The sequence below is a fragment of the Nyctereutes procyonoides genome, unplaced genomic scaffold (assembly GCF_905146905.1).
Source record: "Nyctereutes procyonoides isolate TBG_1078 unplaced genomic scaffold, NYPRO_anot_genome, whole genome shotgun sequence".
Taxonomy (NCBI): Eukaryota; Metazoa; Chordata; class Mammalia; order Carnivora; family Canidae; genus Nyctereutes; species Nyctereutes procyonoides.
In genome coordinates, this window is record NW_026575125.1 from 90850174 (window position 1) to 90994352 (window position 144179).

Here is a 144179-nt window from a genome sequence, read left to right on the forward strand (position 1 = left end):
TTTCAGTGACTTCCTGCCACTGGTGTGCATAAGAATTAGAGTTAGAAGGCAGCCCGGGTGGTTCAGGGATTTAGCGCTTCCTTCAGCCCAGGGCCTGATCCTGGAGACCCAGGATCGAGTCCCACGTCGGGCTCCCTGCATGGAGCCTGCTTCTCCCTCTGCTTGGGTCTCTGCCTCTCTCTGTCTCTCTCTCTCTCTGTGTCTCTCTCTCTCTCAAGAATAAATAAATAAAATATTAAAAAAAAGAATTAGAGTTAGTATCTAAGTGGGGCTCAGCCTGTGGATGGGAGCAATGATCCCTTTGGGAGGAGATGGGTGCCGCAGGGATCCCAAACCAGGCTGGTCCTAAACCCTAGCAGCCAACGCTGTTTTCCAAAGGTGAGAACTCGACAAATTGGATTTGTTTACCCATCCTCATTGTAGAAGTCCAGTTGCCTCTTCTCCATGCCAAGTATTCATTCCCACTTTCCACTCCTTCTCTCAATTGCCAAACATGTAATAAATACCAACTGTGTACCAGATGACACCGATCTGTAGAGACATGTCCTTGGGGGTAAGGCCTTTCTGTTGTTAGCCAAACTGAAGATGTGATTCAGTGATACTAATTCCAGGATCAACTAATAACTAGTAAGGGCATATATTTTTACGTGAGGTCAGGGATGAGAAGGGTATGGGGATGAGGAGTTTTCAGTAGATAAAATGTAGGGTGGAGATAGACTGTTCAAATCCCAGTTCCACCACTTACTTACTAGCTGTGTGATCTTGGGAAAGTCCCTTAACCATTTTGTTCCTGTGTTTCTTCATCTGTAAAATGTAGCTAATGATAATACCTACCTTATAAGGTTTTTGTGAGAGTTAAATGTGTTAATATAGGTAAAGCCCATAGAACACAGCCTGACATAGTTATTACTTGTATTAGTTATTAGCATTAGCATTATTAGTGCCCATCTCTGACAGAATGGTTCAGATGAAAGGGATCCACAGTTATTCCTTGTTCCTCCTTTTCTTCCATCCTTTGGAAGAGTCCTGTGGCCCAAGAGCTGGTGGACTAGACTGGCAGGTTCCTCAGTTCTGAGCTGTATGGAGCAGCTGGGGACACTAAGGGTATGCAGGACTCAGGAAGCCTTGCCAAGGATGCAGACAAAAGATATGTCAGTGAAAGCATCCTTTGTAAATTACATCAGCTACAGATCCCTGGGTGAGTTCAAAGGGGAAAAAAAGACTCCATCCATCCAACTGCTTTCTCAGTCTACTGAAATGCAGTCATCTCACTTCTCAGAACAATCACAATGCATTTGGATCTCTATATCAGTCCTGAACTGGACTTGGCATCCTCATAGTCCCAAAGACCTTCACACTCTCATAGTCAGACCCAAGGCCTTCTTCCCTTTGGCTACCCTTCCTGGATGGAATAAAGATGGAAGAAGATGTACTTTATTTTTTGTTTAACTTGTTATTGTGGGAAATTGCAAACATATACTGCAGCAGATGGTGCTCCCATAGCATCCCCCCTGCTATCCATCTCTGATTTTAGCCACAACTATAATGGACAGTTCCATGCAAGCTCAGACCCATCCCACAGGGACAGTATCCTCCTTTAGTACGTTACTCTTTTCTTTCTACTTTCTGCCCCAGGCCCTTTTCCTATTCTCTGGGTAGCCCACAACTAATGGGGGTGGGTGAATGTGTTTTTCTCCCATACTTTAGGTAGTCAATTCTGGGAAGCATTCTGTATGCCTCTCAGGTTGTCCTAGCATATCTGAGTCCCCACTACCCACAGTAGTGACCTCAGTAACATTCTTATATTTTCCACCTTCTCTATTGCACTCTTCCAACTGCCTTAATCCTGCTCCCTGGAATTGAATCCCAAATAAACTACCAGCACCCACGTCTTTGTCTAGGCTCTGCTTTTAGGGAATCTAAACTAAGAAATATGTAAAAGTAGATAGAACTGTATAATGAAGCTCCCTGTACTCATCACCCAGCTCAACAATGATCAACTCATGGATAATCTTATTTTATCTATACCTCACTCTTAGCCCCCACCCCCAGATTATTTTGAAGCAGATCCAAGACACCAAATAAAGATGCACTTTAAGCTTCCTTGAACCCCCTTTCCACTTTGGAGGGTGACTTTTGGGGGGGTAAGATGATCAGATTAAGTCATCATCTTGCATTTGTTACTTAGTGTGCAGCTAACATGTACCCAGATTTTCTTCTTAGTATACAGTAATGATACCTATCTCTTAGCTAAAAATTCTGAAAACATTCACTTATTCTAGTTGCTCCCCTACACAATGATTCCTGTTCTCCCACTGCCCAAAGATTAAAGCCCAAGTGCTTTAAGGCCCAGAGATACTCTGGTGTCGATACAGCACTGAAATAGGAGCCAGAACGTCTCTGTTTCTAATTGGTAGTGTGTCTTTAAGCTAGTTATTTGATAGGTCAGAAAAGACAATTCTTTGTCTGCCCTGCCAACTTTATAGGGTTGGAAGATAAGATGAGATTAGCATTTGAAAGCCTATTAAACTGTAGGGCTCTCTAAAAAATGTAAAGATCCTTATTCAAAGCCCTTCATAGTTTGGTTCTGCCATCCCTTTCAAGTCTTATTTTCCAGTGTACTCCAATGGACATTCTCTGTTCCATACCTGCTGGGGCATTCATCCATTCATTCATTTAACAAACATTTACTGAGTGCCCAGGCACTGAGGTAATGGGCATGAATTAGAAACAGTTCCTGACACCCCCCCCCAAATAATAGAAAGAAAGAAACAGTTCCTGACTTAAAGGAGTCTATTGGCTGGAAAGGGAGACAGACAAGTAAACAATGACAATATAGTGTGTCAATACACAGTGAGAAAAGTAAGCTGAAGATGCTGTAGAGTACTGCCAACTCTGTGAAGCTGAGCTGGGAAATGAATCTAGGAAGGCTGCTTGGTGGAGGTGCTAGGTGAGCTAAGAATGAAAGAAAATTAGGAGTTCACCAAGCAGATTGGGGAGAGAAGGCATGGCAAGCAGAGGAAACAGTATGAGCAGAGGCCCAGAAGTGTGAAACAACTTGATATATTCAGGGAAACTACAGGTGGTTTGGCAGAACTGGAGCATGGAGTGCTTGGGAGTTGGAGTGGATGTCCAGTGATGTAACTAGAAGAGTAAGTAAGCAAGGATCAGATTGGGAAAGTCCTTCCTGTCACCATGAAGGTGATTGGGAACCTTTGTAAGGTTTAACCCTCAGGATACTATCAGGGCCTATTGGACCCAATTTTATTTTTTTAAGTGTCTATTTTCAACAGTTCTAACTAATGGAGAGGATTGGTATTTCATGACCTTTTTTTTCCCTTAGAGGTCTCCAAAACGACAAACAGAAACTTAGTAATTGCAAGACAGAATAAGTTATGTTCTGTTCTTTAAAATACTATGTGAGCTCATTGAACCATTTTATAAAGTTAAGATAAATTATGGTATCTTACTGATCTTATTTTATTTATATCTTGAAACACTTTCCTATTTCAACATCTTGGGAATTATTTCATCATTACTCATTAATTATTCTCAACTGTGGAAAAAGACTAAAATGATAAGAAAATAAAAGAATTGTGGACTAGTCTGGAAGGATAATGCAATTCTGGAATAAACCACAACTATTACACCACCTTCTAGCTTTTCTAAATTGTTGTCCAAAGTCATTCATTGCCCTTTAAAAATATATTAAAAAGTTTGAAAACACATCCTTTTAGGGGTTTTTAAGGCTTTTATTATACACAGTTGAAAAATTCAGAAATTTTAATTTTATACTAAGAGAAGAAAATTGAAAGGATGGTGTTTCCCAATTATTAGATAAATCAGAAAATGAATCCAAAGAGACAGCAGCACTCTAGACTAATGGGGAATGGTGAAATTGATCATGTAAATGAAATCTCAGGCTGTGGGTCTAGAGATGTTGATATTCTATATACAATTTTCAGTCAAGAATCTATGAGGGAACAGCATATTTCCAAGGACGAAAAGGAAATACAGTATTCTTATCCAGCTAGTCACTCAGTAGGCAGGACTTTATCAGACCATATTTTGTGACAGGAACCTGGACTATCCTGTGTTGCTAAAAGATCATGTAACATTATTCTTTCCTCTTTCATAATGCACAAAAATTTACTTGAAATAGTTCATAAGTGGATACATGCTGAAAACAGTCGTACTTTCAAAGGTGAATGGATGGAAAAAGATGATGTAGAAATGAAAAAGAAAACATCATTGAGGGGCACCTGGGTGGCTCAGTTGGTTGGGCATCTGACTCTTGCTTTTGACTCAGGTCATGATCTCAGGGTTGTGCGATCAAGCCCTGGGTTGGTCTCTGCACTCAGCAGGGAGTCTGCTTGAGATTCTCTCCCTCTCTGAAAAAGAACCACATCATTGAATTGATCATTCTAATTGGTATTTAGAATTCTAGGGGACACCTGGGTGGCTCAGCAGTTGAGCGCCTGCCTTTGGCTCAGGGCATGATCCTGGTCCAGGGATTGAGAGTCCCACATCAGGCTCCCTGTGAGGGGTCTACTTCTCCCTCTGTGTCTGCCTCTCTCTGTGTGTGTGTCTCTCATAAATAAATAAATAAATAAATAAATAAATAAATAAATAAAATCTTTTTAAAAATTCTAAAAATGAAAATGGCTTGCACTTATGGAGTGAAAAGATGGCTGTCCTCTCTTCAGCAAAATTATGAGCCATCAAAGTTTTCAAAAGTATTGCATTTTGACATTTTAAGTATATGAAGGAGAACCAAAGGCAATGATAAAGTGGAACCTGTTAGAGATGTATTTGAAATCTGAAATCAGTATTTACAAGATGGATATGTTCCAAGTTTGTGCATGACAGTTGATGGGCAGTTACATTCAAAGGGGTAGTTATAATCCAGGAAAACCTTCAAAACTGGGAAAATATAGAACAAAAAATAGATATACTATGCCTAAATTCTAATTAAAGTTCCTAATCAAATTGTTTTTCATTATCCCTTTATTCTTAGTTCTGTTAATCATTTGTAAAATTACTTAAAATATAAAACTAGAAAAAAAGTCCATTGGATCCAGGTGGTAGTAGTTATGACTATTTTTCCTGGTATATTAAGAGTAAAGCAGGAGAACAATCTGGTTTCGAAGTTAGAGAATGACAGGGATGCCTGGCTGACTCAAGTCAGTGAAGCATGTAACTCTTGATCTCGGGGTTGTAAGTTCAAGCCCCATGTTGGGTATAGAAATTACATAAAATCTTTAGGGGTGCTTGGGTGGCTCAGTTGGTTGACTGTCTGACTCTTGGTTTGGGCTCAGGTCAGGCTCTCATGGGTTGTGGGATGGAGCCCTGCATTGGGCTCCACACTCAGTGGGGCGTCTGCTTTAAATATTCTCTCCCTCTGCCCCTTCCCCCACCTCTCTGAAATAAATAAATCTTTTTAAAAATCCTTAAAAAACAAACAACAACAACAACAAACAAAGTTAGTAAATGACATGCAGGGGGTTTAACTCAGATTTCACCAGTCTCTACTTCCTATGTTATGATGTCTGAACAATCCTAAATTACTTAGAGTCCTCATGAGCTGGGTATTTCCGATGATGGAGATGGATGGATAGACTCTTCAGGGTGGTGGGGTGGCACAGCAGTGGCTATGAAATGAATGAGTTTGTCCTAAGACTTGCATTTGGGAGCTGCGGACTGCTGGTGCTTTTCAATATTTTTATGTGACTGTGTTTTGTACCTGTGGTTCATATTATCTCCCAATATGGATGTAAGGCCCTAGAAAGCGTGGACAACAGTGTCAATTTCTTGTGAATTTTCCTCTGTCTCTAGCATGTAGCAAGTATATCAGAATTTTTTTTCTGAATGGACAATGATAATCCTAAGCAGAAAACAAAATCAAGTGTCTCACTGTGACAGAGTGGGTAGAGGTCGACTTAACCAACAGTCCTTGAGTCCTAGTTCTGGGCTGGACCCTGCCCTAGAGACTAGGGGTGTGCTACTTGTGTCTATACTTAGAGAGCTCTTGGTCTAGCAAATGAGATAATCGAAGGAGAGTAATGGAAATCCCTGCTCCCTTGCTGTCTGTGGTGTTGATATATATACATATATGTACTGGAAATCTCCACAGCACTAGGTTCTGTTATGCCTTGTGCTTTATACAATAGCAGACCTTTGGTTCAGGGTCTGAGGCTAACTATGGATTCTAGTTTCCTAGTGCTACCAGTTTCAGAGTTCCTTCTTTGACTCCCATTTCTGGTCTTCTGGTTCTTCCTCCCAACTCCAGATAATCTCTCATAATATGTTGTTCACTCTCTAAGGTGTAAATATTGTCAAGGATCTCCTAATTAAGGAGGGCTTGGGGGATGCCTGAGTGGCTTGGCAGTTGAGCGTCTGCCTTCGGCTCAGGGCGTGATCCTGGGGTCCTGGGATCAAGTCCCACATCAGGCTTCCTGTGAGGGGACTCTTTCTTCCTCTGCCTATGGCTCTGCCTCTCTCTCTCTCTGTCTCTGTCTCTGTCTCTCTCTCAAGAATAAATAAATAAATATTTTTTTTTTAAAAAAAGGAGGGCTTGGAGTTCTGGCCTTAGACTCACCTCCACATCCTGGATCTCATATGTGACCGGAAATCAAAGCAGACTGTAATCTGTATAGCGACTGGAATGAACGCGTGAATAAATGAATGAAGGGACAGGCAGCATTTCTAGGTAGTGAGTCCATCTCTAGCTCAGCGATTTATTATTTATGATTATGATTTGGGTCTAAAGGCTTCAAGCCATATAATAATATCCATCAAACTATTGAGGATTCAGCTCTGCTTTGCTTCAGGGCTCACATGTGAAGAGAGAAGCATAAGCTGCAAATCATGAGCATTGGCACTTCAGTCGGCTAGATCCAGGTTCAGATCTGTCAGTTATTGTGTGACCTTGAGCAGGTGTCTCCTCTGGTCTGCCTCAGTTTCCACATTTGTAAGATCCTTAGGATGGTGAGGATAAAACGAGATCGGGTGTATAAAGCACTTGGAACGTACCTGGTACAGGGTAAGCACTCAAATGATAGCTGGTGCTATTAGTATTTGGATCAGCCTGACCGGTGAGCCCTCCTCTGATGACCAGACCATGGTGTCACAGGACCCTTGTGGGCCTTCTCGCCAATTCTGGCAGCATTTTTCTGAGTCTGATGAAGCTGCAGGCTCCGAATCGGGCCGGCGTGAGGTTGTGCTGTCCGGTGGTTGCGTGCGCCCTCCGGGCTAGGGACTACTGTGCCGAAGGAGCCTGGGAGGAAACCTTGGGCGTGGCGAGGCACTGCTAGGCCAGGGAGGCTGAGGCGTTCGGATTCCTCCGGCTCTGACTCTTTCAGACGCAGCTCCAGATGCCTGGCCAGGGAACGACGTCTCCTGCTCTGCCTCACGTGTGCCATCTGCCATCTGCCTGCCATTCGAAATACACTGGGGGTTTTACTTAAGAATCCAAGGAATGTCTATTTTCATTAGAAAGTGTTTCCCTTTCTGCATCGTTCCTCACTGATTATAAAAATAATAAAATTAGAAGCGTATAGCGTGCACAGGTACCATACACCCTCCCCGCTTCCAGTCTCCAGAGATAACCCCGGTGGAGTTTGGGAAGATGTTCCTCCAGATGTTCTGCTCTACCAGTATTCAGGGCATACGTGTTTTATGCGAGGACTGTGTTCCTGAGGACCCCATATAATTGGAAATTTGCATAATTCGAGGCCAGGCAGAACAAAAGGTGGCCAGAATTTGTTTATTAGCTAAAGTGGCGCCACCATGTGGCAATACTGCAAACACGGCTTCCGATTCCTCTGGCCTTCTGGCTTTGACATGTGATTCTTGGTGACCTTTTAAGTTGGGGAGATTTGAATTATTTCAAATGTTGTACATGAACTGGGACTAAAATGTTTTATGTCAAAGTATTTAAAATTCTTATGATTTGAATTTATTAGTGACTACACTATATTACTTTTAAAAGGGGGTCGTATTAAAAAGGCTGTTCCAAAATTTGCTTTTTAAAATTCAGATTAACATGTATTTTGGACATTCTCTCAAGCCAGCAAATATATTTTTACGACTTTTAAGGGCTGTAGATCATTCTAGTATAGTAGTGTATCCCGATGCATTAACTGGTCTTCTATATTGATGACTATTTCTCCCTGGGGATAAGGCCTCCCCCTTCTGCATTTCTGCCATCAGATTTATCCTTAGTACCAGGGACCTGGACAAATCTAAGTAGATCTTAGTGCCAGAGTCATAAAGCGACAACAAATCAAACTTCTGCCTCTTAGGGACCACCAAGGCAGTGGCAGCCCCAGAAGCTACTTGTGTTTTTCTATTCCAAGGGCACTTGGCCTTGTCACTGAACTGGTCTGGTCTGGTGTCACAGGGTGGATTCTCTGGAAGCAGATGCTGAAATAGAGTTTGAGGGATAAAATCCCTTATTAGGGATTTATTTTTTTTAAGATTTTATTTATTTATTTATTTATTTATTTATTTATTTATTTATTTATTTATTTGAGACAGATGGGAGAACATGCCTGCACATGAGCAGGATGAGGAGAGGTGGAGGGCAGAGGGAGAAGGAGAAGCAGATTCCCAGCCAAGCAGGGAGCCCGATGCCGGGCTGGATCCCAGGGACCCCGGGATCATGATCTGAGCCAAAGGGAGTCGCTTAACCAACTGAGCCACCCAGGAGCCCCCATTATTAGGGATTTAATAATTCCCGTGAAGTGAAATGGGAGGAAGTGGAATTGGGCAGAGAAGTTGAACTTGGAAACAAGCCAGGCACACCTTTGGCCAAGTGCTAGAGCAAGGACTGTTCATCAGAGTTATCCTGTGCAAGGTTGCCGTGGCTTGGCCTTTTTATACCACTGTGTGGCTTAGTCATTAGATGCAGGTTGTACCCAGAAGGACATGATCTCAGGTGGGGCAACTCTCTGCAGCTGATGCCCACCCAAAAGGAGCTGACAACTGGAGATTGATTATTGATTCTCACTCCTGGGAGCTGGGTGCTAAGGCCTTCCTGGAAGCGGGATCTGGACAGTCCATCTGGGCAGTGACAATCACATCTGGTCTTCCGTCCCTTCCCATGTGCAGAATAGACTCCTTTGGAGGTTTGGCACCCCCAGGTATTTTACATGTGAGGTTCAGCTAGGGTTTTGGAAGTTTGCAAGGAGAAAGGGCTTGCTGCCACGTCATGTAAGGGTGGCCAGGCAGAGTGGCAAGCAGCTCTCTCCGGACAATGGGCTAGGGGACTAGGTTTGGCAGCGGGTACCCATGTGCATTGTGAGGATAACTATCCAGGTGTCCCTGCGTGTGAGTGAGATATGGGGAGTATACTCCCTTCTACTGCCTTCATGAGGCATGCAGTGGCACTCAAGGAATTCTGCTTGTTGGTTGATTTGTTTGTGGGATTGCAGATAGACTACCAGGGCTAGTTTCTGTCACTGTCCCTCCCAGATATGCTTCTTCTGTAGTTGGATGAATGTGCCCTCTGTATTTGCTGATGACCTGCCATGTTTGCCTTTAAGTCCTGCTTTGGAAACAAGACATTAGGAAACTATACTCTTAGGTTCTATTCTCAGCATTAATAAGCCTCTCTCAGAGCGAATTTGAACAGTACTTAGCCAGACTACCTGGGTCAGAATCTCTGCATGTGCGGCTGGGGTACTAGTATTTGAACAAGTTCCCAAGATGATTCTGATGAGTGGCCAAAATATTTGACCATTGGGTAGCACTTGTTGCCTTAATTGTTCCCTTGGTTCTTCTTGTGTGAGTTTTATTTCTCCAGGCAGATTGTTTGCTTCAGGATTATTCTAATATTCTAGTATGTTCTAATTCTATGAGCTGACATGTAGTAGGGACTTCGTTTTCTATGGGTTACTCTGTGTGTGTGTGTGTGTGTGTGTGTGTGTGTGTGTGTGTATGCATTGGAGAGGAGAATCAACTATAGCAATGACATTTTTGCTGCCTTTTGATATGTATGAAATTTCACACCATTTTTCTTTTTTTTTTTTTTTTTTTTTTTTTTTTTTTTATAAATTAATTTTTATTGGTGTTCAATTTACCAACATACAGAATAACACCCAGTGCTCATCCCATCAAGTGTCCCCCTCAGTGCCCGTCACCCATTCACCCCCACCCCCCGCCCTCCTCCCCCTCCACCACCCCTAGTTCATTTCCCAGAGTTAGAAGTCTTTATGTTCTGTCTCCCTTTCTGATATTTCTCACACATTTCTTCTCCCTTCCCTTATATTCCCTTTCGCTATTATTCCTATTCCCCAAATGAATGAGAACATACACTGTTTGTCCTTCTCCGGTTACTGTGGCCAAGTTCAAAAAGGGTGTTGCCTGAGTTCTTCTCTGGGATTTTGATGGAATCTTGTCTCACATTTAGATCTTTCATCCATTTTGAGTTTATCTTTGTGTATGGTGCATGAGAGTGGTCCAGTTTCATTCTTCTGCATGTGGATGTCCAATTTTCCCAGCACCATTTATTGAAGAGACTGTCTTTCTTCTAGTGGATCGTCTTTCCTCCTTTATCGTATATTAGTTGAGCATAAAGTTCAGGGTCCACTTCGGGGTTCTCTGTTCTGTTCCATTGATCTATATGTCTGTTTTTGTGCCAGTACCACACTGTCTTGATGAACACAGCTTTGTAGTACAACCTGAAATCTGGCATTGTGATGCCCCCAGATATGGTTTTCTTTTTTTAAAATTCCCCTGGCTGTTTGGGGTCTTTTCTGATTCCACACGAATCTTAAAATAATTTGTTCTAAGTCTCTGAAGAAAGTCCATGGTACTCTGCGCCTTTTGATGGGGTCATTAAGCCCATTCACGTTCAGAGTTACTATTGACAGATATGAGTTTAGTGTCATCATGATATCTGTTTAGTCCTTGTTTTTGTGGATTGTTCCACTGAACTTCTTCTTAAAGGGGAGTTTTAAGAGTCCCCCTTAAAATTTCTTGCAGAGCTGGTTTGGAGGTCACATATTCTTTCAGTTCCTGCCTGTCTTGGAAGCTCTTTATCTCTCCTTCCATTTTGAATGAGAGCCTTGCTGGATAAAGTATTCTTGGTTGCATGTTCTTCTCATTTAGGACCCTGAATATATCCTGCCAGCCCTTTCTGGCCTGCCACGTCTCTGTGGAGAGGTCTGCTGTTACCCTAATATTCCTCCCCATGAAAGTCAGGGACTTCTTGTCTCTTGCTGCTTTAAGGATCTTCTCTTTATCTTTGGAATTTGCAAGCTTCACTATTAGATGTCGAGGTGTTGAACGGTTTTTATTGATTTTAGGGGGGGATCTCTCTATTTCCTGGATCTGAATGCCTGTTTCCCTTCCCAGATTGGGAAAGTTTTCAGCTAGGATTTGTTCAAATACATATTCTGGCCCTCTGTCCCTTTCGGCGCCCTCGGGAACCCCAATTAAACGTAGGTTTTTCTTCCTTAGAGTGTCATTTATTTGCCTTAATCTGTCTTCGTGGTTCTTTAATTGTTTATCTCTTTTTTCCTCAGTTTCCCTCTTTGCCATTAACTTGTCTTCTATGTCACTCACTCGTTCTTCCACCTCGTTAACCCTCGTCGTTAGGACTTCTAGTTTGGATTGCATCTCATTCAATTGATTTTTAATTTCTGCCTGATTGGATCTAAATTCTGCAGTCATGAAGTCTCGTGAGGCCTTAATGCTTTTTTCTAGAGCCACCAGTAGCTGTAGAATAGTGCTTCTGAATTGGCTTTCTGACATTGAAGTGTAATCCAGATTTTGTAACTCTGTGGGAAAGAGGGCTGTTTCTGATTCTTTCTTTTGAGGTGAGGTTTTCCTTCTAGTCATTTTGCTCAGTGCAGAGTGGCCAAAAACAAGTTGTATTGGAACACGGGGGAGTATCACTGGTCCGTCCAGCTGGTCTTCTGGGGGAGGGGCCTGCTGGGCTGATTTTCAGGTGTCAGCACTTGGGGGAGCTGCTCTGCCCCTGCCTGCTGCAGGGCTCAGCGGGGGTTGTTTACCCCGCCAGGCCCCAGGAGGAACAGCAGCAGTTGCTACGGCAACTCTGGAAGCCTGGATTCAGCCTCCGCAGGAACTACCGGGCTCGGGGCTCTCGGCTCTCCGTCCGCAGGGCCTGAGCTCCGGGGCGGGGCCACTGATCTGCTCAGCTCGGGGCAGGAGCGTCCTCGCTGTCTCGGGCCCTCCCGGCCTCTGCCTGTCCCGGGGGAGGCCGGATCCTGGGCTGTGTCCCGGCGCCCTGTGCTCCGGGGCCTGCGCCTGGGATTCGCGCTCCCGCCCCGCAGCCCCCTCCGCGGAGCCGCCCCCGAGCCCCTCCGAGCTGCTCCGGTCGGTCCCCGCCGTGCGCGCTGCAGCCCTTAGGGAGCTCGGAGCACTCCCCTGCGCTCGCAGGTGTCTGTTAGTGTCCCCGGGAGCCCGAGGGCATCCCCGCCCTCCTGGGTCCTGCTCCAACTCCCTGCGAGCCCCTTTCCGCCCGGGAAGGTTGGTGCAGCTCCTGCTCCTCCGGGACGGGGCTCTCCTGTCCTGGGGACCCTCGCCCCGGCCTCAGCCCGGCTCCTCGCGGGGCCCCTCCCCCTCGGAGGCCTTTTGTTCGTTTATTTCTTTTTCCCCGTCTTCCTACCTGGATAGAAGCGCGGACTCTTCTCACTGTAGCGTTCCAGCTGGTCTCTCTTTACATCTCAGGCCGAATTCGTAAATTTTCAGGATGGTTTGAAGGTTATCTAGGTAATTTGGTGGGGACAGGTGACTCGGGGACCCTGCTCTTCCGCCATCTTGCCCCTCCCCTCACACCATTTTTCCATGCAGCTTGAAATTTCAAAATGAATTAAATATGACTAAGAGCAAATAAAAGCAATTATAACAAGAATAGATGTTTTCATCTTTGACAATGAAGGCAAGAAAATGCAATAGGAAAAAGTCTCTTCAACCAATGGCACTGGGAAAACTAGACAGCTACATGCAAAAGAATGAAACTGGATCACTTTCTTACACTGTACACAAAAATAAACTCAAAATGGATTAAGAACCTAAATGCGAGACCTGAAACCATAAAAATTCTAGAAGAGAGGGGCACCTGGGTGGCTCAGTCAGTTAGGCATCTGGTTCTTGATCTCAGCTCAAGTCTTGATCTCAGAGTTGTGATTTAAGTCCTGATTTAAAATATAAGTCCTAGAAGAGAGCACAGGCAGTAATTTTTCTGACATTGGTCATAGCAACATTCTTCTGGATATGTCTTCTGAGGCAAGGAAAGCAAAAGCAAAAACAAACTTTTAAGATGACATCAAAATAAAAAGCTTTTGCATAGCAAAGGAAACAACCAATAAAACTAAAAGACAACCTACTTAATGGGAGAAGATATTTGCAAATGACATATCTGATGAAGGGTTAGTATACAAAATATATGAAGAATTTACACAACTCAGCACCAAAAAACCCCCCAAAAATACAATTTAAAAATGGGCAGAAGACATGGACAGACATTTCTCCAAAGAAGACATACAGATGGCTAACAGACACATGAAAAGATACTCAACACCACTCATGATCAGGGAAATGCATATCAATACCACAATGAGATATCACCTCACACCTTTCAGAATGGCTAAAATCAAAAACACAAGCGAGGTGCCTGGCTGCCTCGTTTGGCAGAACATATGACTCCTGATCTCAGGGTTATGAGTTCAAGCCCCATGTTGAATGTAGAGTTTACCTAAAAATTTTTTTTAAAAAACTCATAAGAGAAGGGAAGCCTGGGTGGCTTAGTGGTTGAGCGCCTGCTTTCGGCCCAGGGCATGACCCTGGAGTCCTGGGATCGAGTCCCACATCAGGCTCCCTGCATGGAGCCTGCTTCTCCCTCTGCCTGTGTCTCTGCCTCTCTCTCTGTCTCTCGTGAATAAATAAATAAAATCTTTAAAAAAACCCCATAAGAAACAAGTGTTTGTGAGGCTGTGGAGAAAATGGAATCTTCATGCATTGTTGGTGGGACTGCAAACTGGTGCAGCTGCTGTACAAGACAGTATGGAGGTTGCTCAAAAAATTAAAAATAGAACTACCCTAACTACCCTGGGGCACCTGGGTGGCTCAATCGGTTAAACATCTGCCTCTGGTTCAGGTCATGATCTCAGGGCCCTGGGATTGAGCCCCACATTGGACTCCCTGCTCAATGAGGAGTCTGCTTCTCCCTCTCTGCCCCTCTCCTCTGCTCATACTCTCTCATACATTCTCTCTCTCTCAAATAATAAATACAATTTTAAAAAAGATTTTTTTAAAAAGATTTTATTTATCTATCCATGGAAGACACACACAGAGAGAGGCAGAGACACAGGAAGAGGGAGAAGCAGGCTCCATGCAGGGAGCCTGACGTGGGATTCAATCTTGGGTCTCCAGGATCACATCCTGGGCTGAAGGCGGCGCTAAACCACTGAGCCACCCAGGCTGCCCTTAAAAAAAGATTTTATGTATTTATTCATGAGAGGCACAGAGAGAGCGGCAGAGACAAAGCCAGAGAGAGAAGCAAGCTCCTGTGGGGAGCCCAATGCAAGACTCGATCCCAGGACTCCGGGATTATGACCTGAGCCAAAGGCAGACACTCAACCACTGAGCCACCCAGGTCCCCCAAAGAAATAAAAATTTTAAAAAATCCGTATAGATTCTCAATAAATAAAGGGTTTAGAGGGAAGAGAATTTTCAGAATACCCAGTTGGGACATTATTGGGGGGCCCTTGCTCTGTAGGCTGTAAGGAAGGTCTGCTCTTCTGCTAATGAAAATAACTTATCTCAGTTGTTAAGCAAATACTCTGAAGGAAGGATAGATGCTATGACCTTAAAATTTGACAAGGTCACAATAATGGGAGAGTGGATGCTTTTCCTCATCAAGAAGAGACCAGTCTCTTGCTTAGAAGGACTTGGACTGCGTGGCCAGTGGCCTTTGACCAACAGAGTCATTCAACATGAAGATAACTTCCATGGTAACCTTCACACAGCCCCAAGAAGCCTGTAAATACAAATCCTTCCAGTTTTCTTTTAGCATTTTGGGGTTCAGAGAGATTCCTGTGGGAAATAAATGAAACTTTTGAGAAAGTAAGTACATGACAGGCAGCAATATTCATCAAAAGATAACATGTCAGGCAATTAGTGCTTCAGAAGACATTAAACCTATAGATGAATCAGAGGCATGTGCAATCAAGTTGGCTCAATTTCATTATTTATTCATTTATTAAGTATTTTTAGCAAAGTTTCTTCTCTTTTATTTTTTTTTAAAGATTTTGTTTATTTATTCATGAGAGACACACACACACAGAGAGAGGCAGAGACACAGGCAGAGGAAGAAGCAGGCTCCATGCAGGGGGCCTGAGGCGGGACTCGATCCCAGGACCCCAGGATCACGCCCTGGGCCGAAGGTGGCGCTAAACTGCTGCGCCACCTGGGCTGCCCTGCAAAGTTTCTTTTAAAGAAAATGCTCAAAGAATAGATTTTCTGGCTAACTGCAGGCTGACCGTGTATACTTGTAACTAAAGATGCAACTGTCAAAGTTGGTTTTCAAATTAGAATCTTAAAAGCCTAAAGGAAGATGATGTTTGTACAAAAAAAAATGTCTTTTTAAGCTACAAAATAGTATTGCTAATATTCTTCCCCCTTTTCAGAGAAGACTTACGATTTTGAAAATCCAGGGCAAATGGGAAAAAAGTAACAATGACATTAATTTCTCAGCTTGTAAATACAATACATATGTCTTAAATATTTTCATATTTTTCTGGAAATGTTTTAAAGATTTTATTTATTTATTTGAGAGAGAGAGAGAGAGAGAGAGTGCAGGGGGAGGAGCAGAGGGAGAGGGACAAGCAGACTCCGTGCTGTGTGCGTAATCCCACATGGTGCTCAATCTCACGACCCTGAGATCATGACCTGAGCCGATATCAAGAGTCAGATGTTCAACTGACTGAGCCATCCAGGCACCCCTGGAAATGTTTTATTTTCTATTTCTTGAAGTGGTATTTAATTTACAAGATAAAGCACCAGAATTTTTTTTAAAGATTTTATTTATTTATTCATGAGAGAGGCAGAGACACAGGCAGAGGGAGGAGAAGCAGGGAGCCCAATGTGAGACTCGATCCTGGGAATCGGGGATCAGGCTCTGAGCCAAGGGCAGACGCTTAACCGCTGAGCCACCCAGGTGCCCCAAAACACCAGAATTTGTATTGTAGATGTGCTTTGTAGATATTTTCCACTTTGGAAGGTTGGGGTTTTACACTTCTGTAGTTCTTTTTCAGTGTTTCTGTGTGTATTCCCTTAAGAACAAAATGTGTCAAAGAGACTCTGGGTTTCTCAGTTGGTTTATTGGTGGTTGGCTTCTCACTTTTTGGTTAGAATAAAAATTAGATTCAAGAACGCTCCATACCTGGAGGCTTTGACACTGTGTGAAATTCCAAGTTTTATGGCTCATTATGGCTATAATCAGCATACATAATAATTACAGCTTTCAAAGTGATTTGTTCAAGCTTTTTTGCTTTTGTCTGAAACCTTCAGTTAGGCAGCTTTTAGTATGAGGAACTTGACTTCTTCTTGTCTTCTCCATAGCATTAGTTATCTATTCTGGCAACTTTTGCTCTAAAAACAGATGCTAGTTTAGAGAACTTCTTTTTTTTATAAATTTATTTTTTATTGGTGTTCAATTGGCCAAGCATATAGAATAACACCCAGTGCTCATCACATCAAGTGCCCCCCCAGTGCCTGTCACCCAGTCACCCCCACCACCCGCTCACCTCCCCTTCCACCACCCCTAGTTCGTTTCCCAGAGTTAGGAGTCTCTCGTGTTCTGTCTCCCTTTCTGATATTTCCCACTCATTTTTCGCCTTTCCCCTTTATTCCCTTTCACTATTTTTTATATTCCCCAAATGAATGAGACCATATAATGTTTGTCCTTCTCCGATTGACTCATTTCACTCAGCATAATACCCTCCAGTTCCATCCACGTCGAAGCAGATGGTGGGTATTCATCCTTTCTAATGGCTGAGTAATATTCCATTGTATACATAAACCACATCTTCTTTATCCATTCATCTTTCGATGGACACCGAGGCTCCTTCCACAGTTTGGCTGTTGTGGACATGGCTGCTAGAAACATCGGGGTGCAGGTGTCCCGGCGTTTCATTGCATCTGTATCTTTGGGGTAAATGCATCTGTATCTTTGGGGTAAATTACTTTAGGGAACTTCTTATCACTACAGGTTTTGTAGCATTAGACATTAAGTGTCTACTTACTGCAAAGCATTGCACAAAGCCTTTTGGAGAGGGAGAAAGGACAATAATTACTACCACCGAGCTTGGCCCCTCATTAGTCCTCACTGCCTGGTTGAGATGATTAGAGCTCACTAGTATCTGTTCTCCTCTTCTGTCTGAGCACACCACCAGACTGCCTTTCCTTGCCTGCTTGCTCTCGGTGGGGCTGGGTGCTTGCCAATGTGACCTGACAGCATGAGTGCCACTTCTAGGCCTGGCAAACTAAAATATCCCTCCTAACTCTCCGTGTTCTCTCCTTTCATCTACCTCTGGATGAAGAGAACCCAGTGAAGGATGCAGTGGTCTTAAAAGATGGCTAACTGTGGATATCCAAATGACTGCCTGGAGCAAACCCTCCCTTCCCACCCCTCTCCATAATTCATATTAGACTGTGACATGAGTGAGAAATAAACCATTAAACCATTTTATGTTAAGCCATAGACATTTCTTTGAAAGAAGTCAACTCACCTTTACTAATGAACTTTAGACCTGCTTTTCCTTATTGGACTATGTATGAGCACCTGATCCTTCAAAGACAGTAATTTCCTCACTGGCTCATGACCCCCATGGCCTCGCCTGAGGCAATCAGATTTCTTCCTTCATGAAGGGCCTCAACTGGAAGCAAATGTAATAGATATGAATCTTAGTCTATGTTACTTACATTTGCTAGAAATGTAACATTTTTCCTATATCTGCTTTCAGCTTGCATTCAGCCTGTTAGCAGAAACTTAATTGTGGTCTTTTTTTCCCAAGCAATCTTTAAGCAATTCAGGGTTTCCTTAGTGAATTCAGAGTTACCAAGCCCTCTGCCCCAGCTGCAGATGACATCTATGTTTGACGTATTTCTTCTTTCTACTATGGTAACCATCCACTGTTGAGTTCTTCTTGTCCTGATCACTAAGTGTCTCCAAGTTCAGCTCTCTCAGCTACTTCCTTGTTCCCCTAGATTTATGGGGAACATCTGGGGGTTTCTCACACCACTGTGGGAAAGCTCTACGAGGCTGTTCCAGGTTTGTTTGCATAGATTCATCACATAGTCATCTCTATTGTTCCTTTTACATGTTGGTATAACTTAGGGATAACTCGGGTTTACCACTTTTTGGGCTCCACCCAGGAAATCAGGCACAGATCCTGTTTATTTTTGAACCCCCAAACCTATCTTTTGGGTTCTACAGTTGTGCCCAAGAAATTGGTTCAGGCTGGTAGGGCACAGGGATTTCCATTGGCATAAGATTCATTTACTTCCAACTGAATCATCCTCTGTGGCCAAAGACTCCTTTAGTATGGGTGGGAGGGATGAGAAAAGCAGAAAAATAACAGGAAAGAATGGGATGGGAAGCACTATGGTTAATACATTAACATCATTTGGCTTCCACCAAGAAAGAATCTGCCATCTGGTAGCATGACAGAAAGAATCAAACTTGAAGAGTAGAACTGAGTTGAGTGAATGGTGAAACACTAGCATGTAGGTCAAGAGCCATCTAGGGCCCCAAAGCATACTGTGGCCCAACCTTCATGCTCAGAATCTTGGATTCCTGTTATTATTAATTTGAGAATTTTCTAAGGAAGCTTACACTAAAATGTATCCACTTGGTTCTCTAACCTGGAAACCTTGGAGTTATCTTGGCATAGCCTCAAGTTTTGCCAGATCACTATCTTGGGATACAAATGAGGTCACATTAATCAATAACTCACATTTCTTAACGGAAGACCCCAAAGAATTGATGGGTGGCATTAGTTTATTAGATATACCTAGATAGATCTATGTCCTTATCTAAGCTCAACCTGGGCATTCCCACCCCTACCCAAACATACACATATGATTCCTTTCCTCCTTCTTTGACATTCAGTTAGTCACCAAATCCTTTTGGTTCTACTGCTTTAATATCTTTTGAATCTGTCCCTTTGACTCAGTCTCCACCCCCAGGGCACTGCCTTAGGTACGGCCCTCATTTCTCATCTGGTTTACTAAAAACCTCTCAATTAGTTTTCCTCACTCTAGTCTGATATCTTTTTCTCTTTAAGATTTTATTTATTCATGAGAGACACACAGAGAGAGGCAGAGACACAGGCAGAGGGAGAAGCAGGCTCCCTGCAGAGAGCCCAATGCGGGACTCAATCTTAGGACCCCAGGATCACACCCTGAGCTGAAGGCAGATGCCCAACCACTGAGCCACCCAGGCGTCCCTCTAGTCTGATATCTTTTCAAACATCTGTCCCCCAGACTGTAGCCAGAGTGATCTTTAGAAATGTAAATACATCTGATCACGATAAATACTATCTTTCAATGGTTATTTATTGCCCTCTGTATAAATTTCAAACCCTCAGCTTAGTGTACAGGGTTTTGCATGACCTAACTCATTGTAAGTATCATCTACCACTACTTCCTGACACACGTCTGCTTCATGCCTGTCCTATGGAAATATTTGTAGTTTCTTGATTGATGCAGTTTCATAGCCAGGGGCTTTTGCACATGCTGTTTCTTCAGAGGGCTCTCCCTGCCCAAGCCATACCCCAGTTTTAAATCACAATGTCTTGGTGGTGTGAGGAGGCATCAAAAGCCTCCCTAGGTGATTACGTTGTGCATCCAAGTTTAAGAACCAGCACTTTAGGGGATCCCTGGGTGGCGCAGCGGTTTGGCGCCTGCCTTTGGCCCAGAGCGCGATCCTGGAGACCCGGGATCGAGTCCCACGTCGGGCTCCCGGTGCATGGAGCCTGCTTCTCTCTGCCTGTGTCTCTGCTTCTCTCTCTCTCTCTGTGACTATCATAAATAAATAAATAAATAAATAAATAAATAAATAAGGAAACCAAGTTGGATTCCTTTAAAAAAAAAAAAAAAAAGAACCAGCACTTTAAATTGTAAGTCAAACATCGCCTCCTTTGAGAAAGGTTCCTTGAGGTCCCAGCCTGATTAAGTTCTTTCTTCTTTCTGTTTCCATAATACCATCTGTAGCCTTCTATCATAATGGCCATCATTTTTTCTGTATAGAAATTGCTGGTTTGGGCAACCCCGGTGGCGCAGCGGTTTAGCGCCACCTGCAGCCCGGGGTTTGATCCTGGGGACCCTGGATCGAGTCCCACCTCAGGCTCCCTGCATGGAGCCTGCTTCTCCCACTGCCAGTGCCTCTGCCTCTCTCTCTCTCTATGGCTCTATGAATAAATAAATAAAATCTTAAGAAAAAAGAAATTGCTGGTTTATTCATTTGTCTCTGTCATTATACTTTAAACTCCTTGAGGGCATAGACCATGTCTTAAGTGGTTCTATATCCCAAGTACATAACATGATGCTTAGCACAAGGAAGGTACAATAGATGAATATATGTTTATGAAATATTGTTGAAGAAATTTATACAGCGCCTACTATTTGTGCCATGCATGATGCTAGCAGGTTTTCATATTACCTCATTTAATCCACACAACAGTTCTGGGAAATCTGGGTTATTATCCCTGTATTACAAATGAAGAAAATAAGGATCTGAGAGGTCAGGTGATATATCCAGTTACACAGTCAATGGTAGGCATAGGATTTAATTACAGATCTTCTAACTCCAAGTTTGGTGTGATTCTATCTACGGCTGGTAGAAAATAGTGCTAGGTAGTTATATATCACTGATATTAGTTTTCCATTGCTACATAAGAAATAACCACAAATTTAGTGGCATAAAACAACAGCCATTTATTAGCTCACAGTTCTTTAGGTCAGAAGTGTGGGTTCAGTGCGACTCAACTGGTCCCTCTGCATAGAATCTCACAAGGCTGAAATCAAGGTGTCAGCCAGGCTGAGTTCTCATCTGGAAGCTCTGGGGAAACATCTGCTTCCCAGCTCATTCATGTTGCTGGAAGACCTTAGTTCCTTGCTGTTGTAGGGCTGACATACCTATTTCCTTGCTGGTTGCCAGCTGGGGGCTGCTCTTAGCAAAAAGAGGATTCCCACGTTCCTTGTCATATGGCTCCCACCATCTTTAAGTGAGCAAGAGCATGTCAAGCCCTTCTTGTATTTTGAACCTCAGATTTAAAGGGCTCATGTGATAGGTCAGGCCCATTCAGATCATTTCCCTATCTTAAGGTCAACTGATTTGGAACTTTAATTATATTTGCAAAATCTCTGTACAGGGGCACCTGGGTTTGTGTCTGACTGAATGACTGAGACAAGATGTATGTACACCAGGGGCCTGAATCTTGGGGGTCATATCAGAATTATACATACCACACTGCTTATGCTTTATCTGTGGAGTTTTGTCTTCACATATATTATTTCATCTTTCTTAACAACCATATTAAATAAGCAAGATGGAATGTTAAAAAATACATATGAAGAAGTTGGAGCAATCAAAAGCAGCCAGTTGACAGATGACAGAGAAGGAATTAAAACCTGTTCTCAGAGAGAGGGAAAGATGGCAGAGTAGGAAGATCCTGAGCTCTTCTTCTCCCCTGGACACACCAAGCCTGAAACTGTATATGGTACAACTAACCCTGAGAACAACTTAAGACTAGCAGAACAACCCTCCTACAGTTAAGTATATAAAGGAAAAGCTACATTAAGAAGAGTAGGAAGGGCAGAGACAAAGTTGGGAACCACAGCCCCAGCAAAGTAACTCACAAGTGGGAGGGATACCACAGGTGAAAAGGTCCTCGCTGAGGAGTGAGGGGTTCATGCCCCCACATTGGGCACCCCCACCCCCACCCTGGGGATCTGCACTGAGAAGACAAGCCCCCATAAGGTCTGGCTTTGAAAATCAATGGGTTTTAAATGTAGAAGAGCCAGAGGGCTATAAGAAACCCAGAGTCCACTCTTAAAGGGTCCACACATGATATCACTCATGCAGAGACTTAGCACAGCGACAGCAGTTTGAAAAGTTCCCCAGGCTATATGTGAAGCAGCTTTATTGACTAATTTTAGGATATGTGTCAGAGGGGCAGAGATCTATAGGAACTTTCTTTGGAAATGAAAGTACAGGCTAGTGCCATTTTTCCTGCCTTTCTTCAGCTTAGCTGGCCCGACGCTAGAGGGCCAGCTAAGTTCTGACATTATCCATCTATCTTGCTAGCACCATTCACCCTGCCCTGTTGTTACCTGGGGAATCTGCCCCACTCTTAGCCAACTGTGCCAGGGGAATCATCCCATCCATAAGTATACCTGCAGTAGCTGCAGCTGGGCATTACAGCCACCCCCACCTACCAGGGCATCCCCAGCAGAGGCAGCCCAGTCACAACAGGAAGGTGCATTCAGCTCACACATGAAACACCCCTGGAGCACCTGTTCTGGTGACCAGGAGGAATGCACTACTGTAACCATAGGATGCCTTTTACAACAGGACACTACCTTTAAGACCAGGAGATATGGCTGACCTACCTAAGACATAGAAACAGAGTCAGAAAAAATGAGGAAACAGAGGAATATGTTTCAAATGAAAGAACAAAACAAAACCTCAGAAAAAGAACTACACAAGATGGAGATAAGCAATCTACCTGATAAAGAGTTCAAAGTCATGGTCAAAACGATGTCTACCGGACTTGGGAGAAGAGTAGATGAACTCAGTGAGAACATCAGCCAAGAGATAGAAAATATTTTTTTTAAATCAGAGTTGAAGAATATAATAACTGAAATGAAAAATACTCTAGAAGAAATCAACAGAGGATGAGGATGCAGAAGAGGATGCAGAAGAATGGATCAGTGATCTGGAAGTGGAAATCATCTAAACTGAACAGCAAACATAACAAAACAAAACCCACATTAAAAAAAATGAGGATAGATAAAGGTACCTTTATGATATCAAGCATACTAACATTCACATTATAGGGGCCCTAGAAGGAGAAGAGAGAGAAAGGGGCAGAAAATTTATTCAGAGAAATAATAGCAGGAGTGTCTGGCTGGCTCAGTTGGTGGAGCATGCAACACTTGACCTCGAGGTTGTGAGTTTGAGACCCATGTTGGGTGTAGAGATTACTTAAAATTTTAAAAAGAAAGAAAGAATAGCAGGAAACTTCCCTAACTCAGGGAAGGAAGTAGACATCTAAATCCAGAAAACATAGAAATCCCAAAACAAATGAACCCAAAGAGATCTACAGCAAGACATATAATAATTAAAATGTCAAAAACTAAGGATAAAGAGAGAGTCTTAAAAGCAACAAAAGAAAAACAACTAGTTACATATAAGAGAACACCCATAAGACTATGAACTGATTTTCCAGCAGAAACTTTACAGGAAAGAAGAAAGGGGCATGATATATTTTAAGTGCTAAACAGAAAAAAAAAATCCTATAACCAAGAACACTCGACCTGGCAATGTTATTATTCAGAATTGAAGGAGAAATAGTTTCCCAGACAAATAAAAGTTAAAAGAATTCATTACCACTAAACAAACCTTACAAGAAATGTTAAAGGGACATCTTTAAACCGAAAAGAAAAGGCCACATCTAGAAGTAAGAAAATTATAAAAGGAGGGATCCCTGGGTGGCTCAGCGGTTTAGTCCCAGCCTTCGGCCCAGGGTGTAATCCTGGAGTCCCAGGATCGAGTCCCACGTTGGGCTCCCTGCATGGAGCCTGCTTCTCCCTCTGCCTGTGTCTCTGCCTCTCTCTCTCTCTCTCTCTCTGTCTCTCATGAATAAATAAAAATCTTAAAAAAAAGAAAATTATGAAAGGAAAAAAATTTCACAGGTAGAAACAAACATATAGTAAATGTAGTATATTAGTCACTTAAAATCACTTTAGTCTAACAAAAGTAGTAAAATCAATTATGCATACAATAATTAGTTAAATGATACACAAAGTGAAAATATGTAAAATCTGGCATCAAATACATAAAACATGGTGGGGTGGTAGTAAAAATGTAATGCTTTCAGAATGTGTTCAAACTTAAGTGACCGTCAACTTAAAAATAGACTGCTATGGGATCCCTGGGTGGCGCAGTGGTTTGGCGCCTGTCTTTGGCCCAGGGCGCGATCCTGGAGACCCAGGATCGAGTCCCACGTCAGGCTCCCGGTGCATGGAGCCTGCTTCTCCCTCTGCCTGTGTCTCTGCCTCTCTCTCTCTCTCTCTCTCTCTCTCTCTCTCTCTCTCTCTCTGTGACTGTCATAAATAAATTTAAAAAATTAAAAAATATATGCATTATATTAAAAAAATAGACTGCTATATACATAGGATGTTATATATGAACCTCATGGTAACCACAAACCAAAAAGCTATCGTAGATACACAGAATATAAAAAGAAAGGAATCCAAACAGAACATTAAATAAACATGGAAGACTCCTAACTCTGGGAAATGAACTAGGGGTGGTGGAAGGGGAGGTGGGTGGAGGGGGGGGAGTGACTGGGTGATGGGCACTGAGGTGGGCACTTGACGGATGAGCACTGGGTGTTATTCTATATGTTGACAAATTGAACACCAATAAAAAATAAATTTATTAAAAAAACACTAAATAAAATCATCAAATCACAAGGGAAGAGAGGAAGAGAAGGGGAAAGGAACAGAGATGAACTACAAAAACAAGGAAACAACAAAATGGTAGTAAGTACATGTCTATCTATCTATCTATCTATCAACTATCTATCTATCTATCCATCCTAAATGCTCCAGTCAAAAGACATAGGATGACTGAATGGATAAAAAAACAAAACAAAACAAAACAACAAGACACAAGACCCGGGGCACCTGAGTGGCTCAGTGATTGAGCATCTACCTTTGGCTCAGGTCATGATCCTGGGGTCCTGGGATCGAGTCCCACATCAGGCTCCCCACAGGGGAGCCTCTCTCTGTGTGTCTCTCATGAATAAATAAATTAAATCTTTAAAAATAAAAAAAAAACACAAAAAACCCCAAGACCCATCTATATGATACCTATAAGAGATTCACTTCAGACCTACAGACACAGATAGGCTGAAAGTGAAGGGATGGAAAAAGATATTCCATGCAAATGGTAAAAAAGAAAGCTTAAGATGGTTCAAAATGGATCAAAGACCAAAATGTAAGACCAGAAACCATGAAACTCCTAAAAGGAAATAGACAATAAACTCTTGGACATTGGTCTTAGCAATATTTTTTGGATCTGTCTTCTTAGGCATGGGCAACAAAAGCAAAAATACACAATTGGGAGCACATCAAACCAAAAAGCTTGGGACACCTGGGTGGCTCAGCGGCTGAGCGTCTGTCTGCCTTTGGCTCAGGGCATGATCCCAGGTCCAGGGATCAAGTCTCGAATCAGGCTCTCTGCAGGGAGTTTGCTTTTCCCTCTGCCCGTGTCTTTGCCTCTCTCTGTGTCTCTCATGAATAAATAAATAAAATCTTTAAAAAATAAAAACCAAAAACCAAAAAGCTTTTGTGCAGTGAAGGAAACCAGCAACAAAATTAAAAGGCAACCTACTGAATGGGACAAGATTTTGCAAATGATATATCCTAGAAGAGGTTGATATCCAAAATATAAAGAACTCAAGACCAAAAAACCTCAAACGATCTGATTTTAAAATGGGCAGAGGACTTGAATAGACATTTTTCCAAAGAAGACATACAGTTGGCCAATAGACATATGAACAGATGTTCAACATCACTAATCATCCAGGAGATGCAAATCAAAACCACAATGAGGTATCATCTTATACCTGTCAGAATGACTAAAATAAAAAAAACAGAAACAACAAGTGTTGTCAAGGATGTGAAGAAAAAGGAACTCTTGTATATTGTTGGTGGGAATGCAAATTGGTACAGCCACTGTAGAAAACAGTATGGAGGTTCCTCAAAAAATTAAAAATGCAAATACCATATGATCCAGTAATTCTACTATTGGGTATTTACCCAAAGAGAATGAAAACACTAATTTGAAATGATACATACACCTGTATGTTTATTGCAGGAATATTTACTATAGCCACAAAATGGAAGCAACCCAAGTATCCATTGATAGAGTAGATAAAGAAGATGTAAGTATTCCATGGCATGGAATACTATTCATCCATAAAAAGAAAAGACAATCTAGTGAATGGGAGAAGATATTTGCAATGATATATCCAATAAGGGGTTAATATCCAAAATATAAAGAACTTACAGAAGTCAACACCAAAGAAAAATAATCTGATTCAAAAATGGGAGACACATGAAATGATGCTCAGCATCAGTAATCATGCAGGAGATGCAAATCAAAAGCACAATGAGATATCGCCTTTTGTCAGAATGACTAAAACAAAAGGCAGAAGAAATAACAAATGTTGGCAAGGATGTAGAGAAAAAGGAACCCTCATGCACTGTTGGTGGGAATGTAAACTGTGCAGCTACAATGGAAAACCTTATGGAGGGGTGCCTGTGTGGCTGTCAGTTGAACATCCCACTCTTCATTTTGGCTCTGATCATGGTCTCGGGGTCATGAGATTGAGCCCTGTGTTGGGCTCTGTGCTGGGCATGTAGCCTACTTGAGATTCTTCCTCCCTCTCCCCATCCTCTACCCCCTCTCAAAAGAAAGAAGAAAGAGAAAGAAAGAAGAAAGAAGAAAGAAAGAAAGAAAGAAAGAAAGAAAGAAAGAAAGAAAGAAAGAGAAAGAAAACAGTATGGAGGTTTCTCAAAATTTTCATTTATTTTTTAAAGATTTTATTTGTTTATTTATTTATTTATTTATTTATTTATTTATTTATTTATTTATTTATTTGAGACACACACACACACAGAGAGGGAGATACATAGACAGAAGGAGAAATAGGCTCCTCGCAGGGAGCCTGATGTGGGACTCGATCCCAGGACTGGAATCATGCCCTGAGCCAAAGGCAGACGCTCAACCACTGAGCCACCCAGGTGTCCCTTCTCAAAAATTTTAAGATAGGAATACCACATAATCCAGTTATTCCACTTCTGGGTATTTAGCTGAAGAAAATGAAAACACAGTTTCTTTTTTTTTTTTTTTATTTATGATAGGCACACAGTGAGAGAGAGAGGCAGAGACAATGGCAGAGGGAGAAGCAGGCTCCATGCACTGGGAGCCCGACGTGGGATTCGATCCTGGGTCTCCAGGATCGCGCCCTGGGCCAAAGGCAGGCGCTAAACCACTGTGCCACCCAGGGATCCCGAAAACACAGTTTCAAAAAGGTATATGCACCCCTGCATTTATTGCAGCATTACTTACAATAGTCAAAATATGAAAGCAGCCCAAGTGTCCATTTATAGATGAACAGATAAATAAGATATGGTATATATACACAATGGAACATTACTCATTCTCATAAAAAGGAATGAGATCTTGCCATTTGCAACAACATGGTTGGACCTAGAGGGTATTGTGCTGAGTGAAATGTCAGTCAGAGAAAGGCAAATACTGTATGATTTTTACTTATATGTAGAATCTAAAAAACAAAACAATCATACAAATAAAACAGAAACTGATCCATAGATATAGAGGTCAAGCTGGTGGTTGCCAAAGGGGAAGTGGGTTGGCTGATGGGCAAAATCGGTGAAGGGGATTAAGAGCTACAAACTTCCATTTATAAAATAAATAAGTCACAGGGATGTAAAGTACAGCATAGGGGATATAGTCAATAATATTGTAATAACTTTGGTGACAGATGGTAACTAGACTTAGACTATGGTGAGCATTTTATAGTGTATATAAATATCAAATCACTATGTTGTATATGTGAAACTAATATAATATTTTATGTCAGCTATACTTCAATTAAAAAGAAAAAAACCTTTCTCATTCAGTGATCTTTTAATGTCATACCCACTATTGCTTTAAAAACATTTTAGAATCCAATTTGGATATAATAGAAATGAAGAGCAATCACAGTATAATGTATGTAGATTTGTTTAAATCTAAGAAGACCTACATTGTATCCAATGTATTCTAATCCATTTGTACAAATGTTTACATTAAGGAAGGATAAAAATGGTTTGCAGTAGAGCCTTTTAAATTGCATTCATTATCACCCCTACCTGCTTGGTGAATAACTATCATTAACATTTGTTGATGTATTACAGTTTGCAAAATATTTCCATCTTATTTTTTTTGCTTTTGTGCCCACTACCAATGCAAACTGTATTTATTGTAAAAACAAACAAACAAACAAACACATGTGAAAATGATTAAGAAAGTCATTAGAGTTGAGCACCTGGGCAGCTCTGTGGTTGAGCATCTGCCTTCACCTCAGGTCATGATCCTGGGGTCCTGGGATTGAGTCCCACATTGGGCTCCCTGCAGGGAGTCTGTTTCTCCTCTGCCGATGTCTCTGCCTCTCTCTGTGTGTCTCTTATGAATAAAATAAAATCCTGAAAAAAAAAGTCATTACAGTTTAAATTGACTTTCATCTATACAATTTTTTATTTACTGAATTTTCAGGAGCATCGTTTGGTGAAAAGTGAGGTATGCCTGTAGGAAGTATAGGTGTAGGGGCGTGTGTGTGTGTGTGTGTGTGTGTGTGTGTGTGTGTGCTTGTGTATGTGTGTTTGCAGTTACAAAGAAATGCAATTGATCCTGATTCTGTATGCAAATATAAACTCATATCTATGGTATTTCTTTGTAGTTGCACTGGCTTATTAGAAGTCATACTGACAGAGTGGAACCAGTGGCAAAGGCTGCAGAGCAGAATGTGTGTGTATGCTTGTGTGTGGTAGGGACACACAGAAAGTCACTAAGAACAGTAAGAAGGAAAGTTGCAGAGGGAGAGACCAAAATGGAGAGAGCACTTCAGTATCTGGTCACAATGGGTATGAATTTTTCTTTGTCTGACTCTAACGGGGAAGTTAGTTCTTTCACATCTAACCCCGTGGTCCCCTTCCCTTCCCAGCTCTGATAGCTCAGCCACCTGAAGGATACTTGGTAGCAGCTTGAGAGGTGTTTCTGTACTGCTGAGAATTCTCTTTCCCTCTTTCCTATCCCTTGGAGAGGCTATATCTGTGGTTACCCACTATGAACAGTGTCACCAGTAATAAGGGCTCCTGCATTCCCCTCCAAAAGCAGTGACATGTACTAACAAGGTTTTTTTTGTTTTGTTTTGTTTTTTTTTTTGTTTTTTGGTTTTTTTTGTCACTAACAGCAATTTGATCATGAGTGGTAGAGAAAAAGGCTTTGCATTTTGGGTGTCTAAAACATATTTGGGGAGCATTTTCAAGGTATCTACCAAAAAGGAGGGGAGAGGACTAGAGGATCTCTGAGCAGGGCACAGAGTTTCAGAATTTCTCATCTCTGTGTAGTCTTCTAGGCTAAAAGATCTGGGTATTTATGCTATCAAGATCGAAATATGGGTTTGGGAGATGATACAAAGAGTGAGATTCCGCCCCTGAGAAGTGAATTGGGTGCTGAGTAATTTCTTTAGATGTTAACTTGCGAGGGAACAATGGCTTCTTTATACTGCTTGATAAAAGGATAATAGTTCTGACATGCTGATTTTGACTCTCCATCATATTAGTCAGCCAGGCCAGAAAGCTACCATCGGAGATCTCTGAGAAAGTAGTCCTCTTTCAAAATTCCACTAATTAATAATATTTGCTTCCTGTGGCCAAGTAGACCGGAAAGTAAAACCCTCTGCTTTTACAAACAAAAAAACAAACAAACAAAAATAACAAAAAACCCACACACAATCCCTGGAACCCACATATACACAAACACACACAATTAAAGGCAAGTCCAGGGGGGGCGCCTGGCTGGCTCAGTCCGTGGAGTGTGGGACTCCTGATTTCAGGGTTGTGGGTTTGAGCCCCACATTGGGCATAGAGATTACTTAAAAATAAAGGCTTAAAAAAAAGATAAGCCCATTTTATTTCTTCTTTTGGTCTTGACATTAAGGATGGAGGGGTTAAGTATATTAACTTTGGAGTCAAACAAAACTGGATTTTGTTTCTGTTCTGTCAGTTAATAACTGAGTGATCTCATTTTGCCTTTGCTGGCCTTGTCTTTTCATCCATAAAATGGGGCATCATCATCATCATCATCACTACTTGCCTTACAGCGTCAAACTGAATATTAAATGGGACAATAAATATGTCACAGTGCTTGGAGCATAGGAAAGTATTCAGTAAATGTTAGCTGTTATTGTGGTTATAAATAACCGAGTTGTAGAAGTTGATATGTATTGCTATTCTAAGACCAAGGGAAAAAAAAAGACCAAGAAGACCCTTTTGCCTTCAAAAGCCTCATGTCCTCTGCCATCCCCCTATTGCATACTTCACATTTGAAAAGAGAGAATTTCTTTACAGAACTAATTTTCCAAGCAGTCTCGCTGGGAGTTCTATAGGGCACTGAGCAAGATCGGGAAGCAGTATAAGGCAGGCAGTGCCATGGGATGGGATCTTGGGTTTCAACTTTTATTTCCACCAAAGAAATGGTACCATAAAATGGGTAAGCTTGGGGGTAAAAGGCCCCAACACTTTGGGTCATACACGAGAGCATTTGTTTTCAAGTGGATGAAGGGAGGATGCTGAAGAAAGAAAGATGCTGAACAAGGAGCATGGTGAAAACAGTTCTGGGCCTCTGTAAATGGTGATAATAGTACTACTTAAAGCTTCTCAGTGTTGTGAGGTTTAAATGAGGTAATACATGTAAAATGCTTAGCATAAAGCCTGGTACACATAGCAGATGCTCAATAGATATTAAATATAAGACTTACTAGTATCATACAATCTCTGTGACCACTCCTTGGAGATTCTGATTTGGTAGATTTGAAGAGGGACCTACAAATCTTTTTTTTTAAAGATTTTATTTATTTACTTGAGAGAGAGAGAGAGAGAGAGAGAGAGAGAGAGAGAGATCAAATAGGGGTAGGGGCAGAGGGAGAAGCAGACTCCCTGCTGAACAGGGAGCCCGATGCAGGGCTCCATCCCAGGACCTGGGATCATGACCTGAGCTGAAGGCAGACACTTAACCTACTGAGCCACCCAAGTGTCCCTACAAATCTTGTTTTTGTAAAATCTTCTCTAGTTGATTCCTAGGCCTTAAATGGAAGCATACTGCCACATGTCCCTGCTGTGACATGTGATCATGTCTCCTCTAATTCCACGTTATACTAGTCTCCCTACTTCAGCATAACCCCCAATACTTCAGTAGTGACTCTTAATGGAGTATATCATACCAGAGGACTGCATACTGGAGTAACAGCCATGTCCTGGAAACTGTTTAGGATTCATCACACCTCCAGAAACTCGTGCCATTCTAAAGTAGAAAGAATGTCTTCTGTTTGCCTACCAACAATAGCCATCTTGGATCAAATCTGAAGAGAAATCACTTAATGAGAGTATTTCCTGTTGACAGCAGATTAGAATTTATTTTGTTCTAGAAATATCTAATCAGTGCTTCCTTTTCACTAGTCCCTCTTTTCTCCATACTTAGAGCAAAGTGTTTGGATGTACTGTAGATTAGTGAGGGGAGTGGAAGCTCATTTAGCATGACAAGGCAGGTGGATGAGGTTGAATCAAGTCCTAGAAAGGGCCCTTGCCAGAGTGTCCTCTTTTCATCCTGGTTCCCAGAAAAGTAGCCTTTACAACAGAGCCACCATTTACAGAGGAGGAAACTGAGGCTCAGAGAGGTCAGATAAGTTGCCCCATGTCTTGCCCAGCGCTCGAGATCTTCCAGCCCATAAAGTCTGACTCCAGGGCTCCAGCTATTAAGGTTAAACTGTCTTTATATGTATTTTGATAAAAGCCCTATGAGAAATTCTGATTGCATACCTACATAAGAACTCTTGATTTATTTCTTGACTCCTTAAAATTATTTTAAGTAAAGTTTAAAGCATTTTAAGTAAAAAAGTAAAGCAAAATCATGGTAACAAGTTCAAATCACACAAGAGATTGTACAATGGAAAGTGAGTCTCCCTCTCCTACCTGTTCCAGTTCCACAGTTCCCAAGCTTCCAGTTCATCTCCCTAGAGGCAGCTACTATTTTTCTACATGTCCCTCCAGAAATATTCTGAGCATATACTGAATATGTATGTATATATTCAGTACATGTGTATGTATATGGAATATATGCATGTATGTATATATTCAGTATCTCTCTCTCTACACACACACATACACTCCCTCAAAGATAAATGGAAACACATCATACACGCTGATATTTCCAGTCTAACTCAGAAATCCTGCCTTGGCAAGTAACACCATCTCCAAGATCTGAAAATGCCTACTAGCCAAACACAGGTGAGGGCAGGATGGATATGATGTTTTCTAAACCCAGGAAAAACCTAGTGCAGCAAACAATTCATTCTGTAGTGTCTAACAGTTAATCTGGAGAGGAAGTGGCTCTGTCTGGAAATGTCTGTTTTGAGGGGCTTTTGCTCACTTGGGTATATGCTAGATGGCATTGCAACCTGAGTGCACGGATCTCCTATGTCTTGTAGAGTGGTGTTGCATCCCACTCAATGTCTGATGAACTTAGTTCCTCATATGTATACACTTGGTGCTAAGTCAATGATGACTGTATGTATGCCTGTAAAATTCGGTTTGTTAGTTTTAAAAATATATCCTTGCAGTAGAGTGTGTGGGTTGCTCCCATGCCACCCCCATGATAATTCCTTTTGTTATCTGTGTTTGGCCTTCAATAGAAAGATACTCTGAATACTTTAGTGTACATATTTTGAATCCTGCTGAAAATCTAGCTTCCTGAACACTGGCAAAGATTGCGGGTATGGCCAAGTGTGGTATAAAAATGAAATCCTGACTAGTATTTTTACTTTCCGGAAAACATTAACAGAATACTACCTAACACCTGAGGACCACAGGAACACAAAATATCACCTATTAATGAATAAAAAATATGTTTTGCTATTGGTCATAAAGAATTGGTATTAAATTTCGAAACAACAACGACTATCAATTTTGGAGGGAATAAAGTTTATGAATTATGGGTCACAATGTGATGACTTAATATGGTAAGAACCATGCTTAGCTCAGTGATTGGCACATTTTAGGTGCTTAATATATGTAAGTTATGATTATTAGACCTTGAACTCACAACAAAGAGCCTCTGTATCAGTCCACATTAAAAAACCGGCCCCTCATACCCTGCTGGGGTACAGGGTCTTACTAATAATGGTCCACACATCCTGAACAAGGTTTCACTTCACCAAGTGATCTTAATAACCCATCCAAACATGTCTTCTCAGGAGGCCCATCCAGTGTGTTGCAATGTGCTAAACTCATCTTCATTCTGCTTGGGTGCTACCATTGAGCTGTGGGGGCTCTCGATCTATTTACATAGGTTCCCCATGCCCACATACAGATGCTGGGTTATTTAGAATAGTGATTGAATTTGAGGCACCAGTTGCCTTCCAATGATCTGTTGCAGCTGAAATTAAATACTCCTTTCTTTTATACGTCTACAAGGCTTGGTTAACTCCTATTTACAGATGGAACTTTACAGCCAGCATATTTTCTAGAGCACTTGCCCTAATGATAATAACAAAAACACCTTACAATTGTGTCAGCCTGACTGTTTATAAAACACTTTCATATGTATCTTATTTGTTCCATAGCACTTCATCTATGCCTTATGAGATGAATGACTTTCTACCTTGTATTATAGCTATTTATATACACGAGGCAGTATGGTTCGGTGGAAAAAAAAAAAAACAGATTCTGGCATCAGACAAACCTGGATTTGAATCCTAGATCCACCACTTACTAGATGTGTGACCTATGAATGAGTCTGTGATCCTCACTGAGCTTGTTTTCCTCATTTGTAAAATGGGCTTAATTATGTTCATCTTATAGGGTTATTGTGAGGAATGGGATAATATGTAAAATGCAAAACAAAGAACTAACATTTTCTCAAAGATAGTGTTTGTATGCTCTTAGCTAGGGAAATCTGTGACTGTTGTTCTTTGTATTTCCAACAGGCCCAGCATTTAGTGTTCTACCTTTTTTTTAAAAAAAGATTTTATTTATTTATTCATGAGAGACACAGAGAGAGAGTGAGAGGCAGAGACACAGGCAGAGGGAGAAGCGGGCTCCATGCAGGAAGCCCGATGCAGGACTCGATCCCAGGACCCCAGGATCACGCCCTGGGCCGAAGGTGGCGCTAAACTGCTGAGCCACCCGGGCTGCCCAGTGTTCTACCTTTTAGAAAAGAAGCCCAATGTGTACTTCTTGAATGGATAAGCCTGGGGTTAGTCAAGTTGAAGTTATTATTATCCTAGTAGATGGAGGTTCAATGGCCTGCCCAGGGCTCACATAGCTGATAAATGATAGAAATGGAATTTGAATTCTGGCCATTTTTTGCCTAGTCCACTGCATCTTCCTATGGTCTTTTGGATTGGTTTGCAAGATTGCTGTGCTGGGAATAAAATCTCTTGTAGAAGAGACTCTAGCAAAAGCCTAGGCTTGGCTTTCCACTAGGCTGCAGATATCTTTGGGCATGCTGTGAAGAGGCTCACCACCCAACTCCCCCATGGGCTACCAAGGAGACTTCTGAGGGAGAGCAATATACACAGGCGTGGTCCACTAATAGACCCTTAGTTGTTAGAGGGTTGGAGCAAATCTGAGGAGAGTTTATTGCCTGCCATTCACGTGTATCCTAGTTCCCCAGGGATTTGTGTCTAGACACAATGGTTGAGGAATGCTGAAAGTAAAAACTAAATATGAGCCGGAAGAACAGAGATCTAAAGATCTCTGTGAGACATTGGAAGGGCGATAAGGCAGCACAGCTTTTATGAGAGTTAGCTCAAAACATAGCCAACTTTGGCACATGGGGTTTCCGAGGAACAGAATTCAGCTTTGGCACTTGGAGGGCTGTAGAACGTCAGTGACGTCAGGGGCACCATGTAACTGCAGATGTTATCCAGCCTCCAGTAATTGACCCAGCAGTAGCACCTGGTGCCATTTCGTTTCAAGAGCAGCTCAAAGCATCATCAGGCTTGATATGGCTCTGGAGGCTTTGGGAACAGAGGGAGCAGTATCCTTGGTACAAACATTAATGCCCATATCTTTCGTGGTAAAGGCATAGCATCCACTGGTAGCAAGGATGACGCCTGTGATGTGGTTTCATAGGTAGTGGAAGCCTAGGGAGACTATAACACTGAGAAATAGACTTGAGACAACCACTGCAGAGTACGAGAAATAGAGGACCTAGGGTTGGATGAAAGCCAGGGAGATGCTATTTATGATCATTAATAGTTTTTTTAACCTATAATTTGATATGGTTTAGGTAATTTCAGGTTAGTAACCTGACTCCTAAGGTCAGATTGGTTAACAGTTTACCCAGTAGTCGGGAGCCCATCCTGCTCCTGTTCCCCAGTATGAGAAGTACTAGCAAAGATAGCATCCCACCTTCTTCCCCCTGCTCCAACACCCTACAAAGTAGGACACTCTAGACTATCAAGCAGAATTCCTAGAAGCACAGAAATTTGAGAGGTTCCTGAATGTGACTCCAAATCTCCATCTGACCATTTGGAGTAACTCAAGCCAATAGGCTAGAACTTTTCAGGATGATCTGGATGAAGATGGTAAACACTTTGGAGCCTCTGAGGTGTGGGGATGGGGGAGGCAGGTGCAGCATGGAGGAAGCCAGCCAATATCAACTATACGTGCAGAGATTGGTAATCATTTGGGTTGTAGTGAGTGGCATGGCTGTGCTTTCCTCTTATAAAGTGTTGCCCATGCAAGGGCTGAGATGATGGCATAATGCCTTTGGGTCATTGTGTCTGGCTGCTTTAAGAGAAATAAAAGAAGCTTCTTTCCTTCATGATGATCTCATTGTCTTTCATGTCTTTCAAGTTTAGCCAAAAATGTGGTAAAGGCATTAGGTACATGTCAATAACGACACCACCAGCAGCAACCATCACAAAAGTAAACACTTATGTAGTGTTTATTATGTTTCAGGTACTCTTCTAAGATACACAGACACATACACACACACACTTTTTTCCCCCATTAGTCCATCTGCTTTCTTACAATGGTTTAGGGATTGAGTGAGAGTTATCTTTGTCAGTCAGGCCAAACTGGTTTTTCTCCCAAATGTGTTTCTAAGACCAGTTGTTGCAGGGAAGTTTAATGGGTGGTGTACAAAATGGGTTCCCTGGTCAAGTAAGGGTGGAAGACATTGGGTTGTACATGTAAGCCTATTTCTCTATTGCAGGATTTCCAGTGGGCTAATGTGTATGGAGACTTTGGGAAAGGGAGAAAATAGATGGAATATGGAGAACTTCCTACAGAGGGGCAGTGAAGCATGGTGTTGTGAGTGAGGCCCTCTGCCAGCAGACTTTCTGGGTTTAGAACCTAGCTAGGATCTGTCATTTGCTACTTGTGGAACCTTGGAAAAGTTTATTTCCCCAGTTATCTTTATCTGTCAAATGGGGATGACAATAATAGTACTGATCTCGTAGGGTTATAATATATATAAAGTGCTTTAAAAAGTTCTTGGTTCTTAGGATATGCTCAGTAAATACAAGCTAATATGATCTGACTCTATAATCCTTTTCCTGCAAAGCATCTCCCAGCATTAGGGTCCTAAAGCGCGCGCGCGCACACACACACACACACACACGTTGGGAAATGCTAAACTGGATCCTTCTGGTATAAAGACTATGGGGGGACAGCCTAAGGGAAGAAAGCAATTAGAGGAGGTCAAATCAAGCCTGAGCTGAAGGATTACAACCCTGGAGTTGAAATCTCAAAGACTGTTTCCTACTCTTATCTCTGGATATTTCTTGCCTTTCTTATGGAGATATTCACTTGCTGGACTTAGATGGGTTATGTGTACTTTTTTTGGAGAAACAAGAATGGACTAATGGCTGAAGCGTTTTGCCAATGATCCAATGACTTAAATGGCTTTGATTTCTACATCTGAGAAATGGATCCACTGTTGCTGAATTGCATCTTGGAATTTTTCTAGGTGAAGTAACGGTACCAAAACATCCAAGATTAATCCAAGTTCACAAGCAAATCACAAGCAAAAATTGCCTGCTTACGCTTCATCAGTTTAATCAGAAAATGGCAAATCGCAAGATATCAAGCTGCACCCTGCCTGGGCAGAGCGTTCTTTAGGAGCTGAATGCTTTGTACCTTCAGGCACCTTTTAGAGACAGGCAGTATCATACAGAGCAGTTCTCAAACTTTCTTGTGGATCAGGATCACCTTTGTGGCTTGTTAAAGTTCAAGGGGTCGGGTCCCCAAGTCTTTGAGTTGGTCCGTTGAGGACAGGTATGGAGAGAGAAGGCTGAGAATTTGATTTTCAGGTAATGCTCATGCTGCTCATTTGGGGACCTCACTTGGAGAACCACTGATGTAGTGGTTAAGGGAATGGGCACTGAAATTGGACAGACATGGGTTTAATTCTAAAAGACATGGAATCTTAGTAAAATTACTCATTCCCCTGTGCCTCAGCAGATGGGTAACATCTATAAGGTGGGGATAATAGCAGCACCTACCTCATGGGGTTGTGAGGATTAGTGAGTTAATATACACGAAGCTCTTAGGATAGAGTAGTTGTTACTATTGTTGTTATTTAGAGGTCAGGCTCCTGAGTTGGCACAGAATTTCCAGGCATGCGGAAAGAGCATTGATATTGCAGCCCTATCATATCCTTTTAAGTTGCTTTTAACGGTAGAATTGACACCTTGGTTTTCTACAGATGGAGATGCTTTGCGACTGAGCCGTCTATACCCTGAGGGTGGGTTGAACTCCCCTATTGTCTACCCACATCTCCAACCCACATCATGCTTCAGTTCCTCCTCTCTTAGCAAAACAGTAGCAGTGCATGTTTGGCCACAGACCTCTAAGGCAGATGCTCTATGCCTCTTTGGGAATCTCACGGCAATATTTTCATTCCAGGGAACATTTATGAAGTGCTCAGTTATGTTCCAACCTCCATGGTTTGATGTTTTGTTTAGAGTCCTAGCTAATTTTCCTGTAAAATAAAAGTCTCAATAAAGTTATGATGCCTTTGGTAAGTTGCCCACAGGAGAGAAAAAGTTATGTTTACAGTCCGTTCACCCTGCCCTCAGATATGCCTCTCTTATCCTGAGATTCTTTATGTGTCTCTAGTTTCGATGGTAATTAGGAAAAGCTTGTTGTTGTCACCAGGATGCAGCTCTATGCCCTGGGTGGGGGAAGGTGAATAAATCTGGATGTAAGGTAACCAATTCTCAATCTCTTTGGGTGACAGTCCAGTATGTTTTTAAAGATCAGCTCCCACACTTCATTGTGGTGGTTGATTCTGGTAAATGCTGGAGGGGAAGGTTAATAATGCCCAGTGGGTTCATTAGCTTTAGCCAGTCTTTCTTGGTGTACTAAAATGGAGTGCAGCTATCATCCACAGCGGCTCTCTCCCTCTGCTCATTAGTTAATGTCAGGGCTTTAACAGTAGTGAGCAAAAGAAAGGGTGTGTGTGTTTGCATGTCCCCATTTGCCTTTTCCCTCACCAGCTGAGAGTAATTTATTTCTTTCCACAAAGGGAAATATGCCTCGATGATAAGAGCCCTGGCCTATAAATTGGAAAACCTTGATTGTGGAGCTAGCATCACCTCCGACTTGCTTTGTGACCTTGGATGTATTAGCTAGATTTTTCTGGGCCTTTGTGTCCTTTTCTGCAAAATAGGATCGTCCCGATCTTCCCATCTCACAGAGTTATTAATACCTAATGAGACAATATAACTGGTCATGCTTTGGAAACCAATTAGTGCTTTATGGATATAAAGGATAATTATTATACCTAAAAAATTCGGAGTAGAGATCCTGTGCTTTCCTCTCACACCTGCCAAGAAGCCCTATTTAATGAGAATAACAATCCTAGTAATTTTTAAAAGCCAAACTATAAATCGCGCTGCGTATTTTACAGAAACAATTAAATTACAGTTCAATGGTTTCCAAAGGGCAAAAGGAGAAAAATTCTCCACGATAAAAAGCACAGGGGAATCGATCTCTTTGATGCCGTAAAATGGATCGCTTTCAGAGATACAAATGCGTTTCAAAACTGACCAGTAGATGTCAGTGTTTGACAAGCGCAGAGCCGTTTGCAGCCGGTCCCGCATTAGCGTCTGGCTCCATTTCAGCCATCAAGTTTCTCTGCAAAGGAGAGGGAGTTTGTGCAACTGAAGCAAAGATTTTGCTTTCTCACTTCTCGCCCCGTCTTGCGGAAAACAGCCTGATGCTCTGGGTAAGTCGCCGTGATCTTCACTTTCAGCGATTCCCTTTATAGATCTGCAGTCTGCTGAGAAGTTTAAAACACAAAATTAAACATGTGCCTGGCTCCCTGAAGGCCACATACTCGTTTTTCTTCACAAAGGTGCTTTTCTTTTTCCAGACCAGCCTTCCCTGCCTACCCTTTGTATAATATTCATCACCTATAACAAGGAAATACTGCTTTTGGGGGCCCAGGTTCCAAAGCGCTAGTAAATGAGTGATTGATTGATTGATTGATTGATTTATATTTTTTTCCTACAGAGTGACACTTGCTCTGATTTCAGATTGTTTTCTAAAAATGGCAGCTACTTGGTGTGTCATTTTTAAAAAGAAAATGTGGTCACATTGTAGCTCTGCTGTACAGCCTCTTTCAGCCCTCTTTCGTTTGTACCTTTTTACCGGAAAGCTTGGAAAGAGGTGATGTAATTAGGTTCCAGTTGTCTCTGTTGAACTCATAGATGCTCACCTTTCCTTGGGGGAAGATGAATTCCTGTTATGTTGGTTCCTTATCACATTCCGGATTAAAGAGGAAATGTGCAGTGAATTCAGACTAAAGCTAGTGATAAAATCAACTTAGCTCTTTGAAAAGGCCGCCTGCCTTGGGGTTTTGGAATTCAGACTTGGCAGGGCTGCTACTCTTGAACAATTTTCAAGGGTGGGGTGACCAGGTTTTCTGTGCCCCTCTTGCGCTCTGTAAGCAACCATCTCAGAGGCATGTGGAAAGCATTTTGCAAAGTAGTTTGGCATTGCAACATCCCCTCTTATCCCTTTTTGCCCTCTAGTTGGCCCAAAAGAATAAAACGGTTTAGTGACACAAAGTCCAAGGTGGCTTTAGATTCCAGCCACACCTCCTGGAGACCAGCGTAGGAGGTCCAGATGTGACAGCACCGGCCAGTGCAGAGGAGCGCCCTGCGACAGCGTCCTCCAGGGCTGCTGGCCAGGACCTCGTTCCTACCGAATGAGTCATTCAACATAAGCTTGCTCTTCGAGGCAGCCTTGGCATTGGTTTCAAGGTCCTCTCGGATCTGGTACGTGGCTGCTCCCACTTGGCTCAGCCTCCCTGGGTTCTCTCTGCAAGTGACCGGAGTCTTGGAGGAAGAAAGGCCCCACGCATGTGCTCTTACAGGCTAATTTTGCATCCCCTTGCCACTTCCCACCTTGTTCCCGAGAGTGCATTCCTTCCCAACTCCCCAAGGACCTTGCTCCCACACACCTCAGCGTCAGCCTAGACCTGGCCATCTTCAACTTCTTCCTCTCCTGACTACTTCCCCTCTGCCTTCCTACAAATGAGGGAGTTGGAATAGTTTTGGAAGCAGACATACCGCAGCCACTTGCTGCCTGTCTGACACGAGGCAGGTTTTATTATTTGTCTGAGCCTCGATTTCTTAATAATGGTAACTGCCTTGCAGTGTTTTGTGAGGATCAAATGTATGTGTAAAGCAGCTCGCGCTCTGGAGCTGCTGCTGGTGGTCTTCTTGTTATGACTGTCCTACTGACTGCCTGCTGTTTTTCTCTCTCCTCCCTTTGGCTGTTCGGTATTTCTAGCTACTGGGTTATCCTTACATTTGCTTTTCTACATTTACTCATTATCCATCCCCTTTGTTTTGGCGATTGTATTTTAAATCCCAAAGCTTTGCCTTGTTCTTTCTTGCTTGTATCCTGTCCATATTCCAGAAGTGCAAAGTCCAACTCAAATCACTCTGAAGAAAATAATTAGAATTCTTGGGTAAACCTGCTTTGTTGAGAGTTTTTATCATGAATGGATGTTGTATTTTGTCAAATGCTTTTTCTGCATCTTTTGAGATGATCACATTTTTTTTATCCTTCCTCTCATTAATGCGATGTATCACATGGACTGATTTGCAAATAGTAAACCACTCCTGCATCCCTGAAATAAATCCCTGTTGTCGTGAATGATTTTTTTTTTTTACTGTATTGTTGAGCTTGGTTTGCTTATATTTTGTTGAGGATTTTTGTATCTATGTTCATCAGAGATATTGGCCTGTATTTTTCTTATTTCTTATTCTTTTTCTGGTTTTAGTATCAGTGTGATACTGACCTTGTAGAATAGATTTGAAAGCATTCATTCCTCTTCAACTTTTTGGAATAGTTTGAGAAATACAGGTATTAACTCTTCCTTAAATGTTTGGTAGGATTTGCCTGTGAAGCTGTCTAGTCCTGGACATTTATTTGTTGGGAGTTTTTTAAATTAACAATTCAATTTCATTCCTAGTAATCGGTCTGCTCAAATTTTCTGTTTCTTCCTGATTCAGTTTTGGAAGATTGTATGTTTCTAGGAATTTATCCATTTCTTCTAGGTTGTCCAATTTATTGGCATATAATTCTTCAAAATATTCTCTTATAATCATTTGTGTTTCTGTGGTTTTGATTGTTATTTCTCCTTCTTCATTTCTTTCTTTTTTTGATTTAAATTCAATTTAAGTCCACTCTCTTTTTTTTCTTGATGAATCTGGCTAAAGGTTTATAGATTTCACAAAGAATCAGCTCTTGGTAGGATCCCTGGGTGGCGCAGCGGTTTGGAGCCTGCCATTGGCCCAGGGCGCGATCCTGGAGACCCAGGATCGAATCCCACATCGGGCTCCCGGTGCATGGAGCCTGCTTCTCCCTCTGCCTATGTCTCTGCGCCTCTCTCTCTCTCTCTGTGACTATCATAAATAAATAAAAATTAAAAAAAATTATAAAAAATTGTTTTAAAAAAAAGAATCAGCTCTTGGTTTCATTGATCTTTTTTATTGTTTTTTTTTATTCTCAATTTCATTTATTTCTGCTCTAATCTTTATTATGTCCCTTCTCCTACTGACTTTCCACTTTGCTCTTTTTCTAGTTCCTTTAGGTGTAAAGTTAGGTTGTTGGTTTGAGATTTTTCTTATTTCTTGAGGTAGGCCTATATCTCTATGGACTTCCTTCTTTGAACAGCTTTTGCTGAATCCCAAAGACTTTGTACCATTATGTTTTCATTTTCATTTGTTTTCCTGTATTTTTAAAATTTCCTCTTTGATTTCTTTGTTGACTTAATGGTTGTTTAGTACCACGTTGTTTAGCCTCTGTATATTTGTGTTTTACCCAGTTTTTTTTCTTGTAATTGATCTCTAGTTCATACCATTGTGACCAGAAAAGATGCTTGATATGATTTCAGTCTTCTTAAATTTATTGAGACTTGTTTTTGTGGCCTAACCTGTGATCTATCCTGGAGACTGTTCCATGTGCCCTTGAAAGGACTGTGTATTCAGCTGTTTTCAGATGGAACGTTCTGTATGTATCTGTTAGATCCATCTGGTCTAATGTGTTTAAAGTTATTGTTTCCTTGTTGACAGCATCTTTAAAATTCTCTTTTGTTCTCAGAGTTTTCTATATTCCAGTGTCTTTGTATTTTTCCTGTTTGTTCATTCCTGTTTGCTCAGTTATCCTACTTTGTCTGATTATTAGAGTTTTATCTATTTTTTCTTGGCTCAGCTCAATGCTGCTTCCATAATGTCATTCCTAATCTCTTACATTAGAATCAAATTTTCTTGCCCTCCTTCACTTCTGTAACCCTTGGTTTGTACTTTTTTATTATAGTGCCATATATTGTAGAGCTAAATGCTTGTTTTTGTGGCTCAATCTGATTTCTTCTTGGAGTATAAATTCTTGAGAGTCAAAGTCTGTGCTATACAAGCTAACCTCCCTGTACGTGTTCAGTACTGGGCTCCCTGCCTTGATGGAGACAGGGAAGGACTTTGCTGGTCACCACCTCAGTGTGAGAATCATATAAGACTTAAGTAAAAATATCCTGGTAGGTTAAGGATAGCAGTAGTTGATGGAAGAGGTGATAGATCTTTTCTAGAAATTTTACAAATGGCTGTGTCTTCATTGCACTGAAGTGAACGAAGTGGAGATTTGCTTGAATGAGAGCATAATCACGATGAACTGTTGTGATTCTATAAGGACAATGGCTGTGGGTCCCATAAGACTACATTCCTGGGATGTCCCGTCCTCCTATAGCAAATGGTCAATAGCTTCAAAGTGCTTGTGTGTCAGCAGGGACCTGGCTGAGTAGGGTCTCAGCAGTGGGGTTGGTCTATACCAGGGTTTCTTCAGAGGAGATTAACACGTATCTGAATGTTTTAACCCAAACTACCCAGCAAAGAAATCCTTCGTGATGAATATTGTTGTACAAATGAGATTACTTGTCTTTCTGCCTGAGGTCTGTCAATCTCACATATAGCACAAGGTGAAGCCAAGGCCAAGGCCTAATTCCACTGATAAGGATACAGTGAGCTGCTTTTAGAGTTAGATGATGTAGTGCTTAGAAAGACAGTGGAAAGAAGAATAAGCCAAAAAATGCCAGCTCACTGTGGTCCTTATTCCTCCACTCTAAAAAAGGATGACATAGGAATGCAAGGAGCCAGATGTCTGCAGTGTGAGTTTTGGGACACTTGCTGAGAAGCCCAGTCTAGATTGCCACTAAGTAGTTGTATATTCTGCAGAATGTATATCTATATAACTTTATATTTATAAAGCATATTTATATTTTATATTTATGGAACATTTTTATTTTATAAGTTTATATATTACATAGTAAAGCAGTTTTATATTCTGAGGAGGCAGGACAGAAAACCCCATACTTCATCAGAACCAGGCAGGTGATGAGAAACTGTCTTTTCTTTTTAAGATTTTATTTTGGGGGATCCCTGGGTGGCTCAGCAGTTTAGCACCCGCCTTCAGCCCAGGATGTGATTCTGGAGTCCCGGGATTGAGTCCCACATCGGGCTCCCTGCATGGAGCCTGCTTCTCCCTCTGCCTGTGTCTCTGCCTCTCGCTCTCTCTGTGTGTCTCTCATGAATAAATAAATACAAATCTAAAAAAAAAAAAGATTTTATTTTATTTGAGAGAGAGTGTGTGTGCATATACAGTGGGGAGGGGCAGAGGGAGAGGGAGAAGCAGACTCCCTGCTGAGCGGGAAGCCCAATGCAGGGCTTGATCCCAGGACCCCAGGATCATGACCTGAGCTGAAGGCAGCTGCTTAACTGACTGAGCCACCCAAGTACCCTGAGAAACTGTCTTATAACAGCCTCCTAGGTGAGGTGGAGGAGGTGAGTAGGAGATGGCCTTGTAGCTCCTTAGAGGCCTCTCATGGTCTCATGCTCCAGGAGGATCACGAAGCATTCCTCAAGACTCAGGCTGCAGTTCAACCGTTTGCCTGTGTGATGTATGTGGATGTGTGCAAAGCCACCAGGGTGCCAGGGCAGAGCTGTTCCCCTACACGGGTCATTCCTTCTTTGGAGCCCTGTCACATAATAACTGCTAGTACCTTTGATTTCTGCATGCAAGAAACTTCTTTAAAAAAATTGTATTTATTTATTCATGACACACAGAGAGCGAGGCAGAGACACAGGCAGAGGGAGAAGCAGGCTCCCTGCAGGGACCACAGGGTCCCACCCTGAGCCAGAGGCAGATGCTTAACCACTGAGCCACCCAGGTGCCCCATGCATACAAGAAACTTCTGAAGGCTACCCCCCCCACACACACATACAGCCCTTCCTTCTTTAGATTCACATTCACATTTTATTTTTACCCATTGCCTTATTCTCCCAACTCGTTAGGTTGATTTACTTCCTTGCTTCCTTATCCTGGGTTCTTTTCCCATAAGAAACATCTAAGAAACTTTCTAATCAGAACAGACTGAATCTGGGTCTCCTAGTTTGCTCTCTTTGTCCTAACCCTTTGTTTTACTGCAGGTCTTCAGGATTCTGAACACATACATGACTTTTTCCTAAGAGGCCTTCACCTACTTTTTGTCATACATGTCCTTGTGGTTTTGACTGCCTTGTCTAGTCTTGGAGCACCAGCATGATTTGGTTGTCAAACATGAGAGCCTGTAGCTTTTCATTCTCCTACCTTATTTGTGTTCTGTTGTTCTTTTTGTGCTTCACATGTGCTTCTTTTCTTTATTTTTATTTCTATTATTATTTTTCAAGTTATCTCTATACCCTACATCAGGCTTGAACTCACAACCCTGAGACTTAGAGTTGCATGCTCTACTGACTGAGCCACCCAGGCTCCCTGATAGTTTGTTTCTTTTTAGCATTGAATAATATTTCATCGTCTGGCTATACCTGTTTATTTAACCATTCACCTCCTGAAGGATATCTTGGTTGCTTCCAAGTTTTGGCGATTAGAATAAAGTTCCTATAAACATCTGTGTGCAGGTGTTAGTGTGGACACAAGTTTTCACTTCTTTTGGGCAAGCACCAAGGAGCACAATTGCTAGATTGTATGTCACAAGAGTGTGTTTTGTTTTGTAAGAAACTGTTACACTGCCTTCCAAAGCAAGTGTACTATTTTGGATTCCCACCAGCAGTGAATGAGAGTTTTTGTTGCTCCACATCCTCGCCATCATTTGGTGTTACCAGTGTTCCAGATTTTGGCCATTTTAATAGGTGTGTAGTGTTGTTTTGATTTGCATTTCCCTAAGGCATATGGTGTAGGGCATCTTTTCATATGCTAAAATATTTTGGAAAGAGTTTATTTATTTACAAGTTTATTTATTTAAGTGATCTCTACACTCAATGTGGGGCTTGAACCCATAACCCCAAGATCAAGAGTCACATGGTCTTCCAACTGAGCCAGGCAGGAGCCCCGTGAGCAGTATCTTTTCAATGTCATGGGGGCATCCAGTATGGTTGGGGTTGAGAGCAGAGACTCATTTGTTCATCTCTTCACTCATTCCTTTATTCAATAAGTATTTAGTGAATGTTTTTTAATGGACCAGCCACTGTTCTAGGATCATATGTGAACAAAACAGATAATATTCTTGAAGTTTTCATGAAATTCTACTTGGTGGTATGGAGGGGAGAAAACATTAAACAAGTAGAGATAATCAGATGAAATCAGGTACCCACAGTATTATAAAGAAAATTAATCGGCAATGTGCTAGAGTAGCCATGCACTCGATAAGAAAGGCCCACATGAGGAGGCCATATGTAATTTATTTACATTTCAGAAGGAATAATATAGCATTCTGGCAAAGAGAACAGCTAGTACTGAGGAAATGAGCTGGGACTCCACATTCTAGGCTGAGGGAATTATAAATAAGGTCATGGTGGCTCAGATAGTTTTCACAAAAGGTTATGCTGGCAGGTTTTGGAGGGAGAGGAGGTAGCACCATGAGGGCTTCTCTATTGATCTTCCTTTTGTCAACATCTCTTGAAACATATAAGGACTCCGATAGCTGGTAGGTGCCTTGACCAGAGACAGAAGAAACTGAAAGTGAAGCTTAACATCTCTAACACCTATTCTGATATTCAGGAGTTGTCAGAGATGATTGTGAATTCATTTTTAGGAGCCTGGAAAACATGACTTTGGTTTCCCGCCCTCCCTTCTTCCTTTCCTTCTTTCCATCTTTCCCTTTCCTTCTTCCCCTCCTTCCTTCTTACTTGCCTTCCTTTTTTTATTTCTTACTTGCCTTCCTACCTTCCTTCCTACCTTCCTTTCTTTCTCTCTCTTCTCTCTGTGTATACTTAGTAAAAGAACTTGACAGATTAATTGACACTGAAATGTCAGTGGTTGTATGTAATCTCTCCTATGAATGTTTACCTTTCAAAAGAGGACTACAGGGCACTTGAGTGGCTCATCTGCATTCAGCTCTGGTCATGATCCCCAGGGTCCTGGGATCGAGCCCCATGTTGTGGGTTCCCTGGTTAGTGGGAAGCCTGCTTCCCCTTCTCCATCTGCCTCTCCCCCCAGCTTGTGCTCTCTCTCTCTCTCTCTCTCTTGCTCACTCACTCTCTCTCTCCCAAACAAATAAATAAAATCTTTAAAAACAAAATAAAAGAAGACTACAGCGGGGAAGTAGCAAATATAAGAATAAATGAATGAAATGACTGAGCCTCTAATGTTGGAATTTCAAACCCTGGGCTCATTAGGTAAAGAAAATCTCTCCTTTGAGTCGATTAACATTTCTCATCTCCATTATCCAGATTCATGATGTCACATGTCCACATCTCCATCCAGACTCCTTACTAACATGCCTTCCCTGTCCCAGATCTGGAGGCAGTTCTAGATGTGTGCACAGCAGCCTCTGGGAACCATCCTCATTTTCTGCCTGTTGTTGGAGCCCATTTTATTGAACCTTGGTTTCCTGCCTGAAGATAGGAACAATTTCTACCCTCTCTTCTCACCCCACACCCTGCCACCACCATGAGCTTGGAAGGCTGACAGGGAAGATTAAGATCATTGCCATCAAGTTTTTATCTGCTATAAGCAAAAACAGGAAACCAAGAAATAAAGGCACAGCTCAGTAATAGCTTCTGAGTGGGTAACATGGGAGAAGTTTTTCTTAAATCCTTTTTCCCATGTACCTTCCCACCCACATGTTCTTAGTCAGATTTATTTTTTGCAGATCAGTTTCTAAGGATGACAAGAAACTTGCCCTTTTCTTAACTATGGTTTTCAGAAGCAGATTATCCGGCACTTAGTTGAGACCTCATGCCGAACCCATGGAATAAATAATAGCCTGGGCTGCGGAAGTGGGTGTTGAATAGAGATTTTATGACTCATAATGGAGTGTCAAAATAGCCACTGCTGATGTATGGGTCCCTTATCAATTTTGGAAATGACACTGGATAGAGCCACACTTTCTCTTGTCTTGAAATGCTGTGATTGAGGGAAAGTTCTAACAAGGACATTTGGCATCTCTTGATATTTAAAAGTCTCACATTGAATGGTGGCCTTGTTCAGAGGTGACTTGAAGTTAGCCTGGAAAAGCAGCTGTCCTTAGAGGAGGAGACCTCTCCTCTAAGCATTTCTCTAGGGCAGGGTAGCTCAGGACCCAAGCTGCCAGAATGAAATGAGAAGAAAGATTGGCATTTCCCTGGCCTGTGTCTTGAGGTACTTGTTTTCAAGGGAGGATAGGGTCAGGGTTGTATGCTTTCCCCTAGAGTAGACTGAGAGAGCTCTCAGAATATCAAGCAGTTAGGCAGCATTTCCAGGGCTCAGGCCTTTGCTCTACTCTCTCTTCTGCTGGAGGAAGTAAGTATAGTAGTTCTGTCACTAGGCCTATGGGCCTGAGGGCGGCCTGACTTGAGCCCTTCTCTTTGGGGCATTGTCTCAACCAGCACACTCTCAGCATAGGTCTCATTAATGCAGTCTTTTCATTAGTGATTGTTTTTGTAGTAATGAGGTTCTATGATATGCCTCTTGGACTATTAGTGCTTCATGTAGATACCATTCAAACAACAAATACTTATGAATATTTACTGTGTTCATTACCATGAGCTACTTGAAAACAATATGAAATATATTCCTGTTTCTCGTGAGTTTAAGAGCCAACTGGGGAAATTTAAAAAACCTGGGCTAGATAGAGAAAAATGTAGGTCAGCATAAAATGGGGTGCTAGACGGTGTGATTCAGACTATAGGGCTTAGTAGGGAAGAGGAGGGAGAACTGATGTGGGCTGGTAAGGCTAGGAAAGTCTTCCTGGAGGATGCAGGGTAAAGAGAAGTGAGTGCATTTGAGGCAGAAGGGCCATTGGAGGTATGGAGATAGAGCTGACTGCCTGTGATGTGTGTATGTATAGGAGGCAGTCAGCGATGGGCCAGCAAGGTTGAAATTTCTGAAGTGGAATGTTCTTGTTGAGGAGTTGTGGGACTAGAGGGCTGGATATAGGCCTGTGGGGCCAGATAATGAGCATCCCAGAAGCCAGACAAGATGTGATTTGAACTGTTTTCATTAGGCTCTTTGGTTTGCAAGGGATAGAGACCCTTTCAAATTCAGAAAAGGGGTGGGGAGTATTGTAAAAGAGCTATAAGGAGAAGAGGATTTGGGGGACTTGAAGATCAGGAAGCAGAGTGTGGTGGGACCTCATGCAAACTGCACTGGGACCCATGGCAGCTTAAGGGACTTCAGCAGCAGGACTTGGAGGCTTTTCACTCTGGTGTCCTACCATACTCACTCCTCAGCTATATTCCCCCTCCCTACTCACTGCTGTAATGTTCCCCTGTGCTCATGTTATCTTTTCTATACTTTCCAGCTTCTATTTTACTCATTGTTTCTGCTTTCTTATAATTTTGGTTCCTATGGCCCATCAAGGTTCCAATTTTCTGCTTTTTCCCTTATAGTTTTGACTCTTCCTCACGGCTTCTCTCTAGGCATTCTTTCAGCTTCAGCTCTTCTCTCTCTTCCTCCCTCCTTCCTCCTCTTCCCCTTCTCCTTCCCCCTTTCTCCCCTACCCTCTCTCCCTCTAGTATTTTTAGGCCAAATTCCTCAGAGAGACTCTGACCGTCCTAGTTCATATTTTTGTACCAGGCTCTGTCTTAGATCACCGGCTAGAATGTGGATTGGCAGCCCTTGGGTCAGGGGCCTACCCTTGGTCCTTTCAGCCAAGGCTGATGGGAGAGGAAGTGACATAGAAACCATCTAAGAGATTGGTCGTGAAAGAAGTGATGGGTCCTGGATATGGGTTCTGGCAGTGAGAATGGAGAGGAAAGAATGGATATAAAAGACTCCTCAAAGAAAAAAAAATTGGTAGGAACCAGTATCTCATTGGCTGCAGGGTTTGATAAAGAGGGGGAAATTAATGATAATTGATGACAACGGTAATCTCACATTTCAGGTTTGGGTGACTAGGAGAATGATAAGGTAAGGAAGAAGGGAGCTGGGACAAAAGGAGTTAATTTAGGGAGACAGTGAGCTGTTTTTGCTGTGTTGAGTATAAGTCAACAGTGGGCTCTATTGGACATTTTTGTTGTGTCCTTGGCTCACTAACCTCCTTTCTCCTGTAACTTGGGCAGCCAGTTAGGGTAGAGTACTGAATGGCCCAGGTGATTTAAGCCAGAGGCTAGATGGCATGTGGAAAGCTTCTCGGAAAAGGTCTACATTGTTCCTTTTCTGCTTCACCCTTAAATAGCTAATTGGCTCCATGGAGCAATGGTTTCTGCCGGGAGGGCGGGGAGGAAGGCAGACTCCAGGAGACCTCCGTCCTGTGTGACACCTGATTCTGTTTTGGTTGCTGGTTTCTAAATCTTCAGATGAGAGAAAGTGAGTAAAGATGTAAGAAAGCGAGGCGAAGAAAAGGATAAAGAGCCTTGAACAAGTTAGAAATAAGCTTCACATTCCTGGTTGTTCATACCCATTTTGAGAAAAGCAGTTCAAAGGAACACGCTGAGCAGAGGGTACACAAGCATTTGACAGACACCCAAGTGGAACTGGCTTAAGTTAAAAGAGACTTTATAGGAAGAGTACCGGGCAGTTCACAGGTTTGGAGAAAATGCTGAGCAACCAGGCCTTGGGAAGGACAGGAACTAGGGCAGCCTTGGTGTTGGGCTCAGGGACCAAAACTAGAGGCTGAAAAGCTGTCAGGACTCTCCCTCAGCTTCCTGTCTCTGCTCCACTCTCTGTGTTGGCTTCAACCTCTTGTACTCAAGACAGGGTTCTCCACACAGTGGTAGATTTGGCTATCCCTAGTTCTGAGCTCACATCCTTATAGCTTTTTGACCAGAGAGGAAGGGGCTTTTCCTTGCCAGCTCTGGTCTAAGAAAACCTGGGGAAGGGTTCTGATTGGTTGTCTAGAGTTGTGTGCTTACCCTCGGACTAGTCACTGTGGCCAAGAGCACAGGACCCTGTCTATGGCCAGTTGTGGAGCAAGCATTCACTACTCATCCAATTACTATGACCAGGGATATTGAATCATGTAAAAAGAATGGCAGCCACAAATTGGGCCATGTGCCTGGGGCTGGAGGGGAGGACGAGTGGTTCTTCAAAAGAAGAGAAAGGAGAGGCAGCACAGGCAGCACAGACAGGGCTGCTGGGTAGCCCCCCAGTTTGGATTTTTCCTTTGCAGTTCATTGCCCAGTGATGGTGGAACAAAACCATAAGGTAAGAAGACTCACACAGAAAACAGAAGGTTGAATAAGCCATGTTCCGGGGTGCTTGGGTGGCTCAGTGGTTGAGCATCTGCCTTTGGCTCAGGTCATGATCCTGGGGTCCTGGGATCAAGTCCCACATTGGGCTCCCTTGTAGGGGGCCTGCTTCTCCCTTTGCCTATGTCTCTTCCTCTCTCTCTCTCTCTCTGTCTCTCATGAATAAATAAATAAAATCTTTAATAAAAAAGCCATGTTCCTCATTTCTGTTTCATCACTTGCCTTTCCTTCGGCATTGTCTGCCCCGTCCCCCCACACCACATGCTGTGTCACATTAAAATTATTTCAATTCCTTGAAGGCACTGTGCTCTTTCTGTCATCGTTCCTTCAGCTTTACTTTATCTTTCAGGATTCATTTTGGCTGTCGCTGGTTTTGGGAAAAGCTGACTATCTACTCCCCACCTTCAAACCTGGGTTAGGCACTGCTTTTACATGATCTCATTGCACCCTGTACCACTTCCTATATTTTGTCATTGCTTTGTTACTTGTACATCTCTCCCACTGGAGTGTAAGCTGCATGCGGGTGAGGATCTGTCTTTCTCAGTCACTCTTCTTCTTCTTCAATGCCTAGTGATGTGTCAGATGTGTTGTTGATGACCAGTAAATATTTGCTGAATGAATGACAATTTCCAGGCTCGAGAGGATCCCAAAACAGTCCAGAAGCAACTAAGAAAGAGCATGGCCTTCTTTCAGGGTTTTTTTTTTTTTTCCTGAAGTAAAGAAAAGGAAGGAAGGGAAAAAGAAAGTGTTTAGGTAAATGGAGCTTAGTATAGCATTTCAGTAAAGACAAGGTACTAGTTTGTATTTAAAAGTTTCTAGTTCGTTTAGTTTTTGGTTTCACTAAGTAATGAGTTGCTTGTAATTAAAAGTAAGGGTCAAACAGTATTTTTATTTTCTAGGTAAATTCAGAAATTCGTAATATATTTTCCCAATAAAACGATTATATTTTCCCGATAAAACAATATAATAGCTTGTTACAAACAAGCAGAAAGTGAGCCTGTGGGTGAATTGTGTTATAACCCTTCTTCTCTTAGTTTTCCACATCTGAAGAAAGCTTATGTTTGGGTCTGAGTTAGCCTAGACACCAGTTTTTACTTGGTGACAGTTGACCGATGTGTCCAAGATGATAATATATTGAAGTATGGTGCACAGACCACTTACAGCAGGGATGGAAAGGAGCTTATTACCATGCTGATAACCAATACCATGCAAACACTGGCTCTGAGACTCTGGGGATGTGACCCAGTAATCTGGGTGAGTCTGCAGTGAGTCCTTCAGGTGATTCTGATACAGGCCCAAGTTCAAGAACCACTGGACAAGAAGGAATGTAGCAGTTGCCACAGGGCAGCCATTATGCCCCTTATCAAATTAAGAGAATGATCAGATAAGGGTACTCTCATTATAATGTTCATAATTCTGTTGGGATGATAATGGCCCGATACAAATTTTGGTGGGCTGACAAATGTTTGGTGTTTGCTGACAGGGTGCTACCAATACCAGTGCACCTGCATGTCTGGCTTTCCCAGTGGTCCAGCCCCTTACCCCATGGGGTTCGCTTAGTTCTACATAAGTAAAGCATGCCACTGCAGTGCTGGGCAGAAATGACATTACCTATGTCAAGGATTGTGTCTGAACGTGTAAAAGAATTTGAAATGGTTAGTTCTGCACCTCCCCTAAAATGGCCAGGGGAGAACCCCTGATTGTTTGGGTGATATTAAGTTTCTTTAGAAAGCTATATGGCATGTATAGGCCAGGCATTGTTTCTAGAAGAGCTCTGACTAGACACATTCCAAACTGAGGAATGTTTATTTGAAGAGAAGCATAAGGTCATTATTTTAGAAGGTGCCTTTTGCCAAGAAGCCTCTTATTTCCTTCTTGATTCCTGAACTTCTATTTGAGTGTTCAGTTTTTAACTGAAACATTCCAACTTCATTTTCAAGTCTAGTACAATCATAGCTGGCATTTTAAATTTAGTTAGAGAAAGGTCAGGTAACACTTTGTGACGCTCGCTAATGATATAGTGAACGTTCTGGGGATCTCTTATAATCCTTCAGGATTAAGGACAAGTGGTAGGTAGAAATAAATGTCCTATTGGTTAATAGGACATCCTAATAAACAGTAATAATAAAATAGCCCTGTGCTGTGCATCTCTCTGATGTACCAATTCACAAACTATGTTGCGTGAGGTGTTCTATGAAATGGAAATGTGGTTCCACTAACAAAAAAGTGTCCTGTTGTTGGGGCACCTGGGTGACTCAATCTGTTAAGTGACCAACTCTTGATTTTGTCTCAGGTCATGATCTCAGGGTCGTGAGATTGAGCCCCGCATTGGGCTCATACTGGGTGTGGAGCCTGCTTGGGATTCTCTCTCTTCCTCTGGCCTTCCCTCTCTATCTCTACCCCTCTCTCTCAATAAATAAATAAGTGTTCTGTTGTTAAATAAGTTTGTGATGCTATGTACTATAAAGCCCTTTTTGAACTTTTAGGAATTCATTATTCATGTTAAGGCTCTGCTAAATCCTATCATAAAGTCATTTAAGTTTGTGTTATTTTTTTCGCAAACTTATGTAGCCTCCCTCAGTTGATCAGCTTCTTCAAATGGAGACAAAATGTGCCAGAGGCTCAGCTAACCCAGGCAAGTTTCTTGAGCTCAGTGTTGTTTCATTTCAGACATACAAATCAGTAGGTAGTGGCTGATGTGGGCAGCTCCCCACCAGAAGGTTTATGAGCCTAGATGCTCCTATAGAATCTTCCTTGGCCATTATGGGCAGCTTGAAGGATATCACACTACCTTTACACATGGCCTTGATTTCTAATCATCTTTGCAGTAAATAATACCTAACTTTTGTGGAACTTAAAAAAAACCACCTTCATTATTACATATAATCCTATCAACAAGAGTTTGAGGAAAATATTGTTATTCCATTTTTAGATGCTTGAGGAGGCTGAGAACCTGCTCAAGGATGTAGATATAAGGTCTTGGGAGTTGAAGTTTCTGGAGCTCTACTTTTACCTCCACACAGTATTGCTTCCCTGATGTGTATCTACATCTATCTGGTTAGATATGTAGAATTCTTTCCACTTCATTGTGCTTTATAAACTGTGCCCTGGCAGAGCCCTAGGGGTTCTGAGAAGCTCCTATAAGGGCCCCTAAAGGAGACAGGATGAATGGGGAGCCAAGAGAAGTGAGGGGAGGACCCTCTTATTTTATTTTTAATATTTTATTTAAATTAAATTTGCCAACATATAGTATAACACCCAGTGCTCATCCCATCAAGTGTCCTCCTCAGTGCCTATCACCCAGTCACCCCATCCCCCCACCCTCTTCTCCTTCTGCAACCCTTTGTTTGTTTCCCAGAGTTAGGAGTCTCTCATGGTTTGTCTTCTCTCTAATATTTCCCCACTCAGTTTCCCTCCTTTCCCTTATAATCCCTTTCACTATTTCTTATATTCCACATATGAGTGAAACCATATGATAATTGTCTTTCTCCGATTGACTTCACGCAGCATAATACCCTCCAGTTTCATCCGCATCAAAGCAAATGGTGGGTATTTGTCCTTTCTGATGGCTGAGTAATAGTCCATTGCGTATATAGACCACGTCTTTATCCATTCATCTGTTAGAGGACGTGGCTCCTTCCACAGTTTGTCTATTGTGGACATTGCTGTTATGAACATTGGGGTGCAGGTGTCCTGTCGTTTCACTACATCTGTATCTTTGAGGTAAATACCCAGTAGTGTAATTGCTGGGTCATTGGGTAGCTCTAATTTTAACTTCTTGATGAACCTCCACACTGTTTTCAGGGACCTCTATTTTAAATCACAGAAACTTTGCCTTTATCTATTTAACATAACAGATTTGGGGATAAGATTTCTTTGGAGAAAAGTACTCCTAAGAAAATTTGCAAACAAGCTGAAAGATTAATTTTTTAGTGTCCGGAGAGAATAAAACAGGTACTTTCTCCAGATGAATGGACCTTAACATAGGCCAGCCTCATAGAATATGGATATAAATTTAAGCAGGCTTTTAAGGCCATTTTTGTTCCTCAAAAAACCTAGTGGAGAAGAAAGGTTGGGAGGGGCTTCCTAGACAAAGGCTTGTAAGGGTTCTTCCTAGAAGAAGGCTTGTAAGGGTTATAGTTGCTCACCACTCCAAACAGGGTCTGGGGCACTCTGATAGAGCAGAAGGAACTAGATCTGTCTTCTCTTCTTGGAGGTGGGCAGCATATCCTATCAGTAGGTCCTAGCAGGTTCAGCAGTGACAGTGCTGGTTGGATTTATGGCTTATTGCCTTAGGTAGTCCTCGAGAAACCAGATCTTGCCCGATATCCCCCATAACTACCGTTATAGAACCAGATAGGCATAGCCTGGGAGTAGCCCAACGGAGATAGCCTAGGGACCTGATTGTATGGACGGGGTGACCAGATGTTTTTTTGGGGGTAGGGCTGCCCAAGCATTAATGGGCTAGGAATCCCATGCAAAATTAACTTACTAGTCCTTTTTAAAAGATAGATAGTTAAAAGCCAATTAAACACTTGCATTTCATACATGGCATTGGTATCTATGATAGTAAATTTTATGTGTCAATTTGGCTAGGTGTCAGTGTGTAGCTGTTAGGTCAAACCCCAGTCTACATGTTGCTGTGGAGGTATTTTGAAGATGTGATTAAGAGCTATAGTCACTTGACTTTAAGTAAAGCAGATTACCTTCCAATATGTGTGGGTGGGCCTCCTCCAATCAATTGAAAGCTTTAAGAACAAAAACTGAGGTTTTCCAGGGAGGAAAGAATTCTGCCTCAAGAGTGTGATATAGAAATTCTGCCTGAGTTTCCAGCCTGCTGGCCTACCCTATAAATTTTGGACTTGCCAGCCTCCACAGTCATATGAGCCAATTCCTTAAAATAAATCTCTTAATATACATATACATATATCCTGTTGGTTCTGTTTCTCTGAGGAACCCTTACTGATACAGTATCTAAATTCAAGCTGCTGTTATACAGTTTTTATCAGCCAGCTGTAAGTCTGAGGCCTGCAGGCTTTAACTGCTCTAAGGAACAGTCCAGTGATGAGAGAAAGTTTCCTTATGACATGAATTTTGTTTGGAAAGGCCTACATTCCCTTTATTTTTTATTTATTTACTTTTTAAAGATTTTATTTATTTATTCATGAGAGATAAGAGAGAGAGAGACAGAGACATAGGCAGAGGGAGAAGCAGGCTTCCCAAGGGGAGCCTGATATGGGACTTGATCCCAGGATCCTGGGATCATGACCTGATCATGCTCAACCACTGAGCCACCCAGGTGCCCCCTACATTTCATTGAAAGGGGAATTTTCTGGGTGTCCGGCTGGCTCAGTTGGTAGCACATGCGATCCTTGATCTCGGAGTTATGAGTTCAAGCCCCGCATTGGGGGTAGTGAAAAAAATAATAAAATCTTTAAAAAAATAAAGGATAAAAATAAAGGGAGTTTTCTGAGAGATTCCTACCAAACACATCCTTCACATTCTTACATTGCAGAGACAAAATATTGTTGGTTAGAGTTTTCCTTGCCCAACTTAGGAGGAAATATCCCAGAATTCCCAGAGGGTTATATCCTATTTCTCTGGAAACTGAAAGGGCAGCGTGCTTACCTGCATTGTACATGTACTGCTTCTTACTCTATTTCAAAGTGCTTTCACAGAACTTATTTTGACCTTTTGATATAGGTGTGGCCAAGCTGCTATTTGCTTTCTAATACCAGTTTCCCCTCTGTTGCCTGGTAGAAACCCTCAATCTTTTGCTGAGTTAATTGCTACACATAAAAAGACTACTAGTCTTTGGAGTTAGATGAGGCCTAGCTTATTTTGGCAGTGTAGCACTGTGGTTAGGCACACAGATTCTGGAATCAGGCTATGTAGGGTTCAAATCTCTGCTTCATCTCTTGGTAATTGCTAATTTGCTTCTCTGTGCCTCAGTTTCTGCATCTGTAAAATGATATGATAATAGTACCTATTAGATTGAGTTTCTACGATGTGTAAATGAGTTTATATTGGTAAAGCCTTCAGAACAGCGCTTAGCACAAGTAGACACTCTAGAACTACTAGCTATTGTTTCTATTGTTATTTTGGCCAATAAGATATAAGTGGAAGTGGTTATGTTAGATATCTAGGAAGTGTTAAAGAGGGGCAAACCCTTGTGCTCCTACTTCCTCATAGCTGAAACGTGGATGGAGTTTGAACCGCCATCTTGGAACAGGCAGCTGCAAACTTATGAGGGTGGAATGGCAAGATAAAGCCTAGGCCCCTGATGGCTGTGAAGGTACCACAACAGTCCTGGACTGCCTAGCTCCAGACTTCTCTTCATGAGAGAAAAATAAATTTCTTTTTTGTTTAAGACACTCTTGTTACATGCAGCCAAACTTAATACTAGTGTATTCAGTAAGTATGACTTACTTTTTTAATTGCAAAAACCCTCTTTTTACAATTAAGAGGTTCTCAACTGTAACCCAATAAGGTTACCCAGTAAAAGTCAGAACGTGGGACTGAGAGGAAAGCAGTGGTTAAATAGCCCTTATATATATAACCCAGCTTCTGACCTGGTATGAGGGAAATTTACCAGGCTTACATTTGGAGAGACGTATCCCTTCGTATCCTAGTCCTGTCCTCACCATCTTCCCTCATCCAAGCACACCTGCTTGATCATTAGCTGCCCTTTCCTTCTTTACAGAACTCATAAGAAGACTAGGACCACATTAATAATTGTATTTAAGAGGCAGTTAAGGCCCTTTGTTTTTTTAAGGCAGAGTTCTTTTCTAGACTCATTGAAGTATTATTTCTATTTTCAGCTTTCTTCCTGGAAACTTTCTTTCCTTTTCCCACTGCATGTTGAATCTGATTGACTCTATCAGGTCTGATCCCAAACCCACCTCTATCAGACAACCCTCTATGATTATAATAGCTTCTTTTTGACAGCTTGTGTGTGGTTCTAGTAGGGAGGTCCAGCTACTTGCTGCTCCCTGATGGAAGGAAACATAAGCCTTCATTACCTAGGAAGGTTGTTTTTTTTTTTTAAAAAAGACTTTATTTATTTATTCATGACAGACACAGAGAGAGAGAGAGAGAGGCAGAGACACAGGCAGAGGGAGAAGCAGGCTCCATGCAGGGAGCCCGATGTGGGACTCGATTCCGGGACTCCAGGATCATGCCCTGGGCTGAAGGCAGGCGCTAAACTTCTGAGCCACCCAAGGATCCCCGTTTTTTCGGTTTTGTTTTGTTTTTAAGGTGGAGCCCAACATGGGCTTGAACTCATGATGCAGAGATCAAGACCTGAGATCAAGAGTTCGTTGCTTAACATACTGAGCCACCCAGGCACGCCTCATTACATAAGAAGGTTTGAAAGCAATGCCCACGAAGCAGTGAAGAATGGGGTCTCTCCTATGTAACCAGATTAGCTGAATGAAACCTGGTGATCAGTGGAATGCATGTCACAGATGGCTTCCCATCTTTTTGCTCCTCTTTGAATTCCCACAGTTCTTATTTATGTTATTCAGATGTCACCTCAAGATTTAGGTTGGTGAAGTTTTACGTTGCCAAGTTAAACTAAGAACAATTTTGCTTTACATCTCTTATTGCCTAGGGCCTCCCTTTGTATATCCAAGATATCTTTTTAAAAACTTATTTTATTTATTTAGTTAAGAGAGAGGGAGCATGAGAGAGAGAGAGAGCACAAGCAGAGGGGAGGAGTCGAGGGAGAAGCAGGGAGCCCTGTTGAGCAGGGAGCCCACCATGGGATTTGATCCCAGGACACCAGGATCATGACATGAGCTGAGGACAGACACTTAACTGACTGAGCCCCCCAGGCACCCCTGAGATATCTTTTATGTATAGCAGTCCATCTTTTCCAGAGTCCCTTACCTTAGCAGCATGAAAGAACTGGCAAAAGCTATAAAATAGTGTTTTTCTTCTCTTTTCCCATCAGTCTCTAGTATGAAATATCCTTCCTCCTTTAGAATGCAGAAGTGTAAAAATTAGTTTGGGGTTTAAAAATATTGTTTTAATCAGTGTTTCACTAATAATACTTGCTATTTCTTGTTTATTATGGAAGACATTATGTGAGCCATTTTAAGAACATTAGTCTATTTTCTCATCACAACAGTATGGATAGATATAATTACTGTACCTATTCTGCAGATAAGGAAAGATGCTCAGGAAGGTTAAATACCTTGTCCAAGTTGCATAGCTGGTTGTTGAACTCGGATCAGTCTGATTCCAAATTCCATAAATTTGACCATATCCTATACTGACTCTCTTGTCAATACAACTTACTTAAACTGTAGGATTTAATTAATCATTTGTTAGTGTTATATAGTGGAAATAATGGGTCTGGCATTGGGCTGGAGTTTGAATTTGTTCTTTTTTTAATTTTTAAAAATGTTTTCAAAGATTTTATATATTTGAGAAAGAGTGTGCGTGAGCAGAGGGGAGAGACAGAGGGAGAGAGAGAAGACTCCCCGCTGAGCAGGGAGCCCAACGCTGGGCTCAATCCCAGGACCCCAAGATCATAACCCCAGCCTAAGACAGACACTCAACTGACTGAGCCACCCAGGTGCCCCATCTGAAGTTGTTCTCTTGTTAATGGTTTGACCTTGGCATACCTACATCACTTAAATGGATAAATGAATGAATGAGTGAGTGAATGAATAAACAACACATCTTAGAAGAATGTGGTGAAGATTAGCTATGACTATGCCCAACACATAGCAAATATTAGATGAAAATTTTCTCTATCTGTTCTTACATATTTAGCCTGTGTTTTTCTAATAGGACTATAAATACCTTAAGGACAGAGGCATGTCTTTGATTTCTTGTATGGCCTCAGAATCATACACAGTGTGAGGCACATTATAGGAAGATAATTAATACTTTTTTGTAATAATACTTTTTTAAAGGAAGTCTTTTGTATTGAAATTTGATGCCTATAAAATATTATAAGAGGTTTTTCTCCATTCTAGAAGCAAATAATTAACTGGGAAAATACTATCTTGGCCTTCTTCCTTTGTAGTGTGTCACAATAGTACAAGCTTGTTTCTTAATGCTTTAGCATTTTTTTCCCTAATGTGTAACATGGGAAATGAATAATTATTGTTGAAAGCACCTCCATTTAACTTATAATTTCTATGTCCTCTTTCAAAATGAGAATTAGTTTTTGATTTGAGAATAACTTCTGAAATCCTTGGCTAGTCAATTTTCTTTATGGCCATCTTTAGGTCATTAAAAAAGTTAGTTTATTCTGATGTCTTGTCAAATTAAAAAAAATAGCCAAACTATTTGTTTAACTGAATTGTCTCTTTGACTAGATTAATTGATAGAGTTTTAATTTTTTATTTATTTTTATTTTTTAAAAAGATTTTACTTATTTATTTATTTATTTATTTTTAAATTTTTATTTATTTATGATAGTCACACAGAGAGAGAGAGAGAGGCAGAGACACAGGCAGAGGAAGAAGCAGGTTCCATGCACCGGGAGCCCGACGTGGGATTCGATCCCGGGTCTCCAGGATCGCGCCCTGGGCCAAAGGCAGGCGCTAAACCGCTGCGCCACCCAGGGATCCCTACTTATTTATTTATTCATGAGACACACACACACGCAGAGGCAGAGACACAAGGAGAGAGAGAAGCAGGATCCATGCAGGGAGCCCGATGTAGGACTCGATCCTGGGACTCCAGGATCACGCCCTGGGCCGAAGGCAGATGCTCAACCGCTGAGCCACCCAGGCGTCCCAATTGATAGAATTTTTAAATCAAAATTACTGATGGCATATGTTTTGATATTTTATTGTCTGTGTTTAAACTATTTCAGACCTTTAAAGAAAGGTTGAGAATTAAAAAATTGAAATAAAAAAGGTTAAGAGACATAAAGGGTAGATTTAAAAGACCCATCACATATCTAACATGAACTCTAAAAAGATGAATTAAGATGGAGGAAGAGACAATTTTTTTTAAAGATTTTATTTATTCATTCATAGAGACACACACACACACAGAGGCAGAGACACAGGCAGAGGGAGAAGCAGGCATCATGCAGAGCCTGACGTGGGACTCGATCCAGGGTCCCCAGGATCACGCCCTGGGCTGCAGGTGGCACTAAACCGCTGCGCCACCAGGGCTGCTCAGAAGAGACAATTTTTAAAGTGATAATGATTGAGAATTTCCAGAATCAATGAATGACTTAAGTTTAGATTCTGGAGGTATGAATCCAAAGTAGAATGAATAAAAGTAAATCTTCTTTCTAGACACACCATGGTGAAATTGCAGAACAACAAAGACAGAGAAAGCTCTTAAGATTAAATTCCTCATGATCATAGAGCTAGTAAGTAATGGAACCAGTATTTAAACTTAGTGTTTTTAATCATGAGTACTGGATCATCTAGTTACAAGCTTTTGTGGACAGATGAGATAATGGAGACCAAGACATGGCTGAGATTTGCTTTAGTAGTTTCATGGTAGTAGGTCTTGAAGTTATACTGGCCCCTTTACCTCAGAAGTAGGAGAACCCTTACTGTGAGGGGTAATAGGAACAATGCTATATCTTGGAAGGAATTAGTCATGGATTTTGGACTGTTTCCAAGATGATCAGCAGACACTACAGAACATAGTTAAGAACATCCAACATTGGGACACCTGTATGGCTCAGTGGTTGAGTGTCTACCTTTGGCTCAGGTCATGATCCTGGGGTCCTGGGATTGAGTTCTGCATCAGGCTCCCAGTAGGGAGCCTGCTTCTCCCTCTGCCTGTCTCCGCCTCTCTCTGTGTGTCTCTCATGAATAAATAAACAAAATCTTTAAAAAAAAACAGTTTAAAAAAAAAAGAACATCCAACATTTGCTATGCTTACCATGTGCTTACCACGTGATATTGTTCTAAGTTTTTTTTTTTTTAAGATTTTATTTATTCATTCATGAGGGACACAGAGAAAGAGACGCAGAGACACAGGCAGAGGGAGAAGCCGGCTCCATGCAGGGAGCCTGATGTGGGACTTGATCCCGGGACTACAGGATCATGCCCTGGACCAAAGGCAGGCGCTAAACCACTGAGCCACCCAGGGATCCCTTGTTCTAAGTTTTTAATGTCAATCCATTTAATTCTCACACCAACTTAATGAGTTGGGTACATGCATACCTCAGATACTGTGGGTTCCTTTCCCAGCCACCACAGTAAAACAAATACCACAATAAAGTGAGTCAAATGAATTTTTAATTTCCAAGTGCATATAAAAGTTATGTTTACATTATATTATAGTCAATTAAGTATATAATAGCATTATATCTAAAAAGACAATGTACATTTCTTAATTTAAAATTATTGCAGGGCCCCTGGGTAGCTCAGTCAGTTAAGCCTCCAACTCTTGATTTTAGCTCAAGTCATGATCTCAGGGTCATAGAATTAAGCCCCTTGTCAGGCTCTGTGCTGACTGGGGAACCTGCTTAAGATTCTCTCTCCCTCTTCTCCTCCCCTATTTGTGCATGTGTACTTTCTCTATATATATAAAGGAAAAAAATACTTTATTGCTAAAAAATGTTAACCATCATCTGAGCATTCAGAACGTCATAATCTTTTTGCTGACGGAGGGTCTTGCCTTAATGTTAATGGCTGTTGACTGATCAGAGTGGTGGTTGCTGAAGGTTGGGGTGACTGTGGCAATTTCCTAAAATAATAACAACAAAGTTTACTGCATTGATGGACTCTTCCTTCCTTCCTTTTTTTTTTAAAAAAAGATTTTATTTATTTATTCAAGAGAGACACACACAGAGAGAGAGGCAGAGACATAGGCAGAGGGAAAGCAGGCTCCCTGTGAGGAGCCTGATGTGGGGCTCCATCCCAGGACCCTGGGATCATGACCTGAGCAGTAGCTCAACCAATGAGTCACCCAGGTTCCTCAAGGACTCTAACTTTCATGAAGGATTTCTCTGTAGCATATGGTGCTGTTCAATAGCATTTTACCCACAGTTGAACTTCTTTCAAAACAAGTCAGTCCTCACAAATCCTATAACTGCTTTATCAATTAAGTTAATGTAGTATTCTAAATCCTTTGTTGCTGGTTCAACAATCTCCACCAAGAGTAGTTACCATCTCAAGAAATAACTTTATTTGTTCATTCATAAGAAGCAATTCCTCATCCATTCAAGTTTTATCATGAGCTTGCAGCAGATCAGTCCCATCTTCAGGCTCCACTTCTAATTCTAGCTCACTTGCTATTTCCATGCCATCTACAGTTACTTTCTCCCCTGAAGTCTTGAAAAAGTCATCCATTCCATGAGGGTTGGAATCGACTTTGTCCAAACTCAAATTCATGTTGATACTTTGACTTCTTTCCATGATTCATGAATGCTCTTAATGGCATGTAGAATGGTAAAAACTTTCTAGAAGATTTTCAATTTATTTTGCCCAGATCCATGAGGTATAGGCAGCTAGAGCCCTATAAAATGTATTTCTTTTTCTTTTTTTTTTATAAAATGTATTTCTTAAATAATAAGACTTGAGAGTTGAAATTACTCCTTGGTCCGTGGGCTGCAGAATGAATGTTATGTTAGCAGACATGAAAACAACATTAATCTCATTGTATATTTCCATCAAAGCTCTTGGGTAAACAGATGCATTTTCAGTGAACAGTAATATTTTGAATGGAATCTTTTTTTTCCTGAGCAGTAGGTCTCAACAATGGGCTTAAAATGTTCAGTAAACTGTGTTATAAGCAGATGTGCTGTCACCCAGGCTTTATTGTTCCATTTCTAGAGCACAGGCAGAGTAGATATAGCATAATTCTTAAGAGCCCTAGGATATTTAGAATGGTCAATGAACATTGGCTTCAACATAATGTTACCAGGTGCATTAGCCCCTAACAAGAGAGTCAGCTTGTCCCTTGAAGCTTTGAAGCCAGGCATTTGACATCTCCTCTCTGGAGATGTCAAAGTCCATCAAAGTCCTAGGTGGCATCCTCTTATCTTCTTCCAATAGATTCTTTCTTTCTTTCTTTCTTTCTTTCTTTCTTTCTTTCTTTCTTTCTTTCTTTCTTTCTTTTTCTTCTTCTTCTTCTTCTTCTTCTTCTTCTTCTTCTTCTTCTTCTTCTTCTTCTTCTTGATTTACTTATTTATTTGAAAGAGAGAGAGAGTGAGTGAGTGAGCACATGAACCGCAGGAGGGGCAGAGGAAGAAGGAGAATCTCAAGCAGACTCTGTGCTGAGCATGGAGCCTGATGTGGGGCTCAGTCTTACCAACCTGGGATCATGACTTGAGCTGAAACCAAGAGCTGGACACTTAACTGAGCCACCCAGGTGCCCCTAGACTATTTCAAATACATTGAAAATCTGTTGTTAGTGTAGCCACTTTCATTAATTATCTTAACTAAATCTTCTGGATAACTCAGTGCAGCTTTACATCAGTACTTGCTGCTTCACCTTGCAGTTTTATGCTATGGAGATGGCTTCCTTCCTTAAACCTCATGAAATAACCTCTGCTAGCTTCCAATTTTTCTTCTACAACTTCCTCACTTCTCCCAGCCTTTATAGAATTGAAGAGAGTTAGGGCCTTGTCCTGGATTAGGCTTTGGCTTAAGGGAATGTTCTCACTAGTTTGATCTTCTCTCCAGACTGCTAAACTTTATATTAGTAGCAAGGCAGTTTCACTTTCTTATCACTCATGTGTTCACTGGAGTAGCACTTTTAGTTTCCTTCAAGAACTTTTCCTTTAAATTCACAACTTGGCTAACTGGTGTAAGAGGTTTAGCTTTCAGCCTATCTTGGCTTTCAACATGCCCTCCTCACTAAGCTTAATCATTTCTAGCTTTTGATTTAATGTGAGAGATGTGTGACTTTTCCTTTCACTCGAACACTTAGGGGCCATTACAGGGTTATCAACTGCCCTAATTTCAATATTATTGTGTCTTAGGGAATAGGGAGGCCTGAAAAGAGTGAGAGAGACAGGGGAATGGCAGGTCTGTACAGCAGTCAGAACACACATTTATCAATTAAGTTCACCGTCTTCTATGGGTACGGTTCATGGTACTCCATAATAATTCCAATACTAACATCAAGGAACACTGATCACAGATCACCATAAAAAAATAATAAAAAATAATGATAGTAAAGAAAAGTTTGAAATGTTGCAAGAATTACCAAAACGTGACACAGTGACACAAAGCAAACAAATGCTGTTGAAAAAATTGTTCCAATTGACTTGCTTAATGCAGGGTTGCCACAAACTTTCAATTTGTAAAACATGCATTATTTTTGTGAAGCACAATAAAATGAAGTTATGTTGGTACTTGTTTTATCACAATCTTTTAGTCACAATTTTTTAAATCACAAATTTTGAGGAAATTATGGTACATAAAGAAGAGAAGTGATATGCTAAGGTCACAAAGCCAGTAAGTGGAAAAGCCAGGATTTACACCTCGGGTAGTTTGATTGCAAGCCCTTAACCTCTGCACTATATTGACCCTACCTTAGAGTAAATCTTGTGAAATCAGGCACTGCGTCTGTCTTGTTCACTGCTGTATCCCTAGGAGCCAGTACAATGCGTGGCACATAATAGATATTCAATAAATATTCTTTATATTAATAAAGGAATGAATAAATGAGTAAACATGGCTTGCAATGCATATCCAGTGTGGCTGTATGGACTGAATCATCCCATTACCAGCTAGCTCCTTAGTAATAGTGAAATTTCTTGAAAATAGGACCACTTTGTTTCTTATAATGCCAAGCACCTTGGCAATTTGGGTTGTGACTGAATACCCCGTGCTCACAGTATCAGCTTTGCCCTGCAGCTTTCATGATCTGGCTAAAGTGGATCTCCTGGTTCTGACTCCTACCTCTGAATTGTAGCTGAACTCTATTTGCCACCTGCTTACTCCTGACTATTTGAGCCCTGAGGCAACAGGACCCTGAGTAGAGAGAGTCCCAATTATGATTTTAAAATATGGGTCTGTAACACAAAAGCAATAAGAGGCAGCTGGAAACTATCCATATCCTGCATATTCTCTGGGGGACTGCCTGGTCATGTGATCACAAAGCATACAGATTCCTAGCAGAATGAAAGAAGCAACATGCTTATAACATAAAAGCATCTGAGAGGCAATGGGAAGCCATCTGTTTCTTAGCTCTGAGACAAAACTCAGGGCTAGTATTAGGCCTCTTGTGTGTTTCAGCTCCATTTTATTCTTAATTCAAACCAGATTCCTATTAAAACAGACTCCTTAAAAAGTCTAACAGCCTAAGTGGGTAATCACTCTCTAAAAATGCAATCTCTCTGCCTTCACTGTGGGGCCCTTGTGTGACATTATGCAATTTTTAAGGTTTTAAGAGAATAAATTTTCACTTAAAAGATGGCAGAGACCTCTTTGTCTGTCTTATGCCTCAGAATACATAGCTACATCCACAATTTAATCATTGAAATTCTCAGGTTGATAATGCAACTTGATAGAACTAATGTATTGTTCACTGTCAAATATGATTATACCTACTCAGAGCCCCTGGTCTGAACACTTTGCTTGAAGTGATAGGTCTCTTCAGTAAAAAGTAATTAGCAAAAGACTAATTTAATAATGTGACTGGCTTTGTTAATTTCTTACTACACTGGACAAACCAGTTTTTTTTTAATTGTTTGCCCCAACCAATTGTTTTGGCATTCTGTATTGATTTATGTCTTCAATAAAACCTGTCTACAAGTTGGTCAAACCAGTGCAAACAGTTGAATGACTACAGAGCATGAACCTGTATGAACATTAGCATCCTGTTGTCTTCTCTTGATCAGAAACAGAGGACTTGGCCATTCAATCATGATAAAAAAGATAATGGAAGTGTAAATTGTTAACAGAAATGTTGTCAACACCTACTAGTTACATCACTGAGATATGACTATTTATCAAGGGTGTAGTTACCTAAGAAATCAATGATGTGGGAGGCAAATTGGTAATAATACTCTCATCTTTTTCTAAACTAGAAGACTTCAACTAGGTTTGGGCATGATTAGTAAATGCTCCTTCTGCTCTGAATAAACCCTCTAATTTGCATCCATCACAGCATATTCCTTAAGACAAGAGCTGGTAATCTTTTGATTTCATGAAATATTCTCATTCATAATTGTCACTAAATGAATAGAGCTGGATCTATTCTCTTCTCTGGATTTCTTTTACGAGAATGTGATTATTCTGCTTCCTTAGGTATATAACTAAAAAATGGATAAATCAAAGAGATAGAAGAATTATCTTTGATTGAAGGAGGTGGAGGTGCTATAAATACATGTCTAGACACTCTTTTTAACTTCCATCTCTGCATCATTAATGCATTCATTAATGAGGGCCCTGTTCACATATCTCTTATCAACTCTAATCATTTGTATGTTTGAATCAAGGTCTCCTGCCTTTATTAGTGTCATTAATGCCTGTCAGGAAATGATGATGTAGGAGAATCTTACAAATTTATATGCATTCCCAGAGAGGAGACCCAAACTCAGTCAGTTTTCTTGTATGACAGAAGCTGTAACAAATGGCTATCCTTCCCAGGAGAAGTGTAAATAGGTCACTAATTAATGCATTTACCATTAGCCTCTGTTTAGTCTTCAGTCATAGCATATTCATTCATTATGTTGGGACAGTGAGTACAATGTTGTTATGGAAATGAGGTATTTGCACAGTCTCCTTAGATCCACATGACAGATTGAGTTATCTACCTATTTTTCTCTAAGCACTTTCCCAGATATCAGAGAGTTTACAAATGACCTTGGAGAAGGTCCTACTTTATTACTAGCCTTCTGATGTAAATTGCATAATGGGTTGGCAGTTTACTCAGACACAGGCAATGACAGCCAGCCCTTGGTGTGTGTATCTCAGGGGGTGGATATGGTTGAGGTGCATTGAGGAGGAAAGGAGAAAGTAAATTCTAACTTTTAGGAGGTGCTATGCAATGGCAGGGAATTTAAATCAAAATTAGAAGTAGAATGGTGCAATGAGAGGTTCACTGCTGCTGAAAGATTGAAATATAGACATTGATGGTCAGTTTCCTTCTCTCATATCCACAACAGTTCTCAAAGAAAGATATAGCGGGTGTTATACTATATGTTGGCAAAGTGAATTTAAATTATGTATATAAAGATATAGTTAGGACAAACTTTTCTTTCTTCTAGCTGGAAATTTGAAATTCCCCAAATCCTTAGATGAAAGCTTCAAATAAGGAATGGAGCTTCAAGGAAACCCAATCATGCCTTATTTGTTGACTACATGTGTTATATATTGACCATAAATAGGAGTTCTTAACATAGTTCATCCATTCACCTACTTAACAACATTTACTGAGTTACATTTTGGGATACAGAGATGAAAGAAACATAGCCTTCCCTTCAAGAAACTCAGGAGGCAAATTGGCGACATAGTATGGTTACCATAAGGAACATAAGTGATATGATGATATTATGTCCAGAAGGCTATGGGAGCATAAAGAAGGGATTTGTCATGGAAAGCTTAGGGAAGATTCCTCAGAAGAGGTAACATTCAAGCTGAATCTTAAAGGATAAGTAGGAATTTTTAAAAGAGGAAAGGAGGAGATATATATGTGAGGTGGAGAGAATAGGATGTATGGATGTAAAAAGACATTAACCAGTGTGCTTTGTTTTTGGAATGGTTAAGAAATTCAAGGTGACTGGAGCATTGTCTACATATAGGATAGACTATCAGGAAGAGTGATGGGAGATCACTAATGTGATCTCTACTAAAAAGTAGATGAGGGCCAGAATCTTATATGTCATACTAAAAGGTATGTAGGAATAAAGAGTTAATGGAAGCATGCTGTAGCTAGGTTGGTCTTTAGAAATTTCCTTAGTAGCAGTAGGGATACCTTGGGAGAAAGGAGAATGGTCAGGAGCTTGGTGAAGTAGTCTGAGCAAGTGATAAGGAGGGTCTAAATTAAAATAGAAATATTAAAAGAAGGAAAGGAAGTTTTGAATTTAAGAACTATTTGAGAAATCCAGTTAACGGGACTAGTGATATGTAAATGTTGGGAAAGTGAGAATTAAGAGTCAAGAAGTCCTTGTGGTTACCTTAATTTTGAAGATCCTTGAAAGCTATGTTAATATGATAATACTTATCAATGTGCAGATGGAGAAACAGGCATGAGGATTACATAATTTGTCAAAGTCAAGTCAGGATTAATAACTCTCAGGGTTTTAGGGCCTTTAATAAACTTTTTTCCTCGAAGAGCTGCCTTTTCCAGAGTTATGAAGGAAACGTCTTTTTCTTGAGGTTTTGGACCTAAACCTCAACTTGTAAATGTAAATTGGGAAGTACTGATGTTATTTGGTCTTTCCTGTTATTCTTTTCATTCAAGAATAAGGCAGTTTTTTTCATGTGTTTTCTTTTTAGCCACATCTGCATGATGACCAAACATGCAATTAAATAATTAATAGATTATTTATCTATTAATCTAGTAATAGATTCAGCCAATGAAGTGGAAAGAAGACTGGAAGGGAGTCAGGGGACATAAAGTCTTATCCTAGTTCTTTCACCACATAGCTGTTTGACGTTAGGCAGATTGTTTAACCAATCTCTAGTATAATAATCAAGCTTTAATATTTGGTTTATTTCGTGTCTGTAATTAATTCTGTGAACTGTGTAATGCCAAATAACTTGCTAGACAAATATTCACCCACCAAATCACCATCCAAGAAAACAGCTCTGTTGTTTTGCTGAAATGATCCAAACTTTCAGTAATTTGGATGTTGGTAGTTCAGACTTGAGGTCTTCCATTACTGTGATACAGTAGCTCCCTCCTGCTTTTCCATTCTTAATACTAATTTCTATCTCCAGATTCAACCTGCTGCCTTTTTGGTACCATTCTTAATCCTAATTTCTATCTCCAGATTCAACCTGTTGCCTTTTTGGTATTGACTAACTATTGAACACTTGAAGGCTGTTAAGAGACCTGTGGATTGGCTTAGATCCTTGTGTTCCCTCCAATCAAGTGTTCCAGGCAGTAGAAGTGTAAATAAATAAAGCAAATAGTGTGAGCTGTCTATTGTCTATTTGGAGCAAAGACTTGGTGCCATTTTTCTAGTTCTAGACAACTTTATTCCTGTGTATCCAGGACAAAATAGTGCCAATCCTTAATTACCAAGGTGTTTTTGAGAAAAATACTTCATTCTTGGGGTCTTGGTTTATCTATAATAATAGATAATAATATATCTAATAATAGATGCAAGTCTATTATTATGCTGGGGATATTATGATATTGAAAGAGATTATAATGGATGAAAGAATTTGGGAAGGAAGAGTCTAAAACAGGGATAGTAGATGGGTTTCAATTCATATGATCTCTGGTTGCCTGGGATCACTTTGGAAAGAGTAATTACTATGGGTATAGGGCCAGATGTGGCTGAGCACAGCTCCTATGCCAATAGTAGGACACATAAGTTATTGGAAGTGAGTGAGTAACCTTCAGGAGGTCTTTGAGCCAAAAGGAAAGAGTACTTAGCTTGCACGGTGCTTACAAGGCCTGAGGGTCAGTCTATATAGGAAGTACACTTTTAGGACAATGAAAAGCTCTTCCCTATATTACCTAAAGGTCCAAATGTAGTTACAGTTGTGAAAGCATCTTTGGAAAATTTGAAGTGCCATTTTCCCAATGCCTAGGAAAGTACCTGCTACATGGTAAGTTTCCGAATTGGTAGCATATAATAAGTCTCAAAAATGTTTGCCTAATAGTATGAAGGGTAATTTGACCTGATGCACACCCAAGGCTACCTTTAAGACAATTTCACTCATGAACATTAAGGTCGGTTCAATCACCTTGAATACTTCAGCTTTAGATTCCTTTTTGCTTACAGAGAAGGAAATTTGCCCAATGGGAATATGAATAAAAATACAACGAGGCAGGATAATAGAATCCCATGGTGTCATGGTAGGACTATAATGCAAGATGGTTGGACATGTTTTTCTTTTTACCTATAGTATTCCCCTGTGGCTTCTGATGCTTATCTATAATACCTTGTAGTATAATGTTTAGATACTTGTTAGACCTAGCTGTCTCCATGGAGACAAGGGTGGATTTGTGAGTGTGCTAGTTATTCCAAGAGACCAAGAGACTAACTGTAGCAGTTTATCCAACCTTTTCTTTTTCTTTCTTTTTTTTTTTTTTTTGCAGTTCAGAAGTCTTGAAAAAGCCTACTGTATTGCATGACTTATATGGAATTCACTTCGTAAAATATCTTCCTTCCTGAATTTAGCTTATTTTGCCTTAGGGAGGGTATAGTTTGTTTATAGGAATCGTTGCTTCTTGCCTAGAAATACTCCCTTGGTAAAATGAATCATTAGCATATAGGAGAATTTCCAAGCCTCACCTCCCAGCTCCTCCAAGCTCCTCTAAGATGTTCACTGGAACAAAAGCAAATGTGAAATGTGCTTGACTAAGAATTGCCACTGTATGTAAGACACTCCAGAGCCTGAAAAGTCTTTCCCTCATTACAGTAAGGCAATGGACCAAAGCCATAGTCCCCCATGGGTTCTCCATCTAGTTGAGCTTATTCTGGCCAGGAGAAAGTGGCCTACTTATGATGGTGGTTGATAGAACCAAAGCACGAGAGAGAATGTAGGACAATTTCTCTCCATAACAAATCCCTCTGAAAGTGGGCAGCTAACAGCAGGTGAGGCCATCAAAAAACAGGCTTTGGCTTTCAAAGTTAGCCCTTCATCTCCTGGCCCTGTATCTTCTCTTTCCCTTCTCTCCAGCTTCCTTTGATATTTTCACTAGAAGCAGAACAAGTTATGGCTCTCTCTGTAGGATCCCAATTACCCTTGCCTTGAGCCGGAATATAGGTAGGCTGAGTTTGGGAGAGTGAAGTTCAAGGGTCTCGGAGCTTTGAAAAAAATTTTTAATAGAGTTAAAGGTCTAATATTAATCCCAGTAATTTTAAATTTGTAATAACTTAGAGAGCTGACTTGAAAGTTTCCTTTGTTCAGCAATATGTTCAGAAAGAACTTTATTATGGGAACTGTCAAACATAAACAAAAATAGTAAGAATAGTATAATGGACTCTGCCAACCCTTCACCCAACTTGAACATTTATTACCATTTTGCCAATATTAGTGAAGATTTTCCTTATGCAAAGTTTCATCTTGGTTTTCTTTCTGTCTTTTTTTTTAATTTTATTTTTATAAGTAATCCCTGCACCCAACATGGGGCTCAAATTCACAACCCTGGGATCAAGAATTGCAAGCTCCACTGACTAAGCGGGCACCTTTCATCTTGGTTTTCTATAGGACTGTTTACTGCCCTTAAGACTTTAAACTGTTTTAAGAAATTGTAAATACTTTAGAAGCTTCCCTTTATATAGCAGTAATCGATCTGTCAATGACAAGTAATTCCTAGTTGTTCATTAAATAGGTCTCTCAAGGTCATTCTGAGACAACACTTCCTTAAGGCATTTTGAGTCCAGCTTGAGTTGTTTTTCTTTGAGAGTAATAAAACTGTGCTTTTAGGAATTATCCTATGATTTGGATTTTTCCCTGGTTCACACTGACCTTATCCTTTACCATCTTCCCTCGGTAATATCAATTACCAAAGAGGGCTGATGAATTTAAGAAAGATGGTGTTTGCTTCCCTGAGTTTTGGTAACAGCTGAGCTCTTCCCGTGGAGACACAATCACTTAAGGCCAGTATTTCAGGCTGGATCACAGGAAGCCATTGGCTTGTTTGTCCAGGCAGAAACAGAAGAGTGTGAATGAGGCCTAAATGAGATAGTGATTGTCCATTAGCCCTCCAGGAAAGGATTGAGTCATACTGTCCAAAGGGCATTAAATCAATCTGGATTGCTGGAGTGGATGATTCATTTCCAAGCTGCTTGGATTAACAACATTATTATTTCTCTGCCATCGACCAGGCTTATTATGCCTTGTGTGAAGCAAGTCTAATATGCTTGAAAGCACTTAAAAGTGCTTGAAGTTTCCAAGCTTCTAAAAATTTATACACAACCTGGTATAAGTGCTTGGTATATCTGAGGCCTATCTTTCGGTGCTTCAGAGTTATTAGCTTCTTGACTATAGAGGAGAAAATGTGACCTCCCATTTTTTGCTTCATTAGTGTAGTGGTAGTGGCATAAATAAACTAGGAAAACAGGGAACTTTCCAGAACACTGGGTGAGATGCGGAGGAGCGGCGGCTGCCCGAGCCGCGCCCAGCAACGCGCTCCTTCCCGCTCCCCCACACCGGCTTCGGCCCTCTCACCGGCTGTAGAAAATGGTGAAAGAAACCACTTACTATGATGTTTTGGGGATCAAACCCAATGCCACCCAGGAGGAATTGAAAAAGGCTTACAGAAAACTGGCCTTGAAGTACCACCCTGATAAGAATCCAAATGAAGGAGAGAAGTTTAAACAGATTTCTCAAGCTTATGAAGTGCTCTCTGATGCAAAGAAAAGGGAATTATATGACAAAGGAGGAGAACAGGCAATTAAAGAAGGTGGAGCTGGTGGTGGTTTTGGCTCCCCCATGGACATCTTTGATGTGTTTTTTGGAGGAGGAGGCAGGATGCAGAGATAACGGAGAGGTAAAAATGTTGTACATCAGCTCTCAGTAACCTTAGAAGATCTATATAATGGCGCAACAAGAAAACTAGCTCTGCAAAAGAATGTGATTTGCGATAAATGTGAAGGCCGAGGTGGTAAGAAAGGAGCAGTCGAATGTTGTCCCAATTGCCGAGGTACTGGAATGCAAATAAGAATTCATCAGATAGGACCTGGAATGGGTCAGCAAATTCAGTCTGTGTGCATGGAGTGCCAGGGCCATGGGGAACGGATCAGTCCTAAAGATAGATGTAAAAGCTGCAACGGAAGGAAGATAGTTCGAGAGAAGAAGATTCTAGAAGTGCATATTGACAAAGGCATGAAAGATGGCCAGAAGATAACATTCCATGGTGAGGGAGACCAAGAACCAGGACTGGAACCAGGAGATATTATCATTGTTTTAGATCAGAAGGACTGATGCTGTTTTTACTCGACGAGGAGATCTTTTCATGTGTATGGATATGCAGCTGGTTGAAGCCCTGTGTGGCTTTCAAAAGCCAATATCTACTCTTGACAACCGAACCATCGTCATCACCTCTCATCCAGGTCAGATTGTCAAGCATGGGGATATCAAGTGTGTGCTAAATGAAGGCATGCCAATTTATCGTAGACCATATGAGAAGGGTCGCCTAATCATCGAATTTAAGGTAAACTTCCCCGAGAACGGCTTTCTCTCTCCTGATAAACTTTCTTTGCTGGAAAAACTCCTACCTGAGAGGAAGGAAGTAGAAGAGACTGATGAAATGGACCAGGTAGAACTTGTGGACTTTGATCCCAATCAGGAGAGACGGCGCCATTACAATGGGGAAGCATATGAGGATGATGAACATCATCCTAGGGGTGGTGTTCAGTGTCAGACTTCTTAATGGGGCCGGTGAATAACACTGCTGCTGGCATTTTATATGCAGTAGTGGATGAGTGAAGGACTATAATCATAGCTCACTACTTGCTATTGTTTTTGTTTTAATATTCAACTATAGTAGTGTTTTAAAAGTTAAATGAAGAATAAACTCAAATATAAAAGCTCAAAAAAAATAAAATAAACTAGGAAAACAAAGTATTTTATCAACTGATTGGACTTTTCCAGGAGTCCACTCATTCTGGCTATCCATAGCCTACTATATCACCTTTCTAATAGAGTCAGCTTTCTTAAGTCTGCATAAAGGATGAGCCATCTGTGGTGTTCCTTCATCTCTCTTGAAGGAAGAACTTTGAGTTAATCATAATACTTGACTGTGAAACCCATCTACAAATCTCAGGGGGAATAGTCTGCTTCCCATGGGCCCTGGTATGATGGGATATATAATTAGAGTCTCTGGGGCCTAAGTTAGTGTGGCTGCAAACCAATTAAGCTCAGCATTTTCAAAACCATTTTCTCTCATGGAGGTGAAAAAGAATCCCAAGTGTAATGTGAGTTGAAGGAAAAAAGCATCTATGTAAATTGGGTCTTGGAGGGACCTAGAAGACCTTTATTTTGTGGAAATAAATTATTCTCTCATTGCTCCCTATTCTCTCATCTTTTTCTTTGTTTGATACTGGCTGAATTTGGAAGTAGGACAAGGGTATCAATAAGAGACTTGTAATTGCCTTCTGTTTGAATGTGCAAGTCTTGAGATAAGAGCAATACTCAACTGGAATGCTTGTGAAGCTTTTTGTATTTGGGTTTTTTTTTTTAAGAGTTTGATTAGTAATGACTGTTGGTTTCAAAGCCATGCTTTACAGCAACTATCTGTTCAAATTTCTTGATGGGCTCCACCATTTCAATGTGGCAATTGCTTTCTGTCTTCAAATATTTTTAGGTATCCAGGCCTCGACACTTCTTATTTCAGGGACTGGAAAGGGAGAGGGAAGAAATACTGAGATGTGATGGTCCTGTGCTTTAATTTTTTAGGTCTGAAATTCTCTTCTAGTTTTTTCCCTCAATTTTCTGACAACCTCCAAAAGGCAGGCAGGGCCTATGGAGGAGAATCAGGCCATGCCTCATCCTTGTACTTTGTTCGTTGTCTGTTGCCCACAGGGCATCTCCTACTTCTCCCTCAGTGCTGTCCAGGAAGTCGACATTTCCCCATCCATTCTACTGTGTGACACAGCCCCTCTGAAGTGAGAAAGACTGGGAGTTGTACTTGTTCATTTATATTCTGGAAGGACTTCAGTGCATCAGTGTACATTGGCTAGTGTGATCTATTGTGGTCGTGGAGGAATACCCTAAAGGAAGGGATGCTTCTATTAACTTTAGGACCTCTCTCATTCCTTACATGTCATGCTGTGGTATAAGTAAATTGACTTGTTCCCAAAGGAAACAATCCAATGCTGTTGTTTTGTTTTTCCTCCAAGCTAGAAGTATGGATGGTTGTTTATGTTGGTGGTGGGGGATGAAAGAAGAATGTAACAAAATCTGGAAGTACCTTTAATGAAATCAAACTCATTTATTTTCCAGGGTTGTATTAGTGGGAGGATCTCCATGTGGGTGGACCAGCTGGATCTAAGAGCCCTCAATTTTCTTTCTTTTAGATCTCTTACTCTCTTAGGTGACCTGCTACTCCTATGTTTGCTTGAATTTATGTTTTCAAAACTGGTTGAGAAGCCTGGTCTGAAATTCTAATTCTCTTATTAACTACCTATTGGGCCTTGGGCAGTTCCCTTTTCCTCAGTCTGCTCATCTATAAATGAAAGGGTTGATATAGATTATAAGTCTTTAGAATTCCTTCAAGTTTTCATGAGTTCATGAGTCATCATCTTTTTTTTAAGTCATCTTTTTTTAAAGTTTATTTATTTTATTTTATTTTAGCAGTCTCTGCATCCAGTGTGGGCCTCAAACTCATGGCCCTGAGATCAAGGGTTGCATGCTCTTCTGACTGAGCCAGCCAGGTGGCTGTAAATTTGTGAGTCTTTTGATTATGTCTGGTGGAGTGCATCATTGAGGCCTACAGAGACTGGTCCAACAGGTATTCTGTATCATTTACATAGCCATGAGAACTTTTGAGTTTTCTTTTTCTGATTCTGGGCTGTGAGATATAATAAGCAGAACTAATTATTTCAGGCCCTTAAGTATAAACTTAGTTTCTTAAATGGAGAACAAATAACCAAGTTTTGGAGGAAAAGGGAAAAAGCATAATGGTCTGAATCAGATTTCTTGAGGAATGGCATTTCAAGGGGAATATCTAAACCTGGCACCACTGGGATGAGCAGGAGTTCACAAATCGCTGTGCTTTCCTTCTGGGACTGAGTAGCTTCAGCTCCAGGAAATCCTAGAATGAAAGAGTCCTCATTCTGGGCACACTGGGGCATTGCCATGTGAGACCACTTGTTCTTTTGTAGTTGTGGAGTTGGGTGAGGAAGATGGGTTTGGAAACATTGAATTAGTGAGGCTTTTCTTTGTCGTTCCCACAGCACATATTCTGTTCAGCACTTTTCCGACTGCCTTGGGGTTACTGGGTAGCTATGTCTCCCTTGTGTTCCCCATGAACTCCTGGAGTTTTTAGAACAGGAGCAAATATCTCAGGCACCTCTGCAGCTCTAGCATCTAACACAAGACCAGATATACAGTGGGTATTCAGTGAATCTCTTCTGAAAAAATCTACTGATTTCCTGAACTGGAGTCATACAGCTCCCATAGCACCTTCTTTTCATCTATCAGAATACTGATTATACTGTATTCTAGGTGCCAACTGATTTGTATCCATTACCTTGCAGGTAGGATTGTATATGTCTTCTCTACTACAGTGCTATTCATCAAGAAGGCACTAAATAAATATTTGTTTGATGGATGTATAGATCATTTTATTGTTGCAAAGACCTAAATATTATGTGGTAATGCTCCCTTCCTGATCCTTGGGGCTCCTAGAAAGGTACATCTCCCAACATTTTGCTAAATATTTTATCTTTGTCATTCACTTAATCCCTATTATTTGAGAACCTACTCTATGTCTACATTATAGGAGGAGCAGTCCCTATGCAGAGATGAATCGGACAGATCCAGCCTTGTCAAGAAAGCTTTTATAGGGGAGGAACCTGCATAATTAAAACAATGTTGGGGCAGCTGAGTGGCTCAGTCAGTTGAGCATCTCACTCTTGTTTTCAGCTCAGGTCTTCGTTGCAGGGCCATGGGTTTGGGCCTCATGTTGGAGCATACTTAAGAAAAAACCAAAACCAAAAAAGCAACAATGTCACTATAAAATGAGAAAAAAAATCTTAACACAAATATGGGAACTTTAATCTTCAGTCAGATGGTCTAGGCCCCCCACCGCCCCGCCAAGATTTCCCTTTTCTCCATTCTTTCCTCCCTGTATCCCATTCCTGACTAGGTTTTTTTTTCTCATGAGAGACACAAAGAGAGAGGCAGGGACACAGGCAGACTCCAGGCTGGGAGCCCGATGCAGGACTCAATCCCAGGATGCCAGGATCACACCCTGAACCAAAGGCAGACACTCAACTGCTGAGCCATCCAGGTGCCCCCTGGCTGTTTTTATATATCTACCTAGCTCCTGTGTGTTTTCAAGTTTCAGCTTGGAAGCTGCAGTGTTGCAGTCTCTTACTACTTTAGCTCTCATTGAGGACTGTTCATTTATGACACTACCAAGCTAAATTCATGCTTTAACAGTGGTAGTGGAGACTTGCTAATGTCTTACTCTTTCATTTTATGACTTGATTAGACACCAGAGCTGATTATATAAGGTTTTTTTCTTACAAAAGTGATGTTTATTTCAGTCCTAGAGTCTTTGGGGAATTTTTTTCAATGGTTATTGCATAGCATTTGCTTTGGTAGATATATCAGTTGTGCTTTGTTGTTGTTGTTTTCCATCTTGTGAGACTAATAATTATCCTATATCCTAATGTTTAATGGGCAAAAATCAATCACACGAATACAGCTCTCTATAGGGGATACTGTTAAATACAGTCCACATGTGGCCAGAAGGGAGGGAAACATGTTTTCTTGAACACATACTATGAAATGTACCTCTAGGGAGACCACTAGAAAGCTAAACCATTCCTTCCATACTTGTCTCCCTTCCTCTGGTGCAACAGAGCCACTGGGGAATAGATTTGTTGCTTCCTACTCCTATTGTCTTCTCAGATGTGCCCTTAGCTCTCAAGTGGGAGGAGCTAGACCCCAACCTGATTGATTATAAGGGATTATTGAGCCAGAGGTCGAGAATCATTCCCTGGATCCCATTTTATTTTTATTTTTTTAAAGATTTAACTTATTTATTCATGAGAGACACAGAGAGAGAGGCAGAGACACCAGCAGAAGGAGAAGCAGGCTCCATGCAAGGAGCCAAAGAATTCCAGGACCAAGCCCTGGCCCGAAGGCGGCGCTCAACCGCTGAGCCACCTGGGCTGCCCATCTGGATGCCATTTTAAAGAATGATAAATCTCTAAAGAACATACATCATCTGAAGTTTTCCCTTTACTTTTTCTTCACAGGTTTGCCTAGAGGTGAGGAAACTGGGATTGCATTTGTTTTTTGCTGAAGGTAGACACCTAGTTGGGTTCTGAAATATCAGCCAGCTCGGGCTAGTTCCTTTTGTGACATTATGAGAATTAGAACTGAGCAAATATTTCAACATGTACCAGGTACTTGCTAGGAGCTGGGGATTTAGAGATGAATAAGATGGTCAAAAACAGCAATGAGATACCTTTTTTTTCTCTGGTAATATTGAGAACATTTAGAAGGCTCACAACATCAAGTATTAGTAAGGATGCAGGGAAGTGACAACTCTTGAATAATGCTGATGGGCATTAAAATTGGGATAGCTGCATAGGAGAAAAATTTATCAGTATCTATGAAACTAAAATTCACATACCCTATAATCCAGTAGTTCTATGTCTAGGTCTCTTTATTAAAGTAACATTTACACATACACACCAAGAGATATTTAATAAAGCACATTTGTTATAACTTTTTTTTGTAATAGCAAAATCTTGGAAACAACCTAAATGCCCATCAACAGGGAACTGGTTAAATAAAATGAGATACATCCATATAATGGATTATTATACTACAGTTAAACAGAATTAGCCATATATATTTATCAACATGGATATATTTCAAAAGTATTTTTGAGTGAAAGAGGTAAGTGGCAAAATGATACACATAGCCATGTGACATTTGGAAAATGATGTGCAAGCTATATATTTTCTATGAATACAGATAAGTCTGTAAATATATTTAAAAGACTGGAAGGATACATATCAAACACATATTAGTGTTTGGTTATCTTTGGAAAGGCAGGGAAGAAATATAGCATGGGGGTGGAGGTCAGGGGACATTTGGCTTTACCTATAATATTCTATTCTGAAGTAATGAACAGTGTTTTCACAAGTTATTTTTAAAGGAAATAAATAGAAAAAGACTAGAAGCAAAAGTGCCAAAATGTCAACAATTGTTCCTTGTAGATGTTAGAAACATGGGTAATTGTTGTATTATTCTTTGTACTTTTCTGTATGTTTTTAAATTAACAACAACACTTGAAGAAACAACTACAAAATCTTATTGTCCATAACTTCAAGGAGCTTGCTCTCAAATGAGGAAAGACAGGTAAACAAACACATAAATAGATAGAGAGTTCAGGGTGCTGAGAGAGCAAAGAGGAGAGGCTCCTAACTTAGACTTATGGGTCCAGTAAAAACTTCCCAGAGAAGATGTCAATGATTTAGGCCTTCAAGTCCAAGTATGTGCTTTCTAAGTCAAGGAACTTCATTCTGTGGTATGGGGCCAAGGAAAGAACATAAGCAATGGAATAGAGATAAAAATGGCATTGGTGTATTGGTATATGAGGAAACTCTAATTGGTTTGGTCTGTCTTGAGTACAAATTGTCAGGTACGATGGGAGGAGTGACAGGAGATGAGTAATATAGATATTCATGAAGATTAGAAGGGCTTCAATGAGGAGTTTGGACTTTTTAAATTATTGTTACTAAAATTTCTTGGATTGTTTATCATGTGTAGGCTTTGTACATGTACATCTTATAATTTTCTCCGAAGTCTATAAGAATTAGGTACTATTAGTATCTCTATTTAGAGAAAGGAAACAGAGGTTCATTGAGAAGATCAGGTCCGTATCTGGGCAGTTAAATGCCTTTGTATTGATTGACTGATTGAGATCTAGTTATGGAGATGAGTTTGCACTAACCTAGTAATTCTCAAATGTTGGTGAGTGTCAAAATCACTTTGGGGAGCTTAATGACATGTAGGTTCCTTGACTCTAACCTATATGATTTGATTTAGCAGATGGGGTGGAAACTATAGTTTTAACTTTTATCTCTAGGTAATTCTGATGTAGGTTGCCCTGGGATCACACTTTGAACAATCCTCACACTACTGGCTTTCTTCCTTGAGAATGTTGGACAGGACTTACTGGTATCCATTTTAAGCATAGCTGCCCAGGGCAGGACAATGCTCTAACTACTATTACAAGAATTAGCCCTATTACCTTGGGACTCTGTTTTACTTAGATAAGCAGTCACTGACATAAATAACAAAAGCCCATATTCAAAAAACCATAAAGTGAATTAGGCGTCTTTAGTTTCTCACCTGAGGTCTTCCACCTCTAGGAACGTATCAGACCCAAGGCTGAGCACTTGGTGTATGCCTAGGTAAACACTGCTGCATGGTCAGTTGATCAGGCTCAGCATGACCATAAGAGTGATAAATCAATTTTGTATTTTACAAGCAAATACATTATGCATATAGGTTACTTAGAAACCAACTGGATCAAGAGATTTTACAAATGGAATGCAGAGGACACAACCTAACATTACTATTCACACATCACAAAAAGCAGAGGCTCAAACACTGTCCTATGGCTTTAGGTCAGAGAGATCCCATATTCATATTCCTGCCATGGTATAAACTCTCCTTTACCCACTTCTATTCTCTGGGCTCCTAGAGTTTCTTCTGGGTCTTCTGAGAGAGTGTTTATTTCAGTCTTCTGTGCCACTAGGTGCTATAGGTAGGGGCAGAGAATTCATATTCAAAGCTCTTTATTTTCTTCTCCCTTAAACTAAGATGGATGGTTAGGAGATTAATGAAGCCCTTTAAAAAAAAATGAAGCCCTTTGAAGTTGGAAATGAAAGTCCTGCTGAATCACAACAGCCTGGTCTTTTGGTTCCCATAATGGTCCTGTATTTTTGCCTCTTTCTTTTGAAGTAACAATTTGAGGAATTGGTAGAGGCTGTCCTATTTTACAGTGATATACCTCAATCCCTGCTCTTTTAGGGCCATACTCAAGATTATGTTAATAAAGTATGGTTTTGATGAAAGGAAATGGTCATTTCTTAGCTCAAATGCTTTGGTCTAGAATGTGGGTAAAGGCTAAAACATGACACTGATGCATTATTATTTGTGTTCCTTTACCTTTGTACTCGGCATCAAAATTTCTGATTAGGGCAGCCTGGGTGGCTCAGCGGTTTAGCACCACCTTCACCCCAGGGCCTGATCCTGGAGACCTGGGATCGAGTCCCACTTCGGGCTCCCTGCTATGGAGCCTGCTTCTCCCTCTGCCTGTGTCTCTGCCTCTTTCTGTGTCTCTCATGAATAAATAAATAAAATCTTTAAAAAACAAATTTCTGATTAAATAGTGTTTTCCCCCACAATCCTTTTAATAGTTCTTTTGTAAAAATATCTTCCTCCCACTACCATAATTATATCTCTTCACACTTTGCAGTCTTTTGTAAGTTCTATGTCCTTTTCAGACCCAATTGTATTCATAAGCTGTGCTGATATAATATCCGTGTGACTTGAAGTGAAAGATACAGTCAAAGAACCTCATGTTGTTTTGTGTGTTTTCTCTCCCCTGTGGAGTGAACTTCTTTCCTTTTTCTTTCTTACTGTCTATAACAGATTTGCTTTGTTGTAGACATACTCTGTGTACATTCGGGAAAAACTATTTGTATGGGCATTAAGAATGATGGAGACATTCACAGGGTGACTGAATAGATAGAAAAACAAGACCCATCTATATGCTGCCTACAAGAGAGTCACTTTAGACCCAAAGACATATACACAAAACAAAATTGAAGTCATATGAAGCTTCATTTCTCACTACAGCAGTATTAACTAGAAATCAATTACAAGAAAAACACTGAGAAAAACACAAATACATGGAGCCTAATAAACTTGCTACTAAGCAACCAATGGCTTAACAAAGAAATTAAAGAGGAAATCATAACATACATGGAGACAAATGAAAATGAAAATACAATGGTCCAAGATTTTGGGATGCAGCAAAATCAGTTCTAAGAGGAAAGTTCATAGTGATGCAGGCCTACCTCAAGAAATGAGAAAAATCTGAAACAACCTAACATTACATTTTAGGGATCTATAAAAAGAAGAGTGAACAGAGCTCAAATCTAGTAGAAAGAAGGATATAACAAAGATTAGAGTCAAAATAAATGAAATAGAGACTAATAAAACAATAGGAAAAAATCAATGAAACCAAAAGCTGGTTCTTTATAAAGATAAACAAAAAAATTTTTTTAAAAAAAAGATTTATTTATTTATTCATGAGAGACACAGAGAGAGAGAGGCAGAGACACAGGCAGAGGGAGAAGCAGGCTCCATGCAGGGAGCCCGACGTGGGACTCGATCCCGGGTCCCCAGGATCAGGCCCTGGGCTGAAGGCGGCACTAAACCGCTGAGCCACCCGGGCTGCCCAAAGATAAACAAAATTGATAAATCTTTAAATAGACCTGTCAAGGAAGAAAGTGAGAGGACTTAAATAAAATCAGAAATGAGTTTATATTGGCTAATTGAATTTAAATTTAAAAAAGAAAGAAATGAAGAAGGAGAAATAACAATGAAAACCACAGAAGTACAAATGATTATAAGAGAATACTTTGAAAAATTATATGCCAACAAATTGGACAAACTAGAAGAAATGGATAAATTCCTAGAAACATACAATCTTCCAAAAGTGAATCAGGAAGAAATAGAAAATTTGAACAGACCTATTACTAGTAATGAAATTGAATTAGTAATCAAAACACTCCCAACAAATTAAAGTACAGGACCAGATGGCTTCACAGGTAAATTTTACTAAGCATTTATTTTTTTAAAAATATTTATTTATTTATTTATTTGAGACACAGAGAGAGAGGGAGGCAGAGACAACAGGCAGAGGGAGAAGCAGGCCCCATGCAGGGAGCCCAATGTGGGACTCAATCCAGGGTCTCCAGGATCCGGGGTCTCCAGGATCACGCCCCAGGCTGAAGGCGGCGCTAAACCACTGAGCCACCGGGGCTGCCCTTACTAAGCATTTAAAGAAGAGCTAATACCTATTCTTCTGAAGGAAAACTTATAAATTTATTCTATAAGACCACTATAATCTTGATACCAAGACAAGACAAAGACACTACCAAAACAAAAACTACAAGCCAATGTCTCTGATGAACATAGATGCAAGAATCCTCAATAAAATAGTAGCAAACCAAATCCAACAATTCATTAAAAAAATTAATCACTATGATTAAGTAGGATTTATTCCAGGGATGCAAGGGTGGTTCAATACTTGCAAATCAGTCCATGTGATACTTCACGTTACAAGAGGAAGGTTAAGAAACATATGGTCATCTCAATAGAAGCAGAAAAAGCATTTGACAATATATAACAACGATTTATAATAAAAATACTCAATAAAATGGTTTAGAGGGAACATGCCTCAAAATAATAAAGGCCAAACATGACAAACCCACAGCTAACATCATACTCAATGGTGAAAATCTGAAAGCTTTGTCTCTAAGATCAGGAACAGGACAGGGATATCCACTCTTACCATTTGTATTCAACATAGTTCTGGAAGTCTTAGCTGCAGCAGTCAGACAAGAAAAGGAAATAAAAGGTAAGGAAGAAGTAAAACTGTCACTATTTGCAGGTAACATGATACTATACATAGAAACCTCTGAAGACCCCACCCAAAAACTATTAGAATTGATAAATGAATTCAGGAAAGTTGCAAGATACAAAATTAATATACAGAAATTGGTCACATTTCTATATACTAATAATGAAAGAGAAATTAACAATCCTATTTACAATTACACTAAAAAGAAAAAAATTACCTTGGAATAAATTTAACCAAAGAGGTGAAAGACCTATATTGTGAACACCATAAGACATTGATGAGAGAGACTGAAGGTGACACAAACAAATGGAAAGAGAGTCTGTCCTAACTCTGGGAAACGAACTAGGGGTGGTGGAGGGGGAGGAGGGCGGGGGGTGGGGGTGAATGGGTGACGGGCACTGAGGGGGACACTTGACGGGATGAGCACTGGGTGTTATTCTGTATGTTGGTAAATTGAACACCAATAAAAATTAATTTATTTAAAAAAAAGGAAAGAGAGTCTGTGTTCATGGATTGAAAAAATTAATATTGTAAAAATGTCCATAGTACTTAAAGCAATCAACAGATTCAATGCAATCCCTATCAAAATACCAATAACATCTTTCACAGAACTATGGCAAATAATCCTAAGATTTGTATGGAATCCCAAAAGATTTTGATTTGCCAAAAATGTCTTAAGAAAGAAGAACAAAGCTGGAGGTATCGCAATCCCAGATTTCAAGGTATACTACAAAGCTATAGTAATCATAACAGTATGGTACTGACACAAAAATAGATTCATAGATCAATAGAACGGATAAAGAGCTCAGAGAGAAACCTACACCTATATGGTCAATTAATTTATGACAAAAGAGATAAGAATGTAAAAAGGAGAAAAGATAGTCTTTTCAATAAACAGTGCTGGGAAAATTATACAGTTAAATGCAAAAGAATGAAACTGGACTGTTTTCTTACACTATACACAAAAATAAACTCAAAATTTATTAAAGACCTAACTGTGAGAACTGAAATCATGAAACTCCTAAAAGAAAACATAATCTCTTGGACATTGGCCTTAGCAATATATTTATGTATATGTCTTCTCAGGCAAGGGAAACAAAAGCAAAATCAAACTATTGGGACTATCTCAAAATGAAAAACTTTCACACAGCAAAGGAAACTATCAACAAAACAAAAAGGCAACCTACTTAATCGGAGAAGATATTTGCAAATGATGTATCCAATAAGGAGGTAACATCCAAAATATATAAAGAACTTATGTAACTCAACATTAAAAAAACCCAAACAATCTGATTTAAAAATGAGCAGAGGACCTGAAAAGATATTTTTCTAAAGAAGACATACAGATGGCCAACAGACACATGAAAAGATGCTCATCACTAATTATCAGAGAAATATAAATCAAAACCACAATGAGGTACCACCTTACGCCTCTCAGAATGGCTAAAATCAACAACACAAAAAATAACCAGTGTTGGTGAGGATGTGAAGAAAAAGGAACATGTGGGCATGTGGGAATGCAAATTGGTACAGCCACTGTAGAAAACAGTATGGAGGTTCCTCAAAAAATTAAAAATACAAATGCCATAGAATCCAGTAATTCCACTATTAGGTATTTACCCAAAGAAAATGAAAACACTAATTTGAAATGATACACCCATATGTTTATTGCAGGATTATTTACTATAGCCACAATATGGAAGCAGCCCAGGTGTCCATTGATAGATGAATAAATAGAGAAGATGTGGTGTATATATATATGAATATTGCTCATTCATAAAAAAAGAATGAGATCTTGAGACACCTGGGTGTCTCAGTCATTAAACATCCAACTCTTGCTTTTGGCTCAGGTCATGATCTCAGGGTCATGAAACTGATTGAGCCTTTTGTCAGGCTCCATGCTCAATGCTCAGTGGAGAGTCAGCTTGAGATTCTCAAGTGCAAGTCTTGCTTGCACTTTTTCTCTCTCTCAAAATAAATAAATCTTAAAAAAAAGAATAAGATCTTGCCATTTGTGACAACATGGATGGACCTAGTGGATATTTTGCCAAGTGAAATAAATTAGACAGAGAAAGACAAATACCATATGATTTCATTTACATAGGAATCTAAAAGACAAAACAAATGAACAAAGAAAAAGTAGACTTCAATACAGAGAACAAGCTGATGGTTGCCAGAGGAGAGGTGAGTGGGTCAATGGGCAAAATAAATGAAGGAGATTAAGAGGTACAGACTTCCAGTTATAAAATAAATAAGTCCCAGGGATATAAGGTACAGCATAGGAAATATAGTCATCAATAACATTGTAATAATGTATGGTGACAGGTAGGTGACCATACTTATCATGGTGAGCATTGAGTAAGGTATAGAATTGTCAAATCACTGTGTTGTACACCTGAAACTGATATAACATTGTATGTACTTCAGTAATAAAAAAAATGATGGAATCATTACAAACTTCCCATTATAAAATAAATAGATCATGGGGATGTAATGTATAGCATAGTGACTATTGTTAATAATACCATATTGCATACTTGAAAGTTGCTAAGAGAGTAGATCTTAGGGGAAAGGAGAGAAAATGAGTGGAAAAAATCAGAGGGTGACAAAACCTGAGGGACTCCTAACTCTGGGAAACGAACAAGCAGTAGTGCTTGGTGGGCAGGGGGGATGGGGTGCCTGTGTGACAGGCACTGAGGGGGCACTTGATGGGATGAGCACTGGGTGTTATACTATATGTTGGCAAATTGAACGCCAATAAAAAATTTATATATATATATATATATATATATATATATATATATATATATATGTATGTAGATCTTAAAAGTCTTTATCACGGGGCACCTGGGTAGCTCAGTCAGTTAAGTGTCCAACTCTTGATTTTGGCTCAGGTTATGATCTCAGGATCCTGGAATTTAGCTTTGTGTCAGGCTCCACACTCAGTGCAGAGTCTGCTTGTCCTTCTCCCTCTGCCCTTCTCCCTGCTTGTGTGTTCTCTCTCCCTCTCTCCCTCTCTCTTATATAAATAAATAAATAAAATCTGTAAAAAAAATCCTTATCACAAGAAAAAAAATTTTGTAGCTGTATTGTAGTGACAGATGCTAACTAGACTTATTGTGGTGATCATTTTGAATAAGCATAATATACAAATCATTATGTAGTACACCTGGAGCTAATATAATGCTATATATCAATTATAATATAATAAAAAAATGATAGAGTCATGAAGCTGATGGGACCTATAGATACCCTCTGACATAGTCCCTGCATTCAGGCAGATAAATATTTAGGCAAGTATTTACTCAAATAAGTAGTCCTCTTACATCTTCTTTCAAGACTGTTTTGATAATTTAGTCATGTTTTATCTCTACAGTCAAGGTGTTCTTCTTCATGTCCAACCATGAGTTTTCTCACAAGAAGAGTATTAATGGTGTCCTTTCATTTTCATAAACAAATGCATATATGTGTGTATTTTATGCCTCGACTTTAAAGTTTGAAGTTGCTGGGCTACCCATGCACCATGAGCTGCAGACACCTCAGCAATCTCTCAGGTTTCTATACTTTTGATTCCTGGTCATCATATTTTACCCCTATTTCCAGTCGTCTTCCTGCCCTTTGAATTTTTGAGGCATGTTTCAGACATGTATAAATCTTCAGACCAAAGATTGGGAGCCCTTATTAGGGCTTCTGGGCTTGTATGGTATGGGTGAGATCATGAATATCATTGTCAACATTTACTGAGCACTGTTCCAGGACCTTTATGTTTATTTTCCCATTTACTCCTCACAGAAGCCATATCTTATAGGTTCTGCTGTTACCCCATTTTATAGAAGGGGAAGTGGAGATTTGGAGAGGCCAAGGACCTTAATCAATTTCACACAGCCAGTAAGGGCTAGAATCAGAATTTGAACTTAGGTCTGATGCTTGAGTCTATGTTTTTAGCCATTATAGTTCTACTATCTCTCTAGGGAGCCTTGGATAGAAGGTATAACTTATTTTATTTCAAAGGTAGAGACACATGGGAGACAGAATTAAACGTATCTTTCTGTTTACTTTACCAAAATGGGAAAAAGGCGATCCAGGAGTTTTTTGTGAGGTTACGTACATTGTCAGATTTTCTTTTGATTTCTCTTTGGAATCAGTTTTCATTGGGCCTGGGTGGGGGGCAAGGACTTTTGACCAAAAGCTCCACAAGACCCTATGTAATTTGCAACCGTATATGAAAAACAGACTATATGGTGCTTAAGCATGGTAACATAGCTAAATAGAGTTCACATGGAGTGTCCCAGTTTCCTCCTAAAGGGATTTTTAAAGTGTGTCTGATAACCTTCCATAGATATGGCTCCAAAGACTTTACTTTTGTGTTAAGACGGATTCTCTCATTGTTTGCATTTTGTCTAAATTCTTATTTTTTTTTCTCTTCTGACCCTCTATTAGTAAAAGTACTACTTTGCAGTCCCTGCCAGATTGTTTAATCCATAAACTGAAAAGCACTTTGAGATCAACATTCACAAAGATAAGCCATATGCTGGGCTATAAAAACACACCTTAACAAATTAAAATAATTAAATTACACAAAGTATACTATTTGACTATAATGAAATTAAACTACAAATCAATAACTGAAAGATTGATTGGCAGGAAAATCTCCAATCACTCAGAAAGTAAATAAAGTATTCCTAAATAATGCATAGGTCAAAGAGGAAATATCAGGAAGATTTAGAAAATATTTTGAACTGAATGAAATGAAAACAAATAAAATTTGTAGCAGGTATCCAAAGCAGTGCTTAGATGGAAATTCAGAGCCCTAAATGCTTCAAATAGAAATAGAGAAAATATCTCAAATCAATAATCTAAGCTTCTGCCTTAACAAAGTTGAAAAAGAAGAGCAAATTAAACCCAAAGAAAGCAGAGAATAGAATAAGTGCACAAATTAATAAAATTGAAAACAGAAAATCAATAGAGAAAAATCAATACAACCATAAGCTGATTCTTTTAAGATTCATAAAATTCATTAACCTCTAGCATGACTGACAAAGAAGAGGAGAGTACAAATGACTAACATCAAGAACAAAAGAGGGGATATCACTACAGACTCCACAGACAATAAAAGGACAAAAAAAAGCATACTATAAATAATTCTATATTCATAAATTCAACAATTTATTTTTATAAGATTTTATTTTTAATTTATCTCTACAACCAATGCTTGGCTCAAAGTTAAAACCCTGAGATCAAGAGTTGCATGCTCTACTGGCTGAGCCACCCCATAAATTCAACAGTTTAGATGGTATGACCTAATTCCTCAAAAACCACAAACTACCAAAGTCACCCAAGAGAAAATACTTCTGTAACTATTAAATAAATTGAATCTGTAGTTAAAACTCTTTTGAAAAATAAAACCCAAGATTTGGATGGTTTCACTGGAGAATTCTACCAACCATTTAACAAAGAAATGACACCAATTCTATGTAATCTCTTCCAGAAAATAGAAGAGGGAACATTTTTCCAACACATTTTCTTTTCTTTTCTTTTTTTAGATTTTATTTATTTATTCTGAGAGACACAGAGAGAGAAGCAGAGAAGCAGTCTCCCTGTGGAAAACCTGATATGGGACTTGATCCCCGGGGAATCATGCCCAAACATGGGCAGATACCCAACCCCTGAGCCACCCAGGGGCCCCTCCAACACATTTTTTGAGACCAATATTATCCTCATGTGCAAACCAGATATAGAGAGTATAAGAAAAGAATACTGCAGACATTATAATATTCCCCATGAACATAGATGCAAAAATCCTCAACAAAATATTAGTAGATTTAATCTAGCAGTATAAAAATGATACAGCATGATCAAGTGGGGTTATTCCAGGAATGCAAGACTGATTCAATATTCAAAAATCAAATCAATTTAATCTACTATATCAATAGTCTAAAGGAGAGACTCTACATGAGGTTATCAAATGATTCTTTAAAAAAAAAAATCCAGTATCCATTCATGATAAAAATTCTCAGTGCACTAGGAATAGAGGGAACTTCCTCAATCTGATGAAAGGTATCTGAAAAAAAAAAACCCTTCAGCTAACATCACACTTAATGATAAAAGATCAACTGCATTCCTCCTAAGACTGGGAACAAAGCGTGGATTTCCACTCTCACCACTCCTATTCACCCCTGTGCTGTACTGGAAGTCCTAGCCAGCACAATAAGGAAAGAAAAAGATATAAAAGGCATTCAGAGTAAAAAGGAGGCAATAGGGGCAGCCTGGGTGGCTCAGCAATTTGGCGCTGCCTTCAGCCCAGGGTGTGATCCTGGAGACCCAGGATCGAATCCCACGTCAGGCTCCCTGCGTGGAGCCTGCTTCTCCCTCTTCCTGTGTCTGTGCCTCTCTCTCTCTCTCAAATAAATAAATAAATAAATAAATTATTTTTTAAAAAGGGAGGCAATAAAATTGTCCCTATTTGCAAACATGATTTTCTATGTGGAAAATCCCAGCAAATCTACAATAAAACTCCTAGGACTAGTAAGATACTTAGCCAGGTCACAGGATACAAGTCACATAAAAATCAGTTTTATCTGTATATACTAGCATTGATAATTAGAAACCAAAAATTAAAAAATATACCATTTACAATAGCTCCAAAAATGAAATAATTATGTATAAATCTAATGAAATATGCATTGATCTATATTGTGAAATCTACAAACTGCCAATAAATTAAAGACCTAAGTAAATTAAGAAATATAACGTGATCATATATTAGAAAATTAACATGGTAAAGTTGTCAATTTTACCCAAACCAGTAATTTTGATTTCCAATTGAAATTCTAGAGGTAAGCTTGTATATGTACACAAGCTGGTTCTAAAATCATATAAAAAATTGGGATGCCTGGGTGGCTCAGCAGTTGAGCATCTTCCTTCAGCTCAGGGTGTGATCCTGGAGTTCTAGGATCAAGTCTCACATCGGGTTCCCTGCATGGAGTCTGCTTTTCCCTTTGTCTATGTTTCTGCCTCTCTCTCTGTTTGTTTCTTATGAATAAATAAAATCTTTAAAAAAAACTATATAAAAGCAAAGAAAATAGAATAGCCAAATAATTTTGAAAAGAAAGAATAAAGTTGGATAAATTACACTATCCAATTTTAAGACTTACTGCAGGTATACCTTGGAGATTTGAATTTGCTTCCAGACCACTGCAATGAAGACATATCACAATAAAGTGAGTCAAATGAATTTTTTGGTTTCCCAGCACATATAAAAGTTATGTTTACATTACACTGTAGTTAATTAAGTGTGCAATAGTATTATGTCTAAATAAACAATGCACATACTTTAATTTAAAAATACTTTATTGCTAAAAAGTTTTAACCATCATCTGAGCTGTCAGTGAGTTGTAATCACTGCTCACAGATCACAATAACAAATAGAATAATAACTAAAAACTGTGAAGTATTGTGAGAATTACCAAAATGTGACACAGAGACATGAAGTGAGCAAATGCTGTTGGAAAAACAGCACTGCTAGACTTGCTTGATGCAGGGTTGCTGCAAATATTCAGTGTTTAAAAACAAACAAATGAAGAAAACCTGTGAAGCTCAATGAAGCAAAGCACAATAAAACAAGATGTGCCTTTATAAGGCAGTTCTTAGGAGTTTAATTATGATGTGTATGGGCATAGATTTCTTTGGATTCATATTGTTTGTGTTTTACTGAGCTTCTTGAATCTATAGGTTTATATATTTTGCCAGTTTTAGAAATTTTCATCCATTATTTCTTTAGATGTTTGTTCTGTACCATACTATACTATTGATTCTCTAGTGAGCTCTAAAAACCTTTTTTCTTTTGTATTTTTTAGTTCCAAAATTTCTATTTTTTGAATATTTTCTATTTTTCTTGAGTTTCTGCATAGTTCTATTCATTTCTTTTATTTATTTATTTATTTATTTAGTTCTATTCATTTCAAAATTTACCTTTTTTCATGCAAGTTGAGATTTTCTTAGTTCTTCATATGCTGAGTAATTTTGAATTCTATCATGCAAATTTTAAAAATTATGAGTGTCTGGGTCTTTTTGAAATCCATGGTGAATGTTACTTTTTTTGTTTTAGTAGGCAGTCTACACAGTTGGGTCTTGGGTTGCAAGTTTTGACCTGATTTCTGTGGATTTTGCTTTCAGTGTTAGTTCCATTTTCAAAGCCTTTGCAATGTTATTTATATCTATCCTGCCCAGTGGCCAGCATGAAATTGGGCAGTGGTCTACTCTGGAGTTCATCTTTGGGATACACATTTGGGTTTGATCCACATAAGCACAGCTTAGTAGTGAGCACAGGAATTTATAATGAACAAATTTTGGGGCTAGGCCACTTTGCCAGGCTCTTCCTTCTCTCGCATATTCCCTGTATTTTCTGTTTTTTGGAGACTTCCTTTTTGGTCCTTTGGCCAGTAAATTGGCCTTCATTGGTCCATTCGGCTGTGCATTTCCTGCAGCTGTGCTCACATGTGGGGCCAAGTGATAGGAGGACAGAGTGAGGAATAAAAGTGCATTTTCTCCACTCTCTTGAGACCACTGCTTCTCTGACCTTCCCTCAGTGTTTACCTGCCCACTGTTGCCTTTCTTGTGGAATTGCCTGGAGTCTGGGGTATGGGAGAACAAAGGCAAGACAAAACAATAGACTAGGAAAGATAAAAGAAAAAAGAGAAAGGTGATTTATTCCACTCTGTCTGGGTGTTAGGAGACTACTTTCCCATGCCTTGAACCTGAACTAGAGTGCTTCTCCTAGCTGAGAGCCTCTAGCTGGGATCTTTGTTGAAAGCAGCTTTATACATTTGTGTTGAGATTGGAATTAAAGGGGTACCATATTCTCACCAGAGTGTGTATTCAATAGGACTAGTAGCTGAGGTAGAAGAAAAGGAAAGTACTAGAGTAAGGCAGGTGTGCCTCCAGCACCCCCTCTAATTTAACTCTATTCACAAGCGGTTTCTCATTCTGAAAAGCAATGGCTCCAGCTGTGTGTCTACTAGTGGGTTCAAGGGCCACAGGCTAACGGATGTTGGTATATGTTTATCGAAAGGGGTGACTAGTATTCATCAGAGTTGATGGTAAATGAACATTTATTTTTATTTTCTCTCTTGCCTATGAAATATCAGACATAATAAAATTCAGAAATAGTAGGCTCAAAATATGAGTAGGGGTGAATATCCCTTTTCTCTTAACTGAAAAATTTTATTTTGCAATTACCAACTTTCATTGCAGAAACAGTGTCATTATTGGCTATTCCTCCCTTCTATTTAAGGAAATACAGAGTATGGGGTAGAGAGAAGTCAATTATTTCAAGGTTAATTAATTGCTTCTGGACTTGGGTGCCTTTCACCTCCCTTCCCTCCAAGTAATTGCAGCAACCCCCTGTGTCGGTCATAGAGTGGACAAAGGCACCAGAAACCCCCATACTGAGGTAAACCTTGTAGCTGATTTGAAACCTTGGTACGGACGCAGAAGGCCACAGTTATCTACACTGTCAGCCTATCAGTGTTGGCTGCATATAGAATTCTAGACTCATTTGTCCAAGCTGAAAGGGCTCATAGGGATCCTCAGATCCATGGAGAACCTTAGATGGGGGCCTGATATCTTCCTTATACAATGGAGGAATTGACCCATTGAAGATCATATGAAAGGCAGTGGCAGGTCTAAGCATAGAACACTTTCTTCTGACTTCCTGTCTGTTCTTTGCTCTTTCTGCTATACTTTCCAAAGACTTTTAGGAGAAGCCAAGTGCTATAAGAGTGTATGACCCCTGCCACCTACACCCCAATGTTTATAGCAGCAATGTCCACAATAGTCAAACTATGGAAAGAGCCAGATGTCCATTGACAGATGAATGGATAAAGAAGATGTGGGATGTATACACAATGGAATACTACTCAGGCATCAAAAACGAAATCTTACCATTTGCAGTGATATGGATAGAACTACAGGGTATTATGCTAAGCAAAATAAGTCTGTCAGAGAAAGACAATTATCATATGATCTCACTCATATGTGGAATTTAAGAAACAAAACAGGATCACAGGGGAAGAGAGGAAAAAATAAAACAAGGTGAAATCAGAGAGGGAGACAAACCATGAAAGACTCTTAATCATAGGAAAGAAACTGAGGATCACTGGAGGGGGAGGTAGGGGCATGGGGTAACTGGGTGATGGGCATTAGGGAGGGAATGTGATATAATGAGTACGGATGTTATATAAGACTGATGTGACACTTGGATGGCTCAGCAGCTGAGCGTCTGCCTTTGGCTGGGGTTGTGAAACTGGATCCAGGGATTGAGTCCCACATTGGGCTCCCTGTGAGGAGTCTGGTTCTCCCTCTGTCTATGTCTCTGCCTCTTTCTCTCCCTCTGTCTTTCATGAATAAATAAAATATTTTTTAAAAAATGGCAAATCACTGACCTCTACCTCTGAAACTAATAATATATGTTAATTGAATTTAAAATTTTTTAAAAAGGAAAAAAATTAAAAATAAATAAACATGTGAAATAAAGTTTTAAAAAAAGAAAAAAAAGAGTGTGTGACCCCTGGAGTGATGGGTGATAAGTTAGTAACAAAGCAGATAGTAGCTTAGGCTTCTCAGGGTAGCAAACTTAGGACTTCACAACATTAAGAAGAGTCCCATCACTCTTCAGATGAGAAATATAAGAGAGAGTATCAAGCTGAAATGATTCTCATGATTCCTGGGTAAGATAGGAAATTGTTTTTCCCATTTGACCAAGGAGGAAACTGAGGCTCAGGTGTATTGAAGTTTAACTTACAGAGTAAAACTCAAAGTCTGAATTAGAACTTATGTTTCTTGACTCTTGTGTTTTATTCATAGGTCTATTTCTGATTCTTGTGGTAAAGTTGGGTTTTATTGAAAGAACCAGATGCCACAGCTGGTCATAAACAGGGTGTAAAAATAGTTTCATGGAACCTTCTACTGTATAGAATATTATTCCTAATTTGTTTAATAAAAAGAAGTCAAGTGATCTTTATGAGCTTTTTTACTGACCTTTTAAATAATTTATTGGATCTGTGTACAGACAAAACCAAACAGTATGAACGGAGTGAGCCTGCCTAGTGTTGAAAGAGCATTGATGGGTTGTGATCCTAAGTGCATCAGTTAATCTCTGAGTCTTAGGCTTCCCTCTGCATGGTTTTGGAGCAGATGATCTTTAGGGTTTAGCTCAGCTCTGAAATTTGGTGCTTTTGTGATTTGTGCTGCCTTGGTATTTTCTTCTAAATTTATTTTTTAAGATTTTATTTATTTATTCATGAGAGACACACACACACACACACACACAGAGAGAGAGAGAGAGAGAGAGAGAGAGAGAGAGGCAGAGACACAGGCAGAGGAAGAAGCAGGCTCCATAAAGGGAGCCCAATTCAGGACTCGATCCCGGGTCTCCAGGATCAAGCCCTGGGCCAAAGGCAGGCACTAAACTGCTGAGCCACCCCGGGATCCCCTCTTCTAAACTTTTAATTCTCCCTTGCTGCATCATCCTTCCCATACATTGTGTGTGTGTGTGTGTGTGTGTGTGTGTGTGTGTGTAATGAGGGATTAACTTAATGAAATTACTCTTCTGAGTTGCTTACCTATGTATATCACAATTTAACAGCAAAGTCTAAAAATTCTGAGGGACTCTTATTAAGAAGGCTATTTCCTGGAGGACAAATGTGGTGATAAGTGAACAAATATTAGACAGGCAGTAATTTGTGAACTATCTCCTCAAAACAAAGCAAAACAATATAGAACCCCCGGTGCTGCTCAGTATCCTAGCAATTCTGGATGGATAAGTAAGAATTATCTTATATTCATTTATATTCATTTTTTCTTTCTATTTTTCTTCTCCTACCAATGGAGATAGGTCTCATAGTTTTTGCCTTGACATTCTCAGGATCTGAAAGTGTTGTATCTGAAAATATCAAATATTTACAAAAACTAGCACCTTTAAGAAATCACCCGAAAGAGAGAATTCTGGCCTATTTACACATGGGGAGTAAAGTAATGGAGTGAGATCATGCATGGTAAACGTGTGTGTGTGTGTGTGTGTGTGTGTGTGTAGCTTAAACATCTTTTTATTTTAGAATAGTTTTAGATTTACAGAAAAATTGCAGAAATAATACGAAGAGTTCCTATATACACAATGCTTAGTTTCCGTTAACATCCTCCATTAGTGTGGAACATTGGTCACAATTTATTAATCAATACTGACATGCTACTATCACCAAAGTCCATACTTGATTCAGACATTCTTAGTTTTTACATGAGATCCTTTCTCTATTCCAGGATCCCATCCAGAATACCACATTACACTTAGTCATCATGTCTCCTTAGTCTCCTTATGGTTTGCAACTTTCTCAGACTTCCCTTATTTTTTATTACTTTAGAGGGGAGGAAAAATAATTTTCTCTTAATCCTTCTAGGTTCTTGGCTGACACCCCCAACCCCACAATAAAAGACAGATTAATAGGAGAAAAATACACAGAGGTTTAATAACGTGTATACCTCCTGTATACATGGAGATGCTCAGGAAAACGGAGTAACTTCCAGAAATGGCCCAAGCCACCACCTTAAATACCATATCCAGCTAAAGACAAAATATGTTGGTGGTCATGGAGGGGTGGACAATGCCATTTATGGGAGGTTTTTAGGCAAAGCACAGTAAACAAGGGTATGGTTGTTATGCAGGTTTAAGCCCTCACTTTCTCCATTGACAAGAGTTTCTAGAGATTTAGTCCTCCTCCTCTTCCTGGTACAGAGAGGGAGACACCCTTACAGATGGAGATTTCCCTTCTATATGTGTTTGTACAAAAGGGTAATTCCTTCTGGTTTTCAGAGCATCTCCTATGTCTGCTGTTTCCTAAAAATAACCAGCTCAAGATAATCCTTATGCCAAAGAGGCATATTTTGGGGGTGGCAACTTGACAGTTTTAAGGAGTAAAGTCCAATGTTTTGTAAAATACCCCTCGATTTGTAGTTTTTCTTTTTAATAGTTAATGTAGTTTTGGGAGATAGGGAATGTGGATGAAGTGGAATGTGGAATGAAGATGCCATCCTCACATGCCTAGTTGATCTGCTTTTGTTCCAGGGACAAACTGTACTTTACTGCAAATGTGTGTGGTTAGCCATGATGGATGGTGTCTTAAGGAGGGGAATGCTGATCCTCTACCAGATAACAGTTATTTTAGAGCAGTCTTCCCTACTAGAACAAAGCCAAGTCTAGTCTTTCTGATGGTGACTCTGTAGTAACCTCTGCAGGTATGATTCCATTATATGGAAATGCCATCTTAGAGCCCTTGATAAAGAATATTTGAAATAGTATGCTTGCCGGAAAGTTGTTGCAAAATACTGTACAAGTAGAATCTAGTATATAACTTGGGAGTTATCCATAACATTCTTCATCCTTTATCACCTGCTATATCTAATCCATAACCAAGTCCTATTAATTTTACCAACCCAAATATCTTTCTAAGTTATTCATTCCCACCACCTCCTCCATTACCATCCCAGTCTAAGCTGTTGTCAGCTCACATCTGGAATACTATAATTGTCTCCTAACTAAGTCTCTCTATATCCACTTTGGTCCTCTTCCAATATACTCTTCACATTATAGTCATTAATTTATTCATTCAATCAAAATATGTTTAGTAAGTATCCATTATATGCCAGGTACCATTCTATGTGTTGGTGAACAAAGCCCCTGCCCTCATAGAGTTACATTCTATTGTGAGAGATGGGCAATAAGCAAATATTTAATACAATGTTAGGTAGGGATAATGCCATGAAGGAAAATTAAACAGGCAAGGGAATAGTGTCAGGGGGTGCTATTTTAGATGGAATTGGCAGAGAAGGCATTTCAGAGTAGATGTTGTTTGAGCACAGAGGCCTGAACAAGAGAGGGGGTGATACATGCAAGTGTCTGCAGAAAGAACATTCCAGGTAAAATGAATAGTAAGTCCAGTGGCTTTTGGGTGGGAACAAGGTTGTCATTTTTAGGAATAGCATGGAAGCCAATGTAGTTGGAGCAGAGGTGACAAAGGCAGAATAGCAGATGTATCCGGGAGCCAGAGCTTTGCAGATCATGGTGTAAGGACTTGAATTTCTCCCAAGTATAATTGAAAGCCTTTAGAAGATTTTAAGCAGGCGCACCTGGGTGGCTCAACGGTTGAGCAGCTAGCTGCCTTCAGCTTAGGGCATGGTCCCAGAGTACAGGGATTGAGTCCCACATTGGGCTCCCCTCGAGGAGTCTGCTTCTTCCTCTGCCTATGTCTCTGCCTCTCTCTGTGTGTCTCTCATGAACAAATAAATAAAATCTTTACAAAAAAAGATTTTAAGTAGAATTGTGGCATGACTGATTTTTCATAATTAATCATATGACATCCCCTCTCCTACTTAAAAGCTTTTAAAACCTTCCCATGTATTTTGGAATAAAGACCAAATTGCTTATTATGATCTACAAGGCCCAGTATAGTCTTACTCCATCTGAGTCTTCAGCCTCATATTGTATTATACCCTCAGGTCTTTGCACTTATCGACCTTTATCTTGCCACAGGGCCTTTGCACATGCTATTTCGTTTGTCTGAAGTGCTCTTCCCATCTCTTTGTCTCCTTAGTGCCTATTCATCCCTCAGATCTCATTTTCACTGAGTAGGTAGAAATCCTCCTATTTATAGAACTTTATCCATCTCATAGCATTTTTCGTAAGTGCAATTTTGTATTTGCATAATTACTTAACCAACATAATTTTGCCATGCAAAATTGGAGGATTCATCATTATATACATGGCATCCAGAGTACTTGGTATCCTTACAGAAGTTACAAAATCAAGGCAGTCCCAGTGGCTCAGCGGTTTAGCGCTGCCTTCAGCCCAGGGCGTGATCCTGGAGACCTGGGATCGAGTCCCGTGTCGGGCTCCCTGCATGGAGCCTGCTTCTCCCTCTGCCTGTGTCTCTGCCTCTCTGTGTGTGTGTGTGTGTCTCATAAATAAATAAAATCTTTTTTTTAAAGCTTAGATTTTTTTTAAAGATTTTATTTATTCATGAGAGACACACACAGAGAGAGAGAGAGAGAGAGGCAGAGACAGAAGCAGGCTCCACGCAGGGAGCCTGACATGGGACTTGATCCCGGGACTCCAGGATCATGCCCTGGGCTGAAGGCAGCAGCGCTAAACCGCTGAGCCACCCAGGCTGCCCTAAAATCTTTAAAAGAAAAAAAAGTTACAAAATCAGTATTTGTTGAATGAATGAATGTACTTCCCTGTGGTCTAACATGTGTATTTTATATGGTAGAGTGGGGGGCTTGAAAAAAAATCTATTATCTGCTATGCGTTTGAGACACCCAAGAGATGTGTGTATATCTTTTTTTTTCTGTACCTGATGGCACTCTGTTGATTCACTAGATCAAGCAATTCTCTCTGGGCATCATATTTTTCACAATTCTCTTGGCCCACTGGATACTGTTACTCTGTTGGTACAGTAGTATCAGTTCATATCATAGCTCTGTTTCATCAAGCACCATAGCATCTTCAGCACTGCTGGGCATAGGCATAGTGGGTCTCACTGCTGCTTTACTGAGTAGAGAAGTTTCCTGCTAATAGGTACCATTGCTCTGATAGTTCACCTTAAAGTACTGGAGTTGCCTATGATTAAGTTGAAGATGTGTGTATGTAGGAGGGGGGTTGTTATGAATCATGTTATTCTCTGTCAGAGGAGCCCCAAACAGTGTTGTGGGGACCACTGATGTTTTAGTTTAGTGAAAAAACTCTTCCCTTTTCACTAGGACATACTTGTGCACATAAGAGACCATGCTACTCTCAAACATTATGTCACTCTGATGACCCAAGTTATGCTTACAAACCCAAATCTTCATTCCTGCATCTTTCTTCCCTTAGGATGAATTTTTCCCTCAGCAATTCTTAAAAGTAGGTTTCTGTTGAGCCATCCTATCCCATACTGCAGTGGACACACCAGACTTCTCATACCGGGGTCCCCCCAGGCACTACGCAGACACACTTTCTTCAGACCAGACTGCACTTACAAATTTGCAAAACATGCCCTCGCATGCCTGAGCCTCAGACATAGAGAAGATGATGCAAGCTGAACTCCTTCCACATACAATTAGGAACAGAAAGTGAAGTAGAAAGAGCATGTGTGAACTCTGGAATTGGACAGATGGAGTTAGGTCCATCTCACAACTCCACACATTACTGGCTGAATGACCTGGTTTGTTGCTAACTTCTCTGAGCTTCAGTTATTTGCTCATTCATGAAATGGTACACTGACAACTTCCTCGCTGGATCCTTATGATAAATAGATAAATGCAATATAAAGCTTTACCATGGGGTCTGACCTAATAAGGATAGCTAACCAAACAATTTCTGAGTTAGGAACTATCCTAAGTGCTATCCTAAGTATTACCTCATTTAAACATGTTCACAACAACCCTGTGAGGTAGACACTACTATCACCATTTTATGAATGAAGAAACAGGTACAGAGAGGTTAGGTGATTTGTGCAAAGTCCTTTACACAGCTAGAAGTGGCAGAGCTGACTGGGAGGGGCTGGTCTAAAGGAGCTCTAAAATCTCTTTCTCTACCAAATTCTAGAGCTCGATACATTGAATTAAAACAAGGTCTTTGTATTACATAAATAGATGCATTCATTCACCGCCCTACTCCTAGCAGCAGTCCTTCTATAAACCAGTATTAGGGTTAACACTAATGAGGAGATAATAGAATAAGAAGCTGCCTTTCTTTTATCTGAGAATAATTGAATATTTCTGGCATCTAAAGGCTCTGAGAAAAGTGACTCCTTAGGATTACTGATTTAAAAGAGGGCTTCACTGCAGCCCACCCTATCCCAGAGGTTTTCCCTGATGTTTATAGCCTCAAGGAGGAACAGGGCACTGGAAAGAAAATTCAAAGTGTCCTTCCCAGGTTATGTGAGAGCTATTGTGGCTTGCAAATATCTGTTTTGGGACAATTTGTTCACAGGTGTACCTGATTTTTTAGGAGGGGAGGAAGAATAATTATTAATGTTAATAATGAAAATAAATGCTAAATAATAAATGGAATAGAAAACTAACAGAAGGCTAATCACATTGCAAAGAATGAAAAACTATACTCCTATCAAAAAAGCTGAAATTGGGGCACCTGGGTGGCTCAGTCGGGTTAGGCGTCCGACTCTTGATTTCAGCTCGGGTCATGATCTCAGTGTTGTGAGATTGAGTCCCACATCAGACTCCACACTTGGTGTGGAGCCTGCTTAAGATTCTCTCTCTTCCCTCCCCTCTATCCCTACCCCACCCTCACTATCTTAAAAAAAAAAAAAAGAGCGAAATCATGTGTATGCAAACATACACCCTAACTGCATATCACTACCCAAAACAAAGCAGGAAACTTTCAGGAAATACACAGGACAAAACCCTAATAACCTTGAAGATTTGCCCAAGTGGTTCTCGAACTGTGGTGCATATTAGAATCACCTGCGGAGACTTAAAAGTTCCTGATAGGGCAGGCCGGGTGGCTCAGCGGTTTAGCGCCTGCCTTCGGCCCAGGGCATGATCCTGGAGTCCTGGGATCGAGTCCCACGTCGGGCTCCCGGCACGGAGCCTGCTTCTCCCTCTGCCTCTCTCTGTGTGTCTCTCATGAATAAATTTTAAAAAATAAAAATTCCTGAAAGAGTGCACCCTACTGTGATTAAATCTGAATATCTGGGAGTGGGAGGCAGCCCCTCTCTTTTTTAAAGATCCCCTGGTGAGACAGAGAGAGAGAGAGAGAGAGAGAGAGAGAGAGCGAGCATGCACAAGCAGGGAAAGGAGCAGAGGCAGAAGGAGAAGCAGACTTCCTGCCAAGCAGGGAGCTGGACCTGAAGTGGGGCTTGATCCCAGGACCCTGGAATCATGACCTGAGCCAAAGGAAGTGCTTGACCGACTGAGCCACCCAGGTGCCCCCTGACTAGAGCTCTCAGCCACTCCCATGGTCAGGTTAAAAGGGCATCCTCCATCATCTACCAGTTAGTACAAAAGACGACATTGCCACTATGTAAGGAGGAAGGCACAAGCCATGGAAGCTGGCTTGAAAACCGCTTCAGTTGGTTTCTCAGGAAGGTTTTCTAAACCACTCTTGGTCTCTGAGTCTTCTGATATTTACAGCTGTAGTCTTACAGCTTGTTTTTCTGAAGCTCAATGGTTTGCTCAGTGACATTTTCCCCTTTCCTCCTGCGTATTCAGCATCCTCTGCAGCCTGTAATTTCACGTCCTGAGAGAGATAAGTACCAGAAGCATGTGAGCTTACACAAAATATATATGTTTTAGTCAACACCTCATTTGAGAAATATTCTTTGGGTTCAAAGGGAAACTCTGTGAAACTCAGTCTCACCAGTCTCTGAAAACTTGAGTCTGATATCTTTTAGGTGCTCTAGAATGGCTCGTCGTGTTTCTGAGCTGATTCCGAGCATCTGTGTATTCTTAAACATTAACCAAAAATGAGGAATTCCTTTAGCGTAGCTTTTATCTTCAGACTGTGTCACTTCCTCGAGCTGTCTCTGCGTTTCTTCACAAACTGCCTCCTCAAAACCTGTTTTCCATTACCTTTTACTCTCTCTTGCCTCATATTTTGCATTGACGATTTTATAATTCTTATCAAATGGAGGTTAATAGAGACAAGCACTTTTTTAATATCATGATTTCTCTACAAAATTTGGCTTTCATTTGAGCAATCTCAAATTCAACATTTTGGGGGGCCTGCTCGAAGTACTGGCTGTATTCTAGGTGGGCTGTGTGTGTTCTTTCACCACATCTTTCCTTTTTTTTAAGATTTTTTATTTATTTATTCATAGAGACACAGAGAGAGTGAGAGAGAGGCAGAGACACAGGCAGAGGGAGAAGCAGGCTCCACGCAGGGAGCTCGATGTGGGACCCAATCCAGGGTCTCCAGGATCACGCCCTGGGCTGCAGGCAGTGCCAAACAGCTGCGCCACCGGGGTTGCCCTCACCACATCTTTCTTGAGAACATTCGTGAACATGGAGATTTGCCTTTCCTGAACAGTTTTTTCTTCCTTCCAGTCCTCAAAAATGAGGTGGCCGGCCACTTCTGTTGCACCTTGTGATGCAAGAGCCATAGCCTCCCTGAGCAGAGCCTGAGGGCCCTTTGCTTTCCCATCTCAGTGCCTTTTTCTTCCTCATCATGTTGAGGCTAAACAGGTCAAGTGTCCTCCATGCCCTAATTAAGACAGGAGGCTCAGGAAGGCAGAGATGGGGAAAGATGATGGCAGTCCCTCAGCACCATATTCTGTATTTCTGGTGTCATGTGGCCAGATCCCTCCTCTTGACCTTGCTGAGCTGCCTCCACAGCGTGAGGGTTCACGTCTTCAACAGTCCCCGGACATCACCACCTTCCCCTACTGCTCCTGCCTCCTTCACAGCAGCTGCTTCTGGGTGGGCAAATGGAGCTGGTTTTGTGTCGCTTTCATCAGACATGTTGGGGGAACCCAGGTGCCTCCTCACTAGCTATGGCTGGGAAGCGAGGACACAGGTGAGAGCAAACGAGGTGGGTGGCTCCAGCAGTGCTACTGGGCTGAGGACCATGGGCTGTGGTCAGCATGATGGCCACTACTGCTGGAGAACCTTGCCTAGCAGATTCCCTGCCAGCCTCCAGCTGGTATTTAAATCTGGCCAAGGTCAGGGTAAGTTGAGGAAGAGCTCAGGAAAGGTCAACCTGCTGTTCCCTCCAGCAAGTTTGTCCTGCTGGTCCTGGAGGCCTCTAGGTCTAAGCTCCTTTGCTGAGAAGGGGTGATTGACAGGCCGCCTCTTTGTCGCCCCACCCACCATGTTGCCTCCAGTTTGCTTTGTGAGGAGGGGCTCATTGCTCCCCTCTCCAGGAAGAAAGGCTAGTTTATGGTCACCAATATGTCATATGATTTAAGATAGGTAGCTCTTTTTAAATGCAGTTTTATTTTTTTAAAGGTGAGCTCTTCTCCCAATGTGGGACGCAAACTCACAACCCCAGGATCAAGAGTTGCATGCTCTACCAGGTGAGCCAGCCAGGTGCCCCAAATAAGATAGGGGACTTTGGCAAACAGGGTAGGGGCAAATTCCACCAAGGGGAAGGAGTGTTTCCTCCCACTAACACAAACTCCAATCAAGCTGCTGCTGCTGCTGCTTTTTTTTCCTTTTTCTTTTTTTTTTTTTTAACCTTTTGGCTCCAGATCAAGAAGACAGCATGGTTTTGTGCAAAATGCCCTGGAGCTTAATGGTCAGATATTAATGAAAATGTTTTAGGTTGGAAGAGACCTTAGAAATCATGGAATCCAGTGGTTTTCCAAACTTGAGCGTGCAGAGGAATCACCGGAAGGGCTTATTAGACCACAGATTGCTGGGCCCCACTGCGGAGGTCAGGGTTCCAGGGTCTGGAGTGATCTGAGAATTTGCGTTTCCAGCCAAGTTCCCATGGGAGGCTGCTGCTACTGGTCAAAGCGCTGCACTTTAAGAACAAGGGTTTTTTTTTTTTTTTTTTTAAGATTTTATTTATTTATTCATGAGAGAGAGGGAGAGACACAGGCAGAGAGAGAAGCAGGCTCCATGCCAGGAGGCAACGCGGGGCTCCATCCGGGGTCTCCAGGATCGTGCCCTGGGCCAAAGGCAGGCGCTAAATCACTAAGCCACCCAGGGATCCCCAAGAACAAGGGTTCTAATCCAACTTCCTCATTTCACAGATGAGTGAGTCAACTGAGGCAGAACCCAGCTGGGTTCCAATGTTGGTTTTAACATTTGTCAGTTGGTATGACTTTGTGATCTCATTTAGCTTCTCTGTGCCTCAGTTTTCTCATCTATAAAAGTAACAACCTCTGTCCTGCCTATCCCATGTTGTCTAATGTACAGGGTGGCTGCTATTGGGTAGTTACTCAGGCATTCAGGAACAGCCTTCTAATTACTTAAACAGTTCCCCCTGTCTACTGCATCAGAGTTTACCCTTCCTTTCCCTTTTGTTAAAGACCTAGAGAGGGAGATGTTGTCATATTGAGGGTAGGACATAAATCATTTATTTATTTTTTGTTGTAATTTTTTCGATTTTTGCTTGCCTCTTACCTTCATTAATAATTCTAAGTAGTTTTCTTTTTCATGTAGAAAAATTCCCAATGTTTTCCTTTTCTATTTCTAACATATTGTTTAAATTTATAAAATTCTTTACCATCTGATAAGACCAGAATATTTCTGGACTCACAATGGGGTTATGTCCCTATAAACCCATCAGAAAATAGTGTCAGTACCATACTTTGTAGGTTCGCCTAGCCTTCCTTAAATCATAAGTCAAACCATCATATGTTGTGAGACGTCTGTACTTTCTTTTCATTTTTTGGTATGAACTTTTACTATCTATACCCTTATCTATCTAGAGTTATGTTGCCACGTGATATGAAGTTCAGATCTGGGGTTTGTTTTGTTTTGTTTTTTCTAAACAGCTAATCTCTGGCATCATTTGTTGAGTAATCTTTTTCCTCTTCCTTCATGTGGGCTTTGCAATTGTTAACACTTCTAGGATGGTAGAATAAATGGAGAGTTGAGTCGAAGCTCATTCTTCTTCAAGTGGAGACACGGAGGCCCAGAGTAGCTAACTGGTTTCCCTAAGGTCCTGTTAGTAGATGGAGAAGCCACAACTAAAACCAGTATCTCTGATTTCTTATCTGAATTTGCGATGAGTATGTTTCTTGTTTATTCCAGCTCCAGGGACTTTTGACAACAGAAGTTTTACTAACCAGCCACAAAGTAAATGAGCATGACTTAAGATCTCTGAAAGGTACAGACCAACCTGCCTCACCCATGTCAGATAAATCAGTAAATATTTATTGCACGGGTATGTTCAATCACTTGTATGGGACATTGCTGGAGACAGAGAAGTAGGTCGTGGTCTCTGGTGACAAGAGCTCAAGTCTCAATGGGATAAACACTGCATGTGAAATGTTTCCATCTTTACACTCTCATATATTGACTCACTCAACTGCAGCAGAACGAGACAGGAAGACCTACAGTGTGTGAGCTTTTCTCAGGAAAGTTTTCCTAAAGAGGGGACTTGAACTCAAAAGATGGCAGCATCCTCTCCCTTGGTAGGGCAGTAAAGGCAATAAATTGTCTCCACAAGGCCTGTGTTAAAATTTACAGAGACCTTAAGAAGATCCTTGGTTTGTAAAGCCTGACCCAAGGGGTGGCGATAGGAAAGAGATATTGCCTCTAGCCAAGAATCACCCAAAGGGCTATTGACAGGGGTTGAGGAGAGAAAAAATGAGTATGTGATGGAAGTCCTTTGCTGAGGAAGGTTCTTAGTAGGACACCCCCATTTCCTATTGCATGCTATGACCAAAGCTGCTTCTACCTTTCCTTAGCAAAAACAACTACTCCTAGGTAGATTGTTTAATATATATATATGCAAAAGAGGAAGAACTAATTTCTTCACCTACTTCACCTACTTCTTGTCTCTATCCATCCTTTTTAAATTTTTTTACATTGAATATAATTATAGATCAAAGATGAAAAGTTTGGGACAAAGATGATAATTCATAACTGAAATATATATTGACAAGTTATAAATAACATAATTAAAATGGGAGGTGCCTGGCTGGCTCAGTCATTAGAGCATGCGACTCTTTTTTTTTTTGTAAACATTTTATTTATTTTATTATGACAGACATACAGAGAGAGGCCAAGACATAGGCAGAGGGAGAAGCAGGCTCCCCATAGGGAGCCCGATGTGAGACTCAATCCCAGGGCCCCGGGATCACTCCCTGAGCCAAAGGCAGACGCTCAACTGCTGAGCCACCCACGCATCCCAAGCATGTGACTCTTGATCTTGAAGCTTTAAGTTCAAGCCCCACACTGAATGTAAGTTTACTTAAAAAAATAAAATCTGAAAAAATTGTGGAAGAGAAAGAAGGGAAAAATAGAATAAGCTCATGGATTTATACGTTGGCATATGGGAGTCCAAGGATTTTTTAATAGACTTTATTTTTTAGAGCAGTTTAGGTTCACAGAAAAACTGAGCAGAAGGTACAGAGATTTTTCATATACTCCCTACTCCCACATATATACAGTCTCCCTATCAACATCCCACACCAGAGTGGTACGTTGGTCTCAGTCAATTAACCTTCATTGACAGGTCATTATCACATAAAGTTCATAGTTTACGGTAGGCTTCACTTTTGGTGTAGTACCTTCTATAGATTTTGAGAAATGTCTGACATGTATCCACCATGATATATCATACAGAATAGGTTCAGTGCCTTAGTGCTTCACATACTCATCTTTTCTCTCCTCAACTGCTGGCAACCACTGATGATTTTAGTCTCCATAGGTTTCTATTTTTTAGAATGTCATATAGTTTGGAATTTCACTTGGTACTACCACTTAAGGTTCTTCCATGTCTTTTCATGACTTGGTAGCTCATTAATATTTTCCCCCATCTTTATTGAGATATAAGTGACATATAACATTGTATAAGTTTAAGGTACACAATGTGATTATTTGATATATATAATGAAATTATTACCATAATAAAGTTAGTTAATATCCATAGTTCTGATAATTAGTCCACTAGTGTTTGGCCTCTTGCCTCAATGCCACGTTGATCCTTTCCATTGGCCCAGAAATGTACTGTGTGTCATACATATCCTATTGGTGAAGCACCTAAGACCTGATGAAATTCAATATTTTAAAGATGCCAAAAACTGTACTTTCAATGAGGTAGACAGCAAGGTCAGCACCATGAAGGAAGTCTGGCCACTGGAGATCTGTCTTAGCCCCAAGCTCCAGCCTAAAGGTAGACAACTCCATGCAGCCAAGCTTCTAGTCCTTTCCCCTTAGTAGCCTTGGCTTCACAGGGCTTTAGGCAAAAGCAGAACTGCAATCCCAAAGCCATAGAACAATTAGCTTTCTGCTAACTGGAAGCTTTAAGTGATTAAATCAATATCTCCTTGCCCTTATTTGCAGAGGCACACACCTCAAAAGTTACTAGGCTGAAATTATGGAAACATCCCAAGTGTCCATTGACTAATGAATGGATAAAGAAAATGTGGTGTATATATGTGTGTACACACACACACAGGAATGTTATTCAGCCATGAAAAAGAATGAAATCTTGCCATTTGCAATGACATGGATGGAGCTAGAGAGTATTATACTTAGTAAAATCAGTCTGAGACAAATGCCATATGATTTCACTCATATGTGGAATTTAAGAAACAAAACAAATGAGCAAAGGGAAAAAGAGAGATAGAGGCAAACTGATGGACTCTTAACTATAGAGAATGAACTGATGGGCACCAGAAGGAAGGTGGGTGGGAGATGGGTTAAATAGATGATGGGGATTAAGGAGTTCATTTGTTATGATGAGTGCTGGTATTATATGGAAGTGTTGAATCACTATACTGTGCATCTGAAATTAAAATTACACTGCATGTTAACTAACTAGAATTTGAATAAAAACTTTTAAAAAACAAGTTACTAGGCTGGACAGCCCCCACCTCCTGAGCAAACCACTCACCCCTAGCCACAGAGAAGAGAGGAGACCAAAAGTGTGAATGGGAGAAAAATAGTCAGGATGAGAGGGATGGTCAGCTGTGAGGGGAAGGAGCTTGTAGCTAAGCAATTTTTGACTCCTTCCTTCCCATCCTGTCACGCAGTTTTTTTCTTTTGTAGTGTTGCCTCCATTAAGAACTTCCAGGCAGAGGAGTAGAGATGGAGACATCTTTACCTTAAGAGTTAGTTGGTTAGGGGCACCTGGGTGGCTCAGTGGTTGAGCATCTGCCATTGGCTCAGGTGGTGATCCCGGGGTCCTCTGATTGAGTCCCATATCGGGCTCCCCATGGGGAGCCTGCTTCTCCCTCTGCTTATGTCTCTGCCCCCCTCTCTCTGTCTCTCATGAATAAATAAATAAAATCTTTAAAAAATAAAGAGTCAGTTAATAGTCTGGTTCTCTGGGGCAGAAAGCACCCTAGAATTTTGCTTAGATTCACTGGAACTTAAATTTTCTTCTTTAAGTTGTTCCCTTTATTCTATACCCCAAACACCACCAAACATTGAGAACTTCCTTTGGATGCCTGGACAGTATCTAGCTCATTTTCTTAGGAGACCCAGAAGTGTCTTCACACTTGCATTGTGTCTGCCTCTGTCACCTCGGGGCTACTTTGCTTAAACAGAAATGGAGGCCTAAACATAACTGTGCCTTTTAAGTTCTGAGTGGTTTGACTGAAAAAAAAAAAATCAGTGGCTACTTGGTTGTGTTGGTGATGGTATACTGTGACATTATACAACCATATGCTGGATTTTGCATTTTCTCTATAAAACATCCATGGGGCGCCTGGGTGGCTCAGTTGATTAAACATCTGCCTTCAGCTCAGGTTGTAATCTTAGGGTCCTGGGGTAGAGTCCTGCATCAGGCTCTCTGCTCAGTGGGGAGGCTACTTCTCCCTCTCCTTCTCCTGCTACTCCTGCCTGTGCTCTCTCTGTGTCAAATAAATAAATAAAATCTTAAAAGCAAAAAAATCTATTGTTCTTGATATTGTATCTTTGTCTCTTTGATAATGCTAGGTTTTTGATTGCATGGAATATATTTCCTTTTTATTCCAATAGTGAATAGTTTATTTAGGTAGATGCCCTTTCCCCAGGTGATCCTGGTAGATTAGCTGTTATACCTCCCTTCTCTCTTTTCTCAGTATGGACTTCTCTTAGGTTATTCTTACTCTGAGGGCTCTCCATTAATAATTTTTTCACACAGCTAACAGCTCTGTTTTTAAATGAAGAGGTTATTTTGTAATGCTCAGAGGCACATTCTTACAAGTATTCAGCTTCTTTGATCTTTGCTATATGAAAAACAAATACAACAGAACCTGTTTTGTAGTCTGGTCTGTCACATAGGGAGGGAAATCAAACAGGGTTTGACAACTGAGACCGGGGGGTTGTCAGAGGAGCAAAATAATCTTAAGAGATTGTGCAGGGCAGGGGTGCCTGGCTGGCTCAGTCAGAAGAGCATGCAAAGTTTGATCGTGGGGTTGTCAGTTCGAGCTCCATGTTGGGTATAGAGATTACTAAAAAAAAAAAAAAAAAAGTAAACTTTAGGGTCGCCTGAGTGGCTCAGCGGTTGAGCATCTACCTTCAGCTCAGGGCGTGATCCTGGGGTCCAGGGATCGAGTCCCACATCGGGCTCCCCACCGGGAGCCTACTTTTCCCTCTGCCTATGTCTCTGCCTCTGTCAGTGTCTGTCATGAATAAATAAATAAAATCTAAAAAAAAAAAGTAAACTTATAAAAAAAAAGATTATACAGGGCAGAAAGGGCCTCCACACAGGTGTGCCTAACCTAGCTGATGGCTTCCAGGTGGGGATTTGTATGGGGGAGAAAGTGGTTTTGAAGAGGAGGTTTTTATGTATATAAATACCCGGAGAGCAAAGAGATGAATGGAGAGAGAATGCAGATGGGGGTGAATAGAGGGGGCAAGATGGTAGTTGTACTCCAGCCTAGCCCAGGCTGACTAAATCCGAGTCCTATAACAAGATGGGCTGCTGGAACACACCATTATCAAAAGGAAAGGGCCCTGGGGATGCCTGGGTGGCTCAGTGGTTGAACGTCTGCCTTTGGCTCAGGGCATGACCCGGGCGGGGCTCCTGGGATTGAGTCCTACATCGGGCTCCCTGCATGGAGCCTGCTTCTCCCTCTGCCTGTGTCTTTCATGAATAAATAAATAAAATCTTAAAAAAAAAAAAGGAAAGGGCCCCATTGTGTGCAGGTAACAAAGTGTAACATGGAGTGAAGTAGGGAAAGGAGTGATAGATTCGCTATTTAGCCTAATTTGCCTGTAACATTTGTAAAACTTGGAGGGGTCAGAAGGAGAGTTTGGTTGAGGATCTACATACCCTATGTCTAAATATTTCAAATGTTTAAATCACCAAATACAGCATGTTTTATTGAATGGTTTATCTCCTTCCACGACAAGTGTATGTTCATAATGACCTGAAAGGATTTAGAATTCTCAGACTCTTCTATGTCCTGCTCCGATGGTGTAGGAAGAGCTGTCCCCTCACCCCGTGTCCTAGACCAGCCCCGTCCCCTGTTTCAGGCACACAACCCCCTCCCCCTTAGGCCTGGGAGCGCACACCCCCCCCCACAGTGCAGCCAGCCCTGCTGAGGACAGCACCAAGAGGAGCACGCAGGCCCTGGCCACGGGCTTGGGACTGTTCTGGGGCGCCACGTACCAGGAGCACAGGCTAGCAGGGGCACACCCCTCCTTCCCCTGGGCTGGAATCCTGGTCCTGTAGGGAGGGGGTGGCTGGAAGAGGACCAAAGCGGGGCCTCTGTAGCATGGAGCTCAGGACGCGGGTCCCTCTTGCTTGGGTCTGAAAACACTAGTATAGTACAACGAGCACAGCATCAACACACACCAACCAGAACCAGTTTGAAGGCCCTCAAATCGCACTGTATGGAAAACTCTCTGTTGACCTGGCCTTTCAGTTTAGGTGATGATAACCAGGCGTCTGTGCCTCTGTGTCACCACATACACCACATGTGTATGAGCCTTAAGGAGCACATAATACATTGTAAAACATCAACACTAGTGATAAAGAAAAAAAAAAGGATCGTCAAAGTGTTTGGTTTACTTCACTTTAAGAGGCCTGAGTGTGAAGTATCTACTAGCTGAAAAACTCAGTGCCTAAGGTTTGGGGGGAAAAAGGATCAAACCTTTTACAGTCCCAATCATTCAGAAGTTCACCATCTTAGGGGGTGAGGGAAGAGGGGAGGAGGGATCCACACACATGTATAAATAATGCACAAATCCTCAAACAGGCATGTTCATAGCAAGACTATTCACCACAGCCAGATGGCAGAGACAAAGTAGCTGTCTACGAACAGAAGGATAAACAAAGTGTGGTGCATACACACACTAAGATATTATTCAGTCATAAAAAGGAATGAAGTACCGATACCTGTTACAACATGGATGCATCTCAAAAACATGATGCCAAGTGAAAGAAGCCAGACTCAAAAGTTCACATTTGTATGATTTCACTTCTATGAAATGTCCAGAATAGGGAAACTTTTTTTTTTTTAAGATTTTACTTACTTGACAGTGAGAGAGAGCATGAGAGAGCACAAGCAGGGGGAGCAGCAGTGGGAGAGGGAGAAGCAGGCTCCCTGCTAAGCTGTGAGCCCGATGCAGGGCTCGATCCTAGGACTGATCCTAGGACCCCGGGATCATGACCTGAGCTGAAGGCAGAGGCTTAACCTACTGAGCCACCCAGATGCCCTTCGAATAGGGAAATTCATAGAGTTGGAAAACAAACTGCTGGTTTCCAGAGGCTGGAAGAGGGGGAAATGGGGAGTGGCTGCTTAATGGGTACAGAGTTTGGGGCTGATGAAAACGTTTTGGAATTAAAGAGGTAGTGGTTGCACAACATTGTGATGTCAGTGAATCGCTCACTCTTAAATGGCTGTTTTTTTTAGAAGATTTTATTTATTTATTCATGAGAGACAGAGAGAGAGGCAGAGACATGGCAGAGGGAGAAGCAGGTTCCCTGTGGGGAGCCCAATGCGGGACTCGATCCCAGGATTGGGGATCACGACCTGAGCTGAAGGCAGCCTCTCAACCACTGAGCAACCCAGGTGCCCTTAAGTGGTTGGTTTTAAGTGAATTTCACATCAATTCAACAATAATGCTAATATGAGTTAGCATCTGAAATGTGCTAGCACAGAGTATGAGAGAAGACAGTGCCAGGGGCACCCCCGGGGAGCCTTAACTAAATGCAGAAATGAGACCCTCTCTTCTCAAGCCCCTTCCCCTCTGGCCCTTCCTCTTCTCTGATCCACTGCTCAGGTACAACTGTACCTTCTTTCCCCCTTAGAGTCTGGATATTAAGCCCATTCTCTCTCTTTCCTCTATTTTTTTTCATTTTTTTATCAGGAAATATTTCAGATCTACACAGAATTAGAATACCCTATCAACATCAACGTACCCACCACCCAACTTAAGAAATGTAACATTACAAATATAGTTGAGCCACTGTGGAGTCTTCTCCAAGAGGATTCCCCTCCCTTTGCTTCCCCAAGAAGTAACCACCATCCTAAAGGAGTTATTTACCTTTTCCACGCATACTGTCACACATGCTACATGTGTAAGCGTCTCTCCTATGCGTGCTTTTTACTCCAGACATCTGTATCCACAATCAACACATGGTGATCATTGTGCATCCTTGTGGCACCTGCTTTTCCCCTTGTGCAGCTTTCTGCTGATCTGAGCCCTTTCTGTGTCTCAGCCCTTGGGCCTCTCCCCACCCCCATCCCAGCCCAGGCTTTGCCATCCTCTTCACTTTACCTGAAACCCCCAAGCTAGTAAATCAAGGCTGGTTCTACCATTGGTGAGTCTTGGCTTCTTTCCCTGTGGCTCTTAACAAGTGCTTCTGAGACCCTTAGCTGCATCTGAATCCCCTGAAGGGCTGGTTAAAACACAGTGCTGGGCCTCCCCTCTGAGTTTCTGATTCAGTAGGTCTTGGGTAGAGCCTAAGAATTCCTGGGTGTTGCTGCTGCTGCTGTGGGAACTGAACTTCCAGAACCACTGCTCTAATCAGCATCTGGGCCCAGGTGCAGCCGCCCCATCTGGCCTCTGGGCTGGCTCAGCCATCCATGAGGTTTCCTTCAAAACCCTGCTCTAGAGCAGTGCTGTCTAACAGACATATAATGCAAGTCACATGTGTAATTTAAAATTTTCTAATGGCCACATTCAAAAGTAAGAAGAAACAGGCAAAATGAATTTTTTTAAAGATTTTATTTATTTATTTATTTATTTATTTATTTATTTATTTATTCATGAAAGACAGAGAGGCAGAGACACAGGCAGAAGAAGAAGCAGGCTCCATGCAGGGAGCCCGATGTGGGACTCGATCCCGGGTCTCCAGGATCACATCCCAGGCTGTAGGTGGCGCTAAACTGCTGTGCCACGGGGGCTGCCCAGCAAAATGAATTTGAATAGTATATTTTAACTCAATATACTATTGTTTTAACATGTAATCAGTATAAAATCATCAGTGACTTAATGTAATATTTTATACTTAACAGCACACTTCAAATTAGACTAGCCATATTTCAGTAGCCATGTATGGCTAATCACTAACGTAGTAGACAGTGTAGCTCTAAAGGCTTGACCTACATCTCTCTCCTTACAAAAATTGTTTTACACTTAACATTTTAATTTATTTTGGACTGTAATAAAATCATTTAAAGTAGGGGCACCGCATGGTGGAGGGCGATACCTGTCAGTGAAGGTGAAGTGGATCAAAACACAGAGGAAAAAGATTTGAGTCAGGACAATTTATCTAAATAAAATCTGCTTATGTTCCATCTTATTAATTTAAAACAAATTTATTTTTAGCCAGAACAAATGCTGTCAAATATACCAGTCACAAGTAAGAGAGGAGTCAGATTTCATCAGAGAACACTTTTTGGTGATGCAGTTTGGAACGCCAAATTGTTGTTAATAAAATTCCCATGGGCTTCTAAAAAAAAGAAAAGAAAATCTTAAAAATAATGAACAGCAGGTTCTTGCTTCTTCATTTTCCTTCTATTTCTTCCAACTGCAGGGTGAAATGAGAGAAAATTAGCAGTTCCACAGCATTAACCAGCGCCAGTGACTTTCTAAACCTATGAAAATAGCCCTATGTACATGCTGCATTTGTGTGCTGTATCTCAAGTTGAGTACCACACATTTTCCTCTTGTAACCTGTACCCTTGTGTGTAGGGTGCTCGTGCAACCCATGGCTTCAATTTTGTGAGCCTACCAACCTTGTCTCCCTCTTGCCTAACACCATAAATGCTTCCCTCCACCCTTGAGAGGCCATTCGGAGATTTAAGGAAATCTCTTCACCTTAAAAGCCTATGCTCATTCCACAAATGCTACTCCCTTATTCTCCCAGACCCTCGGTTTCCATATCTACCATATGAAAAAGAAGCTGTGATAATGAAATACACAGCTGTGGAAATGCAAAAAAAAAAAAAGAGTTAATCATTTAAATAAATTCAAAGACAAGATACACCTCAAGACTTCATTACCAATTCAGTGATAAGTAATCACCATACTATGACTAACTTGCTTTAGACTTTCACATAAAATACAAAAATCTACACCTGAATATTAGGTATTAATCATTAAATGTGGTCCTACTTGAAATTCTCGACTTTTTGCTATTTGTATGTAATCACATTGGCAAAGGCATCGTCTCCTAGTTAGCACAAGGCAGTACATTTCCATGGCCAAGTAACGAATGTCCAATTAGTGCACAGCCCAGCCACTGGCGCTGCTGCTTCCAGTAACTGTTCTCTAAACAAATACTGGTCTCAGCTACTGATACATCTACCGCTCGTTAGTAGTCTCACAGGTAGAGGACAAAAGACCTCACGAGAACGAATGAGCAGCCATGGAAATATATTTCAGAATATACTGTGATTTCTGTTACTAGATACATTAGCATTCTATTAATGTTCTGAGCAGCTAAAACTGAATTTTTAAACTGATCTTAAACAAACTTCTTAATTTACTAGGAGAATTGAAAAATAATAAGACTGTCAGTAACAGGTAAATGCCGGGAATGGTCGGGTGATGGGCAAAGCTATACCCATACCTGGATTTTCTGGCCCTGTTCTCTGTTGGGCCGGATCCCTTCTAGTTAGGTCCATCTTGTTTATTGTTAAATTTCTCTTTTTCTTCCCCCCTCTCAGAGCCTTGGGCCTCTTTGTCAGAGTTTTCATACTGGTATTGAGTTGTCCCTTTGGTGAAGAATAATACAGACTTTGGAGCAGACATTCACAGGAAAAACCAACCCGACGCATAATGAATAGTGACATCCCGTACTCTACCCGCAGGAGAAGCAGGAGGATAGAAGTAACTCTGAAAATAATAGGTGGGAAGCTTCCTACTCATTGGTGCAGCCTCTCCATGGCCCTCACTGTTGTGCCGCTGGATCACTTACTTTCGCAGTGACAGTCTTTCCAGTCCACCTGCCACCCTGTGCTGCTATTTTTGGACCCTCCTGAGAAGGGATTGGAATCATCAGGGTCTGCTCCATTCTCTAAGTTTTTGTCAGAAATGTGTTGCCCCCACGACACATTCTATGGTGAAGCTCATTAGTTCCTCAACCACATATCAGTTCATCACGATGGGGACGAACTAAGACTTGACATGTTTAAAAGCCACGCACAAAAACGAGGTGTGCCATTGGCTGGCTCTTTCCCTCGAGGCCCCGCCCCTCCCCGGCCTGCCCCTCCCGCCCCGCCTGGCCCCGCCCTCCGCCTGGCCCCGCCCTCCGCCATTGGCTGGTTCTTTCCCTCCAGGCCCCGCCCCGCCTGGCCCGCCCCTCCCTCTCCCCTGCCCTCCGCTTGGCCCCGCCCCCTCTCCCCGGCCCCGCCCTCCGCTTGGCCCCGCCCCGCCTGACCCGCCCGCCCCGCCCTCCGACTGGCCCCGCCCCTCCCTCTCCCCGGCCCCGCCCTCCACCTGGCCCCGCCCCCCCCTGAGCCAACGTTGACCTGAGTGCTTGCGCTGCCCCTGCGGCCCTCGGCTCTCTTGGCCGAGGCTGCCAGAGGGCCGCAGGTTTCGTTCTCCAAACCATAGGTCGCTAGGGAAGGGGGCTCCGGTTCGGGCCCTGGGCTTGGGTTGGGGGGGCCCCGACCTCCCCTCCGCCCGCAGGGCCGCCCGCAGCCGGGAGGAAGCGCGCCGGTCCCCCCTCACCATCGGCGGCCGCCGGCCCCATCTGCGGCTCCTCATCCGGCTCCTCCGCAGTCTCCCAGTCGGCCTCCTCCTCGGACGAGGCCTCGGACTCGTGGACCACGGCGGCCGCTGCAGGTGTTGGCAGCGCAGCCAGGGGCCCGGGGTGCTGGCCCAGGCTGTCGCGTAGCTGAGGCTGGGGTGGGACCACCATGCCGCCGCCGCGGGGCCGCACGAGGATATGGTTGTTGCAGTTGATGCGGTGCAGCAGCGAGTGCACCAAGTCCAGGAACATGAAACGGAAACTGACCATGGGGAACTGATGGGCGTCCACCAGGATGTCCAGGCCGTCCGCCGGCGCCTCCTCCCGGTCCTCGTCCGCCGGCCCGAAGTCCGAGTCGTCCTCGGCCTCCTCGGCGTGGGCGTTGCCGCCCTCAGGGTCGATGGCCAGATTGAGACCCACGACCTCCATGCCGAGGCCTTCCGCGGACCCGGCGACCCCGGCCGCCTGCACCTGCTGGGGCCCGGACTCGAGGACCACCCCGTTGCCGCCGCTGCCGCCGCCGCTGCCGCCGCCGCTGCCGCCGCCAGCGGCCACTGGGGCCCACGCCCCCACGGCGCCCACGGGGCTATCCTGCCCTCCTGGGGCCTGGCCTGGGTCTCCGGAGGCGGACATGGCACCGGGCAGCGCCTCGCTGGGGCGTCGGCCGGGCGGAGGCGACGCCAAGGGCGAAGACGGTGGCCGTCGGGTGGGCCGCCGCTGACCCGAGGCCCTGGGCAGCGGGGCCCGAAGTGGGGCGGGCCGGGCGGCCGAGGAGCTGCCCACCGAGGGGACGACAGCCTGTGGCAGAGCCCGGGGAGGTCCGCGACGGGAAAGGAAGGGAGCCGAGGTCAGGAGCGGCCCGCCCAGGCCTCCCCTCGGGGGACAGCGGACGGCGCGGCCAGGATTCTGCCAGGCTGCGGCGGGGGGCGGGGCCGGGCGCGTCAACAATGGGCGCACGCTCATTTGTCGACAAGCAGGGACTGACGTGCTCAGCCGCCAATGAAGGGCCTAGGCCCTTGGCCTCCGGGGCTGCTCCGGGTCACCATCTTGTGCTTCGAGGCCTTAGGGCCTCCACGGCGTTTAGGGCCACGCAACGACAGTCCTTCTATTTTTACAAGTGTCTGAGAAAGCATAGCGATCCAGGTTGGAGACCCCTTGGGCCACAAGCATTGCAAGGTGTTTCCCGATTTCCACCTGGTAATGGCTAATGCATGTAGGGACAGGGTCATTAAAATGGTGTATAGCTCAGACTTAAGCAGTAGTAAAAACCTCCGAAGGAGAGAGAGAGGTTGGACAATTTAACGTGGTTAAAGCTACTTGGAAAAGACTAGACAAAATTGACATGGATGCAGTCAGAACTGAGTGTTGAAGAAGTGGTTAGTGACAGGAGTTAGAAAGTATATAATGAACCCTGACAAATTCACTTCCAGCCCTCAAAGAATGAACACGAGATACTGTTAAAAGACCAGGTCATCTCATAAGAGCTGATAAGCCTGACAGACTTTGGGGCAGCCCCGGGGGCTCGGCGGTTTACCGCTGCTGCCTTCAGCCCGGGGCCTGATCCTGGAGACCCTGGATCCAGTCCCACATCGGGCTCCCTGCATGGAGCCTGCTTCTCCCTCTGCCTGTCTCTCTCTCTCTCTCTCTCTCTCTCTCTCTCTCTCTGTCTCTGTCTCTCATGAATAAATAAATAAAATCTTAAAAAAAAAAGCCTGATCGACTTTAAAAGGGCAGGCTTCATAGGATGTTTCCGAGGCAACAGTCCCTTTTTATTGATTTCAAAATCCACTTAATCAAGAACTCAAGTGTAAGTAATTCTGAAAACTATGCCTAGAGCAGCTAACTAGCTTCCCCAAGGTCGTGCAACTTAACGGAGGAGCCAGGACTAGAACTAGATCCCTGACCTTTAATCTGAAGTTGAAACAGGCCTACTTTTTATATATGCAGCTTCAGGAGAAACTTGACAGCAGAAGGTTAATTAACCAGGCCCAAAGTAAATGGCTGAGTTGAGGCTCTCTGAAAGTTCCAGACCAGCATTCCTGATCTCAAGCCAATCAGCAAGTATTTTCTAAACACCTACATATAATGTCTCATGCAAGACTGTGCCAAGGATGGAGAAGCAAGGGCCATCACCTCTGGTGGCATATCACAATCTAGCTGGGAGAAAGGGTTACAAGTTAAAAATGAAAAAAAAAAAAAAAAGAAGAAGAAGAGGAAGAAGAAGAAGCGGACCCTGACCTTCAGAGCTGGACTGGAACTCATACTAAGCCGTTTTATTTTCCTTTTGGACACAGACAATGTCATAGAACACCAACATCAGACAAGATCACTCAGAGACCACAATGAAAGGAGACAAAACAAGACCACTTTGTAATTTTACTTAAGCAGAGAGAAAAACAAGGTCACAAAATATTAAACATCCTCTCTTTTGGCTAAAATGAGTGTCTACCACTTCTTTACTAATTATAATTTTATCCTGATTCTAGTTTCCCCTCCCTGTAGATAAGATTTTTTGAAATACCAATTATAGAACTGTCCCTACTTTGTAATAGCATCTAATCTAGAGCAAACCGCTGTTTCCTTCAAAACTTTCTAAAATAATCCAGGACAAACCCAATTCTTTAAAAAAAAAAAAAGATTTTATTTATTTATTCATGACAGAGAGAGAGAGAGAGAGAGAGAGAGAGAGAGAGGCAGAGAGAGAGGCAGAGAGAGAAGCAGGATCCATGCAGGGAGCCCGATGTGGGACTTGATCCCGGGTCTCCAGGGTCATATCCCGGACTGAAGGCAGCACCAAACCACTGGGCCATCGGGTCTGCCCCAAACCCAATTCTTATGATAGGTTCTATACCTCTTACAGAGTCACCACATGGTTCACCCTGGGGTGTATTCTTCCTCACTGCAATACGTAATAAACCCAACTTATTCAACTACCAGTATGTTCCTTTGGTCTCAAGCTAGAGTTTATTGACAATGTAAAACATTTTCATCTTTTTTTAAAAGAGTTTATTTATTGGGATTCCTGGGTGGTGCAGCGGTTTAGCGCCTGCCTTTGGCCCAGGGCGCGATCCTGGAGATCCGGGATCGAATCCCACGTCGGGCTCCCGGTGCATGGAGCCTGCTTCTCCCTCTGCCTGTATCTCTGCCTCTCTCTCTCTCTCTCTCTCTCACTGTGTGCCTATCATAAATAAATGTTAAAAAATTTTTTTAAAAAAGTTTATTTATTCATGAGAGACGCACATAGAGGCAGAGACACAGGCAGAGGAGAGGCTCCTCACAGGGAGCCCAGTGCAAGACTCAATCCCAGACCCCGGGATCACACCCTGGGCCAAAGGCAGATGCTCAACTGCTGAGCTACACAGGCATCCCCATTTCCATCATTACACTGTAATATTTTGACTCAGCCAAGTGAGTCAGGAGGCCTCACGATTAGTGGGCGTTTCAGAGAAAAGGCTTCCCAGAGGAAAGATCTGGGTTCAAAAGATGGGCATCAGTCCCTGAGGGAGAAGGGCAGAAAAGGTAGGACATGGTCTCCACGTGGTTCTTGTTAAAATGCCCTCACAACCTTGCAGAGTCCTTGGCTGTAAGAAAAGCCTGAGCCATGGGGTACAGAAAGGAAGCAGATGTTGCTCCTGGCCAGAGGGCAGACCTAGATGACCTTCCATGTGATGAATGATCTGCCATGGGACCTGGGTGAGGAAGGTGCCAAACAGGACACTCCCATTTCCTACAACATGCTCTGACCAGGGCCACCCCCACTCTTCCTTAGTAGAAACAAAGCTCCCAGGTAGATGGTTTTTCATATGAAAACAGCATATTCCTGCTTTCTTTACCTCCTTCCTGTCTCCATCCATTCCTTTTTCAAAACTTTCAACAGGATCAACACTAGTCACTTTAGAGGAGAATAGTTTGTTACCAAAACCAAAACAACACAAAATAAAAACCGTACAAAGTGTCTTCCTGGGTCATGAAAAGCTGGGTTGTCCACTTAAGCTACAGGACAAACACTCCAGACCCTAGTCATTCAATCCTTCACTGAATGAGTATTAAATACCTACTATCTACCTGGAATTATGTTAGGGGTTGGAAACTCACAGGTACCTGAAACCCATGGCTTGTCCTAGTTCATGGTCTAGAGGATTAGACAGGTACTTGAATAATGATGACACAGGGTGTCAAGTGCTATCACAGGGATGGGCATGAAGCAGGAGCAAGAAAGAGAGAATGATTAGCTGGCAGGGGAGGAGAGATGAAGGAAGTAGGTTGGTGCCTGGAAAAGTGCCCAAGAGGAGGCGTTTCAGGTGGGTCCTAAAACTAGGAGTTCAACTGGCACTAAAGGTGGGTGGGAGGGAGCTTAGTGAAGGTAAAGGAAACAGCACGAGCAGTGTTAGACATGCCTACATATATGGGTGTGTACCTATCCAGGGACTGAAATGGCTGGAGCATTGCGCAGAGTGGCAGATGGACCTTTAAAGCTAAGATGGGATGGCGGGGGGGAGGGGAGCTGGGGGGCTCAGTCACCTGAGCCTCTGACTCTTGGTTTTCCAAGTCATGATATTCAGGTCATGGGATTAAGCCCCACACTGGACTTCCAAGCTGAGACCATAGTCTGCTTGAGATTCTCCCTCTCCTTCTGCCTTTCCCCTGTTCACACACTCTCTCTCTAAATTATTTTTTTAAAGATTTATTTATTTATTCATGAGAGACACACAGAGAGAGGCAGAGACACAGACAGAGGGAGAAGCAGGTTACCTGCGAGGAGCTGAATGTGGGACTCAATCCCTGGACCCCGGGATCATGACCTGAGCCAAAGGCAGAAGCTCAACCACTGAGCCACCCAGGTGCCCCTCTATCTCTAAATTAAAAAAAAAAAATCTATTGGGGCCATGGATGCTTCAGTAAGGAGTTTCCCCTTCTTCCTGAAAAGTAGGTCTTCTGCTTCTCAATCACTGAGATGGTAGCAGAATTAGAATAATTTGTGATGCATTTAGGAACAAGTAGAGTAAAAAAAAAAAAAGGTCTGCTAAGGCCCTTAAAGTTTTTTCAGCAAGTTTTAGTGTCCACACTTTTCCTCTTTATAAAAATAATACATATTCTTTTTATAGTAGATTTAAAAATAGATAAACCAAAGCAAGAACGTGAAAATCATGCATATCTTGGGGCATCTGGGTGGCTCAGTTGGTTGAGTGTCTAACTCTTGGTTTCAGCTCAGGACATGATCTCATCAGGAGCATGAGATCAAGCCCTGCACCAGGCTCCCCACTCAGTGTGGAATCTGCTTGGGGTTCTCTTCCTTTCCCTCTCCCTCTCCCTCCCCCTCTGCCTTTCCCCCTTGCACACCCACTTGTGCACACTCTCTCTAAAAGAAATAAATAAAATCTTAAAGAAAAATCACACATATCTTGCTCATATAAATAATAGGATAATAAGACCATAGATAAATGACAAAGGACATGGATAGATAAATCATAGATAAATACAAATGATTTTAAACATATGGACAAATGACTTTTGAGCATATGGACATATGCTCAAACGCAATCCAAATTAAAATTATATTGAGGTAATGATAATCACTAGCATTTATTAAGTGCTCATTATAGGTTGGGCACTATTTTAAGCACTGGCAGAGATTATCTTATTTACTCCTTGCAACAAACCTATGATGTGACTACTGTTATTATCCATCTTTTGCAAATTAGGAAACCAAAACATAACAGAGGCTTAGCCACTTTCCCAAGGATACACAAGTAGTAAGGGGCAGAGCCTGAATTTAAAAAAATTTAAAAAATCCTTAAACTGCATACCTAAAAATAAGCACTCTGATATTTGGTATAGAGTTCAGTTTAATTTTTTCAGGTTGGTAAGAAACTATAATTCTTAACTCTCCTCTTTGACTAGAGATTTCCGCTCTCCTACCCTTACCCTACCCTTAAACAGGAAGTTGGCTGTTGATTGTAATTATTCTTTATCGTGTTTAGAAGGTTTCCTGTTCCTCTATTATTAACAACTGTGTGGCTTAGTGTAAATTGTCTCTCTGGTCCTCAGTTTTATTTCTTGAAAGTAATAGTTACCATCCCACAGGATTTTTGTGAATGTTCAATGTGATAATAAACAATGAGCATTATCAGAATTAAGGGTTATTAGTGAAGTTTGCCAAGGTTTCCTCACTTTCTAAGCATGTAGTTATTTCAGAGGAAGCAGAATACTAATTTAGCCCTCTTGTTCACCTTCAACCAGTAAATGCCTGCTCCCTGGAGTGAAGAAATTACTAGAAATACATGTCTGCAGATCCCTCCCCCCTCCATTTTTATAATCTCAGTCATTTTCTTTTTCTTTTTAAACAGTATGCTTGTTTATTTTTTCTTTTCTTTTTTTAAAGATTTTTATTTTTTATTCATGAGAGGCACAGAGAGAGAGAGGCAGAGACACAGGCAGAGGGAGAAGCAGGCTCCATGCAGGAAGCCCGACGTGGGACTTGATCCTGGGTCAGGATCACTCCCTAAGCGAAACGGAGACGCTCAACTGCTGAGCCACCCAGGTGTCCCCACCTAAGTCATTTTCGTAGGAAGTTTCCTCCCAGGTTATCCCATGGCTGCCTCCTTCTTAGAATTCAAGTTTTGGTCAAGAGCATTCACTAGGAATCCTCCCTGATCCCTTAAGTAAAGCTGTCACCAGCTGCCACCCCAATCATTGTCATATCCTTACCCTGTTCTATTTTTTCATAGCTTAGTATTTTTCCCATTTAATTACTTTTTATCTTTGTTGTTATAATCCCTATCCCCATTACCCTCTATTGTACCCCCACCACAAAGGCAGGGCTGTTTTCTTCACTATGTTCGCCAAGCACCTAGAACAATGCCTGGAACATAGTAAATACTCAAACATTTATTAAATGACGCTAGTCCCCACTTGTCCACAGTTTCAGCTACCCATGGTCAACTGCAGCCCAAAAGCAGATGATCCTGCTTCTGGAATTGTCAGAAGGTCAATAGTAGCCTAATGCTATGTTGCAAGGCCTATGCCATTCTCCTCATTTCATTTCATCAGGTAGGCACCTTATTATCTCTCATCATTACAAGAAGGATGAGTATAGGATGTTAAGATATTTTGAGAGAGAGAGAGAGAGAGAGAGAGAGACAACATTCACATAACTATTACAGTATTCTTATAATTGTTCTGTTTTATTATTAGCTATATTGCTAATCTCTTACTTTGCCTAATTTATAAATTAAACTTTATCATAAGTGTGTATACATAGGAAAACATCATATATGTAGGGGTTTGTACTATCTGTGTTTTCAGACATCCACTGGAGGCCTTGGAATGCTTCCTACACAGTTGACGTACTATTGTATAAGCAACTTGCTTTCTCTCTTTTTTTTAAAGATTTTATTTATTCATGAGAGACACACAGAAAGAGGCAGAGACACAGGCAGACAGAGAAGCAGGCTCCATGCAGGAAGGCAGATATGGGACTCGATTCCGGAACCCCGGGATCATGCCCTGAGCGGAAGGCAGATGCTCAACCGCTGAGCCACCCAGGTGTCCCAGCAACTTGCTTTCTCTATATTGGATAATTATACAAGGTACAAATGTTACTGGGTTGTAGGATTACATTTATGAATTGGGTGAGCCCCCAATAGGTTAGCAAGATTAAAATTGGGCCTTGAATTTCTGTAAAGTTTTGGTAATTTCCCTAGATGCCAATATATCTCATATCACCAGAGGGTATAACTATCTTTATATTTTCTTTCCTAGGGAAAATGTCTTAATCGAACAGTTAAAAGCATATGTAAGATTGCAGGGGATTGGGGATCCCTGGGTGGCACAGCGGTTTGGTGCCTGCCTTTGGCCCAGGGCACAATCCTGGAGACCCGGGATCGAATCCCACATCGGGCTCCCAGTGCATGGAGCCTGCTTCTCCCTCTGCCTGTGTCTCTGCCTCTCTCTCTCTCTGTGACTATCATAAATAAATAAAAATTAAAAAAAAAAGATTGTAGGGGATTATACCAGTGTTAAAGTTTGTCTTGTGGTTACCTCACACTAAATTACAACTTATGGAGGTCAGAGAGGTCACATGTAAGTCAACTTGCTGTCTCTTTACATTGTTTAAATTAAAGTCTTCCAAAATTTTCTTCCCCTGCCTTGTCACAGGGTTTGAAATTCCCCATCTGGGCATCTTTTTATAGGCCCTTTCAGAGACAAGTACATTGTGAGTTAAAATGGTATCACAACATATCTGCAAGTATCATTAACCAAACATTATTCAAGGCAGGGTCTGGAGGAAGTAGAATAGAAGATCTGAGAGAAGGTAAGGAGTAAAGGAATGAAGAAAACATCTGGAGCATGGGGGTGCTCCCAGGGAAGGTAGGTCTGTATGGAGAATAACAGTGGGTAATCCTGATTTTAGGTGCCTGAAGATAGTGGTGAGGTTGGAGAGGACAGAGGTCACTGCCTGAGAATGAAGGACATTGGAAAAAGAGGCAAAGGAACTAGAGAAGTAAATGTCCCATTTTTACAGCTTTCCTTAAGGCTAACTTCTCTCTGGAGGTACTTAGTATTTTAAGACAGAAAATGAATAAGACCCTTTGAGGTTCCAACCAGGGGGAGTTCGCAATTTAGGGATGCTGACAGCAAGCAGATGGTGAAGAATGCTATCGTAACATATGGGAGAGAAAGTTATTAATGCCATCCAGATAAGGTACCTAAGTAACCTCAGCTGAATGTAGAAACAGGACCTTCTCACCAAACTCATGGGCCACCTTCCTTTTTCTGATCAACTACCCTTTCACCTGCTTTCTCATCTAGATTCTAGAGATTAAGCCCATTTACTACTTAAAGTTGCACAGAAAACTATAGCAATACCAATATGAACTTTCTCGGGGCCCATGTAACCCCTCTTTAGCTTTAGAAATAAAGCAGTAGAAATGGAGTTGAAGCTCTGCATATCTTTTTTTGAGGTAGTAATTAGTATCATGAATTTGTTGTTTCATTCCTGTGCCCATTTTTACTTTGCCTTTGTTTATTGGAATGAAACATGTGTTGTTAAATACATACTTTTATCCCAAAGTAGGTAGTATTTTTTGCATAAAATTTTATGTGAGTGGCATCACAGTATTTGTATTCTTCTGCAACTAGCATTGTGCCTTACTCTTTTCTCCGCTACCACTACCTAATCATTACCCTGAGTGGTATGTGTTCAGGACCTAGTGAGCTCCAGTCTCCTCCCCAGCCCAGTCCTTGCTGACCTATTCAGTTTACCTGCAGCATTTTTGAGCCAGTGAACTTGGTTTAACCTTAGGTGAAGGTCACCTTCTCCTGTTGTCTTATGCCAAAATAAAGACCTCGACTCGGCTCAGCTGAACCATGTGGTCTCCGGACAGTCCTAGATCATCACCTTGGGAGCCACATTTTGAAAACCATTGCTCTAGAGCATCTTTTTTCCCTTGATATTTTAGCCTCCCTTCAACAAAATAGTCTGACACAAACTTACCAAAGAGTGAAAGATAGCATTCTTAGTAGGTAGGGTGATTCAAAAATTGTTTTATTAACAATTTAAATGTACTTCATGATAAAGTATAAAATAAAGACTTTATTAACACCTTAGTGATTAATCACCTATGACTAAGTTTCTTTTAATTTATTTATTTATTCATAGAGACACAGAGAGAGAGAGAGAGGCAGAGAGAGAAGGGGGCTCCATGCGGAGAGCCTGATGTGGGACTCGATCCAGGGTCTCCGGGATCATGTCCTTGGCTGCAGGCAGCGCCAAACCGCTGCGCCACCGGGGCTGCCCAGTTTCTTCTAATTTAACAGTCATATAAAAATCCTCAAACAAGGGGCACCTGGGTGGCTCAGTTGGTTAAGTATCTGATTCTTGATCTCAGCTTAGGTCTTGATCTCAGGATGGAGAATTCAAGTGCCCAGTGTGGAGCTACTTAAAAAATTAAATATATCTCTTTAAAAAATCCTCAAACAAGCTAATAGTTATTGAATATGGTCTGACTGGAACCCTTTACCACACCCATGATCAGGTTAAAAGGGCATCATTTACTAGTTAGTACAAGAGACATTTCCACTATGTAAGGAGGAAGGCACAAGACATGGAAGCTGGCTTGAAAACTGTTTCAGTTGGTTTCTCAGGAAGGTTTTCTAAACCACTCTTGGTCTACATTAAGTATTCTGATGGTTTACAGCTGTCTTCTTATAGCTATGACAATAGTACTTCACAAGAGCCAAACTATGGAAGTACATAGGGTACAGTGAATTCTGTACCTGGCACAAAAGTGAGGAACAATTGAAATTCTAAGAAGAAAACACTGGTTTTAAAACCTTTATAAAGCTTCTTATTTAGCTACCCAGAAAAGTTTTGGGTTTTTTTAAATTTTTTTTTTTATGATAGTTACAGAGAGAGAGAGAGAGAGAGAGGCAGAGACACAGGCAGAGGGAGAAGCAGGCTCCCTGCACCTGGAGCCCGATGTGGGACTCGATCCTGGGTCTCCAGGATCGTGCCCTGGGCCAAAGGCAGGCGCCAAACCGCTGAGCCACCCAGGGATCCCCCAGAAAAGTTTTTTAAATGAAGCTCTGAGCATTTCAGAGTACCTTTAGGCTATTCTGCAAAGATATATAGCCTACTCGGCTCGCTGCTACTTACACCCTGCAAAGTAAAGTTTGCTTTAGGGTTCTCCTCCTACATCTGATTACTCTTTCTCTTCCTCCTCTTCTTCTTCTCATCAGCTTCTTCCCCTTTGTCATACTCATTATCATTCCATGTGCATTGTCCTGCCGAGTATAATACTGAACTTGGGACTGGATACTCGTGGAAAAAGAAGCCCAGTTGAAGATCAAGAATGATAGCTGTAATAACCCTACTTAGCATTCCAAACTGGGCATTTCAGGACTCCAAAAGTAACTGAAGAATGAGTCTTTGGAAGTTGTTTTGTTGTTTTGTCTCTCTAAAATACACACATACATACATACACATATACATAAAATCCTTAAAAAAAGGATCAGAATCATTTGGATATGACCTCATTATTATGTTTTAGTCAACACTTCATTTGAGAAATATTCACTGGGCTCAAAGAAATTCTGTTCACAGAATTCACTCATAGGCTCACCAGCATTGGAGAACTTGAGCAAAATATTTTTCAGATGCTCTAAAATAGGATCATTGGTGGGGGGTACCTGGGTGGCTCAGTCAGTTAAGTGTCTGCCTTTGGCTCAGGTCATGATCATAGGGTCCTGGGATCAAGACCCATGTTGAACTCCCTGCTACTCAGAGAGTCTGCTTCTCCCTCTCCCTCTGCCCCTCCGACCCACTCATGTTCTCTCTCTCTTGCTTTGCTCTCTCTCTCAAATTAATTAATTAAAAAAATAAAATAGGATCATTGGGTTTCTGAACTACGTTTCTGAGCAACTCTGCATTCTTCAAAACTTTCACACCAAAATAAAGAATTTTTTAGGGTAGACTTTACTTTCAGAAGTTTTCTCAAGTTTTGTGTTCTTTTTTATTTCCTTAACTTGTCTCCTCAATATCTGGTTTCCACTTATTTTCATCTTCTGTAGGCTTATAATATGATTTGTATCTCTTATCAAACAGAGGTTGATAGGGACAGGCATATTTTCTCTTAGTACCATGAATTGCTTTATGATATTTAGATTTCATTTTTTGACTGTTCTGTCTTGAGTTTTCTGATGGTAATAAGTCACTGCTTAACAACATTAGGCAAATCATGAAAGAAGTTTATACATGCTCCAACAGAATCTATCACATTTTTCTTGGAAAGGTACCTTGGCTTGAGGAATTTCCTCGTCTTTACAGTTGATTTCTTCCTTCCAGACCTCAAAAATGAGGTGGCTGACCACTTTTGTTGCACCTTGTAATGTAATGTGCCTGGAAGAAAAGAGCCTCCTGAGCAGAGCCTGAGGGCCCTTTGCTTTCCCATCTCAGTGCCTTTTTCTTCCTCATCATTATGTTGAGGCTAAACAGGTCAAGTGTCCTCCATGCCCTAATTAAGACAGGAGGCTCAGGAAGGCAGAGATGGGGAAAGATGATGGCAGTCCCTCAGCACCATATTCTGTATTTCTGGTGTCACGTGGCCAGATCCCTCCTCTTGACCTTGCTGAGCTGCCTCCACAGCGTGAGGGTTCACGTCTTCAACAGTCCCCGGACATCACCACCTTCCCCTACTGCTCCTGCCTCCTTCACAGCAGCTGCTTCTGGGTGGGCAAATGGAGCTGGTTTTGTGTCGCTTTCATCAGACATGTTGGGGGAACCCAGGTGCCTCCTCACTAGCTATGGCTGGGAAGCGAGGACACAGGTGAGAGCAAACGAGGTGGGTGGCTCCAGCAGTGCTACTGGGCTGAGGACCATGGGCTGTGGTCAGCATGATGGCCACTACTGCTGGAGAACCTTGCCTAGCAGATTCCCTGCCAGCCTCCAGCTGGTATTTAAATCTGGCCAAGGTCAGGGTAAGTTGAGGAAGAGCTCAGGAAAGGTCAACCTGCTGTTCCCTCCAGCAAGTTTGTCCTGCTGGTCCTGGAGGCCTCTAGGTCTAAGCTCCTTTGCTGAGAAGGGGTGATTGACAGGCCGCCTCTTTGTCGCCCCACCCACCATGTTGCCTCCAGTTTGCTTTGTGAGGAGGGGCTCATTGCTCCCCTCTCCAGGAAGAAAGGCTAGTTTATGGTCACCAATATGTCATATGATTTAAGATAGGTAGCTCTTTTTAAATGCAGTTTTATTTTTTTAAAGGTGAGCTCTTCTCCCAATGTGGGACGCAAACTCACAACCCCAGGATCAAGAGTTGCATGCTCTACCAGGTGAGCCAGCCAGGTGCCCCAAATAAGATAGGGGACTTTGGCAAACAGGGTAGGGGCAAATTCCACCAAGGGGAAGGAGTGTTTCCTCCCACTAACACAAACTCCAATCAAGCTGCTGCTGCTGCTGCTTTTTTTTCCTTTTTCTTTTTTTTTTTTTTTAACCTTTTGGCTCCAGATCAAGAAGACAGCATGGTTTTGTGCAAAATGCCCTGGAGCTTAATGGTCAGATATTAATGAAAATGTTTTAGGTTGGAAGAGACCTTAGAAATCATGGAATCCAGTGGTTTTCCAAACTTGAGCATGCAGAGGAATCACCGGAAGGGCTTATTAGACCACAGATTGCTGGGCCCCACTGCGGAGGTCAGGGTTCCAGGGTCTGGAGTGATCTGAGAATTTGCGTTTCCAGCCAAGTTCCCATGGGAGGCTGCTGCTACTGGTCAAAGCGCTGCACTTTAAGAACAAGGGTTCTTTTTTTTTTAATAATAAATTTATTTTTTATTGGTGATCAATTTGCCAACATACAGAATAACACCCAGTGCTCATCCCATCAAGTGCCCCCCTCAGTGCCCATCACCCATTCACCCCCACCCCCCACCCACCTCCCCTTCCACCACCCCTAGTTTGTTTCCCAGAGTTAGGAGTCTTTATGTTCTGTCTCCCTTTCTGATCTTTCCCACACATTTCTTCTCCCTTCCCTTATATTCCCTTTCACTATTATTTATATTCCCCAAATGAATGAGAACATATAATGTTTGTCCTTCTCCAATTGACTTATTTCACTCAGCATAATACCCTCCAGTTCCATCCACGTTGAAGCAAATGGTGGGTATTTGTCATTTCTAATGGCTGAGTAATATTCCATTGTATGCATAAACCGCATCTTCTTTATCCATTCATCTTTCGATGGACACCGAGGCTCCTTCCACAGTTTGGCTATTGTGGACATTGCTGCTAGAAACATTGGGGTGCAGGTGTCCTGGCGTTTCATTGCATCTGTATCTTAGAACAAATTATTTTAAGATTTGTGTGGAATCAGAAAAGACTTCGAATAGCCAGGGGAATTTTAAAAAAGAAAACCATATCTGGGGGCATCACAATGTCAGATTTCAGGTTGTACTACAAAGCTGTGGTCATCAAGACAGTGTGGTACTGGCACAAAAACAGACACATAGATCAATGGAACAGAATAGAGAACCCAGAAGTGGACCCTGAACTTTATGGTCAACTAATATTCGATAAAGGAGGAAAGACTATGCATTGGAAGAAAGACAGTCTCCTCAATAAATGGTGCTGGGAAAATTGGACATCCACATGCAGAAGAATGAAACTAGCCTACTCTTGCACCATACACAAAGATAAACTCAAAATGGATGAAAAATCTAAATGTGAGACAAGATTCCATCAAAATCCTAGAGGAGAACACAGGCAACACCCTTTTTGAACTCAGCCACAGTAACTTCTTGCAAGATACATCCACGAAGGCAAGAGAAACAAAAGCAAAAATGAACTATTGGGACTTCATCAAGATAAGAAGCTTTTGCACAGCAAAGGATACAGTCAACAAACTAAAAGACAACCTACAGAATGGGAGAAGATATTTGCAAATGACCTATCAGATAAAGGGCTAGTTTCCAAGATCTATAAAGAACTTATGAAACTCAACAGCAAAGAAACACACAATCCAATCATGAAATGGGCAAAAGACATGAAGAGAAATCTCACAGAGGAAGACATAGACATGGCCAACATGCACATGAGAAAATGCTCTGCATCACTTGCCATCAGGGAAATACAAATCAAAACCACAATGAGATACCACCTCACACCAGTGAGAATGGGGAAAATTAACAAGGCAGGAAACCACAAATGTTGGAGAGGATGCGGAGAAAAGGGAATCCTCTTACACTGTTGGTGGGAATGTGAACTGGTGCAGCCACTCTGGAAAACTGTGTGGAGGTTCCTCAAAGAGTTAAAAGAACAAGGATTCTAATCCAACTTCCTCATTTCACAGATGAGTGAGTCAACTGAGGCAGAACCCAGTTGGGTTCCAATGTTGGTTTTAACATTTATCAGTTGGTATGACTTTGTGATCTCATTTAGCTTCTCTGTGCCTCAGTTTTTCATCTACAAAAGAGTAACAACCTCTGTCCTGCCTATCCCATGTTGTTGTCTCATGTACAGGGTGGCTGCTATTGGGTAGTTAATCAGGCATTCAAGAACAGCCTTCTAATTCGGTTGTGTAGCATTCATGTGGATATTAGATCTATGAACTTAAAGATTTCCCACGCTAGCTACTAAGAGTTTATACCCTTCTTGCCCTTTTGTCAAAGACCTAGAGAAGCAGATGCTATTAGATGAGGGGGGGGGGGGGACATGAACCATTAGTTCTTTTTGTTGTATTTTTCTCATTTTGCATTTGCCTCTTATGTTTGTTAATACTTCTAATTATATTGGTCTCTTTTTTTCTAGGAGGCTCCCAATATTTTCCTTTTCTATTTCTTACATTTTCTTTAAATTTATAAAATTCTTTACCATCTGATGACAAGACCATTGAAGCATATAGTTTCTTCTCATTTTTGTGCTGTGATTTTTTACTATGTATACCCTTATCCACCTGGAGTTATTTTGGGACATGAAATGAAGGTTCTTTTTCCCTAAGCAGCTAACCTTCTGGCATCATTTGTTGAGTAATCCCTTTCCTCTCCCTTGACACGTGTCTGTGGATTATTTAGTTTTTGGTAGGAATATAGCAAAGGTGGGGGAGAGATTTGTATACAAGTCCATTTTTAAAAATATATTTATTTGAGAGAGAGAGACTAGGGGGAGGGGTAGAGGGAGAAGAGAATCTCAAGCGGACTTCCTGCTGAGCACGGAACTGGATGCAGGGCTCCATCTCATAACACATGAGATTAGGACCTGAGCAGAAAGCAAGAGTTGGACACTTAACTGAATGAGCCACCCAGGCGCCACCCCAAGCCCATTTTTTAAATTTTTGTTTTTTTTAAGTTTTATTTATTTGGGTTATCTCTATACCCAAAGTGGGGCACAGACTCACAACCCTGAGATCAAGAGCTGCATGTTCTTCCAACTGAGCTAGCCAGATGCCTGAAGGCCATCTTTTTAAATGGGGAAATTGAGGCCAAGAGCAGCTAACTGGTTATCTTAAGGGTATGCTAGTTAATGGAGAAGCCATGACTAAAACCAAGATTACTGAGGTCTAATGTGAATTTGAGGTAGATCTGCTTCTTGTCTATCCAAATTTAGTGGATAAAATGGACTCATGTTTCTTTATTATTTTGTCATATGGAAATATAACTTGTATTATTTAACCTTCTATTATTTGAAGAGATGCTAACAGCTATATTTTTAATAAGAAATCTCCTGAATTTTAGTTTACTTTTTTTTAAGATTTTATTTATTTACTCATGAGAGACCCAGAGACAGAGAGACAGAGACAGAGACACAGGCAGAGGGAGAAGCAGGCTCCGTGCAGGGAGCCCGCTGTAGGACTCGATCCCGGGACTCCAGGATCATGCCCCAGGCCAAAGGCAGGTGATAAACCACTGAGCCACCCAGGGATCCCCCTGAATTTTAAATTACACAAACACAGTGTGCTCCCAGCCCACATGTGACCATGGGTTGCTAACTTTTGACCATTTTCAAAAAGTACTTTTAGCGCTGGCATGGGACTTCTAGCCTGACTTCTGTTCTAGCTATCCCAAACATGGATCATCTAGCTAGTATCAAAAGAGAAGCATTCCCTTATTTTTTTTCTTTCTCTTTCTTCTTCAGATACCCAGCAGAGCAATTTGTATTACTGTTCTCGTAAGAGACCAGTTGAATTCAATTATCTGAATTAGTTAATGGCATTAATACCATTTCTGATAGTTCTCTGAATTTACTGACTTGAATTGTAATGTAGGGTTAAACTAATACATGACAGGTTACCCTTCATTATGGTTCCTGGAGTGATGAAAATTCAAGGCCCATAATTGATTTAGTGAGATGAAAGAGATTCAAGTGTGCTGGATTTTAAGGGAAATCAGGGTAGTAATTGCATACTAGTGACTCATCCTTTCATTTAACCTTATCTTAACTCAGAAACAGCCCCAGCAGAGCTTGCAATCTTCATCCTTACCTATGTCACTTTTGTAAAAATATTTTGAATCCCTGACTTCTTGCCTGAATTACTCTTGGCCGACAAATGTGCTACTGATATTCAGACTGGGACATTGATGCACTGTTTAATTAGGGAAATGCTACCTGAGGGAGGACTAAGAGATTTTATAATGGGGAGGATAAAAAGATCACGCATTTAAGCAGTGGTGTGACTTTTGTTTTGGAAGATAAAGGTTATTGTAAAATCGTTTTCCTTGGTTATGCCTTTCAGAAATAGTACACCGTTTGATGATGAGGTGGAGAAGAAAACCTAATCTTCTCAACTCTATTCCTTCTTTAGTTCAAACTTTAGGAACCCTCGCCTTGATTATTGCAATATCCTTATAACTGGTCTCCCTGCTTCCATTCCATTTCAGTCTCTTAATACAGCAGTCAGAGTGATCCTGTTAATTCATAAATCTGGTCATGTACAAAACCCTCTTTCAAATACTCGCATATCAGGTTAGGTAAAACCCAAGTAATTCCAGTAGCCTCATAGAGCCCTCCATGATCTGGACCCTCATTACTTCTCTGATGTTATATCCCACTTGTCTCCCCATTACTCTGTTCCAGCCACAGTGGCTGTGCTTCTGACGGGCATTTTCTTCTGCAGGACTTTTGCACTTGTTTCCTCAGCCTGCATTTCTCTTTCTCTAATGATCTGCATGTCCAATTCCCTCACCTTTTTTTCTTCTTCAAAGGTCTTCCTTTCTTCTGATTGTTTTAACTCGAAACCTTCCCTCAATACTCTTACTTACCTTCTCCTGCTTTATTTTTCTTACCAGATCATATCACTTGCTACCCTACTCTATGTTTTACTTATTTGTTTACAGTTTATAAAGGTGTCTCTGGGCGAGGCAGGAGAGTCTTGGGCCCACAGGTGAGATTCTCTTCATCAGATTAGGAAAGTTTTCTTTGAGGTTTATTGAACACTTTTTCTACATGTATTAAGATAATAGATTGTTCTTTTAATGTAGGAATTACATTGCTAGGGTTTTTAAAAATTTTCTCTCTTCAAAGAACTAACTTCTGGCTTTGTTGATGTTTATATTTGATTTCTATTTCATTGCTGCTCTTCTTATTTCCTTCCTTCGACATTCTTTGAACTTAATTTTGTGTCCTTTTCCTAATTTCTTGAGTTGGATATTAGATTTGCATTGATTTATCAGCGTTTTATCTTTCTTAAGATTTGCACTTAAGGCAAAGGCCACCTTCATGGTGTGTCATCTATGCAGTCACACAGGGTCCCACACTCAGAAGGCCCCCAATGTGGATTATGATGTTGCCATCTTAAAATTTTTTATTTTATCTTTGTATTGTTTCTGCAATGAAATTTATGGGACAACGGAGATGCACATTAGTAGGGGAGATACGTGCAATATGCATGTCTGAAGTTCCTTGCTAATCTATTTGCAGATGGTGTTTGTGATGGTCCTTGTTCACAGGATTCCAGCATTGCAGGATACAAAGATGGGCATTGAAAATTCCTGCTGAAAGGTTAAAATTAAAATTTTTCTTTCTTAAAATTACACTTAAATAGCAAATAGAAAACACCACAAGTTGAGAGAGAGAATATGGGTAAAAGCAGAAAGCTTTATATATTATCTTTAATGGGACTTCCTCTCACAGCCCAGTTTTTTGAACAAAGGACCATGCCATTTTATTTTGCAATGGGCCTAGCAAATTATGTAGACAGCCCTGCTTAAATGTCTTTCCAAGCTTGGCATCCCAAAAGTTGGATCATATTTTTACTATAATTCTCTCACAATATTTTTTAAAATTTCACTGTGATTTTTTTCTCTTTTACCCATGGAATATTTAGAAATGAATTTCTTATCTTTCAAACGTGTGGGGAGTCTTTCTAGTAGTGTGTTATTATTATTATTCCTAGATTATCTTCAGTCTATTGAGATTTCAGTCCTTTAAAACTTGTTGCTTTGTAATGCATGTGGTCAATTTTAGTAAATGTTCTCTGAGCACTTGAAATGAATTTATTCTGCCAAATTGGGTGCAGTGTTTTATATATGTTAAGTCCAGTTTGTCAGTCGTGTTCTTTATAATCTTCTATAACTTTATTGAGTTTTTTTTAAAAAAGATTTTATTTATTTATTCATGAGAGACACACAGAGAGAGGTAGAGACCTAGGCAGAGGGAGAAGCAGGCTCCCCATGGGGAGCCTGATGCAGGACTCAATCCCGGGGCCCTAGGATCATGACCTGAGCCAAAGGCAGACACTCAACCACTGAGCCACATGGGTACCACACTTTATTGAGTTTTTGTCTGGTAAGTTGCTGAGAGAAATATGCTGAAAGCTCTCTGTACAATTATGGAATTTTCTATTTTCCTTTTAGTCCTGTCAATTACTATTTTATAAATTTTGACATTTGTTGTTTCCATTTTCATTTGTTTCAAGATATTTTTTAAATTTTTCTTTTGATTTCATCTTTGATTTATTGGTTATTCAGGATCTTATTTAATTTCCACACATTTGTGAATTTTCCAGTTTCCTCCTGTTATTGATTTCTAGTTTCATACCATTGTGGTTGGAAAAAAGTATCTTTCAATCTTTTTACATATGCTAAGACTTGTTTTGTGATCTAACATATGATCTATCATGGAAAATGTTCCATATGCACTTGAGAAGGAATATGTATTGTTACTGTTCATTAGAATGTTCTGTAAATGTCTGTCAGGTCCATTTAGTCTAAAGAATAGTTCAAATCCAATGTTACCTTGTTAATTTTCTGTCTGGAGATCTATGGATTATTGAAAGGAAGATGTTGAAGTTCCTTATTATCATTGTATTGTTGTCTATTACTCCCTTCAGATCTGTTAATATTTGTTACTATATTTAGGTTCTCTAATATTGGGTGCATATATATTTATAATTGTTATATCCTCTTGATGAATTAGCCCATTTATCATTAAATAATGGCCTTGTCTATTATAACAGCTTTTTTTAAAAAGATTTTATTTATTTATTCATGAGAGACATAGAGAGGGAGAGAGAGAGAGAGGCAGAGACACAGGCAGAGGGAGAAGCAGGCTCCATGCAGGGAGTCTGACAAGGGACTCCATCCTGGGTCTCCAGGATCAGGCCCTGGGCTGAAGGTGGCGCTAAACCACTGAGCCACTGGGGCTGCCCACAGTTTTTTATTTTTTTAAAAGTTTTTATTTACGTAATCTCTACACCCAACATGGATCTTGTACTCATGACTCCAAGATCAAGAGTCACACACTCTTCTGACTGAGCTAGCCAGGTGCCTCTATGGCTTTTTATTTCAAGTCTATTTTGTTTGATATAAGAATAACACTTGGACAGCCCGGGTGGCTCAGCGGTTTAGTGCTGCCTTCGGCCCAGGGCCTGATCCTGGAGACCTGGGATTGAGTCCCATGTCGGGCTCCCTGCATGGAGCCTGCTTCTCCCTCTGCCTGTGTCTCTGCCTCTCTCTCTCTCTCTGTGTGTGTCTCTCATGAATAAATAAATAAATAAAATCTTTAAAAAAAAAAAGAATAACACTTGTAGCACCTGGGTAAATCAGTCAGTTAAGCATCTGCCTTTGGCTCAGGTCATGATCCCAGATAGAGCCCTGCATCACACTCCTTGCCCAGTAGGGAGCCTGCTTCTCCATCTCCCTTTGCCTACCACTCCCCCTGCTTGTGCACTCTCTCTCTCTCTCTCTCTGTGTCAAATAAATAAATAAAATCTTAAATTAAAAACAATTAAACTTTTGGTTCCCATTTGTATGGAAAATATTTTTCTATATCTTCATATTGAGCCTGTGTCCTTGAAGCTGAAATGAATCTCTTGTAGGTAGCAAATAGTTGGAGCTTGTTTTTATATACATTCTATGCCTTTGATTGGAAAATTTAATCCATTTACATTTAAAGTAATTAATGTTAGGTAAGGACTCTATTGCCATTTATGAATTGTTTTCTGGCTGTTTTTTAGTTTTTTTGTTCCTTTTGTACTGTCTTCCTTTTGAACTGGTGATTTTCTACAGTGGTAAAGTTTAATTACTTTATTGCATGTTTATATACCTCTATATTTTCTTTCTACCCTTTTGTCTCTCTATAATATCTCATGATATTATAGCCATATATTCTACTGTCATATTCATACATTGAATTCTTCTTGTCTTAAAGATTTTATTTTATTTATTCATGAGAGACACATAGAGAGAGAGAGGCAGAGGGAGAAGCAGGCTCCATGCAGGGAGCCTGGTGTGGGACTCGATCCTGGGACTGTAGGATCATGCCCTGGGCCAAAGGTGGGTGCTAAACCGCTGAGCCACCCAGGGATCCCCTACATTGAATTCTTAACTCCAGTTCTTATATTTTTCATTTTTAGAATTTCCACTTGTTTATTTTATATAGCTTCCACCTATTTGCCAAATTTCTCAATGTTTTAATTTCCTTGAACATTTTAACTAGAGTTACTTAAAATTTTATGTCTAAAACTGCATTTGTAAAAAAAAAAAAACTGCATTTGTATGTATTTTATATATTTTATTTTCTCTCTGTATCTTCCTGTCTCTGTGATATGTTGTCTTGTCTTCTCATATTTTGCTATTTTGATTGCAGACCCAACATTGGAAGGTGGCGGTAGTAGAAATATTGTTAAGTTCAAGGTGATGTTTCTATATTTGTTTCAGGTAAGTGCCTAGTCTAGGAGCACTAACAATCTCTGGTCCATTTCTAGTTTGTTCTTACTCTTAGAACATATCACTTTTTCTGGAAGGTTTACTGGGGTTCCTCTTCTTTGTGGGACCTGAACTCCCTGTTTTATTCTCCCAGCCTTGGGAGTCTTTTGAATACCCTGCTTATCCTCTTATCCTCTCAGATGACTGCTTCTTGAATTGAAGATATTTCTAGGGAAAATGTGGTTCCTAAAACTGGGTTCCCTTTTTTAGGTTTTCTGTTGTCAAACCCTAACCTTCTAAGTTCTTGTTGTCTTGGGTAGTTCTTCAGTGCCTTAACAGATTGAAAAAAAAGTTCACATAACTTTTCTCTTTATTCTCAATGGGTTACTACAAGTTATCTTAGTTGCTATTTTTGAATGTAGAACTCACTTATGCTTTTATGATGCATTTTTGCTTTTCCTTGAACTTTCACCTTTATCATTCTTTACTTTTGTCATTCTTTTTTTCTGTGTTCACTTGCTTATTCACTTCAGGAAACATGCATTTTTGGATACCTACTATGTGCTATTTACTTTATTACATGTTGAGGACCAGGAGGACAAGATACCATCTCATTTAAAAAAAAAAAAAAAGATATCATCTCAGGGCACCTGGCTGACTCCGTTGGTTGAACGTCTGATTCTTAGTTTTGGCTTAGCTCATGATCTCAAGGTCATGGGATCAAGCTCCACACTGGGCTCTGCTCTCAGTGCAAAATCTCCTTGAGATTCTCTCTGCCTCTCCCTCTGCCCCTCCCCCTGCTCATGCTCACACTCACTCTCAAATAAATAAATTAAATCTTTAAAAAAGATATCCTCTCATTTTATTAGATTACTATGGCCTCTTTGAAGAAGTGTCAATATCTACATTTACTATATGAGAAATCAAACATTGATAATTAAATGTCTTGTCCAAGGTTAAACAGTGTTTCTAGCAGAGCTTCAACTTGATCTTGGAATGACTAACTCTTTTTGAGAATTATTTTTTTACTATGCTTCATCACTTGGTAGCCTTAAGACTTTAGGGCCAGAGAGACTTTGGCTTACTCTCACCCAGAAACTGAGATCCCACCATTCAAAAAAGAGGTAGGGGCACCTGTGTGGTTCAATCAGTTAAGCACCTGCCTTTGGCTCAGGTCATGATCCCAGGGATCTGGGATTGAACCCTGCATCAGACTCCTTGCTCAGTAAGGAACCTGCTTCTCCCTCTCCCCCCTGCTCATGCTCTCTTGCTATCTCTCTCTCTCTCAAATAAATAAATAAATTAATTAATTAATTAATTAATTAAAAAAAAGAAAAAATAGGGTGGTATGAAATAGTATAAAAAATTCCTCCAAATGCCCTACCCTTAATGTAGTCATCACAATTGATCCCTTTTGTATAGTGCTTAAAAATTTACCTTGCACTTTCACAAACTGTCTCCATTTTAAGGTTGGTATTGGGAAATAATACTTTTTTTTTCTTTTAGAGGGGAGGGGGCAGAGGGAGAGGGAGAGAGAATCTTAAGCAGGCTCCATGCATCCATTGTAGAGCCCCATGCAGGGCTCAATCTCACAACCCTCGATCATGACCTGAGCTGAAATCAAGAGTCAGATACTTAACTGACTGAATCACTCTGGCGCCGAGATAATACTTTGTGATAAAGGTTGTTTTGCATTGAACTTTTCTTTAAGACCTGATTTTGTGCAAGTTGGGTCAAAATTTGCATTATAGTAGAGTCCACAATTCTTGAGTGTTTGAAGTTAATGTAGAGGTCTAGGTCAAGTTATCTAATAAATGTAAATATACAGGGGGATCCCTGGGTGGCTCAGCGGTTTAGCAGTTTAGCACCTGCCTTTGGCCCAGGGTGCGATCCTGGAGTCCCGGGATTGAGTCCCACATTGGGCTCTCGTCATGGAGCCTGCCTCTCCCTCTGCCTGTGTCTCTGCCTCTCTCTGTGTCTATCATAAGTAAATAAAAAATCTTTTAAAAAAAACGTAAATATACATACAACACATAAGTCTGTCTTTTTAATTCTGAAAAGTCAGTAATGAAATCACTAACAGTAATTCTGATAAAATAGGAAGAAATATGGATTTTTGCCAAACATGATAATCCCAAAGTCTCCATCAAAAGATCAAACTTATGACTGACATATCTTTTTATTTCTGTAAGTATGAACCCTATTTAATTTGTAAGAGTAAATCACATAGAGCAGATAATATTTGGAATTTGAGTTTCCTGGCTCTTATTAGCTTTGGTGAAATAATGGAGTGATGTTGCCCTTTAATTTTTTTTTTTTTTTACCAGGTCTTGCCTTTATCTATTCACCTTGAAAGAAAGTGCTCTTTAGACTAAGGAGAAGTCTTTGAGGCTAAGGGTTTTGGTCTGCACAGCTTGAATGTGGGTGAGTTTCCTGCTGTTGTATATTGAAAGATACTCTTTTGGGACTCCCATACTGTTAGGCAAATTTCAGGCCTGTGAGGGAAAAAGCAAAGCACAGGTTGCTAGAGGAAGGAGTGAAGCTCTTGCTGTTTTTTTCTTCTTCTTTTCTGGGGTGACCAGTAGTCATTCAACACTTGTACATATCTGAGAGTTTGGGTGATCTAGAAAGAGAAACATTTCCATCGGCCACTGTTTTCTGACATGGCTGTGGATTAGAATGAACTGGAGGTACTTGTTAAAAATACAGATTTCTAGTACAGAATCACTGGAGATAAGTCCTGAGAATCTATATTTTAACAAGTGGTACAAGTCAGCAAGGGAAACAGTTGACAAAACCAAAAGACAACTGACAGAATGGGAGAAGATATTTGCAAATAACATATCAGATACAAGGCTAGTATCCAAAATCTATAAAGCACTTACTAAACTCAACACTCAAAGAATAAATAATCCAACCAAGAAATGGGCAGAAGACATAAACAGACATTTCACCAAAGAAGATATACACATGGCCAACCAACACATGAAAAAATACTCAACATCACTCGGCATCAGGGAAATACAATCAAAACCATGATGAGATATCACCTCACACCAGTCAGAATAGCTAAAATGAACAAGTCAGGAAATGACAGATGTTGGTGAGGATGCAGAAAAAGGGAAACCCTTGTACACCATTGGTGGGAATGCAAGCTGGTGCAGCCATTCTGGAAAAGAGTACAGAGATTGCTCAAAAAGCTGAAAATACAGCTATCCTACAACCTAGCAATTGCACTACTGGATATTTACCCCAAAGATACAAATACAGTGATCCGAAGGGGCACCTGCACCCCAATGTTTATAGCAGCAATGTCCACAATAGCCAAACTATGGAAAGAGCCCGTATGTCCATAGACAGATGAATGGATAAAGAAGATGTGATACATATATAATGGAATATTACTCAGCTATCAAAAAGGACGAAATCTTGCCATTTGCAATGACACGGATGAAACTAGAGGATATTATGCTAAGTGAAATAAGTCAATCAGAGAAAGATAATTATCATATGATCTCACTCATATGTGGAATTTAAGAAAAAAAAAAAAACAGGACCATAGGAGAAGAGAGGAAAAAATAAGACAAGATGAAATTGGAGGGGGAGACAAACCACAGGAGACTCTTAATCCTAGCAAACAAACTGAAGAGTGCTGGAGGGTTGGGGAGGTGGGGTAGCTGGGTGATGAACATTAGGAGGGCACATGATGTAATGAGCACTGGGTGTTATATGAAACTGATGAATCACTGACCTCTACTTCTGAGACCAATAATACATTTAATGTTAATTAACTGAATTTAAATAAAATTTAAAAAATTCAAAAACAAACAAAAAAAGCCAAACAAGTGGTGCGGGTCACTTTGATGCATAAAGAGTGTAAGAACTATTGGTTAAAATTTAAGATCATGGTCTTTAGAGTCAGGTGAATCTCAATTCAAATTCAAGCTTTGACACATATTAACTGTACTTATAATCCAATCCTTATGTTATCATATTCTTTCACTTCTGTACTATCTTGTGTGATAATCATCTCTCAATGCATATGCTCAATTAGGTAGGTGTCTAGTTTCTTCTTCCTAGTGTAGGGGAAAATATTTGTATTAGTGTAAAGGATGATATACCATAGCAAAAAAAAAAAAAAAACAACTTCATCAGCTTAAATAAGATAAAAGTTTATTTTTCATTTATGTGATAGTCCAGAGATGAGTGAATCAGGTCTGGCAGGGTGGCTTTACTTCACACAGTCATTCATGGAATTAGGTTTCTTCCATCTTGTTGCTTTGGTATCTTCTAGAACATACTCCTTGTTTTCATGGTTGAAACTGGTTCACCTCCAAGTTCATGTTCTTGATTTTAGGAAAGGGGAAAAAAACAGTACAGAGCAAGTAATTTCATTTTCTAAGAGATAATGTGGAAATTACACCCTTCACTTCTACTCTCATCCTATTGGCTCAACTAAGTCACATAGTCACAACTAAGGAAGCTGGGGAATATAGTCTCTATCAGGTCATTCAAGGGCCCAGATAAAACTTGGTGTTCCTGTTGTTAAAATAAGGAGAGGATAAATCCTAGAGGACAATTAGTCTCTGACACAACCCCCAATTTAGGGGAAACCAAATGGCTTAGTGGTTAGTACTATGTGATTTAGAGGCAAAAACTTGTGTTAGAATATTGATTTTCCACTGTGTACCCTTGAGTAAGCCATTTGTAAACCTCTCTGAAAGTGTTCATCTGCATAATGTGAATAATAATAGTATCTTTTTAATAGGATTATTGGTGGGATTTTATAAGATAATCCATGTAAACTCTTACATGGTATACCTGGTATATTGCCTGGTATACAGTAAACACTCATTAAGTACTGGGCTACTATTGCTATTATTAGTATTTATATTAGTATTAGTATTTAGTATTATTGTAACAGACTCTTGGAGGGTAGGGAAGAGTAGATCAAGGATGGCGTCATGAAGGAGACTGCATTTGAGCTGGTCTCTGAAAAATAGGATTTTTATGGATGGTAATAGAAGGGAAAGAGCAGGG

At 41.0% G+C, this 144179-nt stretch overlaps 1 pseudogene; it reads left to right on the plus strand.

Moving 5' to 3' along the window:
- Positions 1 to 73452: 73452 nt before the first annotated feature.
- LOC129518449 (dnaJ homolog subfamily A member 1-like) lies at positions 73453 to 74901 on the plus strand (annotated as a pseudogene).
- Positions 74902 to 144179: the final 69278 nt, after the last annotated feature.